General features: G+C 62.3%; 6 protein-coding genes across 21 annotated transcripts; 3 read left to right on the top strand and 3 right to left on the bottom strand.

The window, feature by feature from the left end:
• Positions 1-6,220: 6,220 nt before the first annotated feature.
• On the top strand, positions 6,221-20,651 carry ARHGAP45 (Rho GTPase activating protein 45). Of its 3 annotated transcripts, none has more exons than XM_061190936.1 (23): positions 6,221-6,267; positions 8,349-8,679; positions 12,057-12,200; positions 12,386-12,470; positions 12,547-12,619; positions 12,802-12,868; positions 12,954-13,091; positions 13,175-13,239; positions 13,422-13,532; positions 13,606-13,686; positions 15,344-15,532; positions 15,782-15,919; positions 16,052-16,242; positions 16,362-16,486; positions 16,560-16,643; positions 16,770-16,874; positions 16,986-17,158; positions 17,496-17,684; positions 17,779-17,916; positions 18,153-18,379; positions 18,460-18,670; positions 19,390-19,498; positions 19,872-20,651. In XM_061190936.1, exons 3-23 carry the CDS (start codon positions 12,116-12,118, stop codon positions 20,240-20,242), a joined length of 2,955 nt encoding a protein of 984 aa, XP_061046919.1. In that variant the 5' UTR covers positions 6,221-6,267; positions 8,349-8,679; positions 12,057-12,115; the 3' UTR covers positions 20,243-20,651. The 3 variants fall into 3 exon arrangements, with proteins under 3 accessions (XP_061046919.1, XP_061046917.1, XP_061046918.1); XM_061190934.1 differs by lacking the exon at positions 6,221-6,267 and adding an exon at positions 6,335-6,463; XM_061190935.1 differs by lacking the exon at positions 6,221-6,267 and adding an exon at positions 7,350-7,495.
• Positions 20,652-23,727: 3,076 nt separating this feature from the next.
• On the bottom strand, positions 23,728-31,047 carry POLR2E (RNA polymerase II, I and III subunit E). The gene is made up of 7 exons (XM_061190933.1): positions 30,939-31,047; positions 29,230-29,404; positions 25,694-25,809; positions 25,180-25,260; positions 24,681-24,739; positions 24,497-24,575; positions 23,728-24,370 (listed from the first exon to the last, which is right to left on the bottom strand). The coding sequence occupies exons 1-7, from the start codon at positions 30,993-30,995 to the stop codon at positions 24,305-24,307; spliced, it is 633 nt and encodes a 210-aa protein (XP_061046916.1). The 5' UTR covers positions 30,996-31,047; the 3' UTR covers positions 23,728-24,304.
• Positions 31,048-36,957: 5,910 nt separating this feature from the next.
• Positions 36,958-39,251, top strand: GPX4 (glutathione peroxidase 4). 2 transcript variants are annotated; one of them, XM_061188909.1, is made up of 7 exons: positions 36,958-37,087; positions 38,112-38,206; positions 38,284-38,428; positions 38,562-38,713; positions 38,820-38,844; positions 39,004-39,063; positions 39,136-39,251. In XM_061188909.1, the coding sequence occupies exons 1-7, from the start codon at positions 37,004-37,006 to the stop codon at positions 39,166-39,168; spliced, it is 594 nt and encodes a 197-aa protein (XP_061044892.1). In that variant the 5' UTR covers positions 36,958-37,003; the 3' UTR covers positions 39,169-39,251. The 2 variants fall into 2 exon arrangements, with proteins under 2 accessions (XP_061044892.1, XP_061044893.1); XM_061188910.1 differs by lacking the exon at positions 36,958-37,087 and adding an exon at positions 37,606-37,896.
• A 1,270-nt stretch (positions 39,252-40,521) lies between these two features.
• Positions 40,522-87,765, bottom strand: SBNO2 (strawberry notch homolog 2). Of its 7 annotated transcripts, none has more exons than XM_061190873.1 (33): positions 87,612-87,764; positions 72,163-72,269; positions 71,473-71,664; positions 67,129-67,202; positions 66,424-66,532; positions 54,603-54,764; positions 53,350-53,433; positions 52,966-53,062; positions 52,480-52,634; positions 52,237-52,370; positions 52,066-52,156; positions 51,824-51,967; positions 50,114-50,231; positions 49,729-49,834; positions 49,156-49,309; positions 48,254-48,430; positions 47,655-47,752; positions 46,779-46,861; positions 45,680-45,871; positions 45,276-45,445; positions 44,597-44,728; positions 43,999-44,134; positions 43,812-43,924; positions 43,608-43,679; positions 43,388-43,496; positions 43,208-43,282; positions 42,974-43,120; positions 42,804-42,898; positions 42,639-42,731; positions 42,350-42,481; positions 42,057-42,133; positions 41,765-41,955; positions 40,522-41,669 (listed from the first exon to the last, which is right to left on the bottom strand). In XM_061190873.1, the coding sequence occupies exons 3-33, from the start codon at positions 71,623-71,625 to the stop codon at positions 41,191-41,193; spliced, it is 4,152 nt and encodes a 1,383-aa protein (XP_061046856.1). In that variant the 5' UTR covers positions 71,626-71,664; positions 72,163-72,269; positions 87,612-87,764; the 3' UTR covers positions 40,522-41,190. The 7 variants fall into 7 exon arrangements, with proteins under 7 accessions (XP_061046856.1, XP_061046855.1, XP_061046854.1 ...); XM_061190872.1 differs by lacking the exon at positions 87,612-87,764 and adding an exon at positions 83,938-83,994; XM_061190871.1 differs by lacking the exon at positions 72,163-72,269.
• Positions 87,766-104,204: 16,439 nt separating this feature from the next.
• STK11 (serine/threonine kinase 11) lies at positions 104,205-121,908 on the top strand. Of its 4 annotated transcripts, none has more exons than XM_061190904.1 (10): positions 104,205-104,844; positions 112,700-112,783; positions 113,594-113,683; positions 114,412-114,544; positions 114,645-114,781; positions 115,536-115,663; positions 117,867-117,924; positions 118,147-118,340; positions 120,326-120,539; positions 121,369-121,908. In XM_061190904.1, exons 1-10 carry the CDS (start codon positions 104,555-104,557, stop codon positions 121,589-121,591), a joined length of 1,551 nt encoding a protein of 516 aa, XP_061046887.1. In that variant the 5' UTR covers positions 104,205-104,554; the 3' UTR covers positions 121,592-121,908. The 4 variants fall into 4 exon arrangements, 3 of the variants coding, with proteins under 3 accessions (XP_061046887.1, XP_061046886.1, XP_061046889.1); XR_009700888.1 differs by lacking the exon at positions 121,369-121,908 and adding an exon at positions 118,451-118,652 and having other exon boundaries at positions 104,474-104,844; positions 120,321-120,402; XM_061190903.1 differs by having other exon boundaries at positions 104,474-104,844; positions 120,321-120,539; positions 121,369-121,457.
• A 368-nt stretch (positions 121,909-122,276) lies between these two features.
• On the bottom strand, positions 122,277-131,259 carry CBARP (CACN subunit beta associated regulatory protein). 4 transcript variants are annotated; one of them, XM_061190879.1, is made up of 11 exons: positions 131,031-131,259; positions 129,167-129,280; positions 128,938-129,077; positions 128,604-128,668; positions 128,118-128,262; positions 127,742-127,913; positions 127,391-127,528; positions 126,760-126,970; positions 126,144-126,389; positions 125,293-125,485; positions 122,277-124,305 (listed from the first exon to the last, which is right to left on the bottom strand). In XM_061190879.1, the coding sequence occupies exons 2-11, from the start codon at positions 129,257-129,259 to the stop codon at positions 123,255-123,257; spliced, it is 2,454 nt and encodes an 817-aa protein (XP_061046862.1). In that variant the 5' UTR covers positions 129,260-129,280; positions 131,031-131,259; the 3' UTR covers positions 122,277-123,254. The 4 variants fall into 4 exon arrangements, with proteins under 4 accessions (XP_061046862.1, XP_061046864.1, XP_061046865.1 ...); XM_061190881.1 differs by having other exon boundaries at positions 127,391-127,487; positions 127,742-127,837; XM_061190882.1 differs by lacking the exon at positions 126,144-126,389.
• Positions 131,260-133,463: the final 2,204 nt, after the last annotated feature.

The raw sequence follows: 133,463 nt of genomic DNA, 5'->3' as shown, positions 1-133,463 counted from the left end.
ACAGAATTAGGAAGGCAGATCTGTATTCCTTTCAGGGCTGCTCAGCCCCTGTCTGGCAGTAACAGTGGCTCCTGTTACCCCTCAGCTGGTCAATCACACCGCTCATGTACCCAGCCTCCTTCTTCTTCTCCATGCCCAGCATGGCCTACGTGGTGCTCACCTGCTTCAACCTCTTTATCGGCATCAACGGCAGCACGGCCACCTTTGTGCTCGAGCTCTTCTCTGATCAGGTGGGACCCGACAAGGCTGGGCCTCGGGCTGGGGTTGGACTGGGTATCAGCCTTGGCCCCTTACCCACCTCCTTCTTCCTGCCCCTGAGTAGAAGTTACAGGAGGTGAGCTGGATCCTGAAATGGGTTTTCCTTATCTTTCCTCACTTCTGCCTGGGCTGGGGGCTCATCGACATGGTGAGGAACCAGGCCATGGCTGACGCTTTTGAGCGCTTGGGTGAGAACTTCCCTCCAGGTGGGGAAGTGCCAGACGAGAGTCAATTCTATAGGGTAGGGACAAACAGTAGCCCCCAGGAAGAGACCTGGAGGTCTTAGGTGGCCCCCAAGGGCTGGAGGGCCAAGTTAGACATGCAGCAAAGCAGCCATAAAATCTAATTCCATTTGGTCACGTCGTAAGAGGTCTAAGGTCCTAAATAAGGGAGGTGGTGATACCACTGTTTTCTTTTTCTTTTCTTTTTTTCTTATATATATATATATATTTTTTTAAATAAATTTATTTATTTATTTATTTTTGGCTGTGTTGGGTCTTCGTTTCTGTGCGAGGGCTTTCTCCAGTTGCGGCGAGCGGGGGGCCACTCTTCATCGCAGTGCGCAGGCCTATCACTGTCGCGGCCTCTCCCGTTGCGGAGCACAGGCTCCAGACGCGCAGGCTCAGTAGTTGTGGCTCACGGGCTTAGTTGCTCCGCGGCATGTGGGATCTTCCCAGACCAGGGCTCGAACCCGTGTCCCCTGCATTGGCAGGTGGATTCTTAACCACTGTGCCACCAGGGAAGCCCTATGTATATATTTTTAATAGATTTATTTAATTAATTAATTTATTGGCTGCGTTGGGTCTTTGTTGCTGCACGCGGACTTTCTCTAGTTGCAGCGAGCGGGGGCTACTCTTCGTTGCGGTGCACGGACTTCTCACTGCGGTGGCTTCTCTTGTTGTGGAGCACGGGCTCCAGGCGCACGGGCTCAGCCGTTGTGACTCACGGGCTCCAGAGTGCAGGCTCAGTAGTTGTGGCACATGGGCCTCATTGCTCTGCAGCATGTGGGATCTTCCCGGACTAGGGCTCGAACCCGTGTCGTCTGCATTGGCAGGCGGATTCTTAACTACTGCGGCACCAGGGAAGCCCCGATGCTGCTGTTTTCCATGCCAATTAGACTCCAGTTGAGTGGCCTATTCAGCTTGGTCCTTTCCCTTAAGAACCCAAGGTGACCTGAATGGGGAGAAGCCCAGAAACCAAACCCCTAAAATGACCCAATCCCTCCTTCATGTCCTCACAGGAGATGGGCAGTTCCAGTCACCCCTGCGCTGGGAGGTGGTCGGCAAGAACCTCTTGGCCATGTTGATACAGGCCATCTTCCTCCTCTTTACACTCCTGCTGCAGCACCACAACTGCCTCCTGCCACAGTCAGTGGGGACCACGGAGGGTGGTAGGGGCTGGGACCTGGCTTTGGGCCCACTCATGTCTCTGTCCTCAGACCCAAGCTGAGGCTGCTGCCCTCCCTGGGAGAGGAGGATGAGGATGTGGCCCGTGAGCGGGGACGGGTGGTACAAGGAGCCACCCAGGGGGACGTGTTGGTGCTGAGGGACCTGACCAAGGTGGGTGCAGAGTGCTGGGGTGGGCGGCTCCCACTGGCCCACCCACCTTTCTCATGGACCTGCATCCCTCCCAGGTGTACCCTGGGCAGAGGACACCGGCTGTCGACCGCCTGTGTCTGGGGATCCCCCCTGGTGAGGTAAGTCCAGGGTGGAGGTCCTGGTGCAGGGGTGAGAGGCTGCCCTACTGTGCACCCAGTGCTCTTTACTGTGTTTGTGCCTATCTCCTTCTACTGAACACCTACTGTGAGCCTGTTGCCCTTTATTGAGCACTTACTGTGCACTTTTGTTGAGTACCTACTGCCTGCCAATATTTGAAGTCCTATTTTGAGCCAACAAATCTCATTAAGCACCTACTGCATGCTTACATTTATTGATCCCTACTGTGTGCAATAAGGTATTAATAAGATCCTAGTGAGGACAGATTTATTATTGAGCATCTATTGGGCTCCCATACATGTGCCTGCTACCTTAATCAAGCACCTACTATGTGCCAGCACTTATTGAGTACCAGTTGTATACACTAAAGCATTACTGAGCCCCCCTTGTGTGTACCAAAAGTGTATTGAATGTCACCTTTGTGATGATCAACTTTTATCAAACCAACAGCACTTATTGAGCCCTTACTATATATGTATCAAGCACTTGCTAACAACCAATATTTAGTAGGCACCTGCTTTGTACCAGTTCACATTCAAGCAATTGCTTTGTGCAAACTTTTCTGCTGTGGGCCATTTACTGGCCACCTACTAGGGACTGGCACATACCTGTGCACACATGTGGTGTGTTAGTGTTGTAGTCACTCTTTAGCAAGTGCCTACTGTGTGCAGCCAACCTCTCCACCTTGGGCTGACTGCGCACCCAGCATGAATTCTCACCATGTGCCATTGCCATCAGGTACCCACTGCATGGCAGGAAACATTCTGAAATCTCCTGCCTCGATATTTATGGAGCACTGGCTGTGACCTTTATAGGATACCTACTGCGTGCCAGGATTGATTAAACACATGCTGTGTGCCAACCAGAATTCCTGCTATGTGACAGCTTTATGTCTACTCACACACCCCAGTGTCTGCCCCAGGGGTCCCCTTGTCCACAGCCCTCCAGGTGGAAACTGAGAAACCCACCCCCAGAAATCAGAAATGCTGGGACAAGTGTCCAGGCCTCTGTGAGTACCGTCTCTGGGTGTACCCGCAGTGTTTCGGGCTGCCGGGCATGAACGGAGCGGGGAAAACGTCCACGTTCCACATGGTGACCGGGGACACGGTGCCCAGCGGGGGTGAGGTGGTGCTGGCAGGCCACAGGTGAGGGGCTCGGGAGCCCTTGTTCCTCCCCACCCCCACCTTTGCATGCACGGACCGGGTGGGGCTTGAGTCCCTGACCCCCACACCCCTGCAGGGTGGACCTGGCCCTGAGACACCTTCTGTCCCTTACCAGGGTGGGTGGGCACCCTGAGACCCCTGCTTGCCCCCAGCATGGCTGGGGCCCAGCTAGTTCCTGAAGCTCCCTGTTCCCCATCCCCAGCGTGGCCCGGGAACCAGCCGCAGCTCACTGTCGCATGGGCTACTGCCCTCAGTCGGATGCCATCTTCGAGCTGCTGACCGGCCGCGAGCACTTGGAGCTGCTTGCACGCATGCGCGGTGTCCCGAGGCCCAGGTTGCCCAGGTGACACTCCCCACAACCAACCCCTCCGGTCTCTGCCCCCAACTCCGCCCCTGGACCGCAGCCTACCCTGGTGCTCCTTGGCCACACCCTGAGTCCAGGTCCACCCACGCTTGGTCCTCTGGCCCCGCCCCTGCCCTCCCCCAGCTCCTACATACTCACTTGGGTCTACCTCCCCTTCTCACAGTCCTCCCTGCTTAGGGACCCGCCCCTTCCCTCCTTGACCCTTCTGGCTATGGCCCCGCCTACTCAGTTCTGCTTTGGGCTTCCTGGTGGCTTCTTGCCCTGGGCCAGGTCCTGCCTCTCCCTTACTCTAGCCCTGCCCCCAGGTAGCAGTCCCGCCCCTGTACTCACTCTGGCCCCACCCTCTTTAGTTACCTTCCACCCCCTTCCTCGCCCGAGCCCCTCCCACTCACCCTGCTCCCCCATGCTCACTCTGGCCCCCCATTCTCTGACCCCCACTATCTTGGCCCCCCTGCTCACCCTGGTCCCCCTACTCTGACCCGCCCCCCCCCACATGCTCACTGTGCTACTCCCACTTCGTCCCGCCACAGACAGCACGCTCGGGCCTGGGGCGCCTGGGCCCCCCTCAGCATGCGGACAGGCCCGCGGGCACCTACAGCCGTGGCAACAAGCGGAAACTGGCGACAGCCGTGGCTCTGGTGGGGGATCTAGCTGTGGTCTTTCTGGTATGTGAGGGGGAGGGCAGGGGGGGTGTGCGCAGAGTAGGGGCGGGACGGGGCCGCGCTTAAGCATCTCCCTGCTCCCAGGATGAGCCACCACTGGCATGGACCCCGGTGCACGGCGTTTCCTCTGGAACAGCCTTCTGGCCGTGGTGCCGGAGGGCCGCTCCATGGTGCTCACCTCACACAGGTGGGCCCCAAACCGGACGCCTGGGTCTGCGGGTCCAGGTGCTCCAGCCTGGGGAGAAAGGTGGACCAGGCCCGAGCTAGAGGCTTTCAGAGCACAGGGTCACAGGGGATGGGGTGGTCCTCCCTTGGGGGAGGATGCCAGGCCTGAGTGGGAGAACACACGGAGGTGGTATCCGGCCCGGGGAACAGAGCAGTCTGGGCCCGACAGGAAGTGTTCGGAGCACAGGGTGGTCCAGAGCTGGAGGGTGAGGGTCCCCAGCAGGAGCAGCCCAGTGCCCGGCACCTCCCGTCCAGGCCTGGCCAGAGCTCACGGCTCTGGGCTCCCACAGCATGGAGGAGTGTGAGGCGCTCTGCACGCACCTGGCCATCATGGCGAACAGCGGTTCCGCTGCCTGGGCAGCGCGCAGCACCTCCAGGGCCGGTGAGTGGGGTGAGGCTTCAAGGCCTCGGTTCAGGCAGATCCGGGTGGGGGTGTAGGTGGGGCCGGGGGGGAGATCATGCGGGGCCAAGTTGGCTCTCAGCGGGGAAGAGACAAGGATCATGGACTGTCCAGGATGAGAGGGGGAATGAGATCTGATGGCTGAGGGTGGGTCCATGGGCAGAGACACGAGAGGTCTGCAAGTGGGCGTGGCCGAGAGATTGGACTTGGGCGTGGCATTGTGTGGGTGGGGCCTGGGAGAAGCAGGGTTAGAGTAGGGATGAGCATGTAGGAGGGGCGAGGACGAGCAGGGGTCGGGGTCAGGTGTGTTGGGCAGGGGATCAAGAGGAGCCAGGTATAGGGGTGGGGCCAGGAGAGAGCTGGAGGGTGGTGTGGGTGGGTCTTAGGGAAGAGTGGGCCGCGGGACTCCACCCCACCCCACCCCACCCCACCCCACCCCACCCCACCCTACCCCACCCTAGGTTCGGGGCTGGCCACACGCTGACCCTGCGGGTGCCCGTGTCTCAGTCCGAGTCGGCGGCAGCCTTCGTGGCAGCCACGTTCCCGGGGGCCGAGCTGCGGGAGGTTCACGGTGGCTGCCTGCGCTTCCAGCTGCCTCCGGGAGGGCACTGCGCCTTGGCGTGCCCCTTTGGAGAGCTGGCAGCACGTGGCACAGAGCACGGTGTGGAGGACTTCTCTGTGAGCCAGACCACGCTGGAGGAGGTGACCGCTGCCCCAGGACAGGGCTGGTGGTAAAGGTGGGGATGGGGGCCAGACCCTCAAGCTGACCTCCCCTCCTGTTTCCTTGGGCTGCCCACCACTAGGTATTCCTGTACTTCTCCAAGGATCAGGGAAGGAGGGGGACGAGCAGGAGGCAGAAGTGGGGGCGGACCCTGTGCCAGGCCCACAGACCCGCAAACTCATCACCCAGTTCCTCGATGACCACAGCGTGGCCAAGACGGTGCTCTGAGCCTCCCTCTCCTCCGTGGAGCTGGTGGGAGGCCCTGGGAGTGACCAAGGCAGGGCAGAGGGGCTGGAGCCGGGACCCAGACTCCCTGAGGGGTTGCTGCCCTGGAGGAAATAAAGAGAAGTCGTGGTGTGAAGCCCTACGCACGTGTGTCCATGCGTCAGGCTGCATGCTTGTCCCAAAATGGCTCTCCATGTCTGGATACCGGGCCTGGCACCCGAGTGTGTGCAGGAGTTGGTTTGTGGACACAGATGCAATCTCTAGGGTGCAGGTGAGAACCCAGCTACAGCCTACTGGACTCCCAGCTTTGAAGCCCTCTGTGGTGGGCTGGGGCGTGTCTCCCTGCAGGTTTGCCCTTCATAATAGCCTGGACAATGGTCCCGGGGCCCCTAAGTGCCCACGTGGTTCTGGCGCCTGAGGGCGGTACCTGTGAGTCGCTGGTCATGAAATGGGCGTGCTGTCAGGGCTCAGGAATGTCTGGAGCAGCTGGAGGAGCCCAGCAGGGGTGACCCAGACCTCAGGCCTCCCAACCAGGTCAGAAGCCCACCAGCCAGCCAACCCACCAGCTGGCCCTCACCCCCTGATCCTGGTCTCCAGAGCAATGAGTGGTGGGCAGAGGTTCCTTAAGGGGCTTCTGGGTGGGGTCTGTGGATGGACTCGGGCCTGGAGAGTCAGGTTTGCCATGAGGGGCTGTGGCCTGCATGCCCCGTGCCCAAAGATCACACCTGAGGTCAGTGGGGGCCAGTGTTGGGACTCTGGAAGGGGGCGGGGGGAGGAAGATCTGGGGAGGGGAGAAGGCTCAGATTGGGGGGCTCGAAAAGAAGAGGTGGTCATGGGAGGAGGCAGGAAGCTGTACACACCGCCAGCGCTCCAGATCCGGGGGCCCCACCAGGGAATGGAGGAGGCGGCGTGGTGACCTCAGAAGTGTTAGCAGCCCTGCTGCTGGCCAGCTGTCCCGTGGTCATGGTCGGTGCGTGTCCCTGGAATGTAGAATGGGGGGTGAGGGGCGGGAGCTGGGCTGAGGGGAGGAGACCCACTATGCCCAGCACTGCCCAGGGGCCCTGGGGTCTGCAGGGGCGTCGCCAGAGGACGTAGGGCAGGCACATCCGTGAGAGGTGGGAGGACTGGAGGGCAGGTGTCTGTTTCCAGGGGTATCCGTTGCATCTGCGGAGCTGGGTGGCTTCTGATCATGTGTCCAAGCCTATGTCCCTGCGTGTCGTCGTGCTCCCCTGTCTGCACTCCTGGGTGCATCTGGGTGTGGCCGAGTGGGGGGGTCAGCGTCTCTGCAGTCCCCGTGTGCCCGCCAGGGCCTTGCCCGGGGCGCCAGTGCCAGGCAGGGGCACCTCGACCAACGTGCGTGCGTGCGCAGAGCTCCTGAAAGCGGAAGCTGGGGGCGGAGCCTGAGACCCCACCTTCAAGCCCACTGAGCGGAGGGGCAGGCTGAGGCTGGGGAGGGTCAGGGGCGGGTCTGAGTCACCGCCTCCGGAGGCCTTTTCCTGTGGGGGGAAGCGCCCGCCAATGAGGGCTGGGCCTGTCACGTGGGCCTGACAGCTGGGTGGGGGGTGGCCAGCGACAATGTGGTCCCGAGGCCACTGACACCAAGAGCTGCGGCGCTGAGACCCCCGGCCCGCCCCCCCCTCGGGCCCCTCGGGCCACTTGGCCTGGCCACAACATGTTCTCCAGGAAGAAGCGGGAGCTCATGAAAACCCCTTCTATCTCGAAAAAGAACCGGGCGGGAAGCCCCTGTCCGCAGCCCTCGGGGGTGAGTGAGCCTCTGCTGGGAGCTCGGAGCGGGCGGGGATCTTGGAGCAACACGCGGGCAGCAGGGGGACCGGGGGACACCCTGCGCTCGGGCCGGCGGGGCAGGGCCGGGCAGTGCCATGCTGGGCCGGCGGCGCGGGGCTGGAGCCAGCTACAGCCCTGGGGCTGGACTGCAGGGGCCATGCAGGACGGGCTGGGATCCCCACGTTCAGCTCATGGTAGGAGCCCTTGGGATGGCCACTGCACGCCCCACCCCGTCTAGGGCTGCCTGTGGGGTCCAGGGAGTGTGGGTGCTCTGGGTCCAGGACTCTGTAGGGTGAGGGCTCAGGGAACTTGGCGCCTCCAGGCACCGTTAGATGTGAGAGCTACAGCCCAGCCACTGGGGGAAGGTTTAGAGCGAGCGGAGGGTGCAGCGAGATCCATGGGGTGGGCCTCATACAAAGCTGGCCTGTGGTGTCCGCGGGACTCAGGGGCCTAGTGGACCCTCAGAGTAAAAGAATCGAGGAGGTGTCTTTACCAGTGAGTAGGTGTGTCTGCAGTAGCCTCCCCTGAGGGGGGCTAAGGAGACCCTGGACCTCCCTACCCGGCCCCCCCCCAGGAAGTGGGGTGCCCCTCCCCCACACCCTGGCTGTGGTTTGGGCAGAGGCCGTTGTTTGTGAAAGCTCTGGGGAAGAGGATGTTGGGTAACAGGTGCGGGAGGGGCACAATACCAAATCTCAGCCCTCTGACCTGTGGCCTTTGACCCCCTGTGGGGTCAGGCTGAAGACCCTCCAGAGCCCCACTTCACTTCTGGGAAAACTGAGGCAGGGCCCCAGTGGGAGCACCTGCTCTAGCGGCTCCCCCCACCCTCCCAGGAGCTCCCCAGGAGAGATGGGGCTGATGCAGTGTCCCTGGCGCCCAGCCTGGAACCACCAAGTGTGGCCTTGAATGCCAAGGCCACGGGCACACTCAAGAGGCCCACCAGCCTAAGCCGCCATGCCAGTGCTGCCGGCTTCCCACTGTCCGGAGCCAGCACCTGGACGCTGGGCCGTGGCCACCGCAGCCCACTGTCAACAGCCAGCCCAGCTGAGGGACCCATCCAGGGACCCTGCCCCGACACTGTGGAGGACATCTCCCACCTGCTGGCTGACGTGGCCCGCTTCGCCGAGGGCCTTGAGAAGCTGAAGGAGTGTGTTCTGCGTGAAGGTGAGAAGTTGCAGAGACACCGCGGTCTGGGTGGAAGGCAGAGTTGGACACAGATATCCCAAAGCCTGTGGGGTCGAGGCAGGGTGGAGGGAGGGATTTGGGGAGGCTCCGAAGAGGGTTGTAGGGAGGGCTTCGTGGAAAAAGCCATTGCAGCTAGGGTTCTGAGGGATGTATAGGAGTTTGGCGGCAACCAGGAAGAGGGAATGTCATGTGCACAGGCTCAGAAACATGGAGTGGAGGTGCATTTGGGGGAACAAAGTTCGGGTGTATGAAGTGTGTGAGGGTGGAGGCATTGAGAATGGCAAGCAGAGGGACCCTGGACGTTATCCTGAGGGTGGTGGGGAGCCATAGAAGGTGTTAGAGCAGAGGTGGAACAAGGTCAGATCTGCATGTTGGACTGAAATGGACTGGAGGCAGGCTGAGGTCTGGACAGAGAGAGATTCAGGACGGACAAGGGGCAGGACCGGCATGTAAGCTGCAGGAGTGAGCGGTCTGTGGGATGGCAGTTCCGTTTTCTCCACGCGTCTGCTGACAGCCCAGCTTCCTGCCGAGTTATTTTCATCTGCTTCCTGTTTGTCCCTGGCCGCCAAGGAGGGCACTATGATCTCTCCTGCCAGAAACCGCAGTGCCAGGGCCATGCTAAACACTCTGGCCTGCTCCCCACAGGTGCCTATTTTACAGATGAGGAAACTGAGGCCCAGAGAGGGGCCCTGACTCCTGGCTCAACCAGCCAAGGAGGGGCCAGAGCCCGGATTTGACCTCAGACTGGAGAGAGACCTCAGCTTTGCAGGCGCTAATGGGGGGCTCTGCTGGCCCGGCCTTTGCTGGGTCGGGGGGTGTCAGCCCCCAGGGTTATCTGGTCCTGGGGTGGGGCTGGAGTTGTTTCCTGGGGAAACTCTCTCTAATCTCGGTTCCTTTCCGATCCTGGCGCTTCCTTGGAGGCCAGACCTGGGCGGGGGTGAGCCAGTGGGCGTCCTGCAGGAGGATGGGCCAGGGCAGGGGCACCCTTCTTTAAACCTTGGGGCGGCCCTGGGCCAGGGGAAGGGCCTGGAGCAGAGAGCATGTAGGTTTGCATCCTGCTGCTGCCCCTGCCAGGCTGTGAGACTGGATCAGCTGTCCCTTCTCTAAGCCTCTGGCATTTCATCTGTGAAACGGGGCAAAGATACTCCCTGGGGAGTTGCTGACTGTAACCAGATGTCCTCAGCTCACAGTAATTGTTGTGGGGACAGTGAGAGGGCTTGGGGACCCTGTGCTGTCCACCTAGGAAGCAGTGGGTGGCGGGATCCACGTGGGCGGGGTCTCCCCGCACCTCCCCACGCCCTGTACCTGGGCCTGTTTCCCTGCCTGCCCTTGGCCGGCCCATCCCAAATCGAATTGCATCTCCCTGGGTCCCAGACTCCTGCTACCTGAGGCTGGGGAGCTAGCAGGACGCCGGGGCAGAGCTTTCCTCGGAGGGGGGCGGGTCTTCGGACCGGCCAGAGCCGGTTTGCTTGCGGAGGACCTGGCACCAAAGACCCCGGACCAGCCAGTTGCCTAGCCCGGCCTGCGCATTCACGGTCCCTGCGCCCTGACGGCTGCGCCATGTGTATCTGTGGGACGGTGCACCCGGCGCTGGACGAGGCGCCGGTGCGCTGCCAGGCAGGGCCCCGAGGTGAGGGGACCGTGCGGGGTGCGGGGTGCAGGGCCTGGCCAGGAGCACGTGGCACTCGGGGCATTTGCTGCCCGGGGCTTGCCTTGGCCAGTGCTGAGCTGGGCATGTCCAGGCTTCGCCAGAGTCCCACCTGCCCAGGTGGGTGTGCTGCGGGGACACAGGTGGCCGAGGCCCAGGCGACACGAGGGGCCTGGTGTGTGGGAGGAATGTCCTGGGAAGGGGCGTGGCCCGGCCTTTCCTCAGCCGGCCTTTCATGGATTCCGCAAGCTCCTTCCCGCCTCCCTGAGTTGGCCTCGGATTCAGGCAGCAAATCCTGCCTGGTGCTGAGGCACTGGGCTGCACTCGGAGGAATTTGGGGCCAGGGACTCCGTGGGGGTCTCCCTGTCGGTGGCATTCAGTGGGGGTCCTCAGTGCTGAAAAGGGATCAGACACCTATTTTCAGATTACATTTTTTTTTAATTTTTTTTATAAATTTATTTATTTATTTATATTTTTGGCTGTGTTGGGTCTTCATTGCTGCACGCGGATTTCTCTAGTTGCGGTGAGTGGGGGCTACTCTTTGCTGCAGTGCGCAGGCTTCTCGTTGCGGTGCTTCTCTTGTTGCGGAGCACGGGCTCTAGGCACACAGGCTTCAGTAGTTGTGGCACACAGGCTCGAGTGCAGGCTCAGTAGTAGTGGCGCACAGGCTTAGTTGCTCCACTGCATGTGGGATCTTCCCGGACCAGGGCTTGAACCCGTGTCCCCTGCATTGGCAGGCGGATTCTTAACCACTGCGCCACCAGGGAAGCCCCAGATTCCATTTTTAAAATTTTTAATTTATTTTATTTATTTATTTTTTTTGAGCATCAGGTACCAGGCACAGAGTCAAAGGCAAACAGGTGCGGGAGATATCCTCCCAGCTGGTGGCCAGGTCCCTCCTGGGTCTCAGGGTTGGCTCATTCCTTCCCCATCCATACATTCCTTTGGCTTTGTTTCCACTAGATGGTGCGTGTTCTGCCCACACACAGCACTTTTTTCCAATTAAGAACATCTGAGGAGGGCATTTAAAGCCACGTTTGAAGATGCAGATCTGACCTTGACTCTCCTTTGCTCTAACACCTTCTATGGCTCCCCATTGCCCTTATGGTAAAGCCAGGCAGGGTCCTTCTGCCTGGCATTCTCATGCCTTCAGAGCTAGTGGAGATGGAAAAGCTGCGTGATCCTTGAGAAACGACTTCTCCCCTGTATGCCTCAGTTTCCTCATCTGCAAAATGGGGGTGATGACAGCACCTGCCTCATGGGGTGGCTGGTCGGGAGAGAGTGAGGTAACGGGGTGTTTAAGCCCCAGTGCCCAGGCAGGCAGGGCTGGGAGAGAGCTGGACAGAGCCCTGAGAGTTTGGGGCAGGGAAGGGGCCAGGTGGGTTGCCTGGAGGAAGAGGCACCAGGACTGCAACTTGAAGGTCAGCAGGAGTTTGTTTTCTGGAGGGATGAGGAAAGGGTGTTCTGAGCAGGACTGTCTAGACTGACATCTGGCCTTTGATGACCTGGCCAGCAGTCGAGAGAGGGACAGTTCCTCACACCACCGCCCCCACAACGAGGTCACACACTGAGCCTCAGGCAGTTACCGTCTCCCACCTTGGCCTCAATTTCCTCACCCGGGGACAGGAGCTCTGAGGAGGGTTAGGGTTAGGTGGTTAGGTGGGCAGGCTTTCCCTCCCTCCCTGCTCATACCCACTCTGCCTGGCAGACCTCCTAGAGGCCCGCCGGCCGCTTGCCCATGAGTGCCTGGGTGAGGCCCTCCGCGTGATGCACCAGGTCATCTCCAAGTACCCACTGCTGAACACCGTGGAGTCGCTCACAGCTGCCGGCACCCTCATTGCCAAGGTCAAAGGTCAGCCAGGACAGGGCAGCAAGGGCTGTCTGGGAGGGCTTCCTGAAGGAGGGAATGTTTGAAGTGGGTTTTGAAGGATGCATAGGAGTTTGATGGGCACAACTCCAATGCTCCCCCTTCAGTTAGTTGCACGGGTGGTCACCTCCCAGACTGGGCCAACCTCTCTCGTCCTTGTCTGCCCCCAGCCTTCCATTATGAGTGCAACAATGATTCAGACAAGCAGGAGTTTGAGAAGGCCTTGGAGACCATCGCAGTCTCCTTCAGCAGCACGTGAGTGTGGGGGTGGGGAAGGGTGGCGGAGGGTGGGGACCCATGTGCCTCTTGACACTTGCCCCCTGACCTGCAGTGTGTCCGAGTTCCTCATGGGTGAAGTGGACAGCAGCATCCTCCTCTCAGTGCCCCCTGGGGACCCGGGCCAGGTGAGCAGGGATGGCCTGGGTGCTGCACGGGGTCAGGCTGGCAGGGCGGGTGAGTCCCCCCTGCCCGCTCTGTGGACCGTGGTCTCCCGCTCTGTCCAGGGGGGGCGGTGACTGTCTCCTGCAGGGTGGGCATCAAACAGGACCCAGCCCGGACTGGACTCACCTGTCTCCCTCTGGTACAGTCCATGGAGAACCTGTATGGACAGGGGAGCGAGGGTGCCCCGCCCAGCAGTGAGGACTGTGATGAGGGTGAGTTCTGAGCCTAGGGGCAGAGGGCTGAGGACGGAAGGGTGGGCTGGGCTGGAGCCCGGGCTGAGGGGTGTCTGTCCCGCAGGCTGCCTCTCCCCGGAGGCGGTGGACACGCTGCTGCAGCGCTGTGAGGGGGGTGTGGACGCCGCGCTGCAGTACGCCAAGAACATGGCCAAGTACATGAAGGACCTCATCGGCTACCTGGAGAAGCGGAGCGCGCTGGGTGCGAGCTGGGGCCCTCGGGGCGGCGTCTGGTTGGAAGGCCCCTCCCCTCACGCCTGCGCTCACACCCCTCCCCGCCTGCAGAGACGGACTTTGCCAAAGGCCTGCAGAAGATCGTCCAGAACTGCAGACAGAGCGTCATGCAGGAGGTGGGGAACTCGAGGGAACGGGGTGGGGTCCCTCAGGCCTGGGTGTGTCTCGCCCCTCCAAGATGGGCCAAAGGAAAGGGGTTTCCCATCTCTGCAAGGGCAGCTGAGGGAGCTGGGGAGGCGGCAGGGCTTCCACGAGGGCGCCTGTCCCACCCCCGTGACTGCCGGCCCCACCCCCACAGCCGCACATGCCCCTCTTGTCCATCTACTCGCTGGCCCTGGAGCAGGACCTGGAGTTCGGCCACGGCCTGGTGCAGGCGGTGGGCACGCTGCAGACCCAGACCTTCGTGCAGGTGAGCTTCGCCCTGGAGGGTGGGCGGGGTGGAGGGTGCCCGGGTCCCCATCACACCCGTCTCCCCCCTCCAGCCCCTGAACCTGCGGCGGCTCGAGCACGAGAAGCGCAGGAAGGAGATCAAGGAGTCTTGGCACCGTGCCCAGAGGAAGCTGGTACCGCGGGGCGGCAGGGCTAGGAGGGGGCAGGGCGGGCCGGCTCGTGCACGCGCAGTCCCCTGGTGCACACCCGGGTGGTCCTTTCCCGAGTTTTGCGGACACCCGACAGAGGGCCCTGTGCCCGCGTGGGGCTCACTGTGGCGTCACAGGTTGGAGTGGGTCCTGCCTCCCAACTGCTCCAGCCCCATTATCCGCAGCTGCAGCAGGAGAGGCCCTGGCCTGGGGCCCCCATCACTGTCACGGGTCAGATGTCCGGAGGGACCGGGTCACCCGTGGCCGCCAGGAGCAGGTCTGGGTTAGAGGGAAACTGAGGCTCTCTCAGGTCTGGTGGGTGCTCCAGGTTCCTCCATGTTGCTCTTTTCCCACCTCTCTTTTGGGCTGTTCCAAAGGCACTAGCAATCTTTTGCACTGCTCTTTAGGCCTGCTAACAGGGTCTGCGGTGCACAGAGCCCCCATGGCCCCTGCTCCAGCTAGTGGTGTCCTGTGGCACATCTGGCAAATGAGCCTCTCCCCCCTTTTCTACACCTGATGACAGCTTGCCGAGTACCCTGTTCTGCTTCTGGCCTTTTACACTCGCCTCCATATCCAGCGACTGGCCCCATCTCACTCCATGTGAAACTCCTCCCTTTTTCTCAGCTACAAGTGCTCAGCTGCAGAGCCACAGGGCTTAGTTCACTAAATCCCTACTGATGGACAGTTTAGTTGTTGTTGAGCTGTTGTTGTTTCAATCACCACTGCTGTGACGAGCTTGTGCCCCTGTTGCTCAGACATGTGACCTAGCATTTATCTCAGATCAGTGCCCGAAAGGTAATGGCTGGGTCACAGATGTCATGAGCATAGAAGCTGACCTCCCGAGCCACAGCCATGCTTTTCCTCTTCTGTGAGCTCTCAGTTCATATCCTTTGCTCACCTCGGATTGTATAGTAGCCTGTTTCTTATTGACTTGCCAGAGCTCTTTACATATTAGAGAACCCAGCCCTTGATGAGATGTGTTACAAACTCCACCCCCAGTTTATTGTTTTGACTTTTGATTTAACCTGTTGCCTGTTTTCCCAGTTGAAACCCATGATTGTTAGTAGCAGTCTTTTATGGTTTCTGGGTTCTGTGTCACGCATGGAAAGGCCTTCCCCATGCTATGTTTATTTTAAGAAATTATCTCATGGTTTCTCCTAGTACTCTTGTGAGCTCTTTTCTTTATGTTTAAGCTTCTGATCGTGTAGACTGTGAGGTGTGGCCCCCAGAAGGCCCACTGGGTTTTGACTAAGTGCTCTTCCTGCCAACCCTGAGGGTGCCTGACTTCCTGTCTGAGCGGCCTCACTGTTCTCATCTCTGAGACAGGAAATGAAAGAGATAGAAGCACAAGTCGCTCTGGCGGGTGTGGGTGTAGGTGTCAAGAGGATGATGTAGTTGGTGTCTCCTTCAGAGCTTAGCTGTGCCTCAGCTTCTCTGGCTGTGAAATGGGCATGCCAGATGCTGGCTCCTCCCAGGGTCGCCCTGTAGGTGTCATCTCCTATTCTTCCACCACTGGTTCTTGGGCGGGGGCCTCTGTTTGCTTGACTGGCCATAGGATTTTGGCCCAAGGGATGTGGGTGGCAGAGGTCCCTAACGCGGTCTCTGACTGATGGTGCTGGTCTGGTTCCTCCCATGTCCACAGCAAGAGGCAGAGTCCAATCTGCGCAAGGCCAAGCAGGGCTACGTTCAGCGCTGCGAAGACCACGACAAGGCCCGCTTCCTAGTGGCCAAGGCGGAGGAAGAGCAGGCGGGCGCTGGCCCAGGTGCAGGGGGCGCGGCCTCCAAGACCCTGGACAAGAGGCGGCGCCTGGAGGAGGAGGCCAAAAACAAGGTGAGGGCGGGTCGGGGGGCAGGGGGTGCAGGACAAGACCCATGGCATCAGGGTCTGCCGCCCTGTGCAGGATTGCCCACCGCCGGGCCTTTGTCTGGGCTGTGCCTCCTGCCAGGAATGCCTTCCTGTCCTTTTGTGCCTGGCTGATTTCCGTGGGGGGCCTGAAGATGCCCTGAGGGCTGAACCGCGGGCTGAGGCCTCTCTGGGCACCCCACCCCGCCCCCGCCCCCACCCCCACCCCCACCCCAGGCGGAGGAAGCCATGGCCACGTACCGCACGTGCGTGGCGGATGCTAAAACGCAGAAGCAGGAGCTTGAGGACACCAAGGTGACGGCACTCCGGCAGATCCAGGAGGTCATCCGGCAGAGCGACCAGACCATCAAGTCGGTGAGCGCTGTGCTCCCACCCCCGCCCCCGCCCCCGCCCCCGCCCCCGCCCCTGTCGGGGTGGGCGGGGCGGCTGCCCGTCCAGCCTCAGGACCTCCAGCACTTAGGGCCCCTCCCACCTGCCTGCCCGCAGGCCACCATCTCCTATTACCAGATGATGCACATGCAGACGGCCCCGCTGCCTGTGCACTTCCACATGCTGTGCGAGAGCAGCAAGCTGTACGACCCGGGCCAGCAGTACGCCTCCCACGTGCGCCAGCTGCAGCGCGGCGAGGAGCCAGACGTGCACTACGACTTCGAGCCCCACGTCTCCGCCAACGCCTGGTACCCCGCCGTCTGCGCATGCCCGGGGGAGCTGGACTTCCCTCCTGAGGTGGGGGCGGGGGCAGTGAGCCTCTGTGACCCCCATCGTGGCCCTTTCTTTTGGCTGTTGGTCCCACCAGGTCCCCGGTCTTGCGCGCCCGAAAGGGCAGCTTCAACGTCAGCGATGCCGCGGTGGCGGAGGCCGCGGGCTGCCCCCCGCAGGAAGGTGGGCTCGGCGACGGGGAGCTTGCCAAGGAGCGCAGGGGTGAGTGTACGGCAGGGGTGGGCGCGGCCCCCCTGCAGCCCCCTTCAGCCCTTCACTGGGGACACCTTCGCAGGTGGGCGCGGACACCAGGTGCACAAGTCGTGGCCGATCGCCATCTCAGACTCTGACGCCAGTCTGGACCCCAGCCCTGGCTCAGGTGAAGGGGCCTGGCCGGTGGCGGGGGGCTCACAGAGCTGCCGCCCCCGCCCCCGGGTTTCAGCGGGCTCATCGTGCAGCCGGGGGCCCTCGGGGGAGTCTCTCACAACCCCTGTTTTCTGCTCAGGGGACTTTAAGAAGTTCGAGCGCATGTCTTCCAGTGGCACCATGTCGTCCAGCGAGGAGCTGGCCGACCAGGAGGGCAGCACAGGCGCATCAGCCTTTGACCAGGGTGAGGGGACCCCTGGGCGGGGCAGTGGGGAGAGGGGGGTTTGGACTCTCTCTGTGCGCCTGGCCCTGACCTGCCTTGGTGACACTGACCACCTGCCCCCGCCCCCACCAGATGACCTCAATGGCATGGCCCCGGAGCTGCCTGTGGCCATGCCCAGAGGGCCCTTCCGCCACGTGGGGCTGTCCAAGGCGGCCCGTACCCACCGGCTCCGGAAGCTCCGCACGCCGGCCAAGTGCCGGGAGTGCAACAGCTACGTGTACTTCCAGGGCGCCGAGTGTGAGGAGGTGAGTGGTGGTCCCGGGGGAGCCAGGCACCTGCATGTGCGCCCTCAGGACCGTGCCATGCAGAGCGCTGGAGGGAAGTGAAGCCAGGAGCACTTGCAGTCTCCTGGGGGAGAGCATCCCAGGCGGAGGGCTCAGCCAGTGCTGAGGGAAGCAGAAGGCGGTGGGAGCAGCCCAGGCTGCACTGGTGGCAGGGGCACGTCTCCCAACCAGGAGGGGTGAAAGCTGCCCTGTAGGGGGGTGATGAGAGCAGCGGGGGACGCGGTGGGAGGGGGAGCCGGGGGTGTCTGCGTGGGGCTGGGGCGCCAGGAAGGTCTGCTCACTCCTCGCCCGCCCCCAGTGCTGCCTGGCCTGCCACAAGAAGTGCCTGGAGACCCTGGCCATCCAGTGTGGCCACAAGAAGCTGCAGGGCCGCCTGCAGCTCTTTGGCCAGGACTTCAGCCAGGCCGCCCGCAGCACCCCGGACGGCGTGCCCTTCATCGTCAAGAAGTGTGTCTTCGAGATCGAGCAGCGGGCGCTGCGCACCAAGGTGACTGCCGCAGGCACAGCTGCAGGGGCTCCGGCCGAGGGGCCACACAGGGAGGGGAGGGGCGTGGGCCCAGGCTGACTGCGGGCTCCCGCAGGGCATCTACCGGGTCAATGGGGTGAAAACGCGTGTGGAGAAGCTGTGCCAGGCCTTCGAGAACGGCAAGGAGCTGGTGGAGCTGTCGCAGGCCTCGCCCCACGACATCAGCAACGTCCTCAAGCTCTACCTGCGCCAGGTGAGACAGATGGGGACAGAGCAGAGCAGATCCTGAGCTGGACCTGAGCCTGGTGGGGGGCGTGGCCAGCTCTGAGCAGGGTTGTGGTTGCTAGGCCAGGGGCATGGTCAGTACAGGGTGGGCGGCACTGGTGCCTGTCAGGGGCGGGGCTGCTGCTAGGGGCGGGGCCAGTGCAGGACGGATGGCATGGGGCCAGGCCCACTGACTGCCCCCACACCTAACCCGTCACCCTGCAGCTGCCTGAGCCGCTCATCTCCTTCCGCCTCTACCATGAGCTTGTGGGGCTGGCCAAGGACAGTCTGAAGGCAGAGGCCGAGGCCAAGGCGGCAACCCGAGGCCGGCCAGATGCCACCGAGAGAGAGGCTGTGGCCGTGGCCATGGCGGGCCGGCTGCGGGAGCTCCTGCGGGACCTGCCGCCGGAGAACTGGGCCACGCTGCAGTACCTGATGCGGCACCTGCGCAGGTGAGGGCTGGCCAGGCCGGGGTCAAGGGCGGCGGGGTCCCGGGAGCCACTCACACCTGCTCCTGCACTCCGGCCCCCAGGATCGTGGAGGTGGAGCAGGATAACAAGATGACACCAGGGAACCTGGGCATCGTGTTTGGGCCCACGCTGCTGCGGCCCCGGCCCACGGAGGCCACCGTGTCCCTCTCCTCCCTGGTGGACTACCCCCACCAGGCCTGCATCTTGGAGACCCTCATCAGCCACTACAGCCTGGTCTTTGAGGAGGAGCCCGAGGCGGCATCCGGGTGCCAGGTGAGGGTTTTCCACCCTGGGTGGGGGTGCAGGGCTCTGTGAGCATCATGGGGCCGGGAATCTCGCTCACCCACGGGGGGATTAGACAGGAAGAAGGGCTGGGAGATGTCTGGCTCGGATGGGGCCAGAGCCCCGTCAGGGGCACCCAAGGCATCTTTTAAGCAAAGAACTGGATGAAGTGTGGGTTCAGATCTGTGGACGGAGCCCCAGGCAGTGCAGAGGCCCTTCGGCCTCCCCCCGCGTCCCCTGGAGCTCACATCAGAACGCACTAGACCCGACGTCCTGCCCCTTCTCCCATTTCCCATCTCTGCACCGCCTACAGCACGTTCTCTGGGTCCAGCCTGCTGCTCTCCTCAGCCGACAGGCCTTGTTTCTGCAAGTCTGTTCGCTTCCAGGCAGCATCAGCTCCCACGCTCAGTCCCCACTGTGCATCTTTAACCCCTCATCTGGTGTCTCTGGCTGTGGAGGTGACACGCCTGGGTGTGGCCTCAGGACAGTGGCTCCCACGCTGGTGTCCATGCAGGGCCTGCCTCAGACTTTCTGGCCAGGGCCTCTGCCCGCTTTGGACGAGCTCAGCCTGCTCGTGACTTGGGATCCAGGGGCCTCACGTGCTCGGCTGCAGCGGGTGTTAACAGTTTTTAGGGTTTAACAAGACAGAAAAATGGAATGTGGGATGGCCGGAACCGTGGCGCCCCCTGACCTCCGTTCCGCCTCTGCAGGATGTGACGTCCAACCAGGGGGCCGAGGTGGTGGTCCAGGAGCCGTACCCGGAGGTCAGCGGGGGCGTGGCCTTCCCCCTGCCGGAGGAGGCTGAGGATGGGGGCCTCGGTGAGCAGTGGGCCCAGGCGGCAGATGACACAGTGGGTCCACCTCAAGGGCTGCATCCCGGTTTGTCTCCCGTGGAGACCATGAGTATCACCTGCTTTTTCACTGTCTTTAACGTGTTACAAACTCTTGCAAAGAGACACCCTTTCGAGGTGTTTTTGCCAACGCCGAGAAATGGGCACCCCGAAGTGGAAACGACCCCAGTGTCTGAGACCCTGCACCTCCGCCTGACCCGGGAGGGTTCTAAGCAGGGAGCCGGGCCTGCTGGGGGGAGGCGGACGCCCAGTCCTCCACCCAGTGCCCCCCACCCTGCTCACAGGCTGTCCATCTGTCCCTCTCTCTGTCTGTCCCTGTCTCTCTCCCTTGGACTTCCCAGAACCCCACGCTGCCTCCAATGACTCCGACTCAGAACTGGAGGAGGCCTCGGACCTGCCGTCCCCGGCGGGTGGGGCGGCCCTGCACCGCCTCGGCTTCCTGGAGAAGCTGGGTGGCGAGGCGGGCGCGGAGGGCAGCCGGGACAGCCGCAGCGGCAGTGAGGAGCAGCTGGGCACTGCCACCGGGGAGGGGGAGGATGGGCCCGGGCCTGGGGTCTGGGAGGACCTCGGGGAGGAGCCGGCCCAGCGGCTCGCCGAGCACAATACCAACCAGTGCAACAACGTGGCTGCGGCCCGCCTGCCAGCCGTGAGGCTCCGCGGCGGGCGGCTGGCAGGGGGCGCAGGCTGGGAGAGGCGGCCAGAGTTCGTGTAGCTGGGGCAGCGGGCAGGTCTGCTCCAGGCTCCTGTCCCTGCAGACACGTTACCGAGAGGCCTCTCCTTCCGCCCACAGCGGCAAGGGCATCACTGGCCAACTTTTCCAGAAGCTTCTGCCCGCGCTGCTCCGCACACCCACCAGGCCCCACTCCGCTGAGCTGGGGGATTCTGCTCTTGGGGTCGCCCAGGCTGTGATGGAGGGACCCTGCCCACCCTGGCGCTGGGCCGTGGAGGCCACACGGCAGCCGGGAGGAGGGCTGGACGCCTTTGTGGATGGTGGGCGGGCGGCCTCGGGATGCCCTGGCTTTTACGGAAAACTGGGTTTGGATACCTGGGGCTGAGGAGGCAGTGAAGTTCCAAGATGGAGTTCTTTGACAGGCACACTCCTTTTGCATAAAATAAAGTCTTTAACCTGAGCCTGTCTTCTCTGGCAGCAGTGGCCTAGCGACCCAGACACACAGGGCACTGAGCGCCGTCCCCAGCTCCTCGCTGGGCTTGGGGGCCAGGGAGCTGTGAAGAAGAAATTCCACCATGAGGCAGCCCCGTCAGGCGCGGGAGCCCAGGTGGCCGTGGGGACCAATTCCCACGGACTCCTGACTCGGGCCGCCAGCCCCCGGTGGCTCCCGAGCACTGAGGTGCGGCTGCTGTGCTGAGGAGCCGCAGCTGAAATCTACTTGCACCAAAGGCCTCAGGAAGACAGCAGCCACCACGTGGAACGGCACAGCGAGGAAGAGGCGAGCACCCCTCACCCAGCTCAGAGACCCCAGTCGGGTTTATCCCGGAGGGCTGGGGCCGGCTCAGCAGAGACCCAACTATTCATTTGAGGAATTAGATGGAATTCACACCCAGTCATGGGTGAAAGCTGCTGGGCCTCCACTCCTGATACAGAACAGCTCACCCCGAACTGCAGGCCCCCACACCCAGGCTTAGATAAGACCCGCTGTGGCAGTCAGGGCGCTTCCTAAGAGTGAGCGGGAAAAGCAGCCAGCAAACCACCAATGTGTTTTGCAAACAGAGATAATGGGCCGGGGGCCACACCCTCTCGGTTACATGTGGCCTGTGGCCACTTCTGCCCTGTAGAGTTGAGCAACTGTAGCAGGGCCACCTGGCCAGCAAAGCCAACATATTGACCGCCTGGCCCTTTACAGCAAAACTTTGCTGACCCCGATCTACGGTTTTTAAAAAAACGGTCCGAAGAATGAGCAAATCTATTAACATTTCAGAGTGCTCAGCAGGACAGGTAACGGCAAGAAAGCATCTCACTGTCAGGTGCCAAAGCATCTCTAAGGAGCCTGGCGGATCATGCCACACAACTTCACAGGTTGCACCACTTTCAGACAAGGGCTGGCCCAGGCTCACAACATGTCCTGGTGGCCGGAGTGAGGGGCTGGGGGGTGCTGCGTGAAAGCCAGCCCCTGCCTCCAGACCCGGGGGGCCCCACTTCCTGAAGCCCCGAGGCAGGCAGGCGTCAGGACCAATCTCAGGGCCTCAGAACAGGCTGTGCGTGGTGGCGCAGGCAGGCGGAACCGGTGCCCCAGCAACAAGCAGGGGACCCCAAAGGGGAGCTGGTGCCGCTGGATGGAGGGCATAAGGGGCGTCTGCACCTCGCACCTGAGACCCCGCACCCGGGGACAGGTCTGTGCCCAGCCGGGAGACCAAGCACCCTAACCAGGAGCAGAAAGAATTTTCAGGGAATCAGTGAGTTGATTCTAGAATTCATTTGGAAGAATCAATACTCAAGAACAGCCAAGACAATTTTTTTAAACTGTAAATTATACATATTTACCATTTTTGCCACTTTAAACCGCACAGTTCACAGGCACTAAGCACCTTCACGTTGTCGTGCAACCATCTCCACCATCATCTCCAGAACTTTCTCATCTTCCCAAAGGGAGACTCTGTCCCCGTGAAACCCTGACTCCCCAGCCCCTCCCCCACCATCTGCTTCCTGTCTCTGTGGACTTGATTCCTCTAGGGACCCCTGTGAGTGGAATCGGACAGGATTCATCCGTCCGTGTCTGGCTCCTTTTGGCCAAGATGGTTTTGGAAAATGATGTATGTCTATCTGGGGGAAAGGGGAGACCTGTTCTCCTGTCAGATGTACTATAAAACGAAGATTTTAAAACCTAAATTCATCAATGGAAAAGAAGAGGATCTCAACACAGACCCACGTGGATCTGTGTGTTCACTACGAGAGTGGCAACTCAAGGCAGTGAGGAGAGCACCTCTGGTTCTTCACTGAACAGTGTCAAGACCGCTGTCTGGGGGACAGTGACAGCCCCAAGTCATACGATGCCCAGAAGTAAATCCCAGGATTCGAGTCCTATGTATAAAGGCTACAAGGGGCAAGCTAAGAAATACAAAAAGTGGGAAAACATTTTTGTAAAGCGTATACCTAATAAGGGACCTGAGCCTAGAATATATAAAGAACCCCTAAAACTCAGCAGAGACAAATAACCCAGTTAAACAAGGGGCAAAGGACCTGTGCACAGACACGTCTCCGAGATGACCTGCAGGCGGCCGGCGAGCCGGGGAAAGGTGCTCACCACCCTCAGCACCAGGCAAGTGAATCTGAACCACAGCGACTCACCCCCGGGCCGCAAGAACCAGCGTTGGTGAGAAGGGGGAGACGCGAATAGGCACCCGGGCAGCCGCGGCAGAGACAGCCTGTCTCTCCAAAGGAAACAAGAGCTTCTGCAGGACCCAGCAATTCTACTCCGAGGCACACCCACAGCCAGAGAAATAAACACAACCACACCACCTCGTACCTGGACGCCCACAGCAACATGCCGCACAGTCGCCAACAAATGGAAACAGTCCGTGTCCATCAACTGAAGAATGAACACGTGTCCCTCCACACACAGGAGCATCACTCAGCCATGTAAAGGGGTGAAGCCCTGACACTCCTACAACGTGGACGAACCGTGAGAACACGATGCTCCATTAAGAGAAGCCAGACACAGAAGGACACGATGTGTGATTCCACTGATGGGAAACGTCCAGAACAGGCAAATCCACAGAGACAGATTCGTGGTTGTCAGGGGCTGGGGAGGGGGTGGGGGTGACTGCTGACAGGGACAGGCTTTCTTTTTAGGAGGGTGGAATGTTCCAAAATAGACTGTGGTGATGGGTGCCCGATTGTGCATGTACTAAGAATCATGGAACCATACACTTTAAATGGGTGAACTGTACGGTATGTAAATCCTACCTCAACGAAGCTATTAAACAAAAACACAGAGAACTGCGCTTAGCCTGGGTAGGAGGCCTCTGAAATTAGTAGAGGGAAAAGGGGGTAGTTTGATCCCAAACTTCTATGCAAGAAAAGCACCAAAAAGCAAAGCTGAAGGTGGCACTGGAGCCCCTCCCTCACAGCTCCACCAGGGGGAAGTGGGCCGAGACCCCGTTGAGGGGCCAGAAGCCCGAGCAAGGCTGCTCACAGCAAACCGGGTAAACATTCCACCTTGGTCTTTCAGACAAGTGAACTTATTTACTCAAGATATTTTTAATTCTTTAAGATACCCAGCATTCCGTAGCAATCGGTCTCACTCCCCGCTGCCCTCGGAGCTCGCAGACAGGCAGCATCAGGGCCACTGTGGGGGGGACACGGCGACGGAAGGCCGGGAGGAGCTGGGGGCCACCCTGAGGTATCCTGTCCCCTCCCGAGGCACCGTCAGGTGGGATCCAGGGTGGGGCTCAGCGTCCAGGAGCCCAGGAGAGGCCACGGGGACCCTCAGGCCAGGAAAGGCAGGCCCAAGGCGGGCCACCCTGGGGCCCAGGGGAGCAGAGGCAAGGTTCCCAGGAGGAACGGACTCCCCCGGGCAGCCGGCCACCACGCTCCCGGACTGGTGGGTTGTCACAGACCATCTTTCCGTCCCCCGGGGGACTTGCCGAGAGAGAGGGGGCGGCCAGCAGTGTGACCCGTCTGTCGCATGAGCTGGGTGCGCAGGCTGGATGTGAGCTCCCTCCAGAGCACGTAACAGGCGGGGCTCGCTCACAGGGCTGGGACGGCTGCCCACACCCGGCCCTCGGCGCCCTCTCGCCTCATCTGTCTGTCGGGCCGCTACTGTACCAGCCGGTAGGTGATGTACCTGCCTGCGGTCTCGCTGGGCCGGATGATCTTCACCACCTGCAGAGGCAGGAAAGCAGGTGGGCTGGCTCCCGGGACCCGGGGTCCCTCCTGCCCTGCTCAGAAGCCTGGGCTCTGAAGGGGGCTGGAGGTGGGCCCAGCTCCTCCCTGGGAGGGGCTTCTCACCTGCCCTCGCTTTATCCCAAAGTAACGTGCCACGGGGTCTCCCGCCTGGATCCTGGGCAGCTGGTTCTCTCGGAGTTTACTGAGAAGCAGGTCAGGGAAAAGGCCTCGCTGGACTGACTGGGGGCGTTGTGGGGAGAGGTGTAGGGGAGAGGAGCCGGGCCCGGCCGGGGGCCAGAAAGGATACTACCGGGCCAGCAACTCCGTCACCTCCTCCTTGGTCATGACAACGTGCTCTGGGACCAGCTGCGAGAAGAGAACCTGGTCTCCACAGGGCTGCGACAGACCCCACAGGCCCTCCAGAGGAGGGGTGCGGCGTGGGCCCCAGGCGTCTGCGCAAGTCCTGACTCCACACTGGGACGGGGGCCCTGGAGCCTACACCCCTAGCCGTGCAGATGGGACGCAGGGCACAATCCCGGAGCCCCGAGGCTCCTGGGGACATGCAGATTCCACCCACCCCAAGCTCCTGACTCTGCAGGCTGGGTGGGCCTGGGAACCTGCCCTCCTAGCAAGGCCCCAGCTGCTCCTGGCCCAGGGTTCACACACTGAGACCCCGCCCCACCTTCTCTCCACCATGAAGGGGCTCCCGGACTCGCCTCCCCAAGACCCGGATGTCCGCCGACCCTGAACAGGTGAGGGGCCTGGGGGGCAGGAGGTGGGTCTCCAGTCTCGTCCCCCACCCCTACCTCATGCTCCGTGATGTTGATGAGCAGCTCCTGCTGCAGAAACTGCTCCAGGATGTACTTGGGGGCCATGTCGACCAGGGACTGGAAGAGACGCCGACCCTCAGGCACAGCCGAGGCGGCCACCCGCCCCCTGCGCTGGCCCCGGGCCCACCCACCCCGCCCTTCCTCGCAGGCAGCTGGCACCCGGGAAGCTGTGTGGGTCCCGCGTGACACATCAGGAAAACCCACCCCAGTGGGTAGGGTTTCCACTTGGGGAGAAGCCCACCCCGCCCCTCCCAGGCATTCAGCACATTACCGAGGCCTCAGTCTCATTGCAAGAAGCGTGAGGGCCCGTCTGTCAAAATGTTCCCAGGGTTGCCGGGAGCTGGTGCGGCAGCCCCTCCCTGGACCCCACATCCTGTGTCCCCTTGTCCGCACGGGGACAAAGGTGCTCGCCAGCTGCCCATCCCAACCACCAGCCTCCACTCAGGCCAGTCCAACCCACAGCCGGGGACCAGAGGCGGCGGGCACCCACCTGCTTGGCGGAGGGCGTCATGCCCTGCTGTACCACGATGAGGGCCCGCGTGATGTTCTCCTCCTGCATCCGCTGGCAGTACACCTTGATGGTCTTGATGCCCACCTTGGGCTCCTCTGCAGACCGAGCACAGGCTGGTGGACGCTGGGTCCCCCCCCCTCCCGGGTTCTAGCCCACCCCTGCCAAGGTGCTGCGGTGCCGCTCCCCCGCTGAGGCCTCGGCCTCCCGTTTGCAGAGTGAGAACCGGGCTGCCGGTCCCAGAACGGGGCGCTGGCTGGCTGCATGTCACGTGGGAGCTGAAAGGTGCCCTGGGCCCTGGACCTAAGGGACCTCTTTCTGGAAGTGGGGTCTGGGAGTCTGGGTCTGCTCAGTGCCTCAGCGGTTCTGAGGTTCGGGAAGTCCCAGACTAAGCAGTTTGTTTAGTCCGGGGGCCCAAGAGACCAGGGCTGGGGTGTTCGGAGGTGAGTGGAGGCGAGACGACCCGGGGAGCACGGTCCCAGCACGGAGACAGCCCACCCAGCTCCTCGCTGCCAGCACTGGGGGTCCTCACGGTCTCGGCAGCGCACAGGGCCTGGGGCCTGTCACGAGAGAACGGCTGGACCCTAGGAGCCCAGCAGGTCGGCGGCTGGGGCAGCCCCGGAGTCCGTGTGCAGCACGTCCGCTGCCTCTCGCCGTTCTCCTCACACCCCACTCCACCGACCGGCAGTGCCCTGTCCCCGAAGTCCCTCTGTTGGAATCCTGACCCCCAGGAACCTCAGAATGAGACTGTGTTTGGAAATGGGGTCTTTAAAAAAGTAATTACGGTAACACAAGGTCGTGAGGCTGGGGTCCTTAAGAGATCAGGACACAGATACACAGGAAGGGACGAGCATGTGAGGACACAGGGAGAAGACGGAGGTCTACACACCAGCGAGAGGCCCCCAACACTGGGAGAGAAGCACTGTCTGTTTATGCCCCTGGTCTGTGGGGTTTTGTTACAGCAGCCGTGCAAACTAACACAGGCAGGGACCTCAACCCTGTGCCACGGCCCATCTGAGAGAGCAGGACACCCCCACTGTCAGTAAAGACCAGGAAGTGAGGTGGCCCCACCCCCGAGATGGCACCATGGGAGGCACGTGCTTAGGCACCAAAGTCTACAATAAATACGCTTCACACACAGGGTACACGCTTCTTAAAAGTGCCACCTAGATTCATCCCAGGGTCACAAGGATGGTTCAACATATGCAAATCAATGTGATACACCACATCAACGAAAGGAAAGACAAAAACCACACGACTGTCTCAACAGATGCAGAAAAAGCATTTGATAAAATTCAGCATCCGTTCATGATAAAAATTCTTATGAAAGTGGGTATAGAGAGAATATATCTCAACATAAAAAAGCAATTCATGGATCCGCAGCTAAGACCCGGCACAAATTACCCATGACATTTTTCACAGAACTAGAACAAATACTCTTAAAATTTACATGGAACCATAGAAGACCCAGAATTGCCAAAGCAATCCTCAGAAAAAGAAAAAAGCAGGGGGCATAACTCACCCAGACTTACAATAATACTACAAAGCTACAGTTTTCAAAACAGCATGGTATTGACACATAAACAGACATGGATCAATGGAACAGAATAGAGAACCCAGAAATAAAACCCACACAGCTATGGTCAATTAATCTTCGACAAAGGAGGCAAGAATATACAATGGGGAAAAGACAATCTCTTCAGCAAGTGGTGTTGGGAAAGCTGGACAGCCACATGTAAATCCATGAAGTTAGACACTCCCTCACATCATATACAAAAATAAACTCAAAATGGCTCAAAGGTTTAAATGCAAGACATGAGGAGACTTCCCTGGTGGTCCAGTGGTTAAGAATCTACCTTTCAATGCAGAAGACGTGGGTTCGATCCCAGGTCAGGGGACCAAGACCCCACATGCTGCGGGGCAACTAAGCCCGCGCACCACAATAGAGGGCTCACGCACCTTAGCTAGAGAGCCTGCGTGCCGCAAACCACAGAGCCCACGCGCTCTGTAGCCTGCATGCCACAACTACAGAGCCCACGCACCCTGGAGCCTGCATGTCACAACTAGAGAAGAGAAAACCTGCATGCCACAACTAGAGAGAAGCCTGCGCGCCGCGCTGAAGAGCCCGTGCGCTGCAACGGAAGATCCCGCATGCCTCAATGAAGATCCCACATGCTGCAACTACGACCCGACGCAGCCATAAATAAATAAATAAACAAACAAATAAATCTTAAAAACAAACAAACAAAAACAACTAAAAACAGAGTTGCCATATGACCCAGCAAGCCCACTCCTGGGCATATATCCAGACAAAACTATAATTCAAAAAGATACATGCACCTCAGTGTCATAGCAGCACCATTCACCATTGCCGAGACATGCAAACAACCTAAATGTCCAGAGGAATGGATAAAGAAGATGTGGTACATATATACAATGGAATACTACTCAGCCATAAAAAAGAATGAAATAATGCCACTTGCAGCAACATGGATGGACCTAGAGATTACCAAACTACGCCAAGTAAGTCAGAAAAAGACAAATATCATATATCACTTATATGTGGACTCTAAAAAAATGATACAAATGAGCTTATTTACAAAACAGAAAGACTCCCAGACATAGAGAACAGATGTGTGGATGCCAAGGGGATGGGGGGTGGGGGAGGGATGGATTGGGAGTTTGGGGTTCACAGATACAAACTATTATATGTAAGATGGATAAACAAGGTCCTACTATATAGCACAGGGAACTATATTCAGTATCCTGGAATTAAACCATAGTACAAAAGAATATGAAAAAGAACATATATATATGTATGTATATATATTTATAACCAAGTCACTTTACTGTATAGCAGAAATTAACACAACGTTGTAAATCAACTGTACTTCAATAAAATACATTTTTAAAAAAAGTGCCACCTGGGTCTGTTGAACAAGCATTTTCTGCCCACCCCTTTGATTCAAGGCACTGGGGTGGGCCCCCAAGGTGCTCATGACCCAACATGGCCCCCTAACCTTTGGGGCTTTAGAGCCAGGCTGCCTCAGTGTAGGACGTGCAAAGACAGAGGAACACAGGGGTCCTGGGACACCCTTGGTGGTGGGGGGGTTGTCTTCACTCAACCCGGGGCTCAGAGGGGGTTCCCAAAGAGGAGGCACTTGAGCTCAGTCACCAGGGACGGTGGATGGACACTGACCAGGCAGGCGAGGGGGGAACTGGCAGGGACAAGAAAGGGCAGGAGTCCTGCAGCAGCGCAGGAAGGGCAAGCGCTGGGAGCAGAAGCTGGGCTGACGGGTGGGGGCAGGGAGGACCCAGGGGCCCAGCTGGGAGGCCTGTGATAACCTTGATCGGAGAAAAGGGTTGAGGAAGAGAGAATGGGGAAGGTGACCGAGAAGAGGAAGCTGGAAAAGGAGTCCCCACAGCAAGGAGGGCGAGGGGGCAGAAGGATGAGAGCAGGCAGACTCTGGGTCACAAGGCAGGTGGCTGCTACGAGCTGGCCCTGAGCTGCCCCTCACCTGGGAAGAAGACGAACATCTGGTCAGTGGGGTCATCGTTGTGGGCCACCAGCACCGTGAGGTCTGTGCGCCGAGGCCGCCCTTCACTGGGCTTGTCCCCAAACTGGGCCTTGAACTCCTCCAGCGTCTGGTCCAGCTCATCCTGGGTCACTAGGTAGCCACGATCGTGGCACAGCTGCGAAGAGAAAGGACCAGGTGACCCCAGGGCGGAGGGGGTACGGCAGCAAGAGCTCGGGGTAGGCGAGGCCACTGCGGAGGAGACCGGGACAGAGCTGGGACGTGAGGAGGGCTGTTGAATGCAGAGTCAGGCCCCAGGGTCTGGGGCAGACAGGGACAGCTGGCTGGGAGGGTGCTGCTGGGCTGGCTGGGCAGACGCTGGTTGGAAAACCAGGCAAAGGCCTGAGGGTCAGCAGTTCTAGGTCCCGCCTCAGAAACTGGGGCTCTTTGAGTGTGTGGACTAGATGAGGACCCAGAGAGAGAAAGGAAGGCTGGAATCGCTACCCAGCCCAGCCCTGCCCGCACCCCCTTTCCTCGGCCAAGTCTCCCTCCAGAGCCCTGGGTCTCCTTTCCCAGGGGCCCCCGATACTGTCAGCCAGAAGCACAGTTGCTCCGGCCCTGTCTTTGGGCAGCTCTGCAAAGCGGCAAAGAGGCTGGGGGCCACCACCCGGCCTTAGCCCAGCAGGATTCCTGGGAGGGTGGGTGCTCTTGATCAAGGCCGCAAGCCTCCGTGGCATCACACTGGTCCCCTCCCACGGGGTGGCTTAAAGAACGAGGCACACAGAGAACACTGGTATGACTCGGACCCGGACCGAGTAATTCAAAGTTGGTGGCTGAGACATCTAAGTAGCCACCAGACAGCGGTCGTCCAGCCCACCAGGGTTCCTTCCACCCCCACGACCCCGGGATTCTGCGTTATGCACTTGAGGTGGTGCCGATAAGACAGTCTGGGACCTGGGACCTTTTGCTGAAGCCCTTGCACCTGGGCAAATGTCTCCTCCAGCAACAGAAAACCCAGAAACTATAGGTAAGGAACTAGAAATAACTACGCACATGCGCAGTTGGGGAACCAAGGACCAAGATACAAAAAGGCCAAGAACCCAACTGCCACTTCTGAGGAGCCAGGAGCAAAAGCAGGGTATTGGGCATGATCCCTGCACACAGCACCACCAAGGGGGTGGGCAGACCCCTCCAAGCCACCCCTCCGGCCTGACCCCTGGACCCGCCCCCACCCTCACCCCATTTAAGGGACCAGCTCGCCCTCCTTGGAGCAAGGGCACCTGTTGCTTGTTTTCGCTACTTCATGCTGCAGCACAAACTCCAATAAAGCCTTGCCTGAATTTCTCGTCTGGTCGACTATCAATTTCTACTGATTAAGAAATTCAAGAACCCCGGTGAGTAACATCAGAACCTTCCATAGACACAAACACGCGCCGGCCTAGCGTCTGCCGTCCTCCCTCTCTCCAGCTCGAGCGAGACCCTGACCCCCTCCCGGGGGGCTCTTGGACTCGCGACTCCGTCCCCCGCAAACCCCCGCCCCGGGGGCCCCGCCTGAGCCCGACCCCTCCGCTCCAGCCGCGCGGCCGGGGGTGGGGAGGCTCATTCCTACCTCCAGGCCTCGCACCCGCCGTCCGCGCCCCGGCTGCTGCGTGCCCGGCTCGCCTGGGGGAGCGAGGTTCGCTCTCACCGTGTTCGCCAAGCGCGCTGCTCACCTGCATGATGGTCTTGCGGATCTTCCACAGCCGGTACGTCTCCTCCTCGTCGTCCATGGCTGCCGCCGCTTGCACTCACTGCGCCTGCGCCCGGCAGGACCGGCGCCCACTGCGCCTGCGCCGAGCCCCGGTCAGGCCCCCCCCCCCTCACGTCGCCCTCCCCTTGCAGGGCTGTCGCCGGCGAATGCCTGAATGCAGCGACCTTCGGGAGCGGCAGCGCCAAGGGCAGCCCGAGCCTTACTAAAGCGATGATTGGCTGCGCGAGAAGCGTGCGACCAGCACCGCCACCCGCGCCTCGGAAGTTCTCGCGAGGCTTTGACCGCAAGGCCCATCGGGAGTTGTAGTTTCCGCTCAATGCCCGCCTGGAAGGGCCGTTTAGAATCCAGAGAACAGAGGCGAGGTGTGGGCGGGGAAACTGAGGCCTTGACGGGGTTAGGGGTCTGCTCAGCTCCCTAGGACCGTCGGGCGGCCTAAGAGGCGCTCCATGAGTGTTTGTGCATCCAATTGTAGGGGGTTTTCTCAGTTGGCTCAGGCCTACATGCAACTTAATGCCCCCGAGCCTCAGTTTCCCCTCTGTACAATGGAAATAAAGTGTCCCCATTTTAGAGGGTTAGCTGGGGATCTAAGGAGATGGTCGTACTTGGGAGGAGCTTGGAATAGTTCCTGGTGCTCATGAAATGCTCCCACCTCTGTCTTCCCCTTCTGCTGTCCCATGAGCCCCAGCCCAGCCCCTGCCTGGATACCCCACAGCCCCCAAGACTGTGCATGTTTTTACAGTCCGCATCTGCCCCTGCCCCCGAGTTCGTACAGGAGGTTTGTCCACCCCTGCCGAGCCCAGTGCCCCTGCATTGGTAACTTCTCATTCAGTAATGCATTCATTCAATGATTCAATGTTTAATGAGCAACCACAGGGACAGTGAACAAAACAGGCCAAGCGCCCTTACATGCCAGGGAGAGACAGCACAGAAGCAGTGAACATAATAAGTAAATGAGAAAGTATGTTAGACGGTGACAATGCTGTGGAAGAAGAAATAGAGCAGGCTGAGGGAGACGGGAGGTTTGCAGTCCCAAATGGGGTCAGGGAAGGGAATTCCCTGGCGGTCCAGTAGTTAGGACTCCGTGCTTTCAGTGCCGAGGGCCCAGGTTTAATCCCTGGTGGGGAAAACTAAGATCCCACAAGCCGCTCGGCCAGAAAAAAAAAAAGAAAAAAAAATGTGGTCAAGGAAGTTTCCAGCAAAAACCCAAAGGGTGAGAGGGTAGGAGCCGTGGGGATGTCTGGAGGAAAGTGTATCAGGCAGGGGTGCAGTGTGTGCAAAGGCCCTGAGGCTGGACCATGCCTGGTTGTGTTGGCAGCAAGGAGGCCGGTGGTGGGGGAGGGGTGGGAGAAGAGGTCAGAGGGTCAGGTGGGGCAGATCCTGGGAGGCCTTGCTGGTTGGGTTGAAAAGTTCAGGTTTGCAGCCATTTTCAGCATCTCCATGGGGCAGAAGCAGGGAGACCAGGGAGGGGGCTGGGGAAGACCGTCCTGGCCAGAGATAGGTATGGCTCCAAGGGAGGGGCGAGCAGCGGGCAGGTCCAGGGTGTCCGGAGGGCAGTGCCCACAGGATCTGCAGGTGGACGGGACGTGGAGATGAGAGACGCAGAGGCGGGCAGAGGAGGGAGAGCGACTGCAGTGGGAAGGTGTGGGGCGGCTCGGGAGGGGGTCTTGGACGTGGTGAGCTTGGGGCTCCCAGGGGACCCTAAGGGGAGACATCCAGGGGGCAGTGGGATACAAGTCTGGAACTCAGGATGAGCTTGGAGTGGAGCCAGACGTGGGTGTTGTGGGTGTACAGTGGAGACAGGAGCTGGGAGCCTGGATGAGATCACTGAGCAGATAGGATGCCAGGCACAAGGCTTGCCTACCTTGTTCAGAGGCCGGGAGGAGGGGAGGGAAGAGCGGAAGGTAGAGGGGTGTGGCCACCTGGGCTCCAGTCCTGACTGTGTGACCCGGGCACGTTACTGAACCTCTCTGTGCCTCGATGTCCCCCCCAACTTGTAGAACAGGGACAAGAACAGCGCCCACTGCATAGGTACTTGGCTGATGATTGCAGCGCTGGCAATACTTAAGTGCTTCTTAAATAGAATAGAGGGACTTCCCTGGCGGCGCAGTGGTTAAGAATCCGCCTGCCAACACAGGGACACGGGTTCGAGCAACTAAGCCTGTGCGCCCCATCTACTGAGCCTGAGCTCTAGAGCCCGTGAGCCACAACTACTGAAGCCCGTGCGTCTAGAGCCCATGCTCCGCAGCAAGAGAAGCCACCACAATGAGAAGCCCGCGCACTGCAACAAGAGTAGCCCCCGCTCGCCGCAACTAGAGAAAGCCCAGGCACAGCAACGAAGACCCAACGCAACCAAAAATAAATAAGTAAATAAACATTAAAAAAAAAAAATAGAGGGTGGGTGGAAGCCAGGTGTCCATGAGCCCAGTGAAGCAGCTGTTGGAAGGAGGAGGGACGGAGCAGCCATCAAAGCAGGTCTGAGGATTGAACAGGGGATTGGCCAAGGGGACACTGTTTGTGACTGCTCTCAGAGGGCAGATCCAAGGAGGGGGCCCGGCTGGGGGAGACGTTTATGGGAGGAAAGGTATTGGAGATGTGGATGTAGCAGGGGGGACAGGGAGAGGGTCCAGAGTGGGTTTAAGACAGGACAAAGGGTGTCTGTCTAGGTGATGGGCAAATCTGGGTGGGGGAGGGGGCAGAACTGCTGGAGGATCCAGAGGGTGGCCTAGACGGTAAGAGGGGAGGGCCCAGGTGCGAGTGACAGGGGACATTAGGTAGCCTTGCTGTTCTTGGGGGCAGGGAAGAGAGAGGAGAAAGGGCTCACAGTAGCAGGCGGGCCCAACCCCAAGGCCCATGACTCAGAATCCTGCCTGTGACCGTGTGGCCTCAGCAACAGCACATGGAGTGGCAACTTTCTCCTTGGAACCTCGCCACCATGCAGCCCAAGTGGCAGAGTCCAAGGTTCAGAAATCAGGCCACTGGGCTTCCCTGGTGGCGCAGTGGTTAAGAATCCCGCCAGTGCAGGGGACACGGGTTCGAGCCCTGGTCTGGGAAGATCCCACATGCCATGGAGCAACTAAGCCCGTGCGCCACAACTACTGAGCCTGCGCTCTAGAGCCCGTGAGCCACAACTACTGAGCCTGCGTGCCACAACTACTGAAGCCTGCGCCTAGAGCCCGTGCTCCGCAACAAGAGAAGCCACTGCAATGAGAAGCCCACACACTGCAACAAAGAGTAGCCGCCGCTCGCCACAACTAGAGAAAACCCGCACGCAGCAACCAGGACCCAACGCAGCCATAAATAAATAAATTAAATAAATAAAATTTTAAAGTTATATATGTATAACTGAATCACTTTGCTGTACAGCAGTAATTAACACAACTTTGTAAATCAACTATACTTCAATAAAATAAATGTCTAAACAAAAAAGAAATCAGGCCACCACCCTCACACTCCTGGGTGGGGATGTGAGATGGGCCAGTGGCTGTGGGAAAGTCTGGCAGCTCCTCAAACAGTTACACAGAGTTACCATGTGACCCGGCAGTTCCCCTCTGAGGTGCGTACCCAGCAGAAATGAAAACATATGCCCACACAAAAACTTGTACAGCATTACAAAGCCAAAAGGTGGAACAACCCATCAATGGACAAATGGATAAACACAATATGGTCCATTCATATAATAGGATATTAATCCGCATGAAAAGGAGAGAAGCACTGACACACACTACAATGTGGATGAACCCTGAAGATGTGATGTTCAGTGAGAAACACCAGACACAGGAGGCCACATAGTACATGATATGAAACGTCTAGAACAGGCAAATCCACAAAGCGTGGATTCATGGTTGTCAGGGGCTGGGGGAGGGGGCTGGAGAAGACTGGTAATGGGGACAGGGGGTTACTTTTTGGGGTGCTGAATGATATAAGCCAGTCACAGAAAGTGAAGTACTGTCTGATTCCACTCATAGGAGGTCCCTAGAGAAGTCAAATTCATAGAGACAGGAAGTAGACTGTGGTGGCCAGGGGCTGGGGGGGGTGACTACAAATGCGGACGGGGTTTCTTTCTGGGGTGATGAGAATGTTCTAGAATTAGATAGTGGTGATGGTTCCACAACATTGTGAATATACTAAAAATGACTTAATTGTACACTTTGGTTAAAATGGTGAATTTATGTTATATGGATTTTAACTCAATTAAAAACATTTTTTTTTTCTAAGAAGAAATCAGGCCTTGGTTCTGGAAAGGCCTCTGGCTGGTGGGCAACTCAGCGTCCCCACTGGGGGACACAGGCACTTTGGCCACCACAGGGAGCCTCGCTGGAGCCTTGAGACTTCCCCAGGATTCCACTGCTCCTCTGTAAAGTGGGGAAAGTGTGGAAAAGCGGTGAAACCCAGGCACAAATCCCTACCAGAGCCAGTGGGACCACAGTGGGCAGCTCATCCTGCCCAGTTCTGCTCTTATTGTAACTGGCCTGAAGTCAGGAATGGGGTGAGGCCTTGCTCCATCTCTCCCCCTCGGTGGGCTCCAAGGGGAGGGAAGGTCGCCCTGAGCTGTTTTTCTGCAAACCCTCAAGTAAATAGCCAGCCGGTGGCCATCTTCACGACAAAGTTACAGATCCCAGCTGAAGGGAAACTGGGAACAGCTGAGGCTTCCCAAGGGCCACTCAGACTCACCAGGGTGGCCTGACACCCAGTGTTGCCAGGGGGCGTAAGTGAGGGGGGGTTTCCTGAGAAGGAGGCACCCAGTTGAGATAATGGGAGCTCCCAGCCAAGAAATGACTTCAGAACTCGCCGGCCCCTCGTGACCAGGCTGAGAGGGAGAAGCACGTGAAGGCTATTGGGCAAGGAAGGAATGTAGCAACCTGGCCCCGGGGATCCTGTCCCCTTTGCCACCGAACTCGGCCGTCTAAGCCCTGGGTTGGCCTGGGTTGGGGCAGAGGGAGGGGGCTCGTTGTCTCCCCCAAAGGACCCCAGCCCCGAAAGCCCTGCCCCCAAAGCCTCTGCAGAAACGTTCACCGGGAGGGTCCAAGAAGGAGAGAGAAGTTCACGGGCGGCACAACACCCTCCTGGCCGCAGGTCAACGTCCAGCCACGGCTGGGGGTGGGGGCAGCCAGGCCGGTGTGGAATTCCGTGACTCAGGTCCCGAGAATGGGGTGGGTCTGCTCTCTGGGCGGTGGCCAAACGCCTGAGCCTCGAGTGGAAATGAGCTTGGAGCCAAGCCAGCGGGAGCCCCATCCCGAACCGCACGCTGTGTCACGTTGCAAATGACAACAGACCCCTCTGGGCTTGCGCTTTCCTTGCTAAACACACACCTGCGCGTCCTCCAGGAGAAAGGGGGGCGGGACCACAGGGTAACTGCTAACGGCCCTCCCCAGGGCTCACGTGTCACTTATATAAGCAGCTAAGGCGGCGGTGTCCAAGGGCGGCGACACTCGGCTCTGTGCTGACGGCGCACCCTGCAGCAGGGACGCCGCCATCCGGGGCTGTCGCCGCAGGTGACCCCCAGGCCCTCGCAGCGACACCGCAGCCCGAGTGGGGGGACTCCGACACCCAGCGTGGTTTTATTTACATTAAAAACAAAACCCAAAAAACAGTTTTCAATGAGCTGGGGCGAGTTTTCTGAGAGTTCGAGCCAGCCCCCTCCACTCCTTCCCCACCCCTCCCCCTCACCCCCGCCACGGGTTTCCAGTAGTATCTCAAGTTGTTGGGCATCCCTCAGTGTAGATAACTGTTCGTAAGCCTTCACGGCACCGCTGGCGTCGACGCTGCCACCCGCCCACCGACGAGCATGCGCAGTCACAGCGACAAACCACCGCCGGGCCCCGGCCCCGCCCAGCCCGCCCCCCGCCCCCACCCCGGCCTCCTATTGGCTGGCGCAGGCACGCGTCTGCAGAGCCTATGCATCCAGCCAATGAGAGCGCTGGTAGGCGTGGCCTAGGGCGGGGAGGCGAGGCGCGCCGGTGCGCGTCCATTGGTCGGCTCGGCGAGGGGAGGAGCGCTGCTTCCCGGGGATATCCCGCTGCCGCCGCGATGAGCTTCAACCGCTTGTGTCGTCTGTTGAAGCCAACGCTTCTCTGCGGGGCCCTGGTAGTGCCCGGCCTGGCCAGCACCATGGTGAGCGCGGCGCCACTGGCCGTTGGGCGGGCCGTTGGGCGGGCGCGCGGCCTGCCTTCCGGCGCTCGGGGCCGCGGCGACCTTGGACGGGGGGCGCCGGCCTCGGGCGCGCGGACAGCACTCGGCGCCCCCCTCCGCGGCCGTCGGGGCCGTGGGTAGCGCGCGGGCCGGGGTCACGGTCCGAGTCTCGGTGGGGTGCGGGGGCCGCGTCCGGGGGAGCCAGGGACAGGGCTGGGCGGTCGGGACCCCTGGGTGGGCGCCCCTGACGCACAAAAGCTGCAGCGTCGGGGCAGCTGGGGGTGGCGTCGTTGGCCACTGGAGCCCCGCCTGCGGCCCGGAGAGCGGGGGTGTCCGACGGGGTGGAAATCCGGGATCACGCGCCACGGGGCCTCACTGCGCCTCCCCCGCCCTGCGCGCCCCGGGGCCCCGCGCGGTGGCGTCACAGAGGAGCGGCCCAGCGCCCTTGGCTACCGGCCCTTTGTCCCCCGGGCGCGGCGCTCGGTGGGCACAGGTGCGGCCGGAGACGGGCGGGCATGGGCCGCGCAGCCGCCGGCTCCCCAGGTCGTCGCAGGCAGCGGCGCCGAGCCTCCCGGGGGCGGCGGCGCCGCCGAGCCCCCCGGAGGCGGAGGGCTCGAGCGTGCTGTCGCAGGAGGGCGCGCCCCCGGCTTCCGCCGACTCCCAAGAGCCCTGGGCAGGCGGGGACCGCGGCCGGGGAAAGCTTTGGCTGCGGCAGCGAGTCCCAAGACCCGGTGCGCGCGGGGCCCCCACATCCGCGGGCGGCGTCCCCACCCACTGGGGTACCTGGCGGGGTTCCGAACACTTCCTGGGTCTCAAGTGTCTCCGGTCAAATGTGCCCTGCTGTGCAGGGGAGCGTGCGCCTTTGAGGAGGAGGAGCCTCCCCTTTTACTTGCCCCAGGGCTCCGGTTTTCCTCCCTTGGCACCCCGGGCTGGGCGAGCGGGCCGGTTGGCCGCGGGCTCCAGGCCCTGAGGTCCGCCGGCCACTCGGCACGCCCTTGCCTTGCAGTGCGCGTCCCGCGACGACTGGCGCTGTGCTCGCTCCATGCACGAATTCTCAGCTAAGGACATCGACGGGCGCATGGTTAACCTGGACAAGTACCGGTGGGTACCTGCCCACTTGGTGGAGGGAGCAGGGAGAAGGTCGGGGCCATGACCTGACCGCCTCATCCCGCCTCCAGGGGCTACGTGTGCATCGTCACCAATGTGGCCTCGCAATGAGGCAAGACAGAGGTAAACTACACTCAGCTGGTCGACCTGCACGCCCGATTCGCTGAGCGTGGTTTACGGATCCTGGCCTTCCCTTGCAACCAGTTCGGGAAGCAGGTGCGTCATGGCGGGCCCTGGATGTCCCTGTGTGTCCCTGTGTGCGGGCGTGGGGAGAGGCTCTCTCTGTGGAAGCGGGAGCCAAAGGGGTACAGGCTCCTCTCCACTCACCCCAGCACCCCTGTCTGCACAGGAGCCAGGGAGTAACGCCGAGATCAAAGAGTTCGCTGCCGGCTATAACGTCAAATTTGACATGTTCAGCAAGATCTGTGTGAATGGGGATGATGCCCACCCACTGTGGAAGTGGATGAAAGTCCAGCCCAAGGGGAGGGGCATGCTGGGAAAGTGAGTTGGGGGCCAGGGCGGGGGTGGGGTCAGGATGGCTCCCCAGGGGCAATGGGGGGTCTGCAGCTGCCACGGGATTCCTCACGATCTCACGCTTCTCTTCTAGTGCCATCAAATGGAACTTCACCAAGGTAAGTGGTGCTGGGGGCCTGGGGGACGGGGACAGACCCAGTCACAGCTGGGCTGCTTCGAGGGTCCCTGGCCCTGACCTAAATGGGGCGGTGCATGGGGACTGCTGGCTTGCCCCAGCCCCATGGTGGCCTCGGGTCCTGACACGGCCTCCCCCATAGTTCCTCATTGACAAGAACGGCTGTGTGGTGAAGCGGTACGGTCCCATGGAAGAGCCCCTGGTAGGTGTCTGTCGGGGAGCCTGCCTGGGAGGGCCCTGGGAAGAGGCGCCCCTGACCCCCTTTCCCCCGCAGGTGATAGAGAAGGACCTGCCGTGCTACCTCTAGCTCCACAAGTGTGCTCCCCCGACCCGAGCCTGCCGCCTGTGCCCCTCGGAGCCTTCCACCCGGCGTCCATGATGGTCTGCCTGAAAACCAGCCCCTGGTGGGGCAGACCCGAGAACCCGGCGTGCACCCCTGCCGGAGGAAGGTCCCTCGGCCCGGCTAACGGCTCGGCAACCCCACCCCCTGCTGCCTTGTGGGAATAAAACACACAATACAAATTGACTTGCTTGTTGCTTTTGCTTACCTGGGGGGTGGGGGGTGTCTCGTCCCAGGCCCCTCTGGGCTCAGGGGCAGGTATAGTCAAATCCCCAGGCTGGGGCGGGGGGCGCGGGGAATGTGGGAGGTGGAGTTCCCTCAGGGTTCAGAGGGCTGCACCCGCCCTGCTGCCCCAGCTGCTAATCTCAGCCCAGCCAGGGCAGAGCTGATCCTGGCGGAGATGCTGCCTCCTGACTGGCCCACTGCTCTAGGTCTGCGGGGGGACCTCGGTCTCCTCCAGTGTGCCCAGGTGGGAGGGTCAGGCGACCTGGGCCTTGTGGGCCTGCCTGCTGGAGGCCCACTGCACCTGAGCTGGGCGTCGGGCCCAGCTGGGCACCAAGCCGGCCTCGCGGTGAGGACGCGGAGTCTGCACCAGGCCTGCCCACGGGCTTCACCCAGCAGAGGGAGCCCCCCCAGGAGGGCTGGTGGGCACAGCCTGCCTGCCTGCAGCTCAAGAGAGCCATCCTGGTGAGAGTGGGGGGGAGCACAGCTGTAGAGTGGCCGAGCCGCTCTACCAGGGCCTGCTTCTACCAGGGCCCACCAGTCCGCCTCCCCCCTGGGGGCAGCCCCCTCCCACTTCCGGGCCAGAGGCCGGGCACGCTCCCCACAGCTTCCAGGAAGGGCCTGGCGTCCAGTCCTGCCTTCCCGACTGGGCCCAGCTCTTGGGCTCTCCTGTCCCCAGGCTGCCCCACCTGCCTCAACCAACAAACACCCCGAGGAAGACCTGGAAAGAAACCAAGGCAGAGCCCTCAGTCCTGAACACGGGGTTCTGAGCAACGGGCCCCTGAGCAACGGGCCCAGGCAGCTCACGTCTCGGCGGGCAGGAGGCAGCAGTGTCTGCTCCAAGACGCCTGGGGCCTGGTACGGCCGGTTCAGAGGCAGCTGGCCTGCTATCCCGGTGCCAGGACTACGCAGTGGACAAACAGCCTCTTGGGGCGGGTGTCTCCCCGAGCCTGGCCCCGGTCATCCAGAAGGCCAGGCGCTGTGGGTGGGATAAGGCAGCAGAGGGAGGGCCAGCAGCCTCCCCGGACCACCGTACGCCCCCTCCCCCCGCCCCCTCCCCGCCGTCCCTGCAGGCCAGAGCAGCAGACAGCCTGGGAAGTAGTGAAAAGGCAAATATATTTAAAAAAGATCTCTTTACATATATACACTTGAATTCATTATAAATACACATAGAAACCAGGGGGCCACCCACCAGCTCCGCAGGAGATTCCAGGCCCTGGGAGAGGTGGCTGGGCAATAATTTAGGGCACAGAGAGCAGGGAGGGGGTTGCATATATTAATAGAAGATCTGCCCCATGGAGCCCCCCAGAGGCGGTGGGGCCCTGAGCACCTGGGGTTTCCTGAGTTTCCAGCTCTTGGGGCCACCCAGTTTTGTGGATTTCAGGGATCCAGGCCTGACCCGGCCTGGTAAGGTGGGTGGGGTGGGAGCCCCAACCCCGGCCTGGAGGGGGGCAGCAGAGGACAGAGGCACAGAGGAGGCCCCCCACCCCCAGGCCCTGCCTGGCCCCTAAGTGTCCTGAGTGGGGCCTGCGCATGGCCACTGCCCACCAGGCAGGGCTCGGAGGGCCCCCCCAGGGCCGGCAGCGTCTCGAGGGTCTGCCCAGGCACCGGTGGGAAGGCACTGCAGTGGAGGCCTCGGGAGGCCGGACGAAGGGCCCCTGGCCCCGCCTGCTCCTCTCAGTAGTCCGCTCACCACCCGCTGCCCCGGTGTAGACAGGGCGCCTATTATAGATAAATAAGTTTCGTGCGGGAAGGATGCCTCGGGGCCTAGGAGTTGGGGAAGGGGGGGCTGAACTGGATGACGCTCTGCCGCTCGGGGCCCCCACTGCCCTCCGGCGCGCCTGCTGCCCCCCTGCCGGCGCCCAGCGGGCCGGGGGGCTCAGGGGGCGGCGCGGCGTTGAGGGAGCGCAGCATATCCTCCAGCACCTCCTTGAAGTTGATGTCGCAACCCTGGTGCAGGAGCGCCGCGGGGTCAGCCGGGGCATCGGGGGCACCCAGCAGCAGGCCGCCTGGGCCAGGGACCGGGGCCGGGAAGGCGAAGGGCGAGGGCGGTGGGAAGGCCTGGGCCGGTGGACTGTACGTAAGGTCCAGCACCTCGCCGGGGCCACAGGGCAGCGCGAGCGGGCGTGGGGCCGGCGGCAGTGCGGGGAGACCCCGGGCGCGCGCCTGCTTGCGCTTCACATCGGCGTCCATAAGCTGCAGCTCCTGCAGGACGCGGCGCACGCAGGCCTCGGGGATCTTGATGCCTGCGGGGTGGGGGTGGGGGCGGGGCCGGCGGTCAGGGCCCGAGGGGCGGGGCGGGGCGCCCCCCTCCCCCGCCCCACCCGCGCCCACCGCTCACCAACTTGCTTCTTCTTGTCCTTGGTCTTGAGGCGCACGATCTGCAGGTAGCTGCTGCTGGTGACGTCGGCCATGACGGCGGCGATGCGGCCCCACACGCGCAGCAGGGCGCCGCACAGCATGTAGTGGTGTCGCAGCCTCAGGCCCTGTGCGCAGTCCTTGCCCTCCTGCACCAGCCGGCAGTGCCGGTTCCTGCGCGGGGACCACGGCTCAGACCAACTGCTGCACGGGCGTGGGCGTGGGCGAGCCCCCCCAACACCCCCCCCTCCCCCCAGGCTGCCCTGGGCCCTCACCACGTGGTGTGGCTGCAGTGCGTCAGCGAGAAGGTGTAGCTGCTCTCCCAGTGCTCTCTGGCCTCCTCCGCTGTCACCTGCGGACACAGCCGGTTGAGCCCCTGGACTGCGGCCTGTCCGCGCTCCCCAGCGCGCAGGCGGGGAACAGGAGATCTGAAGGCCCCAGGCCCGCTCATCCTGCACCTGGCGGCCAGGGCAGCGGAGCATGGAGGTGGAGGGCCGGCCTGGGGTCTGCAGGAGACGGGCGCGCCAGGGGCACAGTGGGGGCGCACTGCGGGGCCGTCGGGGCCTACCCGGTGGAACCTCCGGCACAGGCTGTCCAAGGTCTCCAGCTGGCTCTGCCGCCCGATGTTGGGCTTGTACACGGTGAAGAGCTTGCCGCGGTTCTGCTGGGCCAGGAGGCAGCTGGGCTTGTTGCCGCGGACCTGGGTGGGGGCGTGCGTGAGGCTGGGGCTGCATCGCATGTGCCGGGCAGGGGTCCCCACGGTGTGCGGGCCCGCGCGGGCCGCCGCCCTCCCCTCCCAGCCCACCGGCCGGGGTCCTGCCCGTGAGGGGGCGCTGGGGGCTTGCTGGGGGGCCCACCTTGTAGGAGAGGTAGAAGCCATCGTGGGTGCCCATCAGCTCCAGCGACCGGGCATAGGCCTCCTCCCACTTCAGGCCGCGGTCCACGCTGATCTGCGGGCACGCGGGCGTCAGGGGGGGTGGGGGTGAGGGGTGGGGGCGGGGCGGGCGGGTGCAGCCACTCACCTTGTAGAAGACCACCTGCCCATCCTGCGGGTGCCCGGGGGCCAGGAACACCTGCTGGCTCTCCTCGTAGATCTCGTCAATGCCGGGGGCCAGGTCTGGGGAGGGCGAGTGGGGTCAGCAGCCGGTCTGGGGGCCGGGCCCGGGGGAAGGGCATCCCCAGCGGGGCTCACCCAGGATGCCCATGTCGTATTTGCCCTCCTTCTTGTCGGCGGCGATGAGGTGGTCGAAGGTGTCGGAGAAGTACTGGAAGAGCGTGTTCTGCTTGTGCACCTCCAGCCCCAGGATGCGGTTGAGGAACTTGCTGATGGAGCAGTCTGCTGGTGACAGGGGGCCTCAGGCTGCGTCAGGCCGGCCCTCCCCGTCCGCCCACCCGGGAGGTGCGGGGCCGGGGGCGTGGGACTCACCCTTCTCCACGTCCAGGCAGCCGGACCGGGACTCGCGCCCGCCGATGCCGACCGACAGCAGCCCCTGCTTCATGTCTGTGGGGAAGGAGAGCCTCGCACGCCTGCCCGCCCCACCCCACAGGGGCTCCCCCTCATCACCCGTGTCCCCCTGGGGTGTGTGGGGAGGGTCCACCAGCTCACCGCGGAAGAAGACGGCGTCCCCTCCAGGGTAGCCCTGGGGCAGCGGCACCTTGCTCTCTGTCTGGCTTAGGATGGTGGTGAGGACGCAGCTGAGCGCCCGGGCGCCGTACTGTGGGGAGGGGTGAGGGCCGCGGGCTGCGTCAGAGGCTGGGGCACCCCAGGTCTCGGGGTCCTGGCACCCCGGGGACCCTCCTCTCCTGGGCCACCCCCCCTCGGGTACCTTGTTCTCAAAGTTGTACTTGCTCAGGTCACGGGACTCGGTGGCTCGGCGGTCCCCGTGGGTCAGAGCCCCCTGCCCAGGATGGGGAAAGCGGTCACACGTTGCCCACGTGTTGCTCCTCCCTGCGCCCTCCGCCCTCCCCAGGGAGCCTCCCCGCCCAGCCCCCCGCCCAGCCCCCCCGGCCCCCCCTGCCCCCCGACTCACCAGGCTCTCCAGCCGCTTGGCCACGATGGAGGCAAACCTGCGCTCCCCGGCCAGCTCCGAGATGAGGAAGATGTACTCAGGCGCAGAGACCTGGTTGGAGCGGTGGGTCCGGCCTGGAGGCAGAAAGGGCTTTTAGGGACCAGGCAGGCCCCGGGGTGGGGTGGCCTGGGGCGGGGGCGTGGCTCACCAAACTGCTGGATGGCCCGGTCGGCGCTCCAGGGCAGCTCCAGTGTCATGTGCACCCTGCGCCGCTGGTTCGGGACCCGGCGGTCGGCTTGGAGGGAGATGCCGGAGCTGGAGGCCTCTGAGATGATGGCCACGAGCTAGAGGGACGTGGACGGGGACAGGTCTGCGGGGCGGCAGGGCAGGTAGCCTGCTCCTCCTCGCCCCGCACCCTGTGTGCCCTGGGTCAACTGGCTGCATTTGGGGTGACCCACACAGGAAGTTCAGACGTGTGTGTCCGTGAACATGTCTCCGAGGGCTTAGAATGGAATCTGGACCATCCCGGGTCACCCCTGGAGTGTCTGCCTGGCCTGTGGACATCAGCTCCCACGGGGCAGCCCAGAGAAGCGGTGGGCCAGGCACCGACACACGGCATGTGCGACTCGGGCTGAAGGCAGGGCCGGCCGGGGGGGCGCTGTGAGGGCCCCACGCAGGCACAGAAGCAGAGCACACACCCCCACACACGGCTGGTGGTCCTCCAGGCAGCCGCTCGGGACCCCTGTGCCTCCCGGCCCACGCGCAGCTGCACAGGGGTGCCCTCCAGGCACAGCCCCGCACCCCACCTTCTCTCCGCTCATGAAGCGCTCCTTCTCCCTGAGGTTCACATGGTCGATGGAGAGGCCCTGCTCCGCCCGGGACTCGAAGGCCACTGTCCCGTCGGACCTGGACACTACGCGGCCCTTCCTGCCGGTCATCTGTGGCCGTGGTGGGGGTGAGGGGACAGGCTGTCAGCCGCCGTGGTCGCCCAGGGGCTGGTCCCCGTGGGCCTCAGTTTCCCTATCCCCCCACCTGGGACCCTGGGGCTCTTGGGTGTGTGTGGCAGGGGGCTGCCAGGACCCGGCCTCTTGCCAGGCTCGGGTGCCCACGGGGCCATAAGCAGGAATGTTCACTGCATCTTCCCAAGTTTTTTTATGGCAATCCAGCCGCCTGGGCCAAGATGAACCTGAGGTGGCACCAGAGGAATGTCCCAGGAAAGAGCACAGGAACACAGGGGGAAGGAAGGACGGGAGGGGGAACAGGGTGGGGGACGGGGTCAGGGGTCAGGCTTGGGGCTCGAGAGCACACCCAGACCCCGGAGGCCCGGGCTGGGAGCCCTGGCCCAGGGGGGCGTGCGGGGGAGGTGGGTGTGGAGCTGGGTGGCAGTGGCTGAAGGGGTAGAGCAGGACACGGGACGCTGAACCCAGCAGCCGCCCCCCCCACCCGCCACCGCCGAGCTGGCCACCAGGGGGCACCAGAGCTCACCTCCGCCACGCACTCCGGACCCCCAAGCTGGTCAATGAGCTCGTCCAGGGTGTTGACGGGCAGCTCCCGGCCCAGCGCCCGCACCTTGGCCAGCAGGTCCTGCTTCAGCCGCTCCACCCGCTCCAGGACACCGGGGCCATGCAGGTCCCGCGGTGGGGGACACAGGGGGCCTGTGGGGCCAGAGGGTCAGGGGGGACTGGCCAGGCCGCCTGCCCAAGGCCCTGTTCCCAGCCCTGGCCCTTGAGGATGACAGGGGTCTCTGGGGAGCGGGGCTGAGCCAGGGGTCCAGAACCTTCTCCCTAAGCCCCACCAGCCCTTGCCCAGCCGCACGCCCCGACCCCTGCACTCGGAGCCTGAGAAGCAGGGACGTGGGGGGAGGGCATGGGGGCGGCCACGGGCCTCACCGCGGTCGTCGGCCGGGAGCCCGATGGCGTCCACGATGACCACGTCGTCGTCCATCAGGGACTCGGGGGAGGAGTGGAAGTCGCTGTCCAGGCCGCCATCCGACTCCGTGCTGCTGTCGTCACTGACGCGGATCACGCCCGCTGCGTCACACGCCAGCCTGGGCACCTTGGCCCCGCGGCCCCGCGGCCGCCCTGCAGGGGAGCAGCCAGGAGTCACTTCCACCTGGCCCCGCGCCTTTGTCCTGGCGGCACGGTCCGGGGACAGGCCCGGGTGCCAGGATGGTCAGGGCTCAGGGCCGGAGCACCCTGCTCCATCCACCTTTGGCAGGTCTGGGCTCTGCTGGTGGCCGGGGGGTGGCGTAAAGGGGCACCTCTAACACCCCCGCCAGACTTCCTGACACGGCAGTGTGTCCTCGGGTGGTGCCTGGGGAGGCCACACGCCCACCCTCACAGGGCGGCCCTGGGTGGGTCGGCCAGAGGATGAGCCCAGGCCCTGATGGGGTGGCGGTCCAGGGGCCTACGTAACTAGGCAACCCTCCAGGACACCCGGAAGGCCGGTCCCAGGAAATGGGAGGGGCAGGACTGGGCCCCCCAAGGCTGGCCGTGTACCCTCAGGTAAGTTGCTTGGCCTCTCTGAGCCCTACTTCCCCCTTGGGAGTGGATGCTCAGTCTTTGCCTAGAGGAACAGCGGGCAGTGCATGCCAGAAGGTGCTATGAGGCCACTCCCCCGTCCCGGGGTGCTTTTAAGGGCTCCACCCTAGTCCCTGGACCAGTGTGGTTTCGGCCTCGGGCTCACTTTCACCTGGGGAGCGCGAGGCCCCGCCTTCTGGGGGTGAGGCTAGAGGCCGTGGGGATGCGCTAGCCACACCCCCATCCTGCAGCGCTGGGGTTTTTAGCTGACTGAGCAGCTGCCCTGGAAGGTTGGGGAGGGCATCAGGGGTCAGGCCACGTGGCTGTGCAGCCAGCAGCAGAGGGGGCAGCGGGAGTGACGGGCCGACCCAGATCAAGGCTCAGAAAGGAGGGAGGCCGGAGGGAGGCGGCAGGAGCAAGGGAGGAGGCCACAAGGCGCCCGAGGTCCAGGCGGGCGGCGGGCGCTTACGTTTTCGCTTACTGCCCGGTCCTCTCTCTCGCTTCCTCTTGGTTGAAGGAAAGTGCTTCTGAATTAGCGACAGAAAGACGCCTCTGAAAGTGAGAAGCAGAGTTTATTTTCACTGGGAGACCTGGAGGGGTTGGGTCCCGTGTGTGGGTTTGCTCTGGTGGGGACACCCAGCGCCAGGGGGCCCCACGGGTGGGTCTGGGTGCAGGGGCTCAGAGAAGGTTGGTGGGAGGGGAAAGGAGCTGCAAGGACATGGGGGCGGGGGGAGCGGGGGGGGGGGAGCGGGGTCCCACCCGGGGTCCCACCCACACGTGGTGGGCAATGGACAGAGCGTGGGTGGGAAGCTGGGTGGGACTCCCGCCGTCAAAGGGCCCACAGTTCTGCCCACACGCGCTGACGGCCTCTGAGGGCCGGGGGGGTGGCTCCCAGGATGGGGTCCCAGGGGAAGGGAGGTGACGCTGGGCTGAGGGGGAGGGGCCAGGATGAGGCGAGCCAGGCAAGGGGCCTCGTGCTGGGACCCTCACCCAGGGTGGGAACGGAGGCCAGGGGCTTCGGGGACCACCAAGGCCAGTCCCTAAAATCAGTGCAGTCCTTGACACGGCACGGTTCCCACATGGTGGGGTGGGTACGGGCGCCGGGAAGCCTCATTCTAAAGCCCTGGGACCCTTGGCCAGCGCCCTCCGAGTCCTGGGGTCCCCACGGTTACCCTTTCTGGCTCTACGACGCGAGCTGGGCCTAAGGTCACTGAGGGCTGGGGCCGCTCCCTAGGCTGGGAACACAGGCAGAGCCAGGCCACAGGTCGGCCCCAGGGTGGGTCGCACAGGGAGGGGTCCCCGGCATAGCCCCCACCCTCCCCCCCGGGCCGCAGGCATCACTCACTCGGCAGCGGACACGAAGCCATCAAGCTGGCCCTCCTTCTCGCCCAGCACCTCCCGGGTACGCGCCTCACCCGTGGACTGCAGCCCGATAACCACGCACTGCGGGAGTGGGTGGTGGTGAGCAGAGCCCTGCCCACCAGCCCCGGAGTGCGGCCCCAGAGGGGCCACCAGGGAAGCCTCAGGCCCCACACCCGCCCTGTCCCGGCAGCCCAAACCCAGGGCAGCCGAAACCCAGGGCGGGCCTCAGTCTCTCCCTCCTCCCACCCGTGTCCCTCGGGCTGCCAGGCCCCGACAAGCCCAGATCCACCTGGAAAGTCCACCTGGCAGCCCACAGCCAGCCTCAGCTCCTGGACCCCTACCCCCATCCTCTGCCCTGTTCTTCCTGGGGACTTGCCAGCCCAGCCTGCACAGGAGGAGCCTGGGGCAAGGCGGGACCAGAACCTTCCGGGCCTCAGCATCGCCCTCACCAGCCCCATCCTTGCAGGTTCGACCCAGCCACGCGCAGGCTCCTTTGCGATCGTGAGGCTGACACGGCGTGCCGGGTTCTGCCCACTCGCCCCTGACACAGGGATGCAGGGGGCCCGGCACAGCCCAGCTCACCTTGTCCCGGGCCAGCTCCTCCCGGGCCAGCTCCACCAGCCGGCGCACCTTGGCGGCAACACATAGGTACTTGAAGAAGCGCTGGTGGGCCGACCAGAACTGGCCCCACAGGGACTTGCGCGACTCCAGGCCGATCCAGTCGGCTGCCTGCTGGAACACGCCCAGGGCCTCGGCCCACTGCAATGACACGCCCGGCTCAGCTCACTACCACCGCCTCTGCCCGGACCCCGGCTGCCCTCGCCCCGTGGAAATGTGGGCCAGGGAAGGGGGGTGTAAGTAGAGCAACAAGGAGGCCCTGGCGATAGCTGGACGGTCGGAAATATTAAGAAACAACAAGTGTGATGCTGGTGACGCCGTGGTGGAATGGCGCTTGTGCAGCCCAGGGGCGAGTGGACACTGCCTCCCGAGGCGGCGGGGACACCCTCCCTCCCTGCCAGCGGCCTCTGACTCTCCACACTTCAGACCAGGGGTCTCGCCGGGGCGGTCCTGCCCCCAGGGGACACCGGGCCATGTCTGGGGCATCTGTGGCTGTCACACTGGGGGGATCCAGGCAGCGAGCAGGTGGGTCCAGGGAGGTGCTGCCCACCCCGCAGCGCCCAGGACGGCCCCACGGAGACAGACTGAAAACGGCCACCAGCTCTGGGTCCTGTCCTGGGGGCAACGTGCTCACGAAATCGTGGGGAGGGGAGGCGGGGACGTGGTCGTACAGTCCGTACAGAATCCCCAACTTGAACAGGATCAAGATGCTGGGCTCCTGCCAAAGACCGAGGGGGGTGGGCCAGCTGCGCCCTCCCGTCCACAGTCTGACTAATCCCCGTGGTGTCCTTAAGGGCAGACGCCGAAGGTGACAGGGGCGTAACTCCAAGGGGACACGCAGGCTGTCCACTCAGTCAGAGGCTCACCAGCAGGGCCGCCCGGTTGTAGATGTGCTCGAAGGCCGGGGCCAGCGGGATCTCCTCGATGCGGAAGGTGACGCCGGAGAAGCTGAGCTGGCGTGCGATGTACATGCCACTGACCTTCATGTCCATGGCCACGATCTCCATGGCGCCCACACCCCTGCGGGTGAACACAGGCTGCCTGGGCAATGGCCTGGGACCACATGCTAGGTTCCACCCAGGGACAGAGCGACCCGGGGAGGGGCTGTCACCCAGCACTGAGCCCTGGAGAGTGAGGAAGGGCCAGGTGCATGGAGCAGAGAGCACTTGCAAAGGCCCTGTGGCCACCAAGGGCCTGGTGGGCCTTGGAAACAGACAGAAGGTGGTCTGCCTGGACCAAGGAGGGGCCTGCACAGGAGCAGGAAAACTGGGGAGGGGGCCCTTTCCCCCCGAGACCGATGGGAAGTACTAGGCAGAGAAAGGATGGGATTTGCATTTTAAGATCTCTCTGGCTGCCAGAGGAGCATGGGCAGGGGTGAGGGTGACACCTGGCCCCCGCTCCCATCACGTGGGGGATGGGCATGGGGGTAAAGAGCACACCTCTTCTCGATGGCATGCAGAAACTCCTCGAAGGTCCGGAAGGGCGTGCCTTCGCCCCAGATACCCAGGCGGCTCATGTAGATCATGTTCCGGGGCTCAGAGGCACCTGGGGGAGGGGGGAGCCACCGTCAGCTCCTCTGACCTGGGAAGGTCGGGGGCCTCAGGTGTGGCCCCAGAAATGGCACGAGGGCCAGGAATGGGGACCTGAGCCTCTTGGGAAAGTGCCCACAGCCAGCTGGCAGAGGGGAGGCCCCTGACGGGGGTTGGTGTCTGAGAACAGGGCCTGGCAGGAGCTGGGCTGCAAACTGGACGCTTCCCCGACTCCCTCCCACACACAGCTGCGCCAGGGCAGGCATCGCTCGCTCATCAATGACCAGGCCCTCACCTGTGGCGCTGGCGTAGACCACCCTGGCCAGGGGCAGCTTGTTCTGCAGGTCCAGCACGGCCTTGCCCATCTTGGTGGAGCTGGCGTTCTTGGCTTTGTGGCACTCGTCAAACACAATCTGGGGTGGGCGTGGGTTAAGGACTGTTCTGGAAGGCGGGCCGCCCCACAGACCCACCACGACGCCCTAAGTGGTCCCTTCCTGGTTGGGGGGAACTCCGGAAGGTGCCTGGGGGGATCTGGCCATGGGGTAGGGTCCTTGGGGTGTGTGAGGCCACCAAGGCCAGAGGGAAACAGCCTCTAGGCCCCGAACAACGCGGACGGGAATTGGAAGACACAGAAAGTAATTAATGTTTTCAGGGGAAAAAGAGCAAGTTACAGACAAGTATGTCTGTCACGAACCTACCTGAAAGACAAGGTGTGAGTGCCACACACACGCGCACGTGTCCATACGTGTATAGGGGTTCGACGGAGGATTAGTGGAAACACGAGTGAGGTTAGCCTGATGCCGTCAGGCAGCCCCCAAGGTGTGAGATTAACATTGCTATTTTTTTATGCTGCTGTTGCTGAGCTGAGGTGTCACCTGACACTGGGCGCCCAGAAGCATCAGCAACCCTGCTGCTTCTTCTGGCTCATGGGAGCTCTGAACAGACTATGCCTCGTGAACAGAGGGCCCACAGGCCTTGTCTCATCGGAGGGAGTGAGCGGAGCTTCGGGAAAGTGCAGTCACCCCACTTCTGGGAACAAGGGTGAATCCCAGGGAGATAGAGCCCGAGGGTCCTCTAAGGGCCCCTGCAGAAATCCCCAGGGGAAGCTGTGGCATCTCACTGCGTGTGTGTGTGTGTGTGTGTGTGTGTGTGTGTGTGTGGAGGTGGGGAGCAGCTGGGGAGAAGGCCGAGGGGGGTTGGCCTGAAGGCTGTTACTGGTAAGAAGAATGTGTGAAACAAGAAAACGTTAACACCAGACAAGCATCAGACTCTACCTTATAGTCTTCTATACTTCTTTTCCCTACAGCTTGATGGACTTTCCTTTTTTTCTTTTTTGGCCACACCAGGCAGCTTGCGGAATCTCAGTTCCCCGACCAGGTATCAAACCCGTGCCTCCTGCATCGGAAGCGGGGAGTCCTAACCACTGGACCACCAGGGCAGTCCCTGGTGGACTTTCCTATGCTTTGTTTCCTACAGTTTGGTGGGAGCAAAAAGAAAGTAATCTCAGGCTGAAGAGCAAAGGAGGGAGACGCCTGGGGCTTCGGCCCAGTCAGGAAGGGCCTGGGACCCACAGCAGCTGGCAGAGCTAGAGCAGCGGGGCCTCTGGCCTAGCTGTGCTCTGGCTCTCCTGGCCTGCCTCCCGCCCCGCCCCCACGGAGCCTGGGTGGGACCAGCTTGGGGGCCGGACAAGGACGGGGGCGGAAGTGCTCTGCGCCCCGAGACCTCCGGCCCCGCCGCCCGCGGTGTCACAGCAAATACCACCCCGACCCTGTGGTTACGGGTCCGGCCGGCTGGAGCCAGGAGGCCGAGCCAGACGGCCAGGGGCGGGTAACAGCGGTCCCTGAGGGCGAGCCTGCACCACCAGGCCCTCCCTGCCGGGAATTCCTCCCGCGCTTCCGCTCGCTCCAGCGCCGGCCAGGACCAAGGCCTCCCGGCCCCCTGCGCTCGGCCCCGCCCCTCCCGGCCCCCTGCGCTCGGCCCCGCCCCCTCGTCGCGGCCAGGATACCACGCCGTCGAAGGCCTCCCCGCACCACTCCAGGATCTGCCGGATGCGCGTGCGGTGCTGCCCGCCTGCCTGGCTCTCCCCGATCAGGGCGGAGTAGGTGGCGAAGAGGACGCCCTCTGAGGTAGTGTTGTCGCCGTACTTGATCTGGGGAGAGGGCCGGGCATCGGTGCTCGCCGGGGCATAGCCACGCCCGCGCTCCGGGACCCCCACCCCTACCAGGCGAGGGGCTGCGGGCCACCCACCTTGCTCAGCGCGTGCACCGCGATGCCAGGGGCGGCGATGTCCCGCAGGTCGCGCTCCGCGTCGTACTTGAGATCGTTGGAGACGCTGAACCTGGGGGTGCGGGCCAGCAGGCTTCAGGAACCCCCTGCCCACCTGCCGGCCCGCCCCGCGCCCAGGGAGGGACAGCTCACCACAAGGCCTTCTTTCTGCTCCGCAGGTAGTTCTCCAGGATGATGCCGGCCACCGTGCGGCCCTTGCCCACACCCGCGCCATCGCCGATAAGGAAGCCCGCGCGCTGCCCACCGGGGAGGAGGACCTCGTGTTGCTGCGGGGGTGGGGGAGGAGACGGGGGTCAGCGTGCGGCAGGGTCAGGGTGGGCACTGAGAACCTCCCCCCACACCGGACGCAGACCTGCTGGGAGACCCCGGGATCACCTGGCAGGCGTAGGTGATGGCCTCTAGCTGCAGGGCGGAAAGGGCCCCGCTGTCGGAGGAGGCCAGGGCGAGGGTGTAGGTGATGTCCGGCGGCGGAACGCTGGACAGCGTGCTGGTCTCCACCACGCGGTCCGGGTGCTGCTTCCCAAGCTTGGCTAGAGGGGCATGGTGAGGGGGGGCAGGTCGGGGTGTGGTCTGGACAGGGTCGGGGGCGTGGCCCATAGGTGCAGAGCGGGAAGGCGGCTGACCTCTCCACTGCCCCCTCCGCCTATCTCCGGTTTTGTGCCGAGTAAGCAGCACAACCCCGATTACAGAACCGCCCCTCCGGAGCCCTCCCACAGCTCCCACACCTGCCTTGGCGGTTTAAGGAACCCTGGGACCATCAGGGATCCCGGGGATGGGCGCCCCTGGCCAGAGGACGCAGACCCCGTGAGGCTGTGCAGCCCGGTGGCCGCTGCTGGGGGTCTTCTCCCACAGGACACTCACACTTGGACGGCACGTAGTCGGCGTAGGTCTCCGCGTGGCCCAGCTCCTCCGCCTCATCCTCCTCGGCTTCATCGTCCTCCTCGGGCTGACTCTGAGACTGAGGGCAAGGTGCTGTCACGCTGGGGTACTGTTCCCTGCACCACGCCAGCCTCCCCGCCAGGGGCAGGAGCCTGGTCCACCAGCCAGCCCAGTGACTCGGAGTGATAGGGAGAGGTCCCCCCTCCTAGCATGGTGCCTCCCTGGGACCTCAGTTTCCCCATCTGTATAACGGGCAGACCATACTTCTAAGCCGGCCCAGGGCCCGCATACAGCAGGTGCCTGAGTGAGTGGCCCTCCCTGGTCCCCAGGAGGGGTGGGCAGGGGTAGGGAAGGGGCCTGGCTCACCTGGTAGCTGACGAGAAGTGGGGTGCTGGAGAGAGAGGACACAGGGTCCTCAAGGCCTGTAAACGGCCCGCTGGGCAGGAACAGCTGGAGGGGAGAGGCAGGGAGAGTAGGCATGAGCCTGCAGGCCACAGGTGAGGAGGAAGTGCCTCTATGGGCCCCTGGCCTCCAGGGGGGCTCGCCTCGCGGTCCTCAAGTCCCTCAGCTGGCCACCGGCCTCCTTCCTGCTGCCCGCCCACCTAGATCTGGTAAATACATAAGTACTAGGGATACATAAAGTACTAGATAAATAGGTACTAGGAATGCAACGTACAACATGATAAATAGAATTTGCACTGCTGTACGTTATATATGAAAGTTCTTAAGAAAGTAAACCCTAGGGGTTCTCGGCACAAAGAAAAAAATATGGTTTTTACTTCTTTAATTTTCTTTTTTTTTGGGGGGGGCACACTGTGTGGCTTGTGGGATCTTAGTTCCCTGACCAGGGACTGAATTCACGCCCTCAGCAGTGAAAGTGCCAAGTCCTAACCACTGGACCGCCAGGGAATTCCCTCTATTTCTTTAATTTTGTATCTATATGAGACTATGGATGTTCACTGACTTATTGTCATCATCATTTCATGATGTATGCAAGTCAAATCATCATTCTGTATGTACACTTTAAACTTACTGCTGTATGTCAATCACATCTCAATAAAACTGGAAGGAAAAAAAACAAAGTTTTTTTGAAACGAAAATAAAATGGAAGTGAGGTACAGGGAGGTCTGAAACCTACTCTCAATTCCCTCTCCCTTTTTTTTTTGAATTAACGAAAACAAACAGCCGCAGACGCAGGTTCCTGGAAGGCTGACTCAGGTTCCCGCAGGCAGGGCTGGCCGCAGCAGCAGTGGGCGTGGCGTTTCAGCTGCCCGCCTGGACCTCAGGTTCCCCGGGAGGCTGGGAGCCGGTAGGAGGGCCCTGGCAAGGCGAGGACGGGCCTGGGTCGCCTGCCGCACCTACTCTGGGCACTTCGTATCCCCCTGCCAGCTCCAGACTGGGCCCAGACCCTTCCCGAGGGCCCGGGGGTTTCATGGGCACTGAACCCATCAGGGCAGCTAGGCATATGCCCACCGGTGTCCACTAGTGTATGCCGGGCTCCCCGGAGCCCCTCTTCCCCCCGGGGAGCCCCTGCATCTTCTGGCCTACATGGGAGACATGAGCACCCTCGAGCGACACCCTCCTCCGTGTCTGTTCGGCCGAGGATGGGGCACACTGACCTTGTCGTGGGCGGAGGGGCCAGTGCTCACGTCCCAGATGGTGGGCACCTGGCTGAGGCTGTCGGCGGGCAGGAAGTCAGGTGTGTCTGCGATGTCCGAGAGGGAGTCCACGGACGAGGAGAAGATGGAGGCATTAGAGAGGTCATCGAGGTATGAGGAGTCCTGCAAGACAGGCCGGTTGAGGGCAGCTGTGAGGCCCAGCCACGCGGTGGACGCTGCTCAGCCACAGGAAGGGGTGACGCACCGACACTCACTACAACGTGGACGGACCCTGAGAACACGACGCCCAGTGAGAGAAGCCAGACGCAGAAGGTGTGTGATTCCATTCATGGGAAACGTCCAGAACAGGCAAATCCAAAGGGACAGAGAGGGGGTTCCTGGTTGTCAGGGACTGGGGAGGGCGTGGGGTGACTGCTGATGGGGACAGGGCTTCTTTTTGGGGCCATGAGAATGTTCTGGAACTAAACAGAGGTGATGGTTGCCCGACTCTGCGAATGCACTGGAAACACTGAATTATGCACTTCAAATGGGTCAGTTTTACAGTATGTGAATCATATCAATAAAGCTGTTTGAAAAAAAAAAAAAGGAAAAAGGCAAGTGGAGGTGAGAGAAACCAGACCCCACAGGCTCTGCGCTGGACTCTACTCAGGGGACACCGGGAGGAGGTGACGGACACCGCGTGCCTGCTCTGGCCCATCGCCGTGGAGGAGGTGACACCTGTGTAGGGATGCCAGGACGCACGGACCGCCACAGCTTCAGGAGACATCTGCTGCTGTGGAGGCTACAGTTTCTCAACCTAAATTTAAAGGGAATCGGGGGACTTCCCTGGTGGTCCAGTGGTAAAAAATCCACCTTCCAATGCAGGGGACGGGGATTCGATCCCTGGGTGGGGAACTGAGATCCCACATGCTGCGCGGGGCAACTAAGCCCGCACGCCACAACTACTGAGCTTGTGCGCCTTAACTAGAGAGCCTGCGTGCCGCAAACTACAGAGCCCACGCGCCCTGGAGCCCGCACGCCACAACTAGAGAGAGAAAACCAGCACATCACAACTAGAGAGAAGCCTGCGTGCTGCAACGAAGACCCCGTGTGCCGCAACGAAGAGCCCATGTGCCGCAACTAAGACCCGACGCAGCCGAAATAAATAAATAAAAATAAATAAACAAAGGGAATCGGGTGCAGCGCCGGGGGTTCCCGTACCGGCCTCCCTCCCTCCCAGCCCTGGTCGCAGGCATGGAGCTCCTGAGTGTGACTGGCCTGTGCTGGACGTGGGGACATGCAGAGCCAGCCCCTTGGGGCTTCTGGACCAGGGTCCCCTGCGGTGCCCCGCTGGGTCACGGTGCCCATGCCGCCTGCCACCTGGGGAGGGCAGTGCAGCACAGCCCCCCGTGCCCAGAGCTGGGGAAGGTGCAGGCCCCCCACCCCCGCCTGCCTGCCATGGGTGGAGCCAGGTGGGCTGTGGCCACAGCGGGCCCATCAGCGGGAGCATTTCCCGAGCAGGGCAGGGGCCAAGGAGGAGGGAGAGCGGCCCTCTGGGAGCCCCCGGCCCCGTGTACTGTTCACACATCTCAGCCCATCAGGGCTGTTGGAAGGCCGCGGCCGGGCGGGCTGGGACAGAGGGTGTGGTGTCCCATTAACCAGTGAGAGAAGGCCAGGAGGGCGGGCAGGGCTGACCGGTGGGGGTCTCGGGGCCCCGGGGGCTCAGATCAGTGGACTCCGGGGAGGAAGGGTGGGCCTGGGCCTAGGGTCCACCCGATGTGCCCAGCTCAGGCCTGGAGGCCACAGCTGAGCTGGCTTCTGGGGGTGGAGGGCAGGTCTCCGCAGTCCCAGGTCACCGAGAACAGGCCCCTGATCTCAGCCAGTGCCCAGTCCTGCCCCACGGCCCCTCAAGGGCCATGTTTCTGGGGCTCCCCTCCTACTGATTTGCATGGGGATCAGCCCCCCATGCCCTGGGGTGCGGGGCCGTCCAGGCAACACTGTCCAGCTTCCCCAGCACCCCGTGCTCAGATGCTGGTGCGTGCACAACCCCCAACAAGCAGGCTTGAGACCGCTGTGCGAAAAGGACAGCGGGCCTGGCAGGAAGGGGTGGGGCCCGCTCAGCTGGTACAAGGCTGGGGGCCCCCTGTGGACGCCTCCCACTGCCCAGGGTGCCCTGGCTCCGGCGGTTTGTAAGGAGGGCGCCCTGCCCGCCAGGCCCCTCCTGGCCCCTGCCCCCTGGCCGCGCGCAGTCTGGTCCCACGGAAGGGGGGCAGACCCCAACCTCCCCCCACCGCCTGCGGCTGCAGGACCTGGCGACCTGGGCAAGTCCAGGCGAGGAGATGGGGGCGTGGCAGGCAGTGTCTAGCAGGACTGGCTCAGGCCCGGGAAGAAGCAGGAGGGGAATGCCAACCCCAGAGCAGGGAACAGGTGCTCCATGATGCTCCTTGGGGCACCCTGCACCCCCATGCGAGAGCCTGGCGACTCAACAGGCCAGAGCATCCATCTCGGGGGACGCTGAGGCGGCGGCAGTGGGTCTGGCTCTGCTGACCCCGAGGCCTGCTCCCTACCCCACCCCCGGTCAGCTGGGGTCAGAGGTGGCACATCCCGAGCCTCATGGACAATGCCAGGGAAGGGTGGGCTGCAGAAGCTGGCCGCCCGGACCCCATGAAGTGACATGGGGTAGTGACCCCCAGAGACTCCGAAGGCTGGCTGGGGTGGGGTCCGGGTACAGGCGGGGACAGCTGTCTTTGCTAAAATCTCTCTGGGACCAGCGTGGCCCTCCCAGCGAGCGCTGCCGAGCCTGGTCAGGGTGACGATGACCCCGGGCCCTGGAGCCCTGAGAGGTGGGCCTGCTTCCCAAAGGTGAAACAGTCACTGGGCAGTGGGCAGGGAGCCGGGCGGGACCTCGGGGGCCAGCCCCGAAGATGGCAGAGGCAGGGGCTGAAAGGGGCGCTCAGGGGCCACCCTGTGTGAGGGCTGAGCACGGAGACCCTTCCCAGGAGGACAGCGCGCAGGTGAAGAAGCCCCCCGTGGAGGAGCCAGGAGGTCAGGTCAAGGTCAGCAGCAGAGACCCTTGGGGTGATGGCTGGGAAGGGCACCTCCCCTCCGAGGTCTCCCCTGGGGAACCCATGGCCCCAGTGAGACAACGAGAAAACACCGGACAAACCCAGACTGGGGACGTCCTGCAGGAGTCCCAGCCCGGGCTCCCCACGACTGCCCAGGGCCCCAGCCCACCCCAGGAGAGCGGGCGACACCGGCACAGCCTGGGGGCCCTGGTGCCACAGTGGTCCTGGGGCAGAGGCGATGTGGGGAAGCGTGGACTCAGGCTGAGGACGACGTATGAACACGGGCCCATCAGCTGGGACGTAGGCGGCGCCGAGGGGCTGGTCGTGGGCACACGGGGACCCTCTGAACTGATTCACAGCCTCTCTATAAATCTAAAACTGCTCTAAAAAATATAATTTATTAAGAAAGTGGGTGCTCTCTCCCCAGTCTGTGGACATCGTCTCCACCAGATGCCCTGATGGGCAGCCGGCATCGTCTGGGGGCCCCTGGATCCTCGGGGGCAAAGGGAGGTGGGCCTCACTTGGGTCCCCAGGGGGTGGGGGTGGGGCTCCCGAGGTCCCTCCCCCTCCCCACCGTGGAGGGTGGGTGGCTGGATGGGAGTGAGAGTGGACCCCCCCGGTAGGCTGCCTACCAGTGTTGGGACCTGACTCCCAGCAGCCACAGGAGACCTCCAAGATGACCCAAACCCAGAATCACCTTCCTTGGGTCCCCAGGGCCCGGTCAGGGCAGGGCTGTAGCTCCCAGGCCCTCACCAGAGCCCCCAACCCGGCAGCCTGTGTCCACCCCTCCCCGGGTTCACCTCCCGACCTGCGTCCCCACCTGGAACTCCTCCAGGATCCCAGGCCCCCGCCCTGCTCTTCCCACTGCAGGCCCCAATGCGGGGGAGCTGGCTGGTTACCCCGACAGTTCTGAGGGGCCAGGAGGGCACAGGGTCGCCCACTGTGCTTACTGCCTCTCAGCATGTCGGGGACCCTGGACCAGTGAGGAGCTGCCCACGCAGTGACTCCCCCACCTCATCTCTGCCACCGCCCAGCAGGCTGGGACAGGATGGCCCCCAGACTGGACCTGGCTCTGGGTCTGCTCAGCACCCCCTCCCAGCCAGGAAAGCGACCCCAGAAACACTCTTCGGACACAGGTCCTCTCACTGGCCCTGGGCGGGGGCCCTGAGGAGGGACGGAGGGACAGAGAGACAGAGAGACGGAGGGACGGGGACCGATCCTACCTGCCCAATCAGAGCCCGTCTCAAACCATGCCCCGCCCCGGCCCACAGAGCCACTGCCACCATCCCAGGACACGGAGCGCCCACGCGACTCCAGGTGGGACGGCTCCAGCCCCCTGCAGCCCCCTGCCCTCCCTGGCTGTCCCCACAGTCAACGTGGGTCTGCTCGGAAAACTCCAGCGGGGTCACCCTCGCTGCCAAAAAAAGCCAGACGGAGCGGGCTGGGGGAGCCCTCCCCCCGCCCCCAGCCCGGCTGTTCCCGGCGGTTCCCACGGGCCCTTCCAGCCCGGCCCCCCTCGCCAGGCAGGAGCCCAGGGTTACCTTGCCGAGGGCTGCAAACTGCAGCCAGAAGCGCAGCTGGGACATGGTGGCCGCCGGGTCCCGAGAAAGCGGTGGGAGCAGCTGCCTCATGACCGCGGGTGGCTCAGCCCGCCGGCCCTCAGCCCTCAGCCCGCCCGGCCGCATTTGCATGTTGGTTTAGTCACCGCCTGCGCCTACTTCCCCTAAGGCCAGCTGACTTTCAGGAAATGATGCCTGCCTGGTAAGTCAGGACGATTACTGGCAAAGCGCGGAGAATTACTGAACGGGGCGGAATCTACCACAGACCGGCTGTCAACAACGCCCGCCGGCTGCCACTGGCTCGCCCCCTGCCTGCCCCGGGCGCTCTCCTGGCCCCGGCCTCAGTTTCCCCCAGACCACTGTCCCCCCAAAGCACGTGCCCAGCTGGGCCTAGCAGGGACCACGGCTGCCCCTGGGATGCCCACAGCAGAGACTCGAGGTTCAGAGGTCCCCGCATCACCTAGGCTGGCTGCCCCCTTCGTGCCCCCCACGCCCTCCTGGCCTGCCCTCAGCTCCTCAGCCTGGACCTTCACTGTCCCAGAGCCCGCCTCCAGTGCCTCACAGGGCCCGCCCCAGGGCCTTTGCCCGTGCTGTGGCCCCACCTGGAGGGCCACCCCCATGGGGCCCCGGGCCCCGCCCTGCTCCTCCTCCTCCAGCCTTGGCGAGCGTTCTGGCTGTCCCCGAAACGCTGCTCTTCCCTGTTGCGTCAGCCCCTGCAACCCGCAGCCCAGAACAGAGGGCAGGACGCAGACAGGGCCAGCGGCAGGGGGCACAAAGCCCTGAGGCCCGGTGCCCGTCCTGTTTGTTTCTTTCGATCACCCCCATCCCAGGACGGTTCTGTGCGGATACGCAGCCGAGAGGAGCGAGCGGGCCCATGGGACTCCCTGCAGCTGCCCAGCACCCCAGAGCTCTGACTGGGGAGGGTCCCTGGGGTCAGGGAGACCTCGGCCCAATGCTGCAGCCCTCACCTGTCTCCAGCCCACAGCCGGCGGGGGGCGGGGGGGGGAACATGGCCGGCGGCCACTGCCGCAGGTGAGGAATGTGTACAAATGGCAACAAGGGGAGGAAGGACACGCAAACTGTCAGGCAACGGGGAAACACAACCCGAAACCAGCAGGACACACTTCACACCCGCCCGGACAGCTGGACCCACAAAGCCAGCAGGGACCAGTGTGGGGAGAAGGTGGAGAAATCGGAACCCCTACACGGCCGGTGGGGGCGTGAAACGGGGCAGCGTCCTCGGAAAACAGTCACAGTCACCCCACGACCCTGATTCCACTGCCAGGCGCCCACCAGGGGCAACGGAGACACACGTCCACAGCAGCCAAAGGTGGACACAACCTAAGTGTCCACCAGCGGATGACGGATAAACACCACATGGTCCCTCCACACATGGGAACATCACTCAGCCACGTGAAGCCTCGACGCTCACTACAATGTGGACGGACCCTGAGAACACGATGCTCAGTGAGAGAAGCCAGACACAGAAGGACACACAGGGTGTGATTCCATTGATGGGAAACGTCCAGGACAGGCAGATCCGCAGACAGAGACAAACTTTTTGTGATTAGATTTCAGCAGCAGGATACTGGTCAGGTTGCCAGCAGTTTCTAAACTTGGACTCTCTGCCCCCTGTATCTCATCACCAGATGGCTGGTCGGCCCTGTCGGGCCAGCGCGTCCAATCCGTGGGGCTGCCCGGCCGGCGGGATGCTCGCTGGTCCCTAGGCTGCCCCCTGGCTGGCCACAGAGGGGCGAGCGCGGCCCATGTCGGGACCTCCTTTGGAAATGGGGTCGCTGCAGATGTAGTCAACGAAGATGTGGTCGCACTGGAGCAGGGCGGGCCCTAAGCCAACGGCTGGTGCCCTAAAAAGAGGGAGGTCTGGACACAGACAGAGAGGAGAAGACCACGTGGAGACGGAGGAAGAGGTGGGGTGACACACCCACGCCTGGGGCCCCAGGAGCTGGGAGAAGCAGGATGGACCTTCCCCTGGAGCCTGCGGAGGGAGTGCGGACCCCAGGGCGGGGGGCCTTGGCCGTGGCCCCGCGTGACCCAAGGGCTTCCCGTGGGAAGCAGCCCTGTACCGCGCCCTGCCAGCGCCAGAAATCGCCAGGAGCCTGCTGGCGGGGTAGGCCAAGCCTCCGACCCTGTGGAAATCCGTTCGCGGAGCAGTGGACGTCGCCGACCCCTCTCTGTGTGGGGAGTTGCCCATAGTTTGCAAAGCACTTTTCTGAGCTGTGACCTCATCCTGCTTCCCAGAAGCCTGGGCTGGCAGACGGAAAGTGTCCTTATCGGGTGGACGCAGGGCCCACCTGAGATACCTGGAGGGACCCTCAGGGCGCACACCTGCCCTGCCGACTGCGACTGCGTGAGGGGGTCTCAGCCCACCGGAAAGAGCCCTCCCCGGGGCCCGGCCAAGACGCGAGGGTCCAGGGGGCCTTGGGAGGAGGGCAGCACCTGATCCCGGGGGCTGCAGCGGGGCTCGGCACTCGGGGGCAGTGAAGGAGGGCGGGACGGCCACCCCTGCAGCCAGGACCCCAGAGAAACCAGGGTGGGGAGAACCCAGAGGAGGGCCTGGAGGGGGAGGGGCAGCAAGAGCTGGAGGCACAAGGCCTCGGGGGGCATTTGGAAGGCTGGGCACCCCCCCAACCCCGACTCCAACAGGGCCCCAAACAGCCCTCCCAGTAAGAGTCAGCCACACCTGGAACACACGCTCACACTGAAGTCTACACGCACGTCCACACCAGCATGATTTATGGCAGCCGAGAGGCGGAAACGACCCAAGTGTCCATCGATGGACAAACACATACACACACGTGTCCCCCCACACACGGGGACGTCCCTCAGCCACGCAAAGGGGTGAAGCCCCGACACTCACTACAACGTGGACGGACCCTGAGAACACGACGCTCAGCGAGAGAAGCCAGACACAGAAGGACGGACAGTGTGTGATTCCACTGATGGGAAACGTCCAGAACAGGCCGATCCACAGACACAGAGAGTGGACTTGTGGTGTCGGGATGGGGGAGGGGGAGGGGGAGGGGGTGACTGCTAAGGGGGATGGGGTTTCTTTGGGGGGATGGAATGCTCTGGACTTGGACAAAGGTGATGTCTGCGCAACACTGTGAATGCACTAAAACTGCTGAATCGTATGAAATGCAAGTCACATTTCAATTAAAAAATAAAAGCCACAGGTCCACACCCCCCAACACGTACTACACCCTGGGGTGGGAGACCCCACGTGGGGCCCCTCAAGGTGTAAGGGGTGTAAGGGCCTGAGCAACTCTGTGCCAACCTGAGGGCGGGAAGGACAGTGCACAGTGGGGGGACCCAGAGGACGCTGCCTCACCAGGGGTCAAGGTCAACCCATCAGCAACGAGACGCATTGACACAGGGCCTTGAAGACAACGTGCCGTGTTTGTGGGCCTCCTGCCAGGGACGCAGACCCCCTCCCAGTGTGGGGCACCCTACAGACGCCTGGCCGGTTCTCTTCGGAGCCTCAGCGCACCCATGGGTGTACAGGGGTGTGGTCACCTGTGTTGCACCAGGGCTAATTTCTGCCCTGCGACGCTGGCCTCGGCTACGTAAGATGCTACGTGTAATGTGTAGGCAAGAGCGTCAGAGCCGAAATTTTCAGGTAACCCCTGGGTGCACTTCCCCTCCCACACTTGGAACCCAGGGCCCCGGCTCTGGGGGCTCAATGGGTGCCAGGTCTGATGGCCAGGACTGTCCAGTGAAGCAGAGCTGCCCCAGAGCAGGGACCGGACTGGCTCTCCACTTTCCCCAGGGCAGAGTCCCTCCGGCTAGAGATCCTTCCCAAGTACCTGGGAAATGGGGACCCCACACAGAGGCCGGCTCGACCCTCACCAAAGGTCCTGGCCTGGGCCGGCTTGTGTGCAGCCCCCAGGGAACTGCTCCCGGCCCAAAAGGGAAGTCGGGGAGAAGCTTTCTCCTGGTAGGCAGCAAGAGTCACACAACACATCTCCTTTCTCTTTTCGCTTTGGCTGCTAGGAAACTCAGAGCTCAAGTTCAGTAACCAGGAGGTGTGTTAAGGCCTGTGGGTTTCTATTCACTGCCTGCCCCCAGCCCAGCTCTGGATTCCCCATTCCAACTCCTTCTGATGTACAAACAGGAGTGAACACTTCAACGGTGTGCCATGGGCCTCATGAGGGCTTCACGTGGTGAAGCGGCTGTAATAAAACTAGAAACTTCACAGCTTAAAACAACACACGTTTATTACTTTATGGTTCTGGAGGTCAGAAGTCTGAGTTGGGTTGTCAGAGCCGGTTCCTTCCAGAGGCTCCAGGGGAGCATCGGTTCCCGCCTTTTCCAGCTTCTAGAGGCGCCGCATCCCTGGCTCGCGGCCCCTCCTGCATCCTCACAGCCAGCAGCGCAGCATCTCCCCTCTCTCTCTGCCTCTGACCCTCCCGCCTCCCTCTCATAAGGACCTTGTGGACTTCTGTGGTGGTGCAGTGGTTAAGAATCCGCCTGCCAATGCAGGGGATGCGGGTGCGAGCCCTGGTCCAGGAAGATCCCACATGCCGCGGAGCAACTAAGCCTGTGCGCCACAGCTACTGAGCCTGCACTCTAGAGCCCGTGAGCCACAACCACTGAGCCCACATGCCACAACTACTGAAGCCCGCGTGCCACAACTACCAAAGCCCGTACGCCTAGAGCCCGTGCTCTGCCACAAGAGAAGCCACCGCAATGAGAAGCCTGCGCACCGCAATGAAGAGTAGCCCCCACTCGCCGCAACTAGAGAAAGCCCGCGCGCAGCAACAAAGACCCAATGCAACCAAACATATATTAATTAATTAATTTAAAAATATATATATATATATTAAAAAAAAAAAAGACCCTGTGATGACACTGGGCCCCCCAGGGAATCCAGGGTCACCCCCATCTCAGGGGCCTTAATTTAATCCCACCTGCAAAGTCCCCTCTGCCCTGTGAGGTGACAGATCCACAGGTCCCGGGATCAGGACGGGGACGTCTTTGGGGCTGTCCCTGTGCCGGCCCCCGTGCGACGTCACTCAGTCTGAACCAGGAGCAGAGGCGTCTGTGGTGGACCCACCGGGCCAGGGCTGGGCTGGGAAGAGCCTTGAATGCCAGGCTCGCTCTGGACTCCGTCCTGGCTTGGCCCACAGGCCCAGGGTCCTGGGGGAGGTGGAGGAGGCTGACCACAGGGCCTCAGACCCTCAGCCTGGCTGAACTGTGGTCTCACATCTGTCTGACCCCACGGTTGGCAGTGAGGTGAGATTTCGTTTGAAGAAGGTTTCGCTGCTCTAAAGGGAGATCTGGGTCCAAGTCGCCCCCAGCAAGGGCAGCTGGAGGGCGGGTGGGCTGCGGCCGCTCTCAGCGAGCATCTGTGGGGTGGATGAGCAACCTCCAACACGGGGCGCGCTTCCCCACCTGCAGCAAAGAGCGGACGCGGCGCCCCGGGGGCTTCTGGGCTCGGAAGCCACGTGGACTCCTCGCAGAGCTGGGGGAGCCGCGGGAGCGGGTGAGTGGGGGGCGGAGCGAGGCCAGGCGGGCGGCCGCAGGAGCCGGGACACCCCCAAAGGCTTCATCCACCCAGCAGGGACGCCCCAGCGGGGGAGCAAGTCTGGACACGGAGCCGTGCCCAGGACACGGTGGACAGGAGGCCCGTCAGCCGCCAGCCCGCGGCCGAGCCAGAGACGTGGGGCCGCGGTGGGCGGGGAGAGGGTCCTGGGCCGTCGGCCGGGTGCCCTGGATGCTGAACCCACTGGCCCTTCCTCTCCTGGAGGCCAAGGGTCTCCTCACGGGCCGGCGGCGGGCAGAGAAAACCGCGTATGCCTCTGTAGAGGCAGGGAGGCTGCGACCATGGGCCTGCTGTCCCTGCCCCACGGCCCTCGCCCTCACCCTGGGGGACTTGGGGCTCCCGAGGGGCAGGCTCTGCTCCCGTCGCCACGAGGCCCAGCCGTATCGCTTCCTGGGTGGCCACAAAGGGTCACTGACAGGGCAGCTCAGGGCAGACGTCCAGGGTACGGTGTAGCGGGGCTGTGCCCCCCAGGCTCTGGGGTCCCCCGCCTCCCCAGCACCCGGGCTCCACCTCCCTGGCCACGTGCCTGCCCCCCACCCCGGCCCCCGCGGCTGTGTCTCCACAGGGACCCCCAGCGGGTTCAGGGCCACCCTAACTGGGAGGACCTCAGCTCCGTCTACCTAATCACACCCGCAAAGACCTGACGGCCAAGTAGGGTCTTGTCGTGAGGTCTCGGGAGGGCCTGGATTTGGGGGGATGCTGTCACCGCAGCACACACCCCTCAGTCCGGTTCTCTGCCCGGTCCTGCTGCTGCCCCGGTGAGTGTGGGCCGGTCTGAACGGCCCTGGCCTTGGTCCAAGTGAGTCCAGCAGGTCTGCACCGGCCCGTGTGTGCCATGGCCTCCCTCGGCCTGTCACCTGGTGGGGCCCATGAGCCCCCACTTTACAGAAGGAAACTGAGGCTCAGGGGAGCTGAGCGCCTGACACCCCACTCCCTGGCGGGCCCACCTGGATGCTTCCCAAACTGAGCGCCGAGGCAGCCCAGACACAGAGGCCAGCACAGAAGCTGCCGAGGGTTTCAACTTTCCAAGGGAAACCCGGCGCCACTCAGCCCCTGTTGCCCCCACTTCCTGCCCCCGGGTCGGGGTCACCCCACAACATTGCTGGGCTCCTTCCCGCAAACCCCCTCTGAGGCTCTCAGGCTCGACGGCTGCTGTGCGGGACAGAGGTGTGGGACCCACTTGTGAACCCCGCGGACAAGGCTGCAAGGCGGGGTCCGCCTGACTCCCTGGGGGCTGAGCTGCCTGGCGTCCCCCAAAAGATCGAGGTCAGACGTCCTCCTTTCCTCCAACTCGAGGGGTTCACGTTCGTCAAGCGGCTGCTGTTTCGGGGACATAAATGCTCACTATGCTGTTTCGACCTGATTGGGCGTCACTCCGGCCTTGGGGGGGCGCCGGGAACGTGGACCCCACCAAGGCGCTAGGGCGCCCAGATGGAGCAAGTACAGGTCTGGGCGAGGCAATCGGACGCTCGAGATGTGGCCCCATAACCCGCAGACGGGCAGGAGCGCAGCTGGGCCCCCAGCCTCGGTTACGTGACCTCCGACCCGGCGCCCCCGTCTGCTGCGGGGAAGTCACACCAGCCCGTCCCCCAAACAAGCCCAGTCCCCCAGCACTGACACCCCACGTGGGGCACGGCCCAGCCGAGGTCTCCTACCTGAGGAAAGTCGCTGCTCTTTGGCGGGAAGCTGGGGGTGGCGGCTGCAGGGCCATAGCTGGTGTCCATGCAGGGCTGGCCCACAATGAAGGAGGAGTTCATGAACTGGCTGGAGGCGGAGAAGGAAGCTGAGCCAGCAGGCGTGACGGGGGCACTGCCTGCCCACCCCAGGTGCAGGACAGGCCGGCAGGAACAACTCCGGCGCCTCAGAAACTCCACTCAGGAGGGGCCCACGCACCCATGTCTCTGGACACGGCTCCCCAGAAGAATCTCGAGGCTCTGGCTACGTGTGCTTCCGTGCCCTTTGCATAGGCCATTCCTTGGCCTGGTACCAGGCGTGCTCTCTTGGCAAACTCCTACTTACCCTTCAAAACCCAGCTTGCTGATGCCCTCCATGGGGAAGCTGCCCTCCCGGCTCCTTTCACCCCTGAAGTTTCTCACCACCACCTGGTGTCCCCTCCACAGTAGAGCCCTTCCTGGCCCCCTCGTCCCCACTACCTCTGCCCTCTTCCCTGGAGAGTTCTCGCTAGACAGACCACAGCAGGTCAGTCTCAGCTCTCCCCATGCGGCCAGGGCCTGGCCCACAGCCCTCCTGACTGAGAGCTCTAGTTTTCTTTAGCCCATGACTGCGGGATGAGGAGGCAGAGCGAAGCCCCTGCAAGGGGGGGACCCCCCCAGCAGGACGCAGTGTGGCTGGGCACTTACTGGCTTTCGCTGGAGAAGGCTGGGTATGGCGTGGGCGAGAAGCTGTTCCACCAGGGGTAATGCAGCATGGCATCCTGAGACAGAGTGGCGGGCGTCAGGGGAGAGGACAGGAGGGCAGGGTCCCTGGCCCTCCTCCCCCCCATCACCCCCCCCACCGCTGCACTGCCCTGGGGCAGGCTCCAGAGAGCACTGAGCCCGCCTACCCAGGGGCTTCCCAGCTGGGTCACCGGTGCCTCGGTTTCCCCGTGTGCACGGAAGAACCCACCCAGAGGGCTGTGGTGAAGAGGAAGGCTTTGGTCAGTACACAAGCAGCGCTGGGGACCAGCTGGGGAGGGGATGGTGGGCGTGGCCACGACTCTGGACTGGCAGGGCCCCCAGAATCCCTGCAGGGCCTGGGGAGCCCAGGCTGGACGCCTGCGTTCTAGAAAGTGGAGGAGGGGACCCTGTGTAAAGCAAGACAGCAAGAGTCCCTCCTGGGCCAGCACCCATGAGCGAGACGCGCAGCCTGCCAGCGGGTGGGTGGGGGAGAGGGGCAGGGGACTTCTCAGAGGGGCGGGGGCTGAGGCCAGGGTGACGGGCTCCCACCAGGACCGTGGACGGCCCTGTCCCAGCCAGACTCTCGCAGCCCAACCCTTCCAGGCAGGTCTGAAGCCCGGCCTTCTCAGAGCTCCCAGAGGCCAAGCCCGTGTGGCCCAAGAGTGAGGCACAGGCAGGGGTTCCGGGGAACCTGCTTTAGGAAACACCAGGGGGAGGGAGGGTGGCTGCAAGGTGAGCCTGAAGTCAGCAGGGGAAGCATGTGCCAGGACTGGCTTGAGGGGTAGGGCTGTGGACACTCACACCCTCTGTAGAATTGGGGTGCTGCATCCCTGTCCTAAACGGGCCGCTGGCCACGTGAAACTCCATCAGGGAGGTCCGCTGGCTGCAGTTGCCGTGCCCGCTTGTGCCAGCCCTGGCCACACAAGGCCCCCCCCTGGGGACTCACTGACCTAGTACCGGCCCAGAACCAGGCTGGGGGGCTGGGACCGCCCCTCTGTGCCAAGGGGGTTGCCAGACCCACTTTCCATTACTGTGCCCCCAGCCCTGGGCTGCCCACAGGGCCCCGCCTGCTTCCCCACGGTCCAGCTCAGAGAAGAGGCATGAAGGAGATGTGGTGAGATGGTATCGACTGGTGGAGGTCCCTTGGCCTCCAAACTAGAGGCCAGTCCAGGCTCTAGTCTGGGCCCAGAAGGGGGCAGCCAGGGAGGGGGGCACCGAGGGGCCCCTTGCTCACCAACCTTCTCCACCTGCACCCAGACTGGGCCTGGGGCAGTCCCTGTGGAGCTCCCAGACCAGGGGACCCCCCAGGTCCTTGAGGAGTTTGAGGCCTCAGGCTGGGAGGGTCCCTTATGACTTTGTCTACCCAGCACCCCAACCTCCTCCCCCAGCACGTTGCTCTGGCAAGGCTGCCAACCAAGGACATCCAGCCCCACCCCACAGGGGTGGTACAGCATGGCCAGCCAATCAGAGCCTTCCTCGGGATTTTACACTTGCAGCCAGAGGGGTGACTCCACCTTCACAGGGCAGGCCTGTGGGACCTGATTAGTCCAAAGATGGGCCCCTTCCCCAGCTAGCCAATCAGAGCCTGCCTGGAGACAGAGGCTGGCCCTCTTCTGGGAAGGAGCAGGCCCTGGGAGATTAGCCAGAAGCTTCCTAGGCCATGTGCAAACTGATGAAGGAAGATGATATTCCTGCTAGGGCAGAAAGGGCAGCAGATAACATAGGGCTGCCAGATAAAAAACAGGAATTGGAATTTCTGATAAACAAAAGATAATTTTTAGTGTAAATACTGTGTGGAACACACACGTACTAAAATTTTATTTTTGTTTATGTGAAACTTAAATTTCACCGGACTCTATATTTTTATTTGCTAAATCTGGCCACCTTAGGGACACTGACAGTCCTGGGGGCATGTCCCTGCCAGGCAGCCCTGGGGCCAGCTCCACTCCCCGCCTGCTCCACCCTGGGATCCTCCTTACAAGCTTGGTTCAGCCAGGACACAAGAGAGGAGAAGTAAGGAGCACGGTGCCAACACTGATGCCTGCAGCCTACACAGGCTGCCCGGGCTTCTGGTCACTCTTGGGCCAGGCCCAGTGTGGCCTGAGGGGCAACCCCCACGTTCGGTGGCCCGAGAGGAACAGGCTCTGTGCACTGCCTGAGCCCTGGAGGGCACCGGGGAGCCTGCCCTGCTGGCTCTGACTGCCCGGGGTGGGGCTTGGAGCCAAGGTCGGGCTCCACGCGGCACCTCCCTTGTAAAAGGGTCCCTATCTTGTTCCAAACATCCCTCCCCCAATTCCAGTGTCTGAGCCCCTCTGGTCCACACGGGCTGTCCAGACAGAGCTCATGTCCTGGTCCTCAGTTGGCTTCCTGGGTCACCACCACGGGACATGGCAGGAGCCCATTCCCTGTGGAACAGCTCCATCCTCTGCAAACCCGCCCGAGCCGGGGCTCGCTCTGACCCAGGAATTCTATTCCAGAAACACACCCCCAGGGACTCATCCGGGGGGGGGGGGGAACGCGGTGGCGCTATTTATAGCGGCAGAAAAAACTGGAGTCACCCCAAAGGCCCAACAACAGGAAAATAATTAGGCAAATGATGGGATGCTGAGGAGGAGGAATCCTGAGGCGTTGTAAGAATGACAAGCGCGTGCTCCAAGCCCGCGAAACAGGGCGACATAGCACCCGAGGAAGGAGCACACTTTGTGCCGCGTGTGGGATGCCACCGGGGCATCCGAGAGCCTCAGGGCGGGCGCGGGCGGGCAGAGGCTTGGAGGGAGGCGGGGGCTGAGGAGGGCAGGGGCCCCGTGGGCACAGCTGGCCTGGCACACGTGCGCCCGGGACCCTGGCCGGAGGCTCTGGCCATCAGCCGAGGCTTGGAAGCTGTGGGCGGGTCTGCAGCTGTGACCCGCTTTTGCTCCCTCCCTGCCAACTGGCAAGGCCTGCTCGATGTGGCTTGGCACTGTGCTCTGCCCCGTTAGGGTGCCTTGTGGGCACAGCCGGGCACGGAGTGAGTCCTGGGTTTGCGTGCACCTCCCAGCCCCGTCTGATGCTACAGTCTGGGGCCTGGGACGCCCCATGACGGCTCTGGACCCTCAACCCGGAGCTCCACTTGGGCCCCGAGGCCCAGGGCCCGGCTTCTCCCAACCCCAAGCTGGATCCTCGCGCTCTCTCCCCATGCAGGTGTGCGCGTCACTGCCGCAGCCCACGCGGCCCACTGGCGCCCGCACCCCATCTGGTCTCCCCACCCGGCAGCTCAAGTCTCCGCACCGAGAAGCTCGGCTTCTTTCCTTTTCTGCAGAGAAAGAGCCCCCGTTTGGCTCCAGGGCTGACTCGCTGGAGGATTCTGGACACTTCTCTTCGCGAGGCCTCTTGTACCTTCTGTGATATGAGGAGGCCCGGCCCCTAGGGTCGTTTTACCACTCACGGTACTCTTATAGCAGCCATCAGAGCTTGGAAGCAAGCGAGTTGTCCCTCAGTGGGTGGAAGCAACCGTGGGACATGCGGACGATGGGAAGTTGTTTAGTGCTAAAAAGAAATGGGCTATGAAGCCAGGAAAAGTCTCGGAGGAACCCTAAATACACATCGCTAAGTGGAAGAAGCAGATCTGAAAAGGCTACACACTGTGATTCCAACTCTGGGACATTCTGGAAAAGGCAGGTCTCTGGAGCCGGGGTTAGGATCAGCAATGCGGGGCTTGGGGGGAGGAGGGATGGACAGGTGGGGACCAGAGGGGTTTTAGGGCAGTGAAACTACGCTGTGTGACGCCGTAATGGTGGATGCGGGTCATCTGACATCTGTCAAAACCCACAGAACATCCAACACCAAGAGTGAACCGAATGTCACTGTGGCCCTTAGGTAATGATGCTGGGTCAGCACCGGCTCCCAGTTTGGAACACAGCACACCCACGAGTGTGAGATGTTAACAGTGGGGAAGTGTGGAGGGGAGAGGTGTACAGGAACTTGCTGTGCCATTTTCCTGTAAACCTAGAACTGCTTAAGAAATAAAGTCTCATAAAGTAAGAAGAAAGAAGCGATGAAGCAGAGCGGACGAGTGTGACCTGCCGCAGCGGTCGAAGCCCTCGATGTCCCGCAGGTGAGGGCAGGTGAGGGCAGCCGCCTGGGCCGAGCGTCCCCTGAGGGCCAGCCGAGGCCTTGGCAGGAGAAACCTCACGGCTAACACGTGAGGGACTCGGGGGCGACGGGAGCCCCCCGAGGGTCCTGCCTGCAAACCTGGGGGCTGGGATATGGGCTTGAGGCACCAGGGAGGAGCCGAGGGGCCGGGAGGAGACCCTGAGGGCTGGGGCTCACCTGGACGCTGGGCCCGCACAGCGGGGTCTGCAGGGGCGGCGGGCTGTACAGGACGCTGCCAGCTGGCGGAGGCTCGTGCGGAGGGAACTCCCCGTCCATGGTGGGCCCCACTGCCAGCATCGGGGGGCTCCACGAGCCGGGCCGCAGGGGCATCTATCTGGGCTTCTTGCTCCGTGGTGGCGGCATCATGACCTGGGGAAAGACATGCATGTCCTGAGGTTGCCCTCTGATTCCGACAGGGGAGGGCGCCCTCCAGGGACAGGGTCAGCAGGCTAAGGGGTGGCGGAACCCCCAGGGGACCCCGCAGATGTCCCCCCAGCCCCTCCGACTGCCCCATCCACGCGGGGGGCAAGCTGACGCTCCCAGCACCGCAGTGCTGCCGGGGTGGCCCTCCTGCTGTCTGGCCACCCCCCTCCTAGGGACACAGGCTGGGACCTCCAGGGTGAGGGCAGCCCCTTCCGGGTGGCCAGGCCCCGCCGCTCTCCCGCCCTCGTTCTCAGGCCCCTGAATAATGTTGGCCGGGGGCTGCTCCCTCCACCCACAAAGTGGGCCTCGAGCCCTGGGAGCCCAGCATGAGCCGTGGGGGTGCGCACCCACGGCTCTCTGTGCCTAGCATGTCTGGCAAAGAGGAAGCCCGGCCAGCGGGCAGCTCTGAGCTGGGGGGCCCACCGGGGCCGGGCAGCCCCATACCTCTGCCACCAGGTCAGGCTTGCCGAGGGTCTCCGGGTGGTTGGGGCCAAGCTGAGTGGAGAAGAGCCCCCAGACCCGGATGGGGCTAAGGTCGCACAGGGTCCTCACTGAGAAGGAGGGCAGACACCCAGCTGGGAAAAGCTGCAGGGGCCAACCTAGCCCCACGCGATCCCCCCCATTCGCACCCGCCTGTGGCCTGGGACCCCGGTCCCCCAGGCCCCATCGCCCGCCACGGATAGCAGGGACCCCAGGCTGGCGGAGCACGCCTCGGGGAGCAGCCCCAGGATGTTAATCACCCAGGGAGGCAGGAAGGGGAGGCGGCTGGCGCTCCCGGCCAAGCCCTGAGTGAAGAAATCCTCGGGACTTCCAGTAATCACTGCCGCACACGGGCAGCTTGTGCAATCCCGTGGGGGCGGGGAGGGCCGCCTGCACGGGCTGGGCCGCCCGTGCGCGCCTCGCCCTGCGGCCCAGAGGGAAAGGGGCCCGGGGGCCGGGCCACAGCCCACAGCTGCGTCCAGCCATTCAGGAAGGCAGCGGGGGCCGGGCCGCCCCGCTCTGCTCAGGCCTTGGGCTCCAGCTGCTGGCCGGCCGCCAGTGCCACGGCCCCCAACCTCCTGCAGGCCGGACTCGGCGGAGGAGGAGGAATGCGAGGCTGCTCTGGGACCCACGGTCTTGGTCGGGCGGACCGTCAAAGCCCAGCTCCGCGTCTAAGGGTCGGAGAACCTCCCACAACTCGGGGCGCCTGAGCTCCTCTGAGCTTCGGTTTGGCCATCGGGAGGATCGGCTGCTCGGGTATGAGCACAGGCTCATCTGGCGCTCAGTGGAGCCCAGAGCCTCCGAGATCCCGAGCCACTCCAGTGACCGCTGCCTCCGCGGAGGCCCCGGGAAGCTCCTTGATTCGTGGGAGCCCTCAGCGGATCCACCTGGGACGGAAAGCAGGCCGGCTCGCTGTGTCCCTGGGGTCCCTTGTCTGCAGCAACTGCAGGGGATGTGTCTCTGCCTGAGACCCCCACTAACCCCACTGACACCCCTGCTGCCACAGCGTCCCTCTCTCGGCAGCCACACCCTGAGCACGGCCGACCCCGGCCCACTCGCGGGCACCTTCGGGCTCTGCGGCCGCGGAGGGCAGGGCTGCTTTCTTGGGAAGCACCATCCAGAGCCCACGGCCGAAAAGCATGGGAGGGGGACCCCGGGCCGTCCCCAGGGTGCGCTGTGCCCGAGGAACCCCCACCGACAGCAGGCCAGGCCTGCGTGGCCCCCGTGGCCCCTGTCCTGAGTGGCAGCCCCAGCAGGCTCAGGCCCCACACCATCACCTGCCATCCAGGGCATCACGTTCCCCCAGCAAAAGAGGTCTGTCCCCGCAGCGAGGGCTCCATGACTGGGTGGGAGTTCCTGTAATGGAGCCTGTACGTCCTGTCCTCTCAAAGACACAGGGCGGGGGGCATGCCTTGGGGACCCCGCCAAGCAGGGGGTTCAGACCAGGACCCGGAGGGGGGTGTGGGGAGGGGAGCGACGTGGTTGCGAGTCAAGGTGTCTGCTGGGCACCATTATCCGGGATGGGGCAGGGGAGACGCGGCGCGTGACAGTGAACGTGGTGCCGCCTGGGGGTCGGCAGCTCCTCACACGGTTAAAGTCACCACAGCAGCCAAAAGGTGGACACAGCCCGAGTGCCCACCAGCGGATGATGGATAAACACGTGGTCCCTCCACACACGAGAGCATCACGCAGCCATGCAAAGGGGTGAAGCCCTAACACTCGCTACAACGTGGACAGACCCTGAGAACACGATGCTCAGTGAGAGAAGCCAGACACAGGAGGACAACAGTGTGTGATTCCATTGATGGGAAACGTCCAGAACAGGCAGATCCACAGACAGAGAGCAGTTGTCGGGGGCTGGGGAGGGGTCAACACTGTGCCCACCGCCATCCCCATGCCCCCAGGGCCACCCCTTTGGTGTCCCTGTCCTTCGATGCCCAGGCCCAAGGTCATCTCCCCGCCCCCACCTCCACAGTCTTGGCTTCCTGCTCCCCCGTCCCCCCAGTGCTGGCACTGGGGCAGCCGCCCTCAAACACCCATCCCCTCACTTTCCGACCTCTGCTGAGCAGCCCCACCCAGCCCCGCCCCGCCCCGGGCTCAGGACCCTGTCGCCAGCCCCAGAGCTGCGGAGGGTGACCTCACCACGTCCCTGGGGGGCTTCCAGCCGCCCAGGATCGACCCCACCAGGTGGGGCCTTGGGACTGAAGGAGGCCGGGTCAGAGTGTATTTTTAGACGTGAGCCCCATGACACGTGCCGCGTGGGTGTCCACAAGGTGCTCTCGGGGAGGGGCCCACACTTCACCCAGCTTTGAGTTGCAGGATTTCCTTTTGAGATCAGGTTTCGAATGAGTCATTGTAAAAGAGAAAGATCAAAGAATTGGTGGCCCAGACCAGACGATGGGGGGGGGGTGGGATGCGGAACGTGGGAAGAGGCGAGATCTGGGACAGCCGGACCCCCGGGGTGCGCCCAGCTGGCGGGTGACCACGGCCATCCCTGCCTCTTGGCTGAGCCCACTTCGCCCCGTCACCCCGGCTGGACCTCACTGTGGGGCTGGTGTCCCCAGGGCAGGCCGCTGGGTCTCACCCCAAGATGCGTGCTACTGGCTCAGCCCCCCAAGCACCCTCAGAACCGGCCGCCCGGACCCCCTGCCGGGTGGTGCCTGGGCCCCACTGGCCACTTGTTATCAGGCCCCCCAGGAACCGCGTCTCCAGGCATCAGGGACCTGCCGGCCTCCTCCAGGCCACAGGATGGCAGCCCCTCTGGCCACCCCTCCACTGGGCTCTGAGCAATGGCCCTGGGATCCTGGGACGGGGGGCAGAGTGGGGGGCTGGCGGGGACAGAGGCCCTGGTGGAATCGGGAGGCCTGGCCGGGCCCCGACTGGGCTGACCGGGGTATCTGGGGGAGGGCCGGGGTGGGGAGCTCGCTCCTCGCCCTGCTGGTCAGAGCCAGCCTGGGGTCAGTCCCCAGTGGGGGCGCCCGGAGAGGCTCCGTGCTGAAGTCGGAGGGACAGAGCGACAGGGATGCTTGGGCAAGGGGATGGGGCCCTGTCCTGGGGGCACCGGCCACGCACTGAGGTCCCACCTGGGCTGGCTGGCACCACTCGGCTATGTCAGGACCCCCAGGAGGGCACGTGCCCCTGGACAGTCACCTCCATAGACAGGCCGGAAAGGGAGGGGGAGGGGTGGGGGAGGGTCCCAAGGGAAGCCTCAGGGGCCTCCCCACCAACTGACCAGGCCAGGTACTCGGGTGGGACGCATGGGGACACAGGGCCAGCTGGTGAGCGATGGGGGTACAGGGATTTGGCGGACAGGGCCCAGTGTGCAGGAGGGAGGTGGTGGGACAGAGGAGGGATGCTGGAAAGACTGGTGTCCCCCAAGTTCACGTCCACCAGGAACCTGGGAATAGGCCCTCATTTAGAAACAGGGTCTTCACAGATGAAATCAGTTAAGATGGGGTTGTACTGCAGTAGGGCGGCCCTAACGCAAAGACTGTGCCTTTATAAGAGGGAAATTGGGACAGAGAGACACAGGGAGAAGCCATGTGAAGACAGAGGCAGAGGCCGGGGTGATGCAGCCACAGGCCCAGGACACCTGGAGCCCCAGGAGCTGGAAGAGACGGGAAGGATCCCCCCGCAGCCGCCCCCCGCCCCAGCCTCTGGAGGGAGCACAGCCTTGCCACACCTTGATCTCAGACGGCTGGCCTCCAGAGCTGGGAGAGGATAAATCTCTGTGGTTTAAGCCAAGTGTGCGGTCAGCTGTTATGGCCGCCCCCGGACACTCGGACAGGACGGGGAGGCTTCCTTCAGCCGCTTCATTCAGCAGAGCCAAGGAGCCACCCTGACACTGGGCTCTAATTCCTGCCACCCGGGGCTGGGCGCACCACTGACCAGGGCGAGGGTGGCACCAAGCGTGCGACCCAGGACCTCCACGGGTTCCCAGGAGGCCTGCGAACGCAGCAGCCCTGGGATGCTAGAGCTGGGGAGGGCCCGGCCCCTGAGCACACGCCCAGGAGGGACGGGGAGCCCCATTGTCTGGGACAAGGAGGACGAGGTGGGCCCGCGGAGAAGTCCAGGGGTCGAACTTCCAGTTCTGCTGTCAGTGGGGGGAGGATCTGCAGGCCCCCCAGCTCCCACACTTCACTGCCAGCGGGTGGCTGAAGTGACAAGCAGTCTCTTGCAAAACCTCCTGGCCTACTGGGACACAGACCAACCCCCCCCCGGCCCCCGCCCCCATCATGGGGCCGCAGCATCAGAGCCTCGGCCCCGGCCCGGTACAGTCAACACCAGGCCGCACGGAGGAGGCCCTGGGGGGAGGGCGACCACAACAGAGCCAGACCACATGGGCGCCGGCCACGGGGCACACGCACGGTGACCCCAGACGCCAACCCAGGGACGGTGCCGCTACCCCAGGAGCCACCACGGGGGCAGGCACATGCCTGAGGACAGGCCCCGGCCAGCAAAGCAGGCGGCGGGTGTCAGGGCTCCCCCCACGCATCTCGGACGGACCAGAGGCCAGGAGGGCAAGGCCAGCCATTAGGAGAAACTGCACCCCGGGATGCAGAACCGACCCCAGACCCAGGTGACACAGCGATATTTGCTGAATGTTTATGCAGAAAAGGAGACCCTCAGGCTGAGTCCCAGAGGCACCGACCCCGGGTCACCTGCACTGGCTGTGTCCGCACCCACATACCCATCCGCATGTGGGCACAGAACAGCCGGCCTGGGGTGCTCTGATGGTCCACGGCAGGGCGGGTGCTTCACAAAGCAACTCACACACCCAGAGCGGCCGCCCCGAATCTATAAGGACCTGTCAGTGCCTTACAGCCCTCAGGAGGACAGTCAGTGCCCCCCACCAGCCCTGAGGGCACAGCTTGGGGGCACGTAGCCCTTTGTATCCACCCGAGGGCCCAGCGGGGAATGGGGTTGAAGACCAGGAGCTTCCTTAGTCACAGCTGGGGATACCGAGCCTGGGTCTTGGGGCCCCGATCCCTGGTCCCCACTCCCAGGTGTGGTCCAGCCTTACCAGGGGAGAGCCCACAGGATGGAGCTCCAGCTGTGGTGCCTACTGGCCCACCCTTGCTGCTGGTGGACCTTCCAACCTACGTCCATGTGGACAGGTGTGGAGCGGCTGCCCACAGCGGCAGGGCATCTTCACGTGGGCTTCCTCCACTGGGAAGTGCCTGCTCAGGGCTTGTGGTTACTCGTGGTCTTCAAAGGCTTTAGAAGGACTTCCCTTGTGGCACAGTGGTTGGGAATCCACCTGCCAATGCAGGGGACACGGGTTTGATCCCTGGTCTGGGAAGATCCCACATGCCGCGGAGCAGCTAAGCCCATGCGCCGCAACTACTGAGCCTGCACTCTAGAGCCTGCGAGCCACAATTACTGAAGCCCGCACGCCTAGAGCCCGCGCACCGCAACGAAGAGTAGCCCCCGCTAGCCGCAACTAGAGAAAGCCCGCACACAGCAACGGAAGACCCAACACAACCAAAAATAAAAAATAATTAAAATAAAATAAAAGGCTTTAGACACACTGAGCTTGTGGTCTCCTCTGACCCCCAGGTCTTCTTCCTCTGAGTGGATGTTAAAGCCAAATCTCAGCAGGCCTGACTTCCTAGTCCTTTGACACTGATGTGCCCCAATCTGTCCAGGTTCTGTGGGGAGAAGGGTCTGTCCCCCCTGTCGCTTGCTGCTTGATGACAGGAGTGTCTCAGGCCAGCTGGCACGCCAGGTCTCTCTACCCAGCTCCTCGGAGAGTCCGGAGCGAGACAGTGGCTGGTGCTGCCCACAGCCGGGTCGCACTAGTCCCAGGTGAGTGGTCAGACCCGTCAGCACCCTCCTTGGGCTCCTTAGGTCCAGCCTGGTGCCAAGAACATCCTAAGAGACCTTCGCCCAAGCCAAAGGGCACCCGCCCCCAAATCACAGCAGATGGAGCCTGTGTCCGCTTCTCCTGTCGCGATGAATAACCACAAACTCAGGCCCTCTCCCAGGCCTGCAGGTCAGAAGTCCAGGCGAGCTCGCCGGCCCTCGGCTCTGGGTCTCCAGAGGCCCGGCTTGGTGCTGATCCTGTCGGCAGGGTGGGGCTGCAGCCCGGCTTCAGCAGCAGCATATGGAGGCCCCTTGAGCTCCGACTCAGTCCCCTTCAGCCTCCATGGAGAAAGTCCTCTGCTTATAAGGACTTTGTGATGACACTGGGCCCCCCCGGGGAATCCAGGGTCCTCCCCATCTCAGGGCCCCTAATTTAATCCCACCAGCAAAGTGCCTTTGTGTGGGGGGTGACACGTCTGCAGGTCCCGGGGCCAGGACGGGGGCATCTCTGGGGCCGTTACTGAGCCGACCCCTGAACCCAGCTAGGACACAGCCCATGAGTGAACAGGCAGCCTGGTCGGGACTGGCCTGACCCTGTGCATGGTACCACCCCACAGGTGTTGGAGGTGGTGACGCCCCCGGGGAGCCTCCTCAGGGCCACAGAGGGGCTGCGGGGCCTCGTCTGCGCAGGGATGCGGCCCGGGTCTTGCAGATGGGCTGGTTTTGCAAGGGGAGTGGCAGGTCTGGATTTTGGGGTGCAGTCCCAGCATGGGGTGCCTTCCTCCTCGTGCCCACGGTGCCGGAGGCAGAGCTGCCAGACTCTCCAGTTACAACCCAGCTCCCCCCCCCGCCCCCGCCAGGGTCCTCCTGAGCGCCACCCGACGCCCACCTGCAGGCTCACTCACCCTGAGCCCAGTGCCCAGGACGGTGGCTGAGCCTCCGGAAGGCCTGAATCTCACGGAACTGCCCCCAAATGCCCCGGCCCGCGGACATACTCCAGGCAACACCAGGAGGGCCCCGACGCCCTGTGGCACCCCGGCACCCCGGCCCGCCGGGAGTGGGTGGTGGGGAGGGTCCCACGCCCCCACCGTGCAGCTCCCAGGGCTGAGCCCCGCCCCCAAGCCATGCAGGCCACGCAGAGCTTTGCAGACACTCTGAGCGGCTCTGCTGGCGGCCCCTGCTGAGCTCCGAGCCCCCCCAACGCTGCAAGGCTGCGTCATCCGCGAGAGGTGAGGGCTGAGGGCGGAGGGCGGAGAGGCCAATCACTCAGGCTCGCCCTGCCCCTCACCACTGTCCCAGCTCCTGCGCTAGCCTTTCCTCACCGTACCTCAGGTGCTGGGGGACACCCGCTCCTGGCGCCTCCCGGCCAACTCCACGCGGGATTCTCACCCCATCCCCATCCGGCGATGAGTCACAGCCATACAGGCTCACTGCGCCAGCGGCCCCAAGACGCTCCCTCCTCCCGTCCTCCTCCATCCCGCTTCCTGTGTCAGCCTCTGACCCGGGGGCTGCAACTCCCACCCCAGCTCCCGGGAAAGGCGCCGGCCTTCCGGAATGTGGCCTGGCTCCCGCGCCAGCTGTGGACCTGGCAGCGAGGCCGGCGAGGCCTCTTTCGGTTTCACTTGGGGACTGGCTGCAATGGGGACGGAGGCCAACCGGGAGGGAGGTACCTGCCCGCAGGGAGAGGGCGCAGCCCCGGGGCGAGGCCAGCGGGGAAGGCGGGGCGGTCGCCTGCCTGGAGGGAGGGGTTGCCTGAGGACCCCAGGGAGGCGCAGGGTGACCGTTGCCCCCACTCCCGCCCCCGCTTCCGTCCCCGGCACACAGCGGGGCCAAGTTCAATGCCTTCCCTGGTGGTGTCCCTGCCTGCCGTGCGGGGGATGCCCTTTCTGCCCCGTGGGCTGCACGGGGATGGGGTGGGGGGGGGGAGCGCTGAGCCGACCCGGAGGGGACGAGTCACCTAACGGGTGAATGTGGGGGTGTCCCAGCCAATCAGGGGAACCTACAGGAGGGCCAGGGCACGGCCAGCCCGGCCTGCCACCTCCCACAGGGCCGGGCTTCAGGGAGGGGCTCCCAGGCCTCCCACCACGGCCCAGGCACCCCTGCACCAGGAGCCCACGTACCCGCAAGACCGCTTCCTGCCGGTGGCAGTCAGGGCAGAGCTGGGGCTTGGGGGCTCCCAGGGGAGCCTCGTTCACCCACCATAAGATGGGCAGACGGCACCTCCCCTGCCCTCCTTGTGGGGCTGGGAGAAGACAGACCTCCACGCTCTGGGCCAGCTGACGCCCGCTCACCCCAGGCCGCAGCACTGGGCATCTGAGGGCTCAGCCAGGCCCTGCTATCTCTCTTTTTTTTAAACACTTCTTTGTTTTATGGAGACGCGATTCACATGCCATACGCTTCACCAGTTTAAAGTGAACAATTCAGTGGCCTTTAGTACATCCACAGACTTCTGCAACCACCACCTCCATCTAGTTCCAGAACATTCCGTCGCCCCAAAAAGAAACCTCACTCCCATCAGCAGTCACCCCCACCCCCTCCCCAGCCCCTGACAACCACTAACCCACTCCCTGTCTCTCTGGATTGGCCTGTTCTGGATGTTTCCCACCAATGGAATCACACACTGTGTGTCCTTCTATCTGGCTTCTCTCACTGAGCATCGTGTTCTCAAAGTCAGTCCCTGTCGCTGTATATAAACGACAGGCCTTAGCTCTGCCCCCCACCCCAGGGGGCTGGCAAGCCCAGAGCCTCAGAAATTGCCCTCACCTGAGTCACCCGCCTGAGGGCAGGGCGGCCCCACCTCCCAGTGAGGAAGCTGGTGGCTGTCACCATGGCAGGAAGATGAGGGAAGTTTGCTGCCCTCCCCAGCCCAGCTCAGGTCGCCCATGTGGGACTGACCTGCCAGCAGCAGAGGAGAGGGTAGTTCCAAGGGACAGGGACTGGGGTTCCACTCAGGGGAGAGGGGGCCCACGGACACCAGGCCGCACCCAGGCTGGGCAGATGGGGAGATGGTGGGTGAGCAGGGCTGGCCAGGCCTGGACCGGGCCTGAGTGACCTCGCTCTCGGCTACTCCAGGCAGCCTTCCGTAACCAGCCCTCCCCGCATCTGATCACACGGCCCTTGGCTGTGGAAAAGTGGCTGGAGATGCTCCAAGCCTGCCCACTGATGGATCGCACGTACGCAAGACACACACACACACACACACACACTCATACTCACTCTCACATGTATGCACACGTGCAACACACTTGCACACATGCACACGCGGCACTCACACATGACGCGTGCACGCTCTGGCATGTACGTGCACTGCTGCACACGAATCTGCACACATGCACTCGCACAGGCGCACACTGACACGCACCCCCTGGAACTGTGCTGACACCCTGGGGGCCTGTCTCCCCACTCTGTGTGTCAGCCTCCAGATGCCTCCACTTTTTGATGACAAGAACCCACCCCCCCACCCCCCCCACCCCCCGCACAGAGAACAAGCAGATCCCCGCCCCTGGCAGCCTCTGTAAAAGCCTCACGGGTGGAGGCTGTCCTGGGAGGGAGGCGGCCTCTGGGGACTGGGCACAGTTGCCTCTTTATTCCCAGCCCGGCTCGCTCACGTGGCCAGAGCCCTGTGCTGGGTCAGCGTTTCCGGCCCAGCCCCTGCTGGAGGGGTGTCTGAGCCTTTGCTAGAACCAAGCTGGGCCAGCTGGGCTGGTCATGTTCCCAGTGGGGGCCAGCCTCCGTTCCCCTACCCCACCCAGGTCGAGGTGGTCAGGCAGCCGGAGAGCGCTGGCCCTGGGCTGCACACCTGAGGTCCACCCCGCCTGGACTTCAAAGCCAACTGCCTCTTCTGTGCTCTGCCGCGAGGCTCCCCTGGAAATCAGGCCCCTCATCTGGGCCCCAGGGCCCACCACCCCGCCGCCAAAGCGTAAACATCTCCCCCAATGCGTGCGCGCACGCACACACACACACACACACACACACACACACACACACACACACACAGGGTGGGTCCGGCTCCAGGCAGGTGTGAGCAGACATCTCACAGAGTTAAACAAAGGGCCCTCCAGCCCTCCAAAATCCCAGAGAGCCTTCCCCTGGGTCCCCATTGGCTGTCCCTGGGGACGGTGTCTCACACTCTCCAGGCTCCCCAGGGTCTGTCAGGCGCCTGCCTGCGTCTCCCTGGCCCTGGGGCATCCTGGGACCACCCTTCCCCAGCCCACCCACCCAGGGTCCAAGCAGACAGCCCTGAACAGCCACTACCCATCTCTGGGGACTCCCCTGGGAAAATCCAGGGCGTTTGGAAGAAAAGGTGCAGCTGGGCTGGCGGTGGCTTCTCCAGACCACCCGATAGCCCCAGGTCTCAGCCCCAAGGACAGGGTCCCACGGCTTCTCCTCTGTTCACAAGGGTCCCTAAGGGCAGAGCTCCCAGCACAGCCAGGCACGCAGGGCCCAGGGCAGGGACGGGAAACGCAGGGTCAGGTCCAGCCCTGGCCGCCCAGCCTGGAGGAAGGGCGGGCCTCAAGTCCACTGACTTGTCTGGAGTCTCACGCCTCTGACAGGTGGCCTTTCTTCCCTCCGGGCTCTCCGGCCCCTGGGGACCAGCCCCAGTTCCCTTGAACCTTTCCTACGGGGACAGACCCACCATGGTGGGCTCGGGGCTGGATCACCTGGCCCGGCAGCAGGTAGGCAGGTTCCCACCTAAAGTCCGTCCGACACCAGCCCCCTCGCCACACGTGGAACATTCACCCGCACCCCCCCACCCCCACCCCGTGACTGCCAGCAAGCTCCATCCCAGGCCTTGTCCAGGCCTGCCCCGCGTGCAAACGGATGGCACCAAACCTGGCCGGGCCAGGCAGTGGACAGGCAGAAAGGATGTCCAGGGCAGGCGGGACCAAGGCGCATTCCGGGAAGCAGAAGCCGAAGGGGGGCAGACACACTTCACATGCTCGGTTCTTTTTCCTTTTCCAGGACATTAACAACACGATGCTATGAGACACTCCTGCCTGGCTGTCCACGCCTCTGCTCCCCCGCCCCGGCCCCTCCCGGCCAGCGCTGGGGTGCTGGAAAGGGGCCTCCTTTCCCTATCCACCGTCACAGGCTGCTCCTCCACCCACTCCAAGTCCCGGCAGCCCTCTGCCCACCACCTCCCCCAGCACATCCTTGGGGGCCGTTTCCAGTGCCAGCTCCGGGAGACACTCCCACCCAACATGCTCTGCCAGCTCAGCTAATACCAGCAAGGCCCCCATCCCAAGGCCACAGGATCCCACCCGTGGAAACACAGGGAACGACAGCCCCAGGGTGGAGAAGCCAGGACAGGAGGGGTCCTGGGAGAGGGGACACTGAGGAGGAAGGGCAGGTATCTGCAAGCAGCCTGGGGTCAGGGGTCACCCAGAAAAGGAGGGGCTAAGGTAATGGAGCTGGAGAGTCACAAGAAGAGAGGGGTCGGGGAATGACGGAGGAGCAGTCAGGAGGGGGTCACCAACTGCAGGACAGTCACAGAGAAGTGCGGGGTCAAGGGTCACCAAAGTAAAGTCCGGGGATCACCAAGACGGGAGGGGTCAAGGGATCGCCGAGGAGGGCGAGAGGAAAAGGCTGGGGAGTCGCCTGGGTTCAGGGTTCACGCCAAGGCGAGTGTCGGGCGGGGGTCACGGAGCAGCGCAAGGTCGAGGGTCGCCGAGGAGGACGGGGTTAGAGAGAGTTCACGGCGGACGACGCGGTCGCAGGATCGCGGCGGAGGACGTGGTCGGGGGTCGCCCAGGAGGGCGGGGACACGCCACCGCGCTCCCCGCGCCCGCTGCCCCGGAACCCCGGAACTCCGGAACCCCCGGCCCGGGGCGCGGGCGGCCGCGGGGTGCCAGGGCCCGCGCAGGCCAGGGAGTGCGGCTCAGCCGGGCGGGGGCGGCGAGGACGGGCCAGGGGGTGGGGCCGGGCGCGCCTCACCTCGGACCCGGGTCCGGCCGGGCGCGGAGCCCGCGGCGCCTCCGTTTCTCCGAGCTTCGCCGCGGCCGCGCTCACTTCCGGGTTTCGGGCGCCATCTTGGGGGCCCCGCGCACTTCCGGTCATGCCGTGGGGCGGAGCCTCTGGTGGGCGGGGGGTCGTGGGCGGGGTCGTGGGCGGGGCCATCTCTCGGCGGCCCCTGAGCCCCTTGAGGCCCTTCCGCCTTAGGGAGAGGCTCGGACTCCATGGGTCCTGGATTCGAATCCCGCCCTGACTGTTGCTGGCTACCTTCGCGAGCCTCAGTTTCCTCCTCTGCAGCATGAGGAATCACCCCCACCCGCAGGCCTTTGCATGGCTGTGCCCTCCCCTGGTGCACTCCGACCCTGACCTGTCAACCACTGGGGCTCTTGGACAACCCAGATCTTGGCCTCGAAACCATCTGCAAGGGCCCTGGGTCCCCCAGTCATGCTCCCTCCCTTTATTGCCTCCCCACCGAAAGTAGTCTGCTCATGAATCTGTCTCCACCCCAGAATAGGAGTCCTGGGACCACCCCCCACCCCAACGGGGAGCCTGACACAAGGGTTCTGATAAGCCCCAGGGGCCACCAGGAGAAAAAGCAGGATCCTCTCAGGCAGGGCCACGGGGTCTGGGTGGCTCTCCTCCTGGCTCCGTCCCCGTTAGGGCTTCTAGGGGCCTGATGCAGATAATGCTGGGATTTGCCTTACTGCCAGGAACAGGGTGGGACTCAGCCCTGGCACAGACAAGCTGTGTTCCTGCGACTAGAGCCCACTGGGCCCACCACAGGGTGGGCCTGGAGGTTCAGGCAGAGCCAGGGCAGGAGGCACCACCCCCTCCCCAACAGGGTGTGCAGGAATGAAGATGCCACCATATCCCTGGACCCACCTCACCACCAGCCAGAGGCCTCCTGTACCCCTTGAATTTAGAGATCACCTCTCCACTTGCTTGTCTACTCAGTGAATTCTTATGGATGCTGCTACATGCCTGGAGACAAATCCGGGGCCCCAAAGAGGACTCAGTTCTCATCCCTGCCCTCAGGAAGCCCCCAGTCTAGGGGAAATAGGGCCAGAACCAGACACTTCCATCTGCAAGATCAGGCCTAGAGCCCAGGGAGGAGTACAGTGTCTGCCTAGGGCATCATGGAAGGAGGGGTTGAGGGGGTGTTGAAGCTGGGGTTTTGAAGTTCAAGTAGGAGTTTGCCAGGCAGCTAAACTTAGGAAATTATTATTATTATTATTATTTTGGCCGCACCGTGCAGCATGTGGGATCTTAGTTCCCCAACCAGGGATCAAACCCGCACCCGCCATATTGGAAGCACGAGTCTTAACCACTGGACCACCAGGGAAGTCCCAAGAAGGGCAAATTATAAGCTGTTCAAAGGCCTGGTCTGTTTAAAATCTGTTTGCCCTAAAAAATTCAGGCCAAGGACCCCCTATACCCAAACCCACAAGCACAAGGGAGGAGATGGGGAAACTGAGACCCAGAGAGAAGTGATTTATCCAGAGCGAGCTTCACTTTGGCATGCGTAGTTTTTGGCAATTGGGTTATAACCTTGACTTTGGAACTATTTTTTACAGCTAATGAAAAGAAATCAAATTGAGCAACAGACACTTAAGCTTCGAAAGGGTGAATAAACTGATTTACAGAGTATCTGGTGGCATTTTCCCGTTTCCGCTCACACAGCACCAGCCACACCATTTGCGGGGCCCAGTGAAACGTGAAACGCAGGACCCCTTGTTCAAAAAGCATTAAGAACTTCAAGTCGGAGACCGCAGAGCATTCAACTGAGCACAGCGCCACCCCCACCGCCCCAGCGCCAGGCCTGGGCGAGGTCCTGAGTCACACGCCCCCGAAGCTGGCCCTGTTCCCGCTGCGGCCCTCTGGGGTCGGGACCGGTATTACCTACGTTTTGCTGGTGGGGAAACCGAGGCACAGAACTGTTTCGCAGCTGGCCCAGGTCAGGCAGCGAGCTGCGGGGAGGCGTGGACTCGACCTCCGCCACGTCCACCTCAGGTAAACACAGGGTCTCTATGGGTAACTCTGCCTGAAATGGGGGCAGTTTGCTCAGGCCGTGGTGGGTCCAGCCATCTCAGCGTGGAGGAAACTGCCAAGTCTGGGGATGTCTAGGGAATTAGTCAGATTTGGGGATTTCCAGGGAATCGCAAGAGGAGGCCTGGGAGAGCAGAAGGGATGCAGCTCTGGAGCTCGAGGCATGGCTTTGGGCTGGGTGCTGTGTGACCCCTGAAAAGTGAGTTAACCTCTCTGTGTCTCTGTTTCCCACGGATAATAGTAACTATCTCCAAGGCTGTTCAGACAGCTAAATGAACAGTGCCTAGTATTAAGCCATTATGAATATTTCCAGGTGAACATCTGGATCATAGGGTCACCTAAGTGAACATTCAATAGTCAGAAATGCCCAAGGCTCCTCGTCCGGTGAGGACAGGGCTCACAGAAGGCCACAGGTCTGTCTGGTGAAGCTCTGTTTGAGGTCAAAGAGCCTCCTCTTCAAGCCCTCCTTCTGCCCCCGCCCCACGCAGGGGCCCCCTAACTGTCCCCCAGGCACCTTGACTAGGCTCGAGGAAGTAAGGTCGCCAGATAAAATGCAGGACACCCACTTAAATGTGAATTTCAGGTACACGGAGAATAATTTTTTAGTGCAAGTATATCCCAGGCAATATTTGGGATATACTTATACTAAAGAAGTAGCCTCCGTGTATCTGAGATTCACATCTAACTGGTTTGGGAGTCCTGTGTTTTTATTGGTGAAATTAAGGGACCGGACATGTGGAGACCACAGAGAGAAATGGGGCCCAAGAGTCAAGCCAGGAGGGGTCCGGGCGAGCAGCTCCCTCTCTCCGAGCCTTGGTGTTCCCGCCTGCTAAATGGGCGAGATGCTAGCATCAACATACAGGCAAGCTCACTGTGTGGGTCATTATTTTAAAGAGCAGAAAACTTCAGATTGACAGAGGTCAGATCCCTGGGGGCTTCCTTGTGAGTCAGGAGATTCTTGGGCTAACCCTCCGTTAGGAGAAATCCCCCCACCCACCCACCAGCCTCTGTTTCCCACTGGGAAGGACTCCTGGGCTAGGCCCATCTAGGGAGGAGGAGCCCGGGTGATCGGGCAGGTGAGGCGGGGCAGGTGGGCCCAGCCTGGCCCGTCCAGCCAGCGGGGGCAGAGACTAGCCACTTCCTGTTTCTCCACGTTCTGGAAAGCCCCGGCGTTCCCGGGCCACGGAGCACCTCCTCCCTCCCTGCTCCTCAGGGCCTGGGTCCCTCACCACTTCTCCTTTCCACACCCACTTCCCCCCTGCCCAGCGGGTTGGGTTCCCACCTACCCCACCCCTCCCCTCTCCCCCTCCTCCCCCTCTTTTCCCATCCCTTCTCCCACTCCCCTCTTTTCTCTCCTTCTCAAGTCCCAATCAGGCCCCCCAGGGTGCGGAAGAGGAAACTGAGGCAGAGGCAGCAAGGTCCCACAAGCCACGTCTGTGCCCCCCGCCCCCGGCCTCTGTCTCTGGTCACTTTCCTTCTTTTCTGCCCCCTCTCTCTCTGTCTTTCTGTCTGTCTCCGTCGCTGTCCCCACCTCTATCTCCGGCTCTCACGAGCCCTCCCGCCTGGAGCCAACTCCGTCCAGCCCAGCCGCCTCCCTGTACCCGGCCCACCTGCCACTTGCCCCGAGATGTCCTCAGGTGGTGCCGGCTGGCGGGTTCCAGGGCCCTACGGCTCTCTCCTGCCTGGCCTGAGCCCAGAGCGGGATCCTCAGGCCCGGGCAGGGCTGCCTCTGAGCCAGAGCCACTTCAGGGAACAGCAAACCTGTCTAACGGGTTTGAGATCCGCCCCAGACAGGCCTTCCCGCCTCTGCACGGAGCCTGGGACACAAGGGCGGCAGGGGTTAAATGTGACACCTGACTAGGAACGCCCCCCCCAGGCTGGGTCAGGGCTGGGCCCTGAGGTTGGGGAGCAGGTGGGAGGGGAAGAAATATCAGCAGTCCACCCACCAAGCCCAGAGGGGTAGAAATGTTAGAGGGAGGGCCCGGCACGTGCAAAGGCCCAGAGGAACATGTGTGTGTGCGGGGGTTGGGGGGGGACACAGGCAGTGAGGCTGGGAAGGGAGAGGTGGCATGGTGGGGGGCGTGGAAAGCTAGGGCGAGGCCTTTATCCTGGGGACACTAGGGAGCTATTGAAGGTTATGGAGCAATGGCGTGGTATGGTCAGGGCGGGGCTGGAGGTCACTCCATCTGCCACATATGTTGGAGAGGGGGGCACAGAGGGGCCACCTCTCCAAAGCTCATCTGGTGGAAAGATGGGGGCTGGAGGAGGTGGAGCTGCTGTCCCAAAGCCGGAGGAGCCAAACTTTGAATTTCTTCTTATCAAAGGCCAGCAGTGAGCCAGGCCTGAGCTGGAGAGGGGTTGGGGGAGGGGTGAGGACCCTCAGGATGTGCCCTCACCCCCAACCCCACTTCAGAGGGGAACTCGGCTTGGCTTTATCCCCAGGGCAGTAGGAAGATAGGGAGGATTTAGAGCACCAGCAGAGAGGCAGCTAGGGCAAGGGTGGGCCTAGGAGGGGGAGAGGGCCCCGGGAGGGAGGTGGGTGGGCTGCCGCAGGGGACAGAGACGAGGCTGACCGCAAGTTTGTGGCCACACGTTCATCCATTAAACATTTATCATCCTGGGCCAGGCACAAGGGATGGAACAGAGAGCAGGGCACACCCGTTATGCTCCTGGGTCACAAGGGAACAGGACACCCCTGCAGCACAGGGCACGGCCATGCTGGCCTTTCCCGGCAAGTCCCTGCAACACAAGGGCCAGAGGAGGGTCTGAGCAAGTGGACCAAGCCTCTCCTTGCCCCGGCCCATCCTCTCGGGTGTAGACCACAGCCAGCCCTGCACCCTGATGTCACCTGCGCTGGAACTTCCTGAACCTTCACCTTGGATCTGCCCGGACCCACGGGGAAATTCCAAACCAGCTGGGGCCAAGCTGACTCACGTCCAGGCCCCAGTGGCACGTGAGCGGCCAGGCTCCTGAGGGGCATTGGGGGCATTTGTAAAACCTTGTGGAATCCCACCCCCCTGCATCCCCCAAGTTGAGAGAGAAGCCAGACTCCCCAGCCCTGGGTCAGGTGTCCCCATCAGAATCTGCAGGGTGAGGCCAGGAATCTAGTTCCACTGGGTGAGAATTTGGGGGTGGCTATTGGAGCTGGTCTGGGGTGTTTGTCCTCCCCTGATGGTTGTCTCATGTCCCCAGGGCTGCAAAAATGACCAGCAGGGACTTCCCTGGTGGCACAGTGGTTAAGAATCCACCCACCAATGCAGAGGACACAGGTTCGATCCCTGGTCTGGGAAGATCCCACATGCCGCAGAGCAACTAAGCCCGTGTGCCACAACTACTGAGCCTGCGCTCTAGAGCCCACGAGCCACAACTACTGAGCCCGCGTGCCACAACTACTGAAGCCCGTGCGCCTAGAGCCCATGCTCCGCAACAAGAGAAGCCACTGCAATGAGAAGCCCGCACGCCACAACAAAGAGTAGCCCCCGCTCGTCGCAAGTAGAGAAAGCCCGCATGCAGCAACGAAGACCCAAAGCAGCCAAAAATAAATAAAAATAAAATAAATTAAAAAAAAAAAAAAAAAAAAGACCAGCAGAATGGAGTGGAGGTCCAGCAGCAGACCATGAGGTTAACACTTCCTGGGTTCAAATCCAGCTCTGCCAGTGGCTGGGTCACCCCAGGCAGTTTACTTAATCTCTACGTGCTTCGGTTTCCCCATCTATAAAATGGGAAAAATCATGGTACCTCCCTTGGAGGGTTTTTGTGAGAATTTGTCATGAACCAGTATGAGCTTGGGGACTTTATGGTAAAAATTGTTTGAAAAAACAAATTCACAGCAACACGATTCATAACAGCCAACAAGTGGAAACAAATCCAATGTACTTCAGCTGATGAATGGATACACATGATGTGTCCCTCCACACACGGGAACATCACTCAGCCCTGAAAAGGGGTGAAGCACTGACACTCACTACAGTGCAGATGGATCTTGAGAACACGATGCTCAGTAAGAGAAGCCAGACACAGAAGGACACACAGGGTGTGACTCCATTGATGGGAAACGTCCAGAACAGGCAAATCCACAGACACAGAGAGTGGGTTCGTGGTTTTCGGGGCTGGGAAGGGGGGTGGGGGTGAGTGCTATTGGGCACTTGATGTTTTTAGGGGGTGATGATAATGTTTTGAAACTAGAGAGAGAGATGATGGTTGTACAAGGTGAATGTGCTAAAAGCCACTGTCCTGTACACTTTATTTTTTATTTATTTATTTTTAAAATTTTATTTATTTATTTTTGGCTGTGTTGGGTTTTCATTGCTGCGTGTGGGCTTTCCTCTAGTTGGGGCGAGCAGGGGCTACTCTTCGTTGCAGTGCGCGGGTTTCTCATTGCGGTGGCTTCTCTTGTTTCGGAGCACAGGCTCTAGGTACGCGGGCTTCAGTAGTTGTGGCACAAGGGCTCAGTAGTTGTGGTGCACGGGCTTAGTTGCTCCGTGGCATGTGGGATCTTCCCAGACCAGGGCTCGAACCCATGTCCATGGGGCTTTCCTGGTGGCGCAGTGGTTAAGAATCCGCCTGCCAATGCAGGGGACACGGGTTTGAGCCCTGGTCCGGGAAGATCCCACATGCTACAGAGCAACTAAACCCATGTGCTGCAACTACTGAGCCTGCACCCTAGAGCCCATGAGCCACAACTACTGAGCCCGCGTGCCACAACTACTGAAGGCCAGGCGCCTAGAGCCTGTGCTCTGCAGCAAGAGAAGCCACCGCAATGAGAAGCCCGCGCACTGCAAAGAAGAGTAGCCCCTGCTCGCCGCAACTAGAGAAAGCCCGTGCCCATCAATGAGGACTCAATGCAGCTAAAAATAAATAAATAAAATAAATAAATAAAAAACATTTTTTAAAAAATCGTTCATTGTATGTCATGCGAATTTCACCAAAATAAAAAAAAAAGAAGAAGCAAAAGGCAATCAACCCTGGCAATCAAAGGGGTGATAGATGTCACAGCCAGGTCATCATCAAATCCTAAACTAAAGTTGCATTCAAATCCCAGTAAGCCTCCAAAAAAAAAAAAAAAAAACCAGTTGCAAACACTCAAGAAGTTCCGTGGCCCCTAACTGTGATCATCGGTGTGGACAGCATGGACCCTTGAAGTGATGGGATCAGAAGCCCCCTCCCCTCTATGGTCTTCCTCCCCAAGCCCATCACCCGGTCGAACCCTGAGAACAACACCAGACAAACCCCTTCCAAAGTTGTCCAGTCATCAAAAACAATGAAAGTCTGAGAAACTGTCACAGCCCAGAGGGGCCTAAGGAGATGTGACAACTAAATGTCATGTGGGATCCTGATGGAGTCTTGGGGGCAGAAAAGGGACATTAGGGAAAAACTAAAGAAATCTGAAAAAAAAAAAATGAGGACTTCAGTTGATAACAATGTATCAATGACAAATGTCATTGTCACTCATGGAAGATGTTAACGGCAGGACAAAGTGGGTGCCAGGATACAGGAACTCCCTGTACCATCTTTGCAACTTTTCTATAAATCTAAAATAAGCCTATTAAAAATAATGAAAGTGTAAGGATTGACCTGTCCTCCCACCCCACCCTGTGGAATGAAGCCCACCCAGGCTAGCCACCCGTAGCTTCCATATCCAAAACCCCCTACATGAGTCTTAACTCCAGTTTGATTAGAATCTTTTGGTTGCAAGTGACAGAAACTGCAACTGAAACTGGCACTTTTTTCTTTTAAATGGGAAATTTTGCTCATGGAACTGAAAGGTCCAGGGATAGATTTAACTCAGAGTTCTCCCCCTCAGTACTGCTGACATTTGGGATCAGATGGTTCTTTGTGTTTTGCAGCTATCCTGGGCACTGTGGGGTGTGGAGCAGCCTCCTTGTCCCCCACCCACTTGATGCCAGGAGCCCCACAGTCTTGACAACCACAGACGCCCCAGGTGTTGCTCAGTGTCCCCTGGGGGCAGGACCGTCCCTGGTCCAGCTAGTTTCAGGCTCAGCTGGATCCAGGACCCTCAAACAGTGTCACAAAGATTTGTCCACCTCTCCATCTCTCAGTTCTGCCATCCTCTTTCTTGGCTTTTTTCCTCAACAGTCTCCCCATTTGAGGGGACAAAGATGGTGCCGGCAGCCCCAGACCAAATCCCCCATCAGCCTAACAGCCCCAGCAGAAGGTCAGCACTTCTTCCTCAAGAAAAGCAGCAAAAGTCACAGGGAAGGTTTTGATTGGCCCAACTTTAGTCACATGTCCTTGTTGAACCAATCTCTGTGGCCAGGTAAGGGAAAGCCCTGATTGGCCGAGCTGGGATCACATGGTTGTATGGAGTCAGCCAATGGGGTAAGAACCCCATGATGTCAGCTAATGGGGTGTATAAAGTCAGCCAGTGGGGTAAGGACCCTCTGGACTGGATTGGAAACAGGAGGAGTAGCCCTGGGCAGTAGAGACGCCTGCTGGGCGAGGTTGGCCAGTCATCCCGCTCTGCGCTTTGGGGGGGGCAGCATCAATAAATGAATGAGTGGTATACAGTAGTGCTCAATAAATACATGCTGGATGTAAAGTAATGAATGGACCGACAAGTGGTGGAAGCTGGGATGGTCCCCACATATAGCTTGTATTAGTTAGCTGCTGCTGCATAACAAATTTCTCCAAACACAGAGGCTTAAAACAACACATGCATTGATTATCTCACAGTTTCCAAGGCTGGTGGAGCTGGGTCCTCTGCTCAGGGTGCATCACTGGTGTTGGCCAGGGCTGGGGGCTGATCGGGAGGCTCCACCATGGAGGGGGCTGCTTTCCAACCCCCTCACGTTATTGCAGGATTTATTTCCTTGCTGTTGGAAGACTGAGGGTCCTGTTTCTTGCTAGCTGTTGGCTGGAGGCCGACCTCGGCTGCACGTGGGCTTCTCCAACTCAGCTTCTCACTTTGTCAAACCCACAGGGAGGGGATGTAGGTCTGGTCGTGTATGATGTCACCTTGGCCACCGCCTGTTTGTCCCGCCTGCCTCAAGGGGAGTGGACGACACCAAGGCATGACCAGCAGGAGGTGGAATCACAGGTCACTTAAGGGTCTGTCCTCCACACAGCCTCCAGCCTCAGCAAAGAAGGACCACCATCTTGCAGCTCAGTGCCTGAGTGCAATAGAGTGAGGTTGCCTGAAGGAGTCTGCAGACTCTGGTCCGCAGGCCCGGTCCAGCCACCGTCCATCTGTATGAGGACTCTATCACCCTAAGAGTGATGTTTACATTTTGAAACGGGTGAAAAAAATCAGAAGAAGACTTCTCTTGTGACACATGAAAATGACATGAAATGCACATTTCACTGTCCGTGAACAAAGTTTCACTGGCACGGACATATACCTTCCATTAAGCATCATCTGTGGCCACTTCGATGACACAACGGACCGAGCTGAGCAGTTACGAGAGTCCATCCAGCCGCAAAGCTGAAAATGTTTGTTTTCTGGCCCTTGACGCAAAGGATTGGCTGAGCCCTGCTCTACATGGATGTACGTCATCCCTGGGCAAGGATGCAGGGACCTCTCTGAGCCCAGGAGTCCCCTCTGTCAAAAGGGGTTGGTGAGAGGGAGGAAGGACCTTGGCCTCCAAGCCAGCAAGAGGTGAACTCCGGGTCAGCACTATGATGATAACTGTCACTCTTTAGGTGGCCTGGGGCATGGGGCCTCCAGCTTTCCCAGGCAGCAGGTGGGAGAAGAAGCCACACCTGAATCCTGTGCACCTACACATGCTTGTGCCTTAGAACCACAGCACAACCTTGTGAGATCAAGGGCAACGAATAGGGCAACAGGATCCTGCAGCCTGGGTTGATGGGGGCAGCGTGTGTGTGTGTGTGTGTGTGTGTGTGTGTGTGTGTGTGTGTCAGGGTGGGGGCTTAGCCAGGAGGGTCAAGGGGCCTGAAGCCACAACCTGAATGAGTGAAGGAGGGAGTTGTGTGGACACTTTGGGGAAAAGCAATTGCAAAGGCCCTGGGGTAAGACAGAAGCTGCTCTGGTGACTGGAGATGAAAGGACAACGTGACTGGAACAAAATGACCCCTAGCCAAAGCCACACGCCCCAGACCACCAGGCACACTGGGCTGGCGGGTCCCTCATCCACCCCTAATCCAGCCTTCCCCTCCCGAGCCTCATTTTCCCCAACTGTAGAACGGGGACTAGTACCCAGTGATGTCCCGGAATTTCAGGTCTGTGCTGGCCTGGCTGTGTGTCAAGCTGGCCACCACATCTCTGGCTCCCAAAGCCCAACAATGGGCTAATGGGCTAATGGTCCCGGGGGGGAGGGTAATACTGACAGGTGTCTCCCCCACCCCACAGGTTTCCGATTCTACTAAGTGCTGCCCCAAAGCCCCAACCCTGCCATTAAGGCCAAGAAGGATCAATGTGAGGGTGCGGGTGTCAGGGAGAGCAGAGCCCTGGGCACGGTGGGGACAGATACCCCAGGGACCCTCATCTGCCAGGACCCTGCTCCCACAGGGCTGGCCGTCGGCCTTGCCCCTTCCTTGGCGTTTCCCTGGCCACCCAGGGACCCTGGATCCGAATGAGTAGCTCATCTCAGAGGTGGGCCCACAGAGGCTCAAGGTAGTAGGTCTGGAACCCCAGAGCTGGGGCTGGGAACCCGGGGTCCTAAGCAAGCTGGAGTGGTCATGGGCAGCACTGGGCAGGCTTTCTCCTCCTTCATCACCCCACTTGCTCACTCATTCACTCACTCATTCATTCATTCACTCACTCACTCAATTATTCACTCACTCATTCATTCATTCACTCACTCATTCATTCATTCACTCACTCCTTCCTTCCTTCATTCATTCACTCACTCATTCACTCACTCACTCATTCACTCACTCATTCATTCATTCATTCACTCACTCATTCTTTCACTCAAAGTTTTTGGTGCCCACAGCATCCCAGCAGATGCTGGCCCTGGTGACCCAGTCCAACCTGGTCACTTCATGCCCATCGATGGATAAACGAATAAACAAAATGTAGCTGATGCTGCTCACGTCTTAAGTTATAGCTTCACCTCCTCCCTCATTTTTTTTTTTCTGTGGTTTGGTGGGTTTTTTTGTTCTTTGTGTTTTTATGCATGAAACCCGGTTGTTTTTCCTGTTAAGTTTCCCACAGTCTAGAACTTGCTGATTTGTTTCCCTGTGATGATTTAAGTTTTCGAATAGGTAGTTCATTCCCTTGTTTCAAAACTCAAGAGTCAAAAGGACATCCAGAGGGCAGCTGCTGTGGCTCCTCAAAAAGTTGAACAGAATTGCCACCTGACCCACCAGCTCTTCTACCAGGTGCAAACTAGAAGACTTGCAAGCAGAGACCCAGACAGGTACCTGCCTGTGTGTGAGTGTTCACAGGAGCGGATTCACAACGGCCAGAAGTGCAAGTGACCCAAGTGTCTGTCGACGGATGAGGGATAAACAAACATGGTCCGTCCACACAGTGGAATATTGCTCAGCCTTAAAAAGGAAGATTTCCTGCTTCACCGTGGATGAACCTTGAGGACATGATGCTCAGTGAAATATGTCAGACACAGAAGGAGAAATACTGTTTAATTCCACTCACAGGAGGTCCTAGAGGAGTTACATCCACAGAGACAGGAAGTAGATGGTGGGGGCCAGGGGCTGGGGGAGGGGCTGGGGAGTCAGGGTTTCATGGGGACAGAGCTTCAGTTTGGGGAGATGAGAAAGTTCTGGAGATGATGGTGGGGATGTTTGCCCAACAATGTGAAGGTGCTCAATGCCACTGAGCTGTCAGCTTAAAAATGGGGAAGATGGTTAATTTTATGTTATGTGTATTTTACCGCAAAAAGGTGTGCCCAGATGAACATCCCCCTCCCACGGTGCCCTGGGTGTCCTTCCAGAGGAATCTCAGCCAGACAATACCCTGGCCTAGCCCCCTGGGGTTGCCAGGGGCAGCCACGTGGTCCCAGCTCCTCCACGTGGGCAAGTGAACCAGGGAGCAAGCCCTGGCAGCTGTCTGTCATTTCAGAAGATGTGGCCTCACTGCCCTTGGGGGGACCATTTGGTCCCACCAGTGAAGACCAGAGACTGTTTCCTGGACCTCCTAATTTTTAGAGAACGTAACGTAACGTACGTTTTAGGGGTAACGTAACATAAAATAGCATAACACATAACATAAATTTCAGCATCTTAACCATAAGGACCTCCTATGAGTGGAATCACACACTGTGTGTCCTTCTATGCCTTGCTTCTCTTACTCAGCATTTGTGTTCTCAAGGTCCATCCATGTGGTAACGAGTGTCAGTGCTTCTCTCCTTTTCATGGCTGAGGATGACCATGGATGGACCACGTGGTGTGGATGGACCACACTGTGTTTATCCATCATATGTCGATGGACACTAGGGTTGCTTTCACCTTTTGGCTGTTGTGAATCATGCCGCTGTGAACACGGGTGTGCAAATATCTCTTCGAGTCCCTGCTTTAAATTCTTTCGGGTATGTACGCTGGAGTGGGATTGCTGGGTCATATGGTGATTCTATGTTTAATTTTTTGAGCAACCTCCAGGCTGTTTTCCATGGCAGCTGCACCCTCTTACATTCCCTCCAGCTGTCCACAGGGCTTCCAAAAATTTCTCTACATCCTCACCAAAGCCTGTTATTTCTGGTTTTTTCCTTCATAGCCATCCTAAGGGGCGTGAGGTATGAGCCCCCGAACTCTTTGTTATGGAGTATTTCAAACACACAGGAGAGGAGAAAGTAGATGGACCCCCCCTGCCCCCCACATCCAGCCTCAACCAGTATCCACCCCTGGCCGGTCTTGTTTTTTCTCCAGTCCACCCTTGGATGATTATTATTTCTTTTATAAATTTATTTATTTATTTATTTATTTTTGGCTGCGTTGGGTCTTCATTGCTGCGCGCGGGGTTTCTCTAGTTGCGGCGCGCGGGCTTCTCACTGAGGTGGCTTCTCTTGTTGCAGAGCACAGGCTCTAGGCGCGCGGGCTTCAGTAGTTATGGCACACGGGCTTCAGTAGTTGTGGCTCGCAGGCTCTGGAGCACAGGCTTAGTAGTTGTGGCACACGGGCTTAGTTGCTCCGCGGCATATGGGATCTTCCCGGACCAGGGCTCGAACCCGTGTCCCCTGCATTGGCAGGCGGGTTCTTAGTCACTGCGCCACCAGGGAAGTCCCTTGGATTATTTCTTCCAACTTTTTTTTTTTTTTTTTTTTTTTTTTTAAATTTATTTATTTATTTAATTTTATTTTTGGCTGTGTTGGGTCTTCGTTTCTGTGCGAGGGCTTTCTCTAGTTGCGGCGAGCGAGGGCCACTCTTCATCGCGCTGCGCGGGCCTCTCACTGTTGCGGCCTCTCTTGTTGCGGAGCACAGGCTCCAGACGCGCAGGCTCAGTAGTTGTGGCTCACGGGCCTAGTTGCTCCGCGGCATGTGGGATCCTCCCAGACCAGGGCTCGAACCCGTGTCCCCCGCATTGGCAGGCAGATTCTCAACCACTGCGCCACCAGGGAAGCCCCCAACTTTTTATTATGAATATTTTCAAGTGTGGAGAAGAGTTGAAAGGATTTTGTGGTTAAAAACTCAAAACCTAGCTCCTACGATTAACATTCTACTATATTTATTTAGCACATAACTGAACATCCATCCTTTCCTCTATGTGGCCACATTTTTGTGCATGCCTGTGTGTTAACGTGCAACCTATTTGAATGGCAAAACCAAAACCAAAAAAATTTGGACAAAACGAAATGCTGGCAAGGATGCAGAACCACCGGAACCCTCAGATGTTGCCAGCGGGGATGCAGCCACTTTGGAAGACAGCTCAGCGGTTCCTCAAAATGTGAAATGCAGAATTGCCAGATGATCTAGCTGTTCCACTCCTGGGTGTTAACCCAAGAGAAATGAAGTCTTCTGTCCACAGAAAAAGCTGCACACACGTGTTCATAGTAGCATGACTTGTAATCACCAAAAACTGAAGACAACCCGAATGGTTCTCAACTGGTCAAAGGATGAAAAATACCCTCCAGAATGTCCGTATGAAGGAACATAATCCAGACCGAACAAGGAGTCAGTACTCTCAAGAACGCTGATGAATCGCAGATGAATTATGCGAGGTGAAGGAGACCAGGCTCCTACTGTCTGATTCCACTGCGTGACATCCCAGAGAAGATCAAACTAAGAGGTCAAAACTTGATCCGCACTTGGGAAGGGCTGGGGGACGGAGGTAACTACGGGGGGGAACCGGGGACCTTTTTTTTTTTTCTTTTTTTGATAAACTTATTTATTTAATTTTGGCTGCGTTGGGTCTTCATTGCTGCACAGGGGCTTTCTCTAGTTGCGGTGATCGGGGGCTACTCTTCGTTGCGGTGTGCGGGCTTCTCACTGAGGTGGCTTCTCTTGTTGGCAACACACACACACACACACACACACACACTCACGCACACATGCACATGGTCATGCCCGTACCCGGCTAACCTTGGCCACGATCCCCACCCGCCCCCTGGCGGCCACGCTGGCCCACACAGACCCAGCCCCTAACCTAACCACGGCTGGATTCCTGGCAGAGGCTGACCCCGTTTTTGAAAGGACACCTCTGGCTCCTGGGGGCCCCACTCCACAGGTGGGGGGCTTAGCTGGGCCCCTGGAGAGGGGTGATCCTGGGGCCAAGAGCCCAACATTTAAGAGACCCGCCAAGTGGGAGGAGACCCAGGGTGGGGCAGCTGGCCAGGAGAGGGTCCAGGAGGACCTTTGCCTCCTCGGTCCTCACGGAAGGGGTGAAGGGGGTCTTGCTATCAGAGCTGAGGGAAGCAAGGGGGTCAGCGAGGGGGCTGCGAGGGAGCGAGCAAGTCTGGGGCCCGGCTGAGCATGCATGTCTGTGTGTGACAGTTGTGCGGGATTGGGAGAAGTGAGAGGTGAGAGGGATGGGGTACACAGGAGGAGACGGGGGGCAGAGGAAAGTCCTGAGCCCTAGAGGGCTCCATGTATAACCTGGGGCTCCCTGCTGTGACCTGGGGCCCCAACATATAACCAGGAGTCCCCTACCTGTAATCTGGGGCTCCCACTCGTAACCTGGAGACTTCTATTTATAATCTGAGGCCACCCACCTATAACCTGGGGCCCCCTGCTATTACCTGGTGCTCCTACTTATAACCTGGGGTCCCCATCTCAAACCTGGGGCCCTTCATTTGTAACATGAGCCCCCCTACCTATAACCTTGGGTCCCCCACTACAACCTGGGGCCCCCGTCTATAACCTGAGGCCTCCCATTGTAACCTGGGGCCCCTTACCTGTAATCTGGGGCTCCCATCTGTAACCTGGGCCCCCCACCTAAACCTAGAGCCTCCACGTATAACCTGGGGACCCCCACCTAGAAACTGGAGCCCCTCAATGGTAACCTGAGACCCCATCCTGGGGCCCCCCACCTATATAAACTGGGCCCCACCTGTAACCCAGGGTCCTTAACAGAACCCGCAGGATGGTGAGGGTGAGAGCATGCTGGCTAAGCATTTTTCCCAGGGCTCCCGTAAATATTTGTAACTATGGCTTAGGCCTATTACTAATCCCATTTGTCACAGTTTACTGTCCCAGAGGTCACGCTGCCTCTCTAGGTCCAAAGTGTCATCCCTGGCTGCTAAGTCTTTTCTTTTTGTGGTGATTCATAAAGTAATAGTACATCTCACTTCCCATGGCCTCTTATATTTGATGACATACGGTATTGTTACTCCCCCACTCAGAGAAATAGTACAGGAGAAGCCAAGAACATCCCCCCGCCCCCAGCTCTGCAGCTGAGGCTCTCTGCTGCGCAAAGGGCTGGGGCCTGTGAGAGGGTCCCTGGAGAGCCTTAGAGCAGCCCTCACAGGGGTCTCAACCTCATCGTGCTTGGGAAGCCCCCAAACCGGCTTTGTGCTGGCCTGGCTTGGGTTTGATGCTTGCTATGAACCTTACATAAGCACGACAGCTGGGCAGCCCCAAGGCCTGCATCACCCGGAGAGGATGATGCGAGAATTCTTACTGGGCTCCTGGGGGCTCCCAGGCTGGGCACTGAGATGTGAGTGCCCGCTCCACCAGGCACCTGGTCAGGGGGCTTCGCCTCTGCAAACCTCAGTCACCTGTAAGGAGGGTGGAAGGAGGATTGTAGAACATTCCATCACCTGGAAAGGAAACCCCGTCCTCATCAGCAGTCACACACCCCCAGCCCCTGACAACCATGAATCCACTCTCTGTCTCTGCAGATTTGCCTGTTTTGGATGTTTCCCATCAACAGAATCACACTGGGTGGCCTTCTGTGTCTGGCTTCTCTCACTGAGCACCGTGTTTTCAAGTTCATCCATGTGTGTCAATGACTCATTCCTTTTCATGACTGAATATTATTCCAGTGTGTGGATATGTCATATTCTGTCTATCCGTCATCTGTTGATGGACATTTGAGTTGTTTCCACTTTTTGACTACTGTGAATCATGCTCCTGCAAATATCCGTGTACAAGTTTTTGTGTGGATGTACGCTTCCATTTCTCTTGGGCAGACACCTAGGAGTGGAATTACTGGGCCATGTGGTAACTCAATGTTAAACTTTCAACTTTTTTTCCAAAGTGGCTGCACCAACTATATGAAAGTTCCAGTTTGTCCACATCCTTGCCAATACTTGTTATCATCCTTTTTTTTTTTTGATCATAGTCATCCTAGTGGGTATGAAGTGGTTAATCTAATTGAATTTAATTAATTTATTTTTTTGCTGCGCCGCACAGCTTGTGGGATCTTAGTTCCCTGACCAGGGATCGAACCTGGGCTCCCAGCAGTGGAAGTGTGGAGTCCTAACCACTGTACTGCCAGGGAATTCCCTGAAGTGGTTAATTTTAATAACATTTATTTTAACCTAACATATCCAAAATTTATCATTTCAACATGTGATCAATATAAGTTATTGGGTGTTTTCACAATTATTAAGATATACATATATACACATATATATATGTATATACGCATATATTATGTTAACATGTTTTCACGTTAAGGCTTCAAAATCCAGTGTGCGGTTACACCCACAGCACATCTCAATTCCAGCAGCCACATTACAGGAGCTTATCAGACACATGTGGCCAGTGGCTGCCGTACTGGACAGCACAGCTCAAACTGCCAAGGATGCAGCAGTGGCCAAGACATACCCAGCCTCTGCCTCAGAGAGCTCCCAGTGTAGTTCCAGACACCGAAGAAAAACAGGTAACGGAATGTAAAAATGAGACAACTTCTGCTGGTGACAAGTGTTAAGAAGAAAATCAAGCTGGAAAGGGGTTACATTCAAGGGAATGATCAGGAGGACTTCTCAGAAAAGGTGGCGTCTGAGCTGAGATTCACCTTCATAGACTCTTTCTGCAATGGTCACCAAACATTTCCCGAGTCCCTTCCATGTGTCCCGCACATCAGGAGAGGGGTGGAGTGAAGGAGGGTGAGGCCTACAGATGCCAAAATTATCAAATACCCCCAGATTCCAAGAAATTTGGGCGTAAGCCAGCAGTCAAAAACATAGAAAATACCAAAAGGAACTTGAGTTGGGCAATGTTCCTTCTTCTTCGGTTTTCTGGAAGAGATTGTTTGAAACCAATGTTATTTCTTCCCAAAATGTTTGATGGACATTCACGAATGAAACCATCTGGGCCTTAATTGCCTTTGTTGAAAGGTTTTTCCCAGGAATTCCCTGGCAGTCCAGTGGTTAGGACTCTGTGCTTTCACTGCTATGGGCCTGGGTTCAATCCCTGATGGGGGAACTAAGATCCTGCAAGCCGTGCAGCCAAAAAAAGAAAGGTTTTTCCCTACAGATTTAATTTCTCTAATAGATATAAAACGATGTAAATTATCTATTTCTTCTTGAGTAAGCTTTCATTTTAGTGCCTTTTCAGGTGTCGGTCCATTTCATGTTGACTTTATGGGCATAGAGTTGTTCCTATATCTAATCCTTGTAATATCTGTAGGGTCTGTAGTGATATTCCTTCTTTAATTCCTGATACTGGTCATTCTTTTTTCTTGGTCAGTCTGGCTAGAGTTTTATCAATTGTTTTTTTTTTTTAATTTATTATTTTTGGCTGTGTTGGGTCTTTGTTGCTGTGTGTGGGCTTTCTCTAGTTGCGGCGAGCAGGGGCTACTATTTGTTGCGGTGCACGGGCTTCTCATTGCGGTGGCTTCTCTTGTTGCAGAGCACAGGCTCCAGACGCGCAGGCTCAGTAGTTGCGGCTCACGGGCCCAGTTGCTCCGTGGCATGTGGGATCTTCCCAGACCAGGGCTCGAACCCGCATCCCCTGCATTGGCAGGCAGATTCTCAACCACTGCGCCACCAGGGAAGCCCGGCAGGCGGATTCTTAACCACTGAGCCACCAGGGAAGCACTTATCAATTGTTTTGATCTTTTCAAAGACCAATCTTTTGGCTTCATCAATTTTCGCTATTCTTTTTCTATTCTGTTTCAGTGGTTTCTGCTCTGATCTTTATGATTTAGAAATCTCGGGCTAATCCACATGTTCTGATTAGGACTTGCTGGTATGTTGGTGTGACTTGTGGCCCCCACCCCCAAAGCCACAGCAATCCCTCTTCTGTGGGTCATTTGAGAATCTGATGAAACTCACGGATGTCCCCAAGAACAAGCACATGGGCACACTCAATTTTGCACATAGGTTTAGGTAGTTCACAGGTGTCAGGCTCAGAACCCCCAACCTGCAGCTCAAATCCGATGGCGTCAGCTCCCAACGTTTCCACTCAAGACAAGCAGTTTGTTCCGGCAAAGTAAGAATCTAGTGATAAAAAACAGAAAGGTAAAAAAAACCCAACACAGGCCTGGAGGTATTTTCAGCTTCATTAAGCCGTAGTGTTTTGCCAACTCTGTTTTTCATCCAAAGCACTTTGCTGGCACAATCCCAGCTGGGTTCTGAGTTTTAGCCCGTGAGTTTCTTTGGGCCGACTCCGCCCTGCGCACTTCTCTCCCCATCTGGGCCGAGAGATTCTTAATAAAGGCTTTTTGCCTCGAATTGGCCACTTTCGGCTACTTTTTGACCCTTGACCTCGCCTCAAACGGGGTTTCGGGGGAGAGGCCCCGACAGGCACCCACCAGGGTCGCCGAGCCACGTCCCGGCCGCGAGGGCTGCGCTCTGACCCCGCCGGTTCCGAGGACGCCGTTGGCACTCGCGACCTCCGACCCCAGCCCCCAACCCCTCCCAGGTCAGCGCCGAGGCCTCGCCTCCCCGCGCCTGTTTCCCGCCCCCTCCCCTTGACGGGCGCCCCCGTGGACCAATGAGCAAGGAGTATCCACCCCTGGGGCGGGGCCGGGCTCGAGCCAATCCCCGCTCGGGCGCCCGCCTGGGTCCAAACGGCCCAATGGGCGGCAGCGGCGGGGCTCGCTCCGGGGGCGTGGCCGGCCGGCTCGGCCAACGGGCGTGCACGTCGGTGCCGCGAGGGGCGGGCCCGCGGCGGGCGTGCGGCGGCGCGGCGGCGCAGGGCGGGGGAGGAGGTAAACAAGATGGCGGCGGCGTGTCGGGCGCGGAAGGGGGAGGCGGCCCGAGGCCCCCGCGAGTGAGGCGGGGCGCGGCGGCAGCGGCGGCGGGCGCCGGCCGGCAGTGCGGCCGCCTTGCATGGGCTGGGTCCCCGCGCCGCCCCGCCTGCTCCACGCGCGCGGCGGCCGCGGCGGGGGACGCGCTGCCCGGGCTCCGGCGGCCTCCGGAACCCCGGCCCGGGGCCTGCGGCCTGCGCCGCCTCGGCCGCCCGGAGCCCCGCGCGCCCCGCGGCCCGCGGCCGACAGCGTTCGGGCGGAGAGCGAGCGCGGGCTGCCGTTTGGGGAGGGGCGCCCGCCGGGCCCGCGCGGCCGCTCGGGGTCTCGGGCCGGTGTGCGGGCGCCCGGGCAGTGGGCGGCTCGGACGGGGCTTGTTCCCTGCGGCCGGCGGGCCCCGGGCAGCCCCGGCGCTGGCGGGAGCCGGCCGGGCCGGACGGAGGTGCCCCGCGCGCTCAGGACACGCACCTGCCGGCGTCTCGGGCTCCCCGGACGACGAGGCCGGCGGGAGACGCCCCCGAGCGGCGCGCCCGGCCCCCGGCTAAGCTCGCCTGCCCAGCTCTGGGGGCCCCGGGGCCGGCCTGTGCGGGGCTCCCGGCGCGCGCCATGGGCCGCTAGTAATGGACGGCGCGGAGAAGACTCGATCCTGCCGCATCCGTGTTCGTTCGAGGGTCTAAAGTCCCTGGAGGATGACCTAGCACTTCCCGGCCCCACCGGCCTCTCGAGGGCCCCCGTGGACGCGCCGGCCCACCTCGAAACTGCGAGGCCGGGCGGCCCCCAAACTTGGGACGCTGCGCACGCCCGGTTGCCCGGGCTCTGGACCAGGCGCGCCTCTTGAACTCACGTTCAGTACAATCGTTTCTTTTCCAAGAAGGGTTTTCCTTTTTTTTTTTCTCTTTTTTTCCTTTTTTTGAGATTTTGTTGACTTTTATTTTTGGAGAAGGGAATTTTTTTGGGGGGGGGGGACAAACGGAAGAACCGCACACCGCGAAGCTCAGAAAAGGGAATAAGGGACCGCCGGCGGGAGTCGGAGGCCTGGGGTCTAGGATGGAGGTGGCGGACCCGCAGCAGCTGGGCATGTTTACAGAGGGCGAGCTGATGTCGGTGGGGATGGACACGTTCATCCACCGCATCGACTCCACCGAGGTCATCTACCAGCCCCGCCGCAAGCGGGCCAAGCTCATCGGCAAGTACCTGATGGGGGACCTGCTGGGGGAGGGCTCGTACGGCAAGGTGAAGGAGGTGCTGGACTCGGAGACGCTGTGCCGGAGAGCCGTCAAAATTCTCAAGAAGAAGAAGTTGCGGAGGATCCCCAACGGGGAGGCCAACGTAAAGAAGTAAGTGCGGGCTTCCTGGGTGGGGGCGCGGCCTGCTGGGCGGCCCCCTCCTTCCTCCTTCCCTCCGTTTCTTCTCCCTCCATTTCTCGCTTTCTTCTTTCCGTCCTCTCTTTCCTTAAGCACCCGAGCCGACCAGCCGGGGAAGGTCGTGGGCAATTCGCTAGGGTACTTCGGTGAAGTCAGGCTAGCTTGTTGCGGTTGGGCGTCCTGTGCTCTCGGCCGATGCGGAACCCTCCTCGGAAGGGGGCGCCCCTCACCCCCTCTGCCCTCCCAGCTGTCCGGAGGGTTGAGGTGCCTGGCGGAAGGGGCCGGCGTTGGTTTGGCTGCGAGCAGTTGGGCTCCGAAAGGGGCCTGCCCGCCGCCGGCAGGTTTCCGCGCAGCGTGCGGCTTTTAGTAGGGCCGGGGACACGCGGTTTGTTTATCCTGTTGGAGGGGGACCGTACGGTTGCCAAAAATAATTGTTTGCACCGGCTTATCAGTCAGCAGGGGGGAACTTCGCCCTTTCTCACTTTCCTGGGATGTGACACAGGACACTTTGGCGACTCGCAGGCCCGGTGACTCCTGAGAAGGGGATCGACTTGTGTCGCCGCAAACTTTTTACACGGATTTTTTCAGGCGCCCGTCTGCCCTCTGACATCCCAGAGATGGTGGGGTCTGTGTGCAGACCCCCCCACCCCACCCCACCCCCGCCGCCAGGACGGTGGGAGCCCTGCCTCCGTCCCTCTTGCTGGTTTCAGGAGGGGCCACCCCTCCTTATCGCTGCTGCCTGGGGGGACCCTGCCCTGCCCGAGCCGAGGGGTTTATCTCACGGGCCAGGCGGTAGCGGGACTGGCTGGTGACCTTGGCCAGTACTGGGAGTGCTGCTCCCAGATCCACTTTCATTCCCTCCTCCTGGCCCCCCTGCTCTCACGCAGTGTGACAGCGCGCTGCCCAGCTGTTTTTGCCTGCTCTGGGATGCCTAGGGTGGTCAAGTCGGGGAGCAGGGTGCTGAGACCTGATTGGCTGTGGTCAGTGCCCCAGCTGTGGACCCCCGGCGAAGGTGGGGCCGGGCGCCCCAGGGCCAGTTGTTCAGTTCTCTGTGCCCGTCTCTTACCTGCAGGGTGGGGGTGGGGCAGGGGCCACCGGTGTCCTGGGGAGACAGGTCAGGGGACAGCGGGTGCCCTCCTGTGGGCCAAGCGAGGCCACACCTCTGATCAGATCCCTACTCCCTGCTTCTAAGTCACATTTTCTCATTAAGGCAGAAGCACGTGGGGGAGACATGGCCCTCGGGATGCCAGTTGGCCGCTGCTCCGGGTTGAGCCCCCCCCCCCGCCCCACACCTCCGCTCTCCAGGGCTGGTTCTCGTCCTCCTGGCTCTTCTTAGGCCTCATCCCTGGATCTGTCCGGGGAACGGGGTGCTGTGCTCTTGCAGCCTGGATGCACCCTCCCTCCGCCTGAGGTCAGCCTGGGTCCGTGGAGGTGTTCTGGTGCCGGTGCTTTATGCTGGGCTGCCGTGGCACCCCAGGCCCCAGCCTCTTGGGAGTAGCACCCTGAGGTAGGAGGGGTTCCCAGAGTCCGTCCCCAAGGGGCCAGGCTGGCTTCCAGCCCCAACTGATCTGTCTGGCTAGAGTCGCCCAAGCCCACCCTGCTGGCCATCCCTGGGGCTTCAGGTAGTGCATGCGTCCAGGGGCGTGGACTGGGGGCAGCAGAGCTGAGTGGGTCCCAGAACATCCGCAGACGCGCCCACTTCTGCCAAAGCATGATGTACACGTAATAAAGGCCCTCCCCACATGCAAATGCACATGCTCAAGGTCAAGTTAGGGGACGTTTGTTCACCACCCAAAGAGTACCCTCGCGCTCTGCCGCCCCACCGGAGGGTCGCAGCGTACTGGCTCCCAGTCCTCGTTTCCTGAGCGGTCAGCCGCGGTCCCAGGAGTTGTGGAGACACAGTGTCCGTCGGAAGAACCGGAGGGGAAACTGAGGCCCGGGAGGCAGAGTGGTTGGCGGTCCACAGCCGGCCTGGCAGTCAACACGAGGTGTCACAGCTGCAGGGCCTGGGCCGGTTCCTCCAGCTTAGCCCTAGACGCGTAGGTCTTCACCTCTCTGAGGCCCCTTGGAGCGCAGCGCTGGCCCCGTGCGGCCGCCTGCCGTCTGCAGCGTGTGGCGTGAGGACCTGCTGGGTATGCGGCTGCGGGTTAGAACCCACCGCGCCTCCTTCCTTGGGCGCTGTGAGGGGGCGTGCCCTGCTTGGAGGCACCCTGTTCCCTTGTCCTGAGTCCTGACAGAGCGCCCCAGGTTGGAGGCCGGAGGAGGTGAGGCCCTGGGCTCAAGCAAGGGCTGGGTGTCCACTCCCCGGCCCAGAGATCCAGGCTTCTGGGTCAGCCTTGCTGCCAGGCAGCTGCAGGGAAAACAGGCTCCTTTGTCTTGGAGAGACTTAATGAACTCAACTCCAGACTCTTCTCTTGGAGTGAAGCGTCCAGAATTTTCCAGACAAGCCTCAGGAGTCCTCTAGCTCCAGTTGGGATGGGAAGCTTTTCCTTAAAGGATACACTTTGTGTTAAAGGAGGTCCTCCCCTCTTGTGGCTTCTCCCGGGAGGGCTGCTGTGGGTCTGTGCTTGTCCCCCTCTTGCTCACAAAGACTAATTTGCTCTTATTGTAAAACACGAAAGTTCCGAAAACCACCAAGAAGTAAGACAGAAATTACTCATCGTTTTAATACTAATGCCTCTGCCACACTCCCTTTGAGCCTTTCTTTAGCATGTTTTCGTTACCTATCCAAGCACTTTTTAATGAAAAATTAAACTCCCCTAAGGATCATTTTCAACAGTAAGCTGTACCTGCTTGCTTTCCCGGTTGGCAGCAGAAGCCGCGCTGGTGCCTGCCTGGCCGGGGGCAGCCTTGGGGTTTCGCGCCCATACAGACGGTGGGCACACGCCCCTCTGACGCAACCCCCCGGGGAGGGCGGGTGGCAGATGGGCCCCGCTCACGGGATTCTCACCTGTCCCAAGATACTGTTCTTTGTGGGCTTTCATCAGCTGTTTACAAGCGTACAGTGGCCGGGGCAGTCTGTGTGCCCCACAGCCCGTCTGTGTGAGGGCAGGTCGGGGGCTGTACCCAGTGTATGCGGGGTGCGGGTGCTTGGTGAGCCGTGTGGGGCCGGCGCTGGGCGGGTCAGGGCCCTGCCAGCCTCCTTCGTTGGCGTCCCTGCCCGTGTGGCTGGGGCCCAGCAGGCCGGCGCCAGTCTCTAGGCTGGGCCTCCCTCAGCCAGGCCAGCGGTGACTGGCAGGTACTTGAACCTGGGGGGTGAGTGGTTGGGATTTTAGCGCGTGCAGCAGAGCCTGGACTTTGCTGGCCTTCGTTCCCGTCCTGAGTGGCTTCTGCCAGGTCCTGGCATCTGCTGGGGCACCGGCCCCCCGCCCCCCATTGGGAAGGATTCTTCCGTGAGGCCAGGCTGGCAGCGATAGGGCACGGCTGGTCCACTGAGGCGCCCCACACTGAACGTCCTCGTGGCCTCCCTGTCTGGTCCTTCCCTGGCCAAGGGGGTGACTGTGAGATGCAGTGGGAGCTCGGGGGCCGTCGGGATACACCCCAGGCCGGGGCGCAGGGGGTGGGGGGGGGACACTGGCTCCTCACTCAGGAGTGTTTTGGGAATCGCAGCAAAGCTGCCCTTTATCCCATGTTGACCTCGCGCTGCATGGCAATTTGTTCTTTTAACGGCTTTAATGAGACATAATTTAACGTGACATAAAATTCAACTATTAGCGGGTAACTCAGTGTCATTTAGTATTTTCACAGAGTGCAACCATAACCTCTAATTCCAAGACATCCCATCCCCTCAACAGGAACCCCGCCCCCATCAGCATTCACTCCCCCAGCCCCTGACAACCAGGAACCCACTCCCTGTCTCTGTGGATCTGCCTGTTCTGGACGTTTCCCATCAGTGGAATCACACACCGTGTGTCCTTCTGTGTCTGGCTTCTCTCACTGAGCATCCTGTTTTCAAGGTCCATCCACGTGGTAGTGAGTGTCAGTGCTTCACCCCTTTTCAGGTGATGTTCCTGGGTGTGGAGGGACGTGGTGTATTCATTAACCCGTCAGTGGACATTCGGGTTGTCCCCACTTGGTGCCTGTTAGGAATTGTGTTTCTGGGAAGCTGCGTGAGCGAGTGTTTGTGTTGAACTTCACTTTTAGTGAATTTCTCCTCATTTTAGTCTCTCTCCCGGATCCCCAATGGCCTCTTGCCATATGATTAGAAGCATCAGCAGAGAGGCCAAGGGGTGAGGGGGGTCTTGCTCAGTGTCCCTCGTCCAGAGCTACCATCGTCCCCTCCCCTGCTCTCTGTGGACCCGTCCCTGTCCCCATCGCCGTCTGGAGGGAGTGAGGTGGGTGCATCCCCGGCGGCTCTGGGATGGGCGACTGTGGTGGCAGCTCCTTTCCATTCCTCTGTGAGCTCCAGGGGCTCTTCCGTTTCCCTCGTGGGTAGTCAGCGAGTCCGTCCCCAGCAGTCCGCTCTGCTCGGGTGGCACTGTGGGCAGGTCCCTGTGACACCCGCCCTGAGCAGCTGCGGCTGGGCCGGAAGGCTCGGCTTCCTGTCACTTTACTTCCTGCATCCTGGCTGAGTGCCTGGCTTTTCCTCTTTCTTTAAATACTGTTTTTCTTTTTTTCCGGTCAGTGGTGTGCCTTGTAGGAGACGGAGAACTCAGAGAAGGTGTAGCGGCCCCTCCCCGGCCCGGTCTCTGCAGTGAATGTCTCGGGGGTCCTCCTGCACGCCCCTTTTGCCCGCTCGGAGCGCGCATCCCCGTGCCACCTGTGGGCGTGGTTCTCCTCTCTCGGAGGAGCGGGACACTGTAGCCACTTACCTGGTATCCATAATGGGACTTACACGTTTTTCTCCAGGAGGTTTCCATCACAGTTAACTGACCACATGAGCGCTCGACGCACCCACAGCGCGGGGACCTCCCTTCAGGGCTGGCTTTGTCGGCGTTGGAGTAGGGGGTGAGCTGTTTAATTGTGAAGGGAAGGGTGCTGCCGTCAGCCTCCTCCCGCACAGAAGTTTGCCCCAAAGGCAGTGGGCGGATGGGGAGGCGCAGCCCGGAAGATGGTTCCAGGCCCAGGTATCTCACGGCACAGAAGGCAGAGCCGTGGGGTTTATCCTCGCCTTGGAAGGCCTGGGGTGAGCTCCCCGGGGCCCCTGGACTAGCCGCGGGCCCCCCTCCCGGAGCTGCCACACGTGTTGTTGGCAGCCTGTGTCCGCGTTCAGGCGGGTTCTCACACTTGGATCGGCAGACGCTGCTTGAAGCCTGGCTGTAAGCGCTCCAGGTGGTGGCCACGCGTTGGCTCCAGGTACGAAGGGCCTCCTGGTGTCCACACGTGCGGTTTAGTTAGCCCCTGTAGCGCTTCTGGATGGAGAGGAGAGGGAGAGTGCCCGGAGCCAACTTCCCGGGGAGGCTGGCACGGGGTCAGAGTCTGCGCTGGGCCCTCCCTCAGCCCCCCCAGCTTGCAGCTCGCGACAGCTTGCCCCCCACGTGACACCCTTCCCCTCTGGGCCGCAGACCCCATGGCGGCTCTGGCTAGGTAGCTCAGCGGGTACTTGGCTGGCTGGGTGGACGGCAGGTGCTAAACACTGGTCTCTGAGGGGAGCCGGCTCTGCACCTGCCCCTGGGACCCCTGCCCCTGGGACCCCTGCGAGGAGGAGTTCTGTACTCAGTCCTGGCAGGGACCCCAAAGGCCCGGTCACCACTGTCATGACAAAGGCTGCTGTGCGGTGCGGCCCGGGGCGGCCACCAGCCCTCGACTGTCAGATAGAAAGGGAGGGGACTTGCCTGCGGGGGAGGGTCCTTGAGTCACCAGAGCCGAGCTCTGGTCCCGGAGAGCTGGCAGCAAGCAAGGCCGGGAGTCAGAGCTGTGGGGTGATCTGGGCGAGAGGGGGAGGGATGCCTGGGGGCACAGGGCCGCTCCCTGACAAGTGGTGGTGGACCTGGAGCATCAGAGGGACACCCAAGCCCCCACAGACAGGGCACCCACCTGCCCGGGGCCTGACCCACAGGGGCCTGATAAGGCCCGTCCGTTGCAGGACTGAGTGAGTGAGTGGGATCTGGGGGACCAGCACTGGGGCCCGAGCTGGGAAGGTTCAGGGTCTGCTCCCCACACCCCAGGACGTTCCTGATCCTTTACAGCAGGACTCTCACCTGGGCCGTCTTGCCCCCAGGGACACCTGGTGATACCTGGGGACATCTGTGGTTGTCACGATGAGGGAGGGGGGCTCCTGGCATCAAAGGTGTGGAGGTCAGGGATGCTGCTCCACACCCCACAGAGCCCAGGACGCCCTGATGTCACAGAGCTGAGGTGGAGCTACTGTGTATCATTTATTGGGGGGAAAATTGAGTGTGATCCCTGCTCACACTGGACACCAGGATAAATCCCAAAGGTCAGGCGGTGTAAACCAGGGTGACCCCAACGTCTGTGAGTCTCCTCTCCTCCCTCCCACTCAGGTGTGGATTGAAATGTGTGCAGCATCCCAGACCTCAGAGGTCAGGTGGTTAGGGATAAACGCGGAATGATGGGGGGAATGAGGGCAGAGTTACTGCTGTGCCCCGCAACCCTCTGGTGAGGGTGGGAGTGGGGTGGGGGGCAGGCAGGCAGTGAGCTCACGGGAAGCAGCTGTAAAGCTGTGTTTCCTCCAGCAAGTCGGTGGCCTCCTGTGCTATGGGTCTGGGGGGTGGGCGCTACACACAAATGCTGTTTCCGGGGCACCCTCCCTGCATGAGTGCCGGGCTGGGGAATCTGCATGGGAGGAGGACCTACGCTGGGGAGGGCGCGTGGTGTCGAGGGCACAGGATCCGCGCTGGTGTGCGAGGGTGGGGTGTGGTCAGGAACGGCTTCCTGGAATAGGCGACCTCTTCATGGACAGTGAGAGGCGTGCGACTCGGGTCTCGTGAGGTTGGGGACCCCTCACCTGCCTGGTTGGTCTTGTGTTTCATGCTTGGGCTTCCCGGTGAGGACTTTAAAAAATCTTTATTGACGTATTATTCACATACCATGCAATTCGGTGACATTTAGTATTTTCATAGCAACTCTCATCTTTGTCTAGTTCCAGAACATTCCATTACCCCAAAAGGAAGTCCCGTCCCCATCAGCAGTCACCCCATTCCATCCCCAGTCCCTGACAACCAGGAACGCACTCTCTGTCTGTGGACTGGCCTGTTCTGGACGTTTCCCATCAGTGGAATCACACACCGTGTGTCCTTCTGTGTCTGTTTCTCTCACTGAGCATCGTGTCCTCAGGGTCCGTCCACGCTGTAGCGAGTGTCAGGGCTTCTGCCTTCGCTCGGCTGAGTGGTATTCCCGTGTGTGGAGGGACACTGGAGTTGTATCTGCCCTTGGGCTCCCGTGGACGGTGCCGCCGTGAGCACGTGTGACCGGGTCGCCGTGCTCTCGGTCCTCCCGGGCACGTGCCCTGATTGGAGGTGCTGGGTCAGTTGGTGACTGTTCAACCTTCTGCGGAGCTGCCCGGCCCCCCCACCCCCACCCCGGCTCCTGCAGGGAGTCCTCGTGGAGCCGCCCTGACAGCGGAGGGGAGCCTGGGCTTCAGTCCCAGGGGGAGGAGGGGGTGGGGGGATGCGGGGACCTGGCTGGAGCCCCAACTCTCGCGTGCTCTCCTGCTGTCCCTGCGCGGTCTTCGCTGTGGTCTCTGTGCATCTTCAGGTAAAATGCGGGGACGGGGCCTGGTCGTGTTGCTGGGCTCGGGCACGTGCCCAGGACTAGCTGCCCCTGTGCGGAGCTGCCCACTCTGGTGCTGCCCTCTGCACGGTTCCTGGGCGCCGGCGGCACTGCCGGGCCGTGGGGCTTGGCTGACGCCTCCGTCCTCTGTCTTCAGGGAAATCCAGCTGCTGAGGAGGTTACGGCACAAAAACGTCATCCAGCTGGTGGACGTGCTGTACAACGAGGAGAAGCAGAAGATATATCCTTTTGGGGCTTGGGGTGCCAGGTGTTCCCTGAGCGCCGCCGACCTCGGGGCCGGGGCCCCTCTCCAGCGAGTGCCCACGAGGGGCGCCGCAGGATGCGGGCGGGTTCTCCGCTTAGACCTCCTGTTCTCGTGTGGAGCTGGGGCCCTGCTGTCAGCCTGGTCCCTGGAGCGGGGACGCTTTCCTGGCTTCTGTTTGGGGGGCTGTGCGCCCTGGCCTGTGGTGGATGCATGGGGGACGGGATGGGGAGTGTGTCACTGCGGTAACGGTGTACTGGGAGTGTCCTCGGCCTTCGCCCTTTACTCCTGGGCTGCAGCTCCGAGAAGCAGGGTATAGGGGCCCAGGGGCCTGCTGAGGGGCCTGTGTCGCAGAGGGGCCTGTCACTGACTCGCTGGATGTAGTGTGATGGGGGTCCTCTCCATCCTAGTCGCAGGGCTGCCCCTCCACGGTGGAGATGCGGCTGGGGGGCTTCAGCCTGGTCCTGGGCCCCCCATCCCTGCTCTGCAGCCTCACCCCTGTGCTGCCCTCGTCTCTCCCTGGCCTCCCACCCCTGCTCAGGCCTTCTCTCCCCAGGGCCCACACACCCCTCCCTCGCTCCTTTGGGGGCCAGGGCTGGGGCTTGAGCTCCTCCTTGGGGTGTGGAACGACCGGGGGGCTTCCTGCAGCACCTGTGATCCCTCTGGGGTCTCCAGCTCACTTCACTAGTGCAGCCTTCGCCCCCTAGCATCTGTCTGTTCCCTGGGGATGGCCCGTCCGGGGCGGGGTCTTGGCTGAGCGTGCTTTCCTTAGCACTGCCGCTGCTGCACGTATATGGTGATGGAGTACTGCGTGTGCGGCATGCAGGAGATGCTGGACAGCGTGCCTGAGAAGCGCTTCCCCGTGTGCCAGGCCCACGGGTGAGCTTGCGGGCCCCACTGCTGCCCCCTCCGCCCCCGCCCAGTCACTCACGGGCCCAAGCGTTCGAACAACTTAATTCTGATCATCAGTGAAATGAAAGCTCGAGTGTGTTTCAAAACTCAGGGCTTTGGGGCTCAGTTTGCAGTCCCGCAGCCCACCTGCTGTGGACGCCCTGGCAGCCCCACAAGCTCCTCTCTGCGCACCTCCCTGCCCCACTGTGGCCGCCACCGAGGCTTTGGGGCCTCCTGTGCTTGGGAAGCTCCTGACAGCGGCCTGTACTGCCCCGGCTGGCTAGTTCTCCTGGGCAGTCAACCCCTAACACCCAGTTGCTGTAGGACCAGCTGGCCTGTGGCGTGAGGGGAACGGGGTCAGTGGGTTGGCCTGGGTCCCTGGCCCCAGGAGGGACGGGGGGGCGGGGCAGCAGGGCTGTGTCCAGGCCACAGAGGTTGGGGTGATAGCAGGGGCCATGGGCTGCCCGGGCTGGGGGGGCAGCTGGGGCAGGTGCCCCTGGTGGGAGCTACTGCAGCGGGGGCCCAGGAGTGGCTCGGCCCGGCCACTGGCCCTCTGGTTCCCTGATGGGCCGCCCGGTGCCGATGGCCCCTGAGCCTCGGCCTCCCATCCTTGGTCCCGCTGGGTTGCTGCAGGCAGCCGTTCTAGGCAGCTGAGGTTCCCGACAGGTGGGGCTGCGCCCCTTGGTGCGGTGGCTCACAGAGGCTGTGCCCTGCAGGTACTTCTGCCAGCTGGTGGACGGCCTGGAGTACCTGCACAGCCAGGGCATCGTGCACAAGGACATCAAGCCCGGCAACCTGCTGCTCACCACGGGTGGCACGCTCAAGATCTCCGACCTCGGTGTGGCTGAGGTAGGTGCCCCGCCCCCAAGCCGGACCCAGGGTGGGGACGCAGGGTGGGGTCCCCGCCCTCCGAGGGCCGCTCCCTGAGGGCTGTCTGGTGCTGCTACAGGCCCTGCACCCGTTTGCCGAGGACGACACGTGCCGGACGAGCCAGGGTTCCCCCGCATTCCAGCCGCCCGAGATCGCCAACGGCCTGGACACCTTCTCTGGCTTCAAGGTGGACATCTGGTCAGCTGGGGTCACGCTGTAAGTGCCCCTGGGCCTGGGTCCGTCCACCCCAGGGGTCCTCCCTCACCCCCCCGGCCCCAGGTACCCCGTCTGGGCTCCAGGCTTCCATGACCTGCCCCTCCTGGCAGGTCTCCCAGCTGCTGCCGCCCCCCCAGAGCCTGTGGAGGCCACGGAGCTGGGGTCAGGAGCCCCCATGGGTGGGGGGACAGGCATTGGGACCGGCCGTCCTCCTGGCCCCCGCCCATCTCGGGCTTGTGCTGGTCTCCACCTGCGCTGCTTCCCACACCGGCCACAGTCGCTGTTGGGCGGGTGTTTCTGTCCTGACCCCTGGGGCTGAGAATTCTCAGACACCACGAGTCGCCGGCGATGCTCAGCCCACCGCTGCGTACCCCCCACCCAGACGCCGCCACGTGGTCGTCTGTTCCTCCGTGAGCTCAGGCGGCACCGAGTGGGCCTGTGTTCTCTGGAAGCCTCTCCTGCCCAAGGCGAGTTCACGCTGCAACCCCCCGTGCGCGCAGCCGCCGGCGTGGGCGTCCTGTTTCGTGTTACTGAGAGCTGACTCGTGTACCCTTGACCCACCGTGTCAGAGTGTACCATCCGGTGGCTTTCCGTATCTTCCTAGTGAGCCGCCACCACCATGTGTTCCAGAACATTCTCCTCACCAAGTCCAAGTCCCCGCAGGTGGGGGTGGTTAAGGCTCGGGACCAGGCTGGCTCCAGGCTGGGGCGCGAGGCAGGCCCTCCTGACTGGTCTGTCCTTCCCGGGGCCGCAGCTACAACATCACGACAGGCCTGTACCCGTTCGAGGGGGACAACATCTACAAGCTGTTTGAGAACATCGGGAAGGGGGACTACACCATCCCGGGGGATTGCGGCCCCCCACTCTCAGACCTGCTCAAAGGTGAGGCCCTCGAGGCAGGAGGCTGGGCTGCGGGGGTGGGTGGGCTGGCGGCGGGTACTGAGGCCCCCGTGGGTTTCCTGTGGCCCGCTGGCCCCGCGGGAGCCGGCTCTTCTCTGTGCAGTTCCCCGACGTGGGGCGGGGCGGGGCGGGGTGGTGGAGAGCAGTGGGCGCAGGGGCGCCTGCGAGGGGCCGCTGGCTCCTCTGGGCTCCACTGCCTGCCCTGGACCTTCGTTCCACCCTGTTCTGATCCCCCATCCCTACAGTGAAGTAGCAGCGGGGACCCCAGTCTGCCTGCTGAGTGGGGGTCTCCTGCGGCGGGGGGGGGGGGGGGGGGGGGGCTCTTCCTGCTGCAGTTCCTGGGCTGTACAGCAGGTGGCGCTGTCTGTGCACGGCAGGGGCCTGTCTAGGTATGGATGGGCGGGAGCCACACCAGCATCCTGGGGCTTGGCCGAAGTTAGTTTTGATGACGCAGCACATCCAGGGTATCGCCCTGTTTGACCGGCACCGTCCTAGGTTCCCTGCCCACAGTCCCTGGGCTCTGTGTAACTGACCTGACCCTCGGCTTGTGCTGGACGCTGGGTCAGTGCCCGGCCTTCGTGTGATGCACAGCCAAGAGGATCTTCACAGTCCTGCGTGGCTCCTGAGCTTTCTGATGACTGAGTCTCGCCGGTTCTTTGGTTTGTTAGTGAAGGTGAAATGAAGCTGGGCAGCTGCGTTCCCAGTGCTCTGCGGCCCCGGCCCCCACCTCCCCCCCGCCAGTCCAGGCCTGCATTGCCAGCTGCCCCAGGACCCTCAGAGGGCTGGGCACACCGCCTGCCTGGGGTCTTCTTGGAACGTGGGAGGAGCCAGCAAGCGGGAGGCAGTGGCCCGGCTGGCTCAGTCCCGCCCCTCTCCACCTGAGCTCTCCTTAGCAGCTTGTGGGCCCCGTCCTTGCGGGTGCCTGGACCGTGCCCGCTGGCCTCCCCCAGCTCCACTGAGGGCCGAGGGCCGTTGCAGGCGGTGAGCTGGTGTTTCAGACTCTCCTTCCCTCGCCAGGGGCTGGTGGGTCAGAGTTTCCTCTGTACGGAGCTTTCTTTGCTCCAGTGACACAGATGATGATCTGTTGCCACCCTCACTCTCATAAATGCTCAAAACAGTCCCAAGTGGGGCCGACGAGATGGCAGAGGGCACCCGTGTCCCTGTCCCCAGATCCAGGCAGGGTGTCCCATCCTCACTTCCTCCGCCCAGGCCTGCCTCGGGGCCTTTGCACTGCACTCCGCATGGAGGCTCCTCCCGGCCGCTGCGCTGTTGGGCCGCCTCCCCCGTGAGTCTCTGGAACACCGCCCTGGCCCTGCCCTCCTGCAGCGAGGCCGCGACCGTGACCTTTCCTCCTCTCCCACACCACTCAGACACTCAGCTCTCTGAGCCCCAGCTTCTGAAATGGCCTCTCGTTTCCTGAGAACAAAGGCACCTCCAAGAGGTGGTGTGCAGAGCCCTGCCGCCCCCATCCCCCTCTCTGCATCACCCTCGGTCCTCCTGTGGGGAAGGGGGTGGGCACTTGAGCATGGTGGGGGCTGGGGACCTCGGGCCCTGGGCCCCCTGCAGCCCTGGGGGGGGCGGTGCCGCCCTTTGCTGCCTCGGGCCAGCCCAGCACAGCCTGCAGGTCAGCCTTGCCCCTTCTGAGTGTTCGGGTGCCAGGCAAAAGGCCCTCACACCAGTGTCCACGTACGGTGTGTCACTCTCGAGGCCTCCAGTTCTCCTGCCGCCGCCTCAGGGGGCTTTGGTGTCCTGGCTAGAATGGCCAGTCACAGGCTTTGCTGGCCAGAGCCGGGCAGGCACCAGCAGGGGCGAGCCGTGTGCTTTGTCTTCTTGGGGCGTGTGGACAGGTTCAGGGTCACTGGGGTGGGCTGTCTGTCCTGCATCCCAGCCTTCTCTGGTCTTGGTCCTCCCGACCTCGCTTTGCAGTGTCTGCCAGGCAGCCCCTCGTGTCGAGACAGGGAGACGGCCCCGACTGCGTCCGCCTCCATTCAGCTACGGGCTTAGCATCTTTGCCCCCGTGCTGGGCGCCCGGCTGTAGAGGCCAGGCCTGCGGGGGAGGGGGCTCCGCTCACTCACGCCACCCCCTCCCCTGTACGGGCACCCACGGGCGTCCCCACCTCTCCCAGGCAGGGGAGGGCCCTCTGCCCGTGCTGGCCCCTGCACCCACCGCTGGTCTCCCTGGCAGGGATGCTGGAATACGAGCCGGCCAAGCGGTTTTCCATACAGCAGATCCGGCAGCACAGGTGAGTCCCCGCAGGGCTCCCCGACTTGGGGGCCCATGTGGTGAGAGCGAGTGGGGGCAGGGGAGGGGGAGGTTGGGGCCACGGGGGTCTTGCTGGCTCAGTCTCTCCCGTTGGGCCCTTTCTCCCTCCCCCACCCCGCGTGGTTCTCAGTGGGAATTGGGGGTGGGCCCACGTGGGGAGCCAGGCAAGCCCCTGGCTGCCCTGACCCGCTGGCTTCCGCAGCTGGTTCCGGAAGAAGCACCCGCCGGCCGAGGAGCCAGTGCCCATCCCGCCGAGCGCGGACTGTAAGGACCGGTGGCGCGGCATGACGGTGGTGCCCTACCTGGAGGACCTGCACGGCTGCGCCGACGCCACGGATGACGAGCTCTTCGACATCGAGGACGACATCATCTACACTCAGGACTTCACGGTGCCCGGTGAGTCCCCGGGGGTTGCGGGGGAAGTGGGGAGGCCCCGCCCCCGGCCCGAGGGTCCGGTGGCCCTCTCCGCACCGGCCGCCCTGCTGACGAGTGGCCTTCTTCCCCAGGTGGCGAGGAGGCGTCTGAGGCAGGGCTTAGAGAGAGAGGCCCGCAGGAGAGCCAGTGCTCAGACCTTTCTGGAGAGGAAGCTGAGGCCAGGGCCGCCGAGGAGCTCCGGGCAGAGCCCGGGCCCTAGTGTAGCGCTGCTCCACCCACCGCCCCGTGGTGCTGTGCTGTCCCGGGGCTGGTTCTGCAGGCTCCCGCATAAAGGTCTGCCCCGCTGAGCGTGTGCGGGTCATGCTTACTTCCTTCCGGCTCGCCGGCCAGGGCTTAGGCATTTACCGTAGAAAGAGCCCGTGTGCAGGGTGGCCAGCAGGGCCTCCAGGGAGCAGCCCCAGGGTGGGTCCGCGTGTCCCACTCTCCTGGGGGCACACTCAGGCCTCTGGTGCAGCTGGCTGCAGCCGTTCCCCATGGGGTCCTGGGGTCAGGTGGGATGCCCCCGCCCTGGGAACCCTGGCCACGGTCCAGTCCTGAGTGAGGCCTCCTGGAGCCTCCGTCCCTTCCACAGGATAGAAGCAAGGTGTCCTGCCTCTCAGAGGCACTGGGGCCCCGGGACAGGTGCCTGGGTGTGAGCCTTGCTGGCCGGCCGGCTGTAGAGGCACTGACCACACACTGTCTCTTCAGGCCTGTTCCAGAGCCCTGGGACCGCTTTGCCTGGGTAGGGGAGGGCTTGTTCAAGAGCGGCTCTCTGGGCCCGAGCCAGATCCCTGGCCTGGGAACGTCCACCACACGAGACGTGGGGACGGACGGTCCTGTGCTGAGGTCGGGCAGCCGCTTCTCGCTGACCTGCCCGTGGGCTGGCAGCGGGCCATATTGGGGCTCCTCCCGTTCCGGTCCTGTCGCGTGGTCACGGTCAGAGGCTCTCAGCTGCTCCCCTGGGCCCCTGGTCTGTCCCTGGTCCTGCCGTCCACCCTGAGGGCTGGTGCTGGGCCTTGGGCCGGGTGTTGGTTGGTCGGGGCCAGTGGCCCCAGTGCCTTGAGGGCATGTGGGGCAGATCCCGTGCCCTCCAGCCGCCCTCTGACCGTGGTCACTGTGCCGGAGGCCGGGCCCCAGGTGATCTGCGCAGAGTTTCGGTGCTCAGCGCCCCTGCAGCCCCCCTCCCCCATCAGAGCAGGCACCTGACACTGCCCCCACCCCCACGCTCTGGGTTCTGACCTGAGACGCTTCCCGGTCATGGGCCGGTGCCTCCCGGCTAGGTCCGGAGGCCGAGTCAGGCACGTGACGCCATTGGCAGAGACGGGGCTCCGTGTGCGGAGGAGATGGGCTTGAGGCAGCTGAGGGGTTTCCTGCCGACATCCGTGGGAGGGGGGTGCGCCGCGGGCAGCACGGGCTCCCCGCACCCTTCCCTCCCCCCACGCCTCAGCGGGCACACAGTGGGGCGGGCGGCCCCAGGCCAGTGGCCCCGGGACCCGGTGAGGGCTGGCAGCCCACACAGTTGGGGCCGGGGCATGGCAGGCACCTGTGACGGCCTCTCCGTTTGTGCCCGGCGTGGAGAGCCGGGGCGGGCTCTTGTGGGAGAGACGGCGAGTCCGGACACCCGGCCCGAGCCCAGCCCCTCCGAGTCCCACGGGGCCCAGCGAGGTCTGGCCATCGCACAGGTGAGAGAGCCGAGGCTCGGGCCCCAGGTCCCTGGTGTCCACCGTGTTCCCACCCACCTGAGTGCAGGGCTCCGCTCACACCTGAACAGGCAGGTGAGCGTAGGCCGGGCCCTGCCCCGGCCGACTCGAAGGCCAGCCCCGCCGCTCCCTGGATTAGGGCCCCATTGGCAGGACCGGGTGGGACAGGTGGTGGAGGTGCCCTGGGCCCGGGCAGGCGGGGCGCTGGGGGCGTGTTGGTCGGGGACCCCCAGTCAGCACACGTTTGCCTTCTCCCTCCTAGGACAGGTCCCGGAGGAGGAGGCCGGGCGGAGCGCACAGAGCCGGGGCCCGCCCAAAGCCGTGTGTGTGAATGGCACCGAGTCAGCCCAGCTGAGCGCCAGGTCGAGGGCGGAGCGCCGGGCCAGCGCCGCCTCCAACCCCGCCCGCAAGGCCTGCTCGGCCAGCAGCAAGATCCGCCGGCTGTCGGCCTGCAAGCAGCAGTGAGGGTGGCCGCCTGCAGGTGGGATGTGGTGGGGACCGGAGGAATGGGTTGCGGGTGTGCCATGGGCACTGCCCTGCTTGGCTGGTGTCACCGTCACGGCCTGTGCCTGTCACCCCCGGGGTCTGGGTTGGAGGTGCAGGAGGTCACTTTCATCAGGGCGTTGGCCATGTACTGGGGTCGGGGGGCGGCGTGTGCAGGAGCAGGGCCCCTAAGCCGGCAGCCTGTCTCGCAGACCTGCGGGGCTCACCCCCACCCCGCCCAGCCTGCTTCTGCGACAGGGCGATGCTGGCGTCAGACGAGGCTGGGGGGTGGGGGGGTGGGGGGGTGGGAGGGTGAGCAGGCCAGGAGGGGCTGGGCTCTGACGGAGGCCGTCATCTCCCCTCCCTGCTTCCTCCTCCCAGCCCTGACCGCCCAGTCCATAAAGGGCGATTGGGCCCGAGAGGCACTGGAGACCCCATCGCCTGCTCAGGATGTGAGCAGTGGGGTAGGGGCCTGAGGCTACAGCCCCTGTCCAGCCATGTCCCCTCTCCCAGGGAGCTGCCCCTGAAACGCCCCCCAAAGAATTTGCCATCATCAGAACCAGCCAGGTGGGGTAGGAACTCTTTGGAGGGAGGCCCGGTTCCGTGGCAGAAGAGCCGTGCTTAATCCCACCAGGTGGCCAGCGATTCCCGGGGTGGCCCCTTGAGGCAGCACAGCCCTCCCTGGCCTCCTGAGGCATCTGACATCACTGAGGCGTGACCAGGCCTCAGTTTCCCCACCCTCTGGGCGGCCCCAGGGCGGGCCTGCTTCCTGGGATGCAGGGCCTTGCGTTGACCCAGAAGTGACCCACCTTCTGTTCTGGTCTCAGCCTGTCTCCAGGAGCCCCGGCCAGGTCCTGCTCAGTCTTCCCGCCGACTGCTGGCCTGCCGCCCACTGCCCAGGAAGGCCGCCGCTGCACCCTTCGTGCTGACCGCCCCTCCGGAAGCCGGAGGGGCCTGGAGGGCTGTGGTTGGGGGACAGCAGGGACTGGGGTCCGCCCTCCCCTGGTGGCTGGTGGACACGACCTCCTGCTGACTGCAATCCTGTGCTGAGCCCCTTCCCCCGGCCGGGGGAGGAGGGAGAGGGCCCGGCGCGGCCCCACGCCAGCCCTCGCCATGCACTTTACGTTGAGACTACTGGTTCTCGCCCGCCCTGACCCGTTTTTACTCTGCCGCTCATTAGCGCTTCCCACACCTGGTGATGTGTTCCCACCAACCACAGCCGCAGCGGGATGGGCAGGACAAGCGGACCTGTCGACCGCGATGCATGCCCAGTGCCCAGGGGAGCCCGGCGGCTGCCTTGTTTTCATTGTTTGGTTGGTTCTTTTTTCTTCTCCTTTTTTAAGAAAAAATAAAACAGGTGGATTTGAGCTGTGGTTGTGAGGGATGTTTGGGAACTGTGGGTGGCAGGACGTGCTGTCAGGTGGCGGGGGTGGGGGTCTGAGTCTGAGCCTGAGCCTGGGGCCCTTTCTGGACCCCACAGTGGAGGGTCTGGCCCGGGTCTGCAGGTCTTGCTGGTGGTGCTGGGTGGAGACGTGGGCCTCCCACGCGTGCCTGCCTCTGGCCATGCTGGATCTCTGTGCTCTCTGGTGAACCGGCCTCCCCAGACCTCCACAGGCCCCTCTGCCCAGCCCGGGGGCCACAGCTCCACAGTGCAGTGGCCAGGGGGGCCTGATCCTCTTCCCCCTAAGGCCTCTGTACTCCTGGGTCCCCAGAGAAAACCCAGAGCAAGCAAGAGTATGCAGTAAATATTTATAATCAATCAGAAAACAGAACACAAACTCCATCACTGGATGGTACACAGACTGCACGAAGCTTCGAGGGGCGGGGCAGGGCGACTCGGCCGCTGGCGAGGGCTGCCCCATCTTTTGGCAATAAATAAAGCTTGGGAAACTTGAAACCTTGACCGTTTGGGTTTTGTGTCTCAAACACTGGTGAGTCCTGGCGGCTCTTTGGACGGTGCGGTTACGGGAAGTGCGGCCCGCTCAACATGCGGAGAGCGGGTTCAGGGTGCAGACACCGGGAAGGAGGGGACTGGGGGGCGTGTACAGGGCTGGGGGCGGTGGCGGCGGCGGCGGCGGCGGCGGGTACGGTTATTGCTCGGAGGGGGCGCGAACTGCCGCGAGCACTCGCCGCGGTGAGGTAAACGGCTTCGGGGGCTTGGAGGCCACGGCCTCGAGCTAACCTCACAGCCCGGGCCCGCGCGCCCTCTCTTCGCGGAGCCTCGGCGTCCCTGGGTCCCTGCGCGTGCGCCTTAGCGCGAACTCCGGCGCGTGCTAACCGGACGCGTCTCGAGGCTCGATTGGTGTTGGGAGGGGCGCTCTGCGCATGCGTCTCGCGCAGTCGGCTCTCATTGCCCCTCCAGGATGCAAGCCCTACACATGCGCTTCCCGTTGCGTCGTGCCGGAGGCGCGGCGCGCACGGCGGCCCCGGTCACTAGCCCGAGGCCGCTGTCTGGGGCCAAGGGAAGTTGAATGTGGTCCTCGGGACCCCGAAGATGAGAATCCGCCACACTCTTTGTCGACCCGGTGAAGTGCCCGGAGGGGACTGTGTGCGTGCGCACTTCGGGCTGGCGCAGGGTGCCTGGGGCACTGCGCGCGTGCTCGAGGCCCGCGGTCCCAGCGCAGGCGCGCCAGAGCGTCGTGCCCCAGGTGCGTCCGGCGCCGAGGCCCCGCCGGTGCCGAATAAGCTGACGAGGTGGGCGCGGGGCGCAGGCTTAGACCGGGCTGTGGTCGGGGGACGTGGGCACGGCCGCGGCCAGCACAGCGGCCGCGGCGATGGGCTGGGCCAGGCGCGGCGGGAAGAGCCTGTCGTCGAGGCTGGTCGCCAGCTTGTCCAGCAGCGCGCCCGGGGGCCCGGCGCACAGGCCGGAGCCAGGGCAGCCGCCGCCGGGTTCCTCCTCGATGACGGGGATGGGAGGCGCGGCCGGGTCGTCGCCCGCGCGGCCGTCGGGCGGGCAGTCGACGCTGTCTCCGCGGCGCAGGGGCGCACGCGCGGGGCGGGGGGCGCCGGGCTGGGCTGCGGGTGGGGCGGAGGGTGCGGCACGCGCGCCTGGGTCGCTGTGCTGCCGGCCGCGCTGCTGCCACTGCTTGCGCGTGTGGGGGTGCGGGTGCGCGCGCGCGCGGTGGCGCGCTGCGGCGGGAGGGGCGTCGTCGAAGTGCGGGTCGTGGCGCAGGAACTCGTGGAACAGCGCGTCTGTCTTCTCGTCGATGCTGTAGTCGCGGCGAGGGGCGCGGCGAGGCCAGGCGCGCGGGCTGCCGGGCCGGGCGGGTGCCTCGGGCGCGGGACCCTCGAAGCTGCAGCCCACGGTGGCCTCGCGTCCCGCGCTCGTGAAGGAGGAGCGCTTCTCAGGCGCGCTGGGGGGCCCGTCGTCGCCCGCGCCGCGGCCCTCGATGCTGGCGTAGCCGCTGTCCATCTGCAGCAGCTTGCGCGGCCCGCCCGCCTCGCCGTCCGCTGTCCGTGGTGTGGGCGGCGGCGAGGGCGGCGGGAAGGCGGGTGCGGCGCCCCCGGAGCCCGAGCTGTCGCCGCTGCGCACCGAGTCGCGGTCGTTGCCGCTGCTGCTGTGGTCTGAGGCGGTGGCCGCGTGCAGCTCGAGCGAGGCGCGCAGGCTCCAGATGTCGCGGTAGATGGTCTGGGCCTGCTCTGGCCCCGCGTCTCGCTCACCATCTGAGTCTTGCTGCTGCTCAGGCCCCGCGCTGACGCCGCACTCCGGGGGGAACTCGGGGCTCGCTCCTCCCGCGGCGCCCACCTCCTCGGCTGCCTCTAGCCTGCAAACCAGGCCACAGCCGTCAGGAGGCAGCCCAGGCCCCCCGCACCCCCTCCCCGGCCACCCTGCCTCTGGGTCCGGGAGGGTGGGCACGGGTGGGAACCCTCTAGGGTTGGCCAGGCCCTGTGGAAGATGATGTATTTGCATGCTGCCTGTTCACTCTGCACTGGATGCTTTTCGGGTAAACCCGGAGCCGTCCTGGCGCCTGCCGTTCAACCAGGGCCTCTTACAAAATGTGACCAGAGCATCTGCTGCCACTGCAGGAGGTTGGCCCCTCGCCCAGAAAGAGTGAAGGCTCTTCTCGGGAGATGGCCTTCTTCGACTAAGAGCTTCGTGTACCAAGGGGTGGCTGGGGATGGACTGGACCAAGCAGAGTCCAGCTCAGCCCCTACGCCTGGGTGTCGCCTCAGCTCCCCACCATAGACTGACAAGTAGCCAGGAGTAAGATACACACAAAGAAAGTGTTAACTACCCAGACCAGGAAATGCCCAAGAGTTGGGAGCCCTGCTCCCGGGATCCAGTTCCCCATCCCACTGACGTGGGCCCAGAGCTTCAGCAGAGTTGTCCTTGGGCTGGGGGAGGGGGTACCGCTGGCAGAAGTGGTCACAACAGTTTCTGAGTAGCGGCCATCCAGCCCTCAGGAGCATGGACAGGCGAGAGGGACCCTGGGGCCACAGCGGAGCCCTTCAGACTCCACCAGGAAGCAGCGATACCCACGCGGGCACATACCCACAGCGGCCCTGCTTGAGCAGGCATTCTGTCTTGGAGGCCCCGCCCGCCCCTCTACCCTTACCCAGTCTCCCCCTGCTTCCCTCCTCCGGTCCGTGCTGGAGAGGTGGCCCCAGCGAGGCAGCCTCCGGGAAGGACGGTGGAGCCAGAGGGACACGACCGCCTGTCCGAAGGGCGGGGAGAGCGCTCCCTGGGCCACCTATGGGGGATGGGGTGGGGCAGGGGCCCACCCCTAGCACCTCTATCTACTGAAAAATACCTGCCGAGAGTGGGGGGCGGGCTGGCGGGGCTGGTGGGGCTGGCCAGAAAGGGGCGGGGGCTCGGGAAGGCCACAGTGTCGCCAGCGCTGGCGATGTACTGGATGAAGTCCACGTGGGGGGCGTCCCCCTCCTCCTGCTCCATGCTCTCGCTGGCTGCCCGCTGCCGCTGGAAGTGGTGTCGCTTGGGGGAGCCTGTGCAGAGGAAGGTACAGCAGCCTGCCTGGGCCCCTCCCACCCCAGGCCCCGCCCCCTGACCCCTGAGCCAACAGAGCCAGCCTGGACCAGGTGAGCATGTACCCGGCCGTGCAGGTGGGGAAACCAAGGCGCCCAGGGCAGAAAGGCCAGGACCGAAAGCCCGGCAGCCAGGGCGGGCGGGACTGGAGGTGCCAAGGCGGCAGCCTTGGCCTGAGTGGCCCTGGCAGGCAGGTGTGGCCAGAGCACAGCCTTGTCCTGGACACCAGGTAACAGACACAGCCCAGCTAGAGTGCCGAAGAAGGCCGACGGTGGGGGAGAGTGAGGGAGAGGTGACGCCCTCTCCTGCCAGCTCCAGCCCTGCCGGCCCAGGGCCAGGACCCTCCCACAAGGGAGGCCTCAGTGGGAAAGCCTCAGGGGTGGGGATGACAATCACCCAGCAAACAGGTTCTGGGCGCTTCTGTGCCTGCATTTGCCTATAATCACCTCCCGAATCACAGGCTCTGTCTGGGCTCCCAATGGGGCAGTGGGACAAGCCATCCCCTCCGCTCCCCTCCCCGGCCAGAAGCACTTCAGCCAGAACTCACCCCTCCCCCCACCCCACAGCAGCTGGAGCCGGGCCCCAACAAGGGGACTGTCACTGTCACTGGCCACGCACCTTCCCTGGCCTCCAACACTGCTCGTCCCTTCGCCCCTCCTTTCCTGGCAGTGGGACCCGCCACCTCCACAGGGCAGCAGGCACCCCAGCGGCCTGGCCCCGCTGAGCTCCCATGAGCAGGGATGGTTGTAGCTGTTGGTGCCACCTCCCCCCCAAGACACACATGCACGGTCCTTGGGTTGAGGTTTGGAAGCCCTGTATCCAGGGCCCCATGACCAGGGGTCTGCAGGATCAAAGGCCCACCACCTGTAGTTGTAAATAAAGTTTTATTGGCCAAAGCTGTACTCTTTTACACACCGTCTAGGGCTGCTTTCATGCCACTGCAGCAGACACACTGACCACAGAGCCAGAAACACACCATGCAGTGCCTCGTAGGTGACGCTCACTGATACCCGCTCTAGCCTGACTACCCCTGGTTTTACCGGGGCTCAGCGTGCAGCCCTGGCTCTTCCTCCTTACCAGCTCTGACCTTGGGCGAGATGCCCGCTGGTAAGCGGGCGATGCTGGCCAGCATGGGGTGGGCGCTGGGGACCCCTCCCAGGGTGCAGAGCCACCTGTTCCACATTCTCCTGGGGCCGCCCCTGGGCCTCGCTCCCCACCAGGGACCACAGCTCACCTCTCGTGTCCAGACTGGACGCCCGCTGGCTGGGCTCCAGCTTCCATTTCTTGACCTTGAAGTAGGGGCTGGCCCCGTCCAGGCTGGCGTGGCGCCTCAGGCGGGTGAAGAACTGCAGGACGGGGCCTGCCCCAGAGACTGGGCCCGCCTCCCCAGGCCCTGCTGCGGCCCCCGGCCCACCAGGCTTGGCACTCCTGGCCCCCGCGTCCAACTATGAGGGAAGAGGGATGCTCTCAGACCCCCCAGCCCCTCCCTGCTGCCCTAGTGCCAGCCCAGCCCGGGCCACCCGGCACTCACATAGAAGGCAGATGAAGAATAGGGGGCTGGGGGTGGGCTGGGGCCTCCTGCCCCCGAGACCCTGCCTGAGAGGCTCCCCAGGGCTCGGCCAGGCGCTGGCCACCTCTGTTCCCCCAGCCCTGGACAGAGCGGGTCCCGTCCCCTGGGCTGGGCTGGGTCCCTGACCACACCCTCTGCAGCTGTTGGACTGCCCTGTGTGCGGGTGAGCCAGCCGTGCATGTGCCCTGTGTGCCACCTGCCCCTCTTCCTCCCAAGCTCGGGGACCAGGCAGGGGGCCGGCCACAGGCTGCCCCGTCCTGGAGTGGGACAGGGGATGCATGCGCGGGGGCCTCACCGAGGTGCCTTCCCCAGAGTCACTGGAAGCCGAGGGGCTGATCTCGAAGTCGGCAGGGCCCACAGCCGAGTTGTAGGGGTCACCTGGCAGGGCGGAGCTGGGGCCCACAGAGCGGCCGGTGAGGGCCTTCCCCGGGGGCTGTGGGACAGAGCCGGGGTGGGGAGGAAGCAGTGACAGGTCAAAGAGCACGGGTGGGGGGGGTGCGTGCTGGACCCGCCACCCGCTGGACCCGGCCAGCCCCCACTCCCCACCCGGAGGTGAAGGGCGCAGCCAGAGGGTGGGAAAAGTGGTGCCTGCTGGGGGAGGGTGGGCCGCCCCCGAGCTCCGGGCCAGCTGCCACCTCCAACTCACCTGGAATATGGCGAGGCTGGCCTTGGGGGCGGCCGTGGGGTGGGGTGTGGCGGTGGCACTGGCCTCGCCTGAGTCACACTCGTGGATGGTGACGATCTTGAGGGGCGGCAGGTGCAGGTGGGTGAGGCGAGCGTTCTTCAGGTGGTGGAAGTCCCCCTCGGTCAGGGTGTACCTGCGCCCAGCGCGCCTGCCCGTCACCTTGGGCGAGCTGGGTCCCTCTGCCCACACCCCAGCGTCCTCCCTGGCCCCACCGTCACCCTGCCCGCCGGGAGTGGGGGACAGCCGGGCACTGGCGGGGGCCAGCTCCGCCCCGCAAGCCCAGCACAGGGCAGCAAGGTGACCTCCCGGCTGAACCCCGGCACCGGGCCCTCCTTACCGGCGGCCCTTGTCCTGCGCCTTCCGGCTCTGCTCAAACAGGGCGGCCTCGTTGAAGGACACCCGGCGGCCGGTGGAGCTGGTGGACAGGAAGCGCTCGGTCTCGGCGTCCTGGCCCTCGGGCTCCTCCCCCCTGAACTCGGGGTCTGCGAGGAGAGCCAAGAGAGGGTGGGCCCCGGGTGGGCCGCGCCGGGCGCCGGCGGGCGGCTGGGCTGGGGGGCCGGGTTGGGAAGGGAGCGCCGAGGGCCCGACTGACCACCGGGGGCAGGGTGGGGGCGTGGAGGGCACTCGCTCATCCGCTCACACACTCACTCACGCAGCACGCGCCTGTGAGCACCTACGCGTGGGCTTAAGGAAACAGAGATGAGTCGGACTCGAGCTGCGCCCAGTCTGGTGGGGGAGACAGACAGACACAGATGGTCAGGCGGCCCGGGGGTGGGGGGGAGGGGGGCAGACGGGCGGCGACGGGCCTGGCAGGGCGCCACACCTTGGGCAGGGCGGGCGCCGTTGTCCAGGTAGCTGGTGGTGGTCTTCTCTGCTTCCTCTGTGGCTCTGGGGAGGGGCAGCAGGAGAGCAAAGTGGGCCAGAGGACCCAGGGCGCTGCCCACGGGGTCCCCCGCAGGGCTCATGGCCACCGGGGCATCCTGAGCTCACGGGAGCCCACTCCCTCGGACCCACCCCATTCTCCCAGGCTCCTGCGCAGACACGTGGGCACCGTCACTCAGAAGCAGGCCCAGCGCCCCTGCGGCGCGGGCTCTCAGGCTGACCTGTCCCAGCTCCCCTGCGGGGCGGGGCGGGGCGTGGGGCTGGGGGCCGCGCACCTGTGGACGCGCCTGTGGACTTCCCAGCAGCGCCTGCAGAGCAGCAGCGCGCCCGACAGCACCACGAGGGTGCCCCCAACGAAGAGCGCCATCACCACCACCAGCAGCACGTAGTTGTCCAGGACGGGGTCGGGCTCCCCCTGCGGGGCCAGCGTCAAGGGTCAGGGCCGGTGGGCGTGGACTCTGGCGGCCCCGCCCCCCGTCCTCCCAGCCCCCCCCCCCCACTCACGGTGGGGCGGCCCGTGGCGTTGTCCCACGTCGTGGTCAGGGCGACTGTGGCGGAGGTGGTGGCGGCCGTGGCCATGGTGGCCGTGGGCTGCATTCTGAGGCTAGGAGGAGGGGCCTGGGGGGGCAGGGCCTGCTCAGCTCCAGCTCCTCTGTTCCTCCTCCCGCTTTCCAGGGAGCTTGAGCAGGGGACTACACAGGGCGGTGACTCACGAAGAGGTGGGGGGGGAGCCCCGAGGCAGCCCCCACCCGGGTCAGATCAGACCTCCATATCCCCATCTTTGAAAAGGGGAGGCGCGTGCGTATCAACAGCTTCCCCAGCCGGTGGGGCCGACCCGGCAAGGTGGCATGGGGCGGGAGCCCTGCCCAGGAAAGGAGAAGCGCTTCTGCGAGGAATAGGCAAACTGAGGCCTTCAACTCACTCCCGCCAGACCCCAAGGGCCCTGCCTGCACCATCATGGGAGCGGGAGGGGCCGCCTCGGCCCCAGGAGACTGGTTCCAGAATAGCGGGGACTCGGGCCATCCCTGGGGCTGGCCAGCCCGGGGAGGGGGCGGAGGGGCTGAGCGCCGGGACTCCAGGTTACGACTCCTGGAGGTACAGGTTCCCCCTCCGCCCAGTGCCGGTAGGAGTGAAAAGGCCAAAGGAGGCGCATCTGTTCCCAACCCTCAAGAATCTGGTTCCCATGGCGACTGAGGGAGCAGGCCGAGCTGGGGGGGGGGGGGCGGGTTGCCAGGGAGCATTGGGGAGGGGAGGGGGCGCGGGGGAGGGAGGCCTCCTGCAGGGGCGGCTGGAGCCAGCCCCGGGCGGCAAGATGGCTGCTGCCGCCGCCGCCCGCCGGTGCCCGGTTGGCCGCGCGCCCCCGCCGCACCCGTCCCCGCCCGAGCCGGCCGGGCTCTACGTCTGCCTGGAGCCGGGGGCACTGAGGCAAAGAGGGTCTCAGCTCTCGGGAAGGGACTGCCTGGACCTTGCACCTGACCGCTCTCCCCAACACGCGGCTCCTCCCGGCGGGAAGGACCGGTGGCCGCACTCTGGAATCTCAGGAAACCGAGTCCGGGGCCAGGACGACCAGCAGCCCTGAGTGGGCACGGCGCGCGGCCCTTCCCCACAGGAAAGGGAAAGCCTGTGCACAGGTTCCAGCGCCCCCAACCCTTTGGGACTTTCACCCTACTCGACAGCGGGGGAAACTGAGGCCCATAGCAGGGGAGGGTCCTGGAAAAGCCAGGTGTCCTCGGCACTTCGGGTCAGAGGCTGGCCGCGGCTCCCCTGCATTCTCGGGGGAGGGGGCGCCTCTATGTAGGTCGGGAAATGAGTTCAGGTTAGAGGGGGAGGGGGCAGAGGCACAGGGACGATGACAGGAGACCAGGAAAGACGGCAGGAGGCCGAAGGGGAAGGGAGGTGGACTCCTAGGGAGCAGGTGGGGACGGGAGACCAGGGCGGAGGTTGCCCACGGGCCACCCTAAAGTCCCGCCGGGTCTCGGCTCCCGATCGGGCTCGCCACCGCGCCCACCCCCGCGTTCCCAACCGGCCCCGGGGACCGGGATGGCGAGCAATGAGATGCAGAGAGCCGACCTCGGGCACATCTCAACCCCGGGCTAAGCCCGGGGGCGGAAACGCCACGGCCCTCGCCGAATCTCTCAGGGGGAAACTGAGGCTGAGGGAGGGCGTGGGCGAGGGTCCCTCTCCGGGCCGCCGAAGAGGGGTGCAGAGCCCGGCAGGTTGGCCCCCACGCCGGCCCTGGCCCCTCCGCTCCCTGCCTCCGGCCTCGCCGCCTCGCGGGATAGGGCCGGTGGTCTCTAGGCAGGGCGGGCCGTGCGGCCTCGGCCTGTCCCCCGCCCGCCCCGGTACAGCCCCAGGCCCGCGCGCCTACCTCAGCGCCGGGGCGCGCGGCCCATGGGCGGCGGGCGGGCTGCTGCACGGCGCTCCCGGCAGGCTCCGGCGCCCGGTAGCCGCGGAGCAGGCGGAGAATTTATGAATGGAGAGCTCGGCGCGCGGGGGAGGCAGGCGCGAGAGGAGGGGCCACACACGTGACCGCGCTGGCGGCCAGCCCGCTCCGACCCGCTCGGTGCCGCCCGGTGCTGCCGGGTCCCCGGCCAGCCGCCCCCACCGCGCTCGCCGCCGCTTCTCGCTTGCTCCGCGCCGGCCACCGCCTCCCCGTCCTTTCCGGCGGGGGCGGGGGGCGGAGCCTGTGCTCCTGGGCGCCCCCTCCCCACGCGGAGCCGCCCTCTCCCGAGGCAGCTGAATCTCCGCCCCCGGCCCCTGCGGCACGATTCCCCGACCTTCCCTGGATCCCCGGGGACGGCGGACCAAAGGGGTGTTGGTCCCAGAGCGCACGACTCCCCGCAGCCTGGAGTCCGGGGGTGCCCAGACTCCCTATCCATCGCTTCCCCGGTTTGGGAGTCTCCGGGGTGCACAGCCTAGGGGCTTCGGGGCACATGTCCCACTTTTCTTCCCCTACGTGGGCAGCACTGTCAGGGTTGTCTTGTTAGGATGAGCAGCAAAGATAATGGAACACAACGCATTCTGAGTGCCACCAAGGCTTGCCCGGGGTGGGGTGACAACAGGACTACCCCTGCAGAAACCCCATGCCTGGTCAACCCCAAAGCTGCTCTTTCTTAGACAGTTGTGCCTTATTCTTCTAGATGCTCAGGCCACCAATCTGCCACCAGCCTGGTCAGGGTCCCATCCCAGACTACCTGGCCTTGTGTTCAGCACAGCACAATGGCACCCCTTTCTCCTCCAGTGAAAGAGGAAGGCCCAGTCCAACCCCAGGGCCTTTGCACGTGCAGGTGCCAGGCCTGGACAGCTTGTCCCCTCCGGAGCTTCCTTCACCTCTTTGCCAATGACAAAGGCTTCATCTCCTCTTGACTCCTTTTGCTAACAAAGCAACTCCCACCCCACATTCCGGACCTCTGCTGTGCTTTGCTTCTCTCCGAGGCCCTGCATGTCGCACGTCGTTGCCTGTTACTTGTTCCTCTGCGTTGTGTCCCTCCTCACCCCTGCCCCCACTGCGGTGACCTCCAAAAGCAGTTCATTTACAGCTGGGTCTGCGAGCAGAGCATAGCACAGGGGCGGCACCCTGGAGGGAAGGTGTGTTTCCAGTGGATGAAAGGGTGACACTGCCCAAGGAGGGCAAGGGGCAGTCAAGTGGACAATTACCCGGGAAGCCTGGCTCCAGGCGTGTGGGAACTGCATGCGCAAAGTCCCTGAGGTCCCCAAGTGTGTGGGCTGAAGATGAATGTGTTGGAGGACCAGGGGGAGGCAGCTTGTGTTCCCAGCAGGGGAATGATGTGGTCCCTCTGGCTGTTTGTGGAGAAGGCGCTGTGGTGAAGCTAGCGCAGGAGCCTGGGGCCATCCAAGCCAGTAACGGTAGCTGCAGGGGCCGAGCTGGGTGGCTTGTCGATGGGTACACCAGAGAATTCCAGGATAAACCCGGGTTGGGGACCTGAGTAACAGGTGATGGATGCCCCGACCCCTTGGCTACCCTGGAGTGGGGATTAGAGACAAGTCCAATAGATGGGTCTGAGAAGCATATGAGAACAGGCCTCCATTCCAGTAGGATCCAGGGTTCCGGGACGAGCAAGCCGTGCACAGGACGCACCCCTAAGAAATGGGAGCAGAGCTTCCCTCTGCACACACCCGATTAGGGCCAGGATGCCCAGCGCATAAGGACTGATTCCACGAGTACCCCTCACAGCACTGGCCTAGAGAGGGGGCGGGGGCCTGGGCGCCAGGCCCCGGGCCTCCCTGGTGTGGGAGCCTCTTTCGGCCACAGCACCTGCCCAGACACGAGCCCAGGTGTGACACCCCCCCCAGCCCCCGCGCCCTGCACCCGTCCGCTCCTCACCCAAGGCCCTTCCGGATGTGGACCCCAGCCCGGTCTAGCCGGACTCCACATTTTCCCGGAGCCCAAGGTGGGGGCTGGGGCCCAACCGGGGTGCCGACCTGCCCGCGCGCGGGGGCGGAGCGGTGACGTCAGCGCCGCGAGCGAGGCTGCGCGGGCCGCGGTGACGTCCGCGGAGCCCGGGGCCGTCCGCGCACGCGCCCCTGCATCAGCAGCGCGCGGAGGCGGTGGCCGGGAGGGGCTGCGGGCGGCGCATCTCCGGGCGCGGCGCGCCCTCTGCCGGCGCCCTTGGGGTTGCAGCCAGGAGATTCCTACACCGCTGGACGCTTACGGGAGCTGGACACTCCACCTGGGATGCCATTCCCGGGACGCCTGCACCTCCTACAGTCACAGCCTGCCCCATCCGGCCCCCATACTCTGCTTTTTCATTTTTAAGTATTTGTCACCTCCTAACATACT

Source organism: Eubalaena glacialis, chromosome 4 (genome assembly GCF_028564815.1).
Source record: "Eubalaena glacialis isolate mEubGla1 chromosome 4, mEubGla1.1.hap2.+ XY, whole genome shotgun sequence".
Lineage (NCBI taxonomy): Eukaryota > Metazoa > Chordata > Mammalia > Artiodactyla > Balaenidae > Eubalaena > Eubalaena glacialis.
The sequence above is the reverse complement of the archived record's forward strand: the minus strand, read 5'-3'. Positions and strand labels throughout refer to the sequence as shown.

What these genes read in the sequence shown, in the direction of transcription:
- STK11 (XM_061190904.1), top strand. Translation starts at nt 104,555, where the DNA reads ATGGAGGTGGCGGACCCGCAGCAGCTGGGCATGTTTACAGAGGGCGAG. An exon ending in CCGACCTCGGTGTGGCTGAG is followed by an intron (nt 114,545 to 114,644) that starts GTAGGTGCCCCG and finishes GTGCTGCTACAG; the next exon opens with GCCCTGCACCCGTTTGCCGA. An exon ending in ACTCTCAGACCTGCTCAAAG is followed by an intron (nt 115,664 to 117,866) that starts GTGAGGCCCTCG and finishes TCTCCCTGGCAG; the next exon opens with GGATGCTGGAATACGAGCCG.
- CBARP (XM_061190879.1), bottom strand. Translation starts at nt 129,259, where the DNA reads ATGCAGCCCACGGCCACCATGGCCACGGCCGCCACCACCTCCGCCACA. An exon ending in ACGCCACGGGCCGCCCCACC is followed by an intron (nt 129,078 to 129,166) that starts GTGAGTGGGGGG and finishes CTGGCCCCGCAG; the next exon opens with GGGGAGCCCGACCCCGTCCT. An exon ending in CCGCCCCCCACTCTCGGCAG is followed by an intron (nt 124,306 to 125,292) that starts GTATTTTTCAGT and finishes CCTGGTTTGCAG; the next exon opens with GCTAGAGGCAGCCGAGGAGG.
- SBNO2 (XM_061190873.1), bottom strand. Translation starts at nt 71,625, where the DNA reads ATGCCCCTGCGGCCCGGCTCGTGGAGCCCCCCGATGCTGGCAGTGGGG. An exon ending in GCCTTCTCCAGCGAAAGCCA is followed by an intron (nt 66,533 to 67,128) that starts GTAAGTGCCCAG and finishes CTCCGCCTCCAG; the next exon opens with CCAGTTCATGAACTCCTCCT. An exon ending in GGTCTACGCCAGCGCCACAG is followed by an intron (nt 49,835 to 50,113) that starts GTGAGGGCCTGG and finishes CCCCTCCCCCAG; the next exon opens with GTGCCTCTGAGCCCCGGAAC.
- ARHGAP45 (XM_061190934.1), top strand. Translation starts at nt 6,335, where the DNA reads ATGAGTGGTGGGCAGAGGTTCCTTAAGGGGCTTCTGGGTGGGGTCTGT. An exon ending in CAGTGAGGACTGTGATGAGG is followed by an intron (nt 12,869 to 12,953) that starts GTGAGTTCTGAG and finishes TCTGTCCCGCAG; the next exon opens with GCTGCCTCTCCCCGGAGGCG. An exon ending in GCGACCAGACCATCAAGTCG is followed by an intron (nt 15,920 to 16,051) that starts GTGAGCGCTGTG and finishes GCCTGCCCGCAG; the next exon opens with GCCACCATCTCCTATTACCA.
- POLR2E (XM_061190933.1), bottom strand. Translation starts at nt 30,995, where the DNA reads ATGGACGACGAGGAGGAGACGTACCGGCTGTGGAAGATCCGCAAGACC. An exon ending in TCCGCAAGACCATCATGCAG is followed by an intron (nt 29,405 to 30,938) that starts GTGAGCAGCGCG and finishes TTCTCTTCGCAG; the next exon opens with CTGTGCCACGATCGTGGCTA. An exon ending in TTGGGATAAAGCGAGGGCAG is followed by an intron (nt 24,371 to 24,496) that starts GTGAGAAGCCCC and finishes CTGCCTCTGCAG; the next exon opens with GTGGTGAAGATCATCCGGCC.